This window comes from Eurosta solidaginis, chromosome 1 (genome assembly GCF_040869045.1).
Source record: "Eurosta solidaginis isolate ZX-2024a chromosome 1, ASM4086904v1, whole genome shotgun sequence".
Lineage (NCBI taxonomy): Eukaryota > Metazoa > Arthropoda > Insecta > Diptera > Tephritidae > Eurosta > Eurosta solidaginis.
Genome location: NC_090319.1, coordinates 130240947 through 130385125, shown reverse-complemented (window position 1 = coordinate 130385125; position 144179 = coordinate 130240947). Strand labels below are relative to the sequence as shown.

General features: G+C 40.6%; 1 protein-coding gene and 1 long non-coding RNA gene across 5 annotated transcripts; both read left to right on the top strand.

Annotated features, from left to right (window-relative positions):
- The first annotated feature begins 12424 nt into the window (after nucleotides 1–12424).
- LOC137237951 (uncharacterized) lies at nucleotides 12425–13205 on the top strand. Of its 2 annotated transcripts, none has more exons than XR_010949061.1 (2): nucleotides 12425–12515; nucleotides 13012–13205. It is a non-coding gene; the product is annotated as an uncharacterized lncRNA (long non-coding RNA). The 2 variants fall into 2 exon arrangements; XR_010949060.1 differs by lacking the exon at nucleotides 12425–12515 and adding an exon at nucleotides 12547–12933.
- A 40682-nt stretch (nucleotides 13206–53887) lies between these two features.
- Nucleotides 53888–114307, top strand: RpS27 (ribosomal protein S27). Of its 3 annotated transcripts, none has more exons than XM_067759832.1 (3): nucleotides 53888–53984; nucleotides 113929–114148; nucleotides 114209–114307. In XM_067759832.1, exons 1-3 carry the CDS (start codon nucleotides 53979–53981, stop codon nucleotides 114235–114237), a joined length of 255 nt encoding a protein of 84 aa, XP_067615933.1. In that variant the 5' UTR covers nucleotides 53888–53978; the 3' UTR covers nucleotides 114238–114307. The 3 variants fall into 3 exon arrangements, with proteins under 3 accessions (XP_067615933.1, XP_067615932.1, XP_067615931.1); XM_067759831.1 differs by having other exon boundaries at nucleotides 53957–54054; XM_067759830.1 differs by lacking the exon at nucleotides 53888–53984 and adding an exon at nucleotides 107068–107148.
- Nucleotides 114308–144179: the final 29872 nt, after the last annotated feature.

The following is a 144179-nucleotide window of genomic DNA, read 5'->3' as shown; positions in this document are numbered from 1 at the left end:
CTGTTTGAAGTTACTTAAGGCAAAGTTTCTCCGAAAAACTTCCTGACCTTCCTTATAGTTGGCTTGCCTAGAGCGCTTGTTATAGGTGGTTACTCCCCTATCCTTGGCCTGATCTAAATTTCTACGGATCTGCTGACGAATATTAGTCAACTTGTCAGCTCGGCTTACTACCGTAACCTGGTCTTCCCGAAGGCTGCCGAGTTTCCCTAAAATGTTGTACGTTGAGGCATGTTGGACCATATTTTGGCCATATAATGCAAAGTATGGAGAACACTGAATCGCCGTATGAAAATCACTTCTCAAAACTGATAAAATCTCGGGTATATGCTTATCCCAATCGGTATGGTCAGGTTTATCTTTCAGGAAAATCCTAATCTTCGAAACAATTTCTCTATTAACCGCCTCGGATGCGTTTGCTTGGGGAGAATATAACCCCGTCCTCACGTGCGTCACCCCGTAGTTTGCAAAAAATTGGTTCATTTCCTTCGAGATAAACCGTTTACTATTGTCACTGTGAATAAACTCAGGGACCCCTACAGCCGGAAAAATTTCTGAAGCGAAGTAATTTATAACGTTTACAGTGGTGGCTCTCTGCATGGGCTTTAGCCAAACGTATTTTGAAAAATGGTCTAGTACTATGAAAAGAAATTGATTTCGCCGCTTAGATCTCGGATACGGTCCTAGGAAATCGCAATATAATAGCTGAAATGGCCTCTCGGATACAAAGGTATTTTCTATAGGCGGTCTCGACTGCTGATTAGTAGGTTTTACTGATTTGCAGGTATCACAACGCTGGACGTAGTCCCTGACGTCCTTAGCCTGCTGCGGCCAGAAGTACTTCTGCCTAACACGTTCTAAGGTTTTCTGCCACCCGCCATGGTAACTCCGGTTAGCGTCATGTGCTAATCTCACTGCTTCCTCAGTCAACCCTTTCGGCAACCATAATCGCCACAGCGAGGCTTCTTCCCCTTCCACCCCCTTACGAAATTTAACTCGTTTGAAAATTACCCCGTCCACCACTCGTAAATCCGGAAGCGATTCCTCGTTTTCGGTGACGGTCCGAATCAAGTCTAAATATTCGTTGCTGCTAAATTCAGGAGAGGCTGAATCTATTTCCCCGGGTGTGGTAGTGAAAGTCAACTCATCGGCATCAAACCGCGACAGCGCATCTGGTACTACATTCAGGGTGCCCTTACGATGGTCCGTTTTAAAGTCGTATCTTTGCAGTAAGAGCGACCACCTCGCCAACCTCCCGCTCAAGTCCTTTTGTGTCATTAACCACTTAAGACTGGAGTGGTCCGTGATAATACGAAACGGTAATCCCTCCACATAGGGTCGGAAACGCTTTACACTGATTATGGCGGCGAGACATTCCAGCTCGGTTACCGTGTAATTGCGTTGAGCATTATTCAGTTTTTTCGATACAAACGCGATCGGATGCTCAGCGCCCTCGTCATCGACCTGGAACAACACTCCGCCAACACCTATTTTGGAAGCGTCGCATTGTATCACGAATTCCCTTAAAAAGTCTGGTTGGGTCAAGACAGGAGCGGAACTCGAAGCTACTTTTAGCTTTTCGAAGGCCTCTATAGCTTCAGAGGTAAGCTTGAACGGGCCTGCTGACTTACGGAGACAGTCGGTCAAGGGACCTGCCAAGTCAGCAAAATTGGTAATAAACGCCCTGTACCAATTCGCCATGCCCACAAACCTACGCACTTGCCGAGGGGATTTAGGGATCGGGAAGTTTTCCATTGCTTCTATTTTCCCGGATCCACTTTCAGACACCCGCTGCCTATCAAGTACCCTAAGTAGCGTGTTTCCTTCTGACAAAATTTACCCTTCTTCACGTTTATTGTCAAACCTGCGTCTCTCGAACATTGGGCCACTTCCGCTACCAATTTCAGGTGGTCTTCAAAATTAGTGCTGCATACCATCAGGTCGTCCAGATAGACAAAGACGTTCTCTCGCAACCGCGAAGGAATTGCCCTGTCCATCAGCCTACTCATAGTCCGCGGTCCATTGCACAGACCAAATGGCATTACTTTGAAGTGATACAGAGGCCTCCCCGGAACTGCGAATGCTGTTTTTTCCTTGGAGGACTCTGTCAATTTGATCTGGAAGAATGCGTCCTTCAGATCAATGCCACTAATAAAATGCGAATCCTTTAGTCTGCTCAATAAGCCGTTGATATGAGGAAGAGGGTATGAGTCCTTCTTAGTCACTGCGTTGACCTTCCTCGAATCTATGCACAGCCTAACTTTACCTGGTTTCCGGACCAGTACTACACCACGGGGAGTTTGATTATTCTATAACTCCTAACTCGAGTAACCTGCCTAGTTCGCTAAAAGCTTCGGCTTGCCTCGGTGGCGAAAGAGGGAAATGTTTGCTTTTTATGGGAACGGCATCACCGGTGTCAATGTGATGCTCCACTAATTTAGTTTGCCCTAGGCCTAACTTCTCGTACGAAGGAAACGTCTCGATGACCTTTTGCAATTCTAATTTCCGGTCTGGTGACAATTCATGGAGGTTAAATTCCTCTTCCTTTTCAAGTCTAATCTCTATGCACTCTACGCTTGGGAATATTTCGGGAGCTAACGCAAATGCTCTCCAAAAATCTACCCCGAAATACGCTTCTTGGAGCAATGAGGGAACAAGGTAAAAACGAATAACCTTTGTGATATTTTTGAAGGTGATTGGTAGGGATACTGAGCCTAAAATTTTTTGATTGTTGCCGTCCGCGGTATATACGAACGCATGTAAGGGCTGATATTCGAAGCCGCTATCCTCTAGGAATTCTAATCCATTTTTCCCTAAGATGGAGACGTTGGCTCCCGAGTCCAACAGCCCTACAAGAAAACTATCTTTAATTTTGGCCTTTACGAGAGGCCTTTCATCCTCTGTAAGCGTTAACGTGGTGGCTTGCAGCAGTCTTCGCTCCTGTACTCTCTGTGGTATCTCTTCCTACACTTCAAAATATTGTCCGATACCGGGTATTGTTCGAAAATGGTATGTCTTATTTGTTCATACCTATGTTCCCTTTCTTCTAGGATTGGTGGAAATTGCGTTTGGCAAGCGACATCCCTATGCTGGCGTTGCAGAATTCTGGTCGGTTCGCCCATCGCGGATGAGGACGTTTGACTCTCGGATTCAGAACTATTCGAATTGTCCGTACTGTCAGGGTACGTTATTATCACATTTGAGGGTTCTTCTGCCAGGGTACTACTGCACCTCGGAAGCTCACCACCTCCATGCAGAGATTCACCCTCTGGTTCGGTGCACGGGACGACACTTCGAGCACCGGCTGGTGTGGGAGCTATGAAGCCGAACGAGGATCCCCCGCCTTCTCGCTCGGGTACTGGTTTCCCTGCCTGCGATGGTCCCTAGGGCATTTTGGAGTTAATACTCCCCTATGGCCACATTTAAAACAAAAAGGATTCCTAATGGGTTCCTCGCAGTATATGTATGAGTGGCCCATTGCCTGGCAATTCCAGCATTGGATTCCCGAATAGTCTGGCCTCCTGTTGCGTCGATATTCCAGCGCCTCTATTTGTGGATCCATTTCGCCGTCCTCGCCTTCCATCCTTATGTCCGGGGCTGTCGCGCGTGCTTCGTTTACATGCCGTCCTGGGTAAGTGGCTCCCAACAGCTTGCTTTCTTTCAGCACTTGTTCACCTCTGCGTGCTACATCGCGTAGATCATGAAGGGTCCTTACATCTGTGTTAAAAAGCATCAGCTTAAGACTACTGTTGACGTTTCTTTTTATTATGTCAATCAGTAGAAGCTCCGACATGGGTTCTCTTAAGCGTGCGTTCAAGGAGATTATGTCCGTGTGGAACACGTCATAGCACTCACTTGCTTTCTGCTTTCGCATGGAGATCTCCATCATGATCTCGTGGTCAGTTTTCAAGGTGCCAAACTCTCTTTTCAATGAGTAGCATAAAAAGGCATATGTCGCATTAGGGTTTTGTTTTGTGAACAGCCAGTACCATTCTTCGGCCCGCCCGGAAAGAAACAGGTGGAAACTAGCCATTATTTGTTCGTCCGTGCATTGTGTGCGCTCACACAAGGTGTTCAGTTTAAAAAGGAAATCGGCTACGCTCCCAGTGCCGTCGAAAGAGATTTTCCACTCCTGCGGTTTCACTACTATGCTGCTGTCGGGTACATTGGTGGTACTACCGTTGGCAATGGATTACGGTCCATCCTACTTGCGTTCCTGTTTTGCTGATTTGATTGCTGCGCGGATTTGAGAGCGGCGTTGAGCTGGTCCATATTGGTTCTAATTGACCCCATCTCTCTCCGCATTTCCTCCTGCGAAGCCTGGAACAGCTGGTGTAGCACGTCCACCCACGAGCCTCCCCGAGTGGCTTCGTCTTGCATTCCTAGGGTATTCGCCCGATCGCTTGTAGCGTCTCCAAAATTTCCCATCTCCTGATTTGGTGGTAAAGCACCAGCTCCTTCGGGTGCATAGGTCGACACATTGGTCATTAGCCCCGAGATATCGTGCGCGTTCACGTGACTGGTGCTTCCCGGTCGGTCCAGTTTCTCGCGAGGGTCATTCAGGTCCGAGCCCATGTTTATTAACGCGGGATCTCCGTATTGTCCCCCTACTGGGGTGTGCACCACCAAGGGACGCCTGGCCTGAGAGAAGGACCCTCTATTTTTATTACCCCGTTGCTGGTTTCTCCGGGAATTCCCCGCACTCCCGAACGAAGTGTTCCGGTCCGGTTGACCGAATGACTGGTCGCGCGACATGTTCAAGGGGGAAAAAAAAAATTGGTCAAGCCAAAAAAACTTTTGCCACGTAAGGCGATTAGGGATAAAAAAAAATTATATATAAAAAAATTGTGCGAGAATAATTGCTGAAACCTCTGATCGATAGTCGTATCGGATAAAAGAAGTCAAAAGCTGCAAACAAAAAATGATTAGTTAAATATGTCTTATGTAACCCATGGGAATGCTGACATCCCATTCCCAAAAGGCAGTAGGCTACAGAAAAAAAATAAACACAAATCCATTCATACTTGGCCCTAGTGCTCCCAACCGCAGTGCGAGGGGGTCTTAAGGCCCCCCTCCGAGACTGGTTGGGGCCACCAGGGACATACCTGGGGCTCAACGAACTAGAAAGCATTACTCTTCAGTTTACTCAAGTGACAAAATTAAACCATGGTGTGTGCTTCCCGATATTTTTGATGATGACTTAGATAATATCGACGACGAGGATACTGATAATTTACTGGTCACGAATCGAGGTCGATCCGAAGCTGCAGGTATGGCCGAGTTGTAAGGCAATCCAGAAAACCACTTTGTGCTACTTTACTTTACTCTCACTTTTGAATTCACGACAAAGTAGCCAATGAACGACGATTCAAGAAAATATGAAATTATTAAAATGTTTTTTATTATTTGGCAGTCGAATTTTATTGTACAGAGAAAACGGAATAAATTAGTTGTTTTTCAATTGCGTTCAAATTAATGCGAAGAACCTTTTTCTTTTTCTTAACGGTCATCCTTACAAATTCAGAAGCGGGTAAATCCATACGGGCGAATTAAAACGTATCTTACAGAAATAATTGATTTAGTTGTTAAACGTATATATATGACTAAGTAATCAAAATGCCTCTTGCTAAGATAAATACGTTAAAATTAACGGATTTAAAAGAAATTTTGAACGAAAAAGGTTTGTCCACTGAAGGCCTGAAAAATGAGCTAGTTTTGCGTTTGTGCGAAGCTGTTGGGTCGAATAGTATCGAGATCGCTAGTGCAAATATACAGGACCAAATTAATGAATTACGGGACATGTTTAGTTCGTTGATGCATCAATTGCAATCCAATCAAAATGTAACTGCAACAACTACGCGCAGTGATCAAGAGCGGGCAACTTCTTCTGCTGGTAGTTTTATTGCAACGACTGGGCGTAGTGGATATTCAGTGAAAAAAATCGCCGAAACTATTCCGGAATTTGATCCAACAAACGAATCGTCGGTATCTGTTGAACAGTTCGTAGAACGCGTAAATAGTGCGGTCCAAGCTTATCAGTGGAAGGAAAAATGTTTTTTATTAGCGGTGTATAGTCGACTCAAAGGTGCAGCAAAGCTCTGGCTGGACTCCACTGAAAAATTGTATTCAAGTTGGAGTGAATTATCGAAATGTTTATGTGAAGAGTTTAGTTGTGTGCCAGATGAAGCTGATATACATTTTAAAATGTCTCAAACGACGCGCAAACCAAACGAAAGTCTCCTTGACTACTGTTTCCGTATCGGTGCGTTAGGTAAGAGGTTCGGGCTAAGTGAATCCTCTATTGTTAAATACGCAAGAGACGGTATTAAACAACGTGAATTTCAAATTGCTATTGCAGCAAATCGGTTTAGTTCAATGCGCGAATTTCGACAAACAGTAATAGATTACTCTAAAAACTTACCCGTGCGTACATTTAAACCTGAAAAGACAAATTTTGAAACAAAATACGGCGAAACACGAGACGGTGAAAAACGTGAAAGTGATAAACAGTTAATATGTTTCAATTGTCAACAAAACGGGCACATTTCATCGAAATGTCCTCAACCACAACGTAGACGTAGGTGCAACGACTGTCAGAAAGTGCATCCTAAAACCGAGCCTGAAAATTTTGGCAAGAAAAGTGCTTCGACGCGTACGACCAAAACGGAATATGAAACGGTAATTCCTGAAAAAGATTTTGAGAAAGTGGTTACAATAAACGATAAAACGTTCACAGCCCTAATCGATACAGGTAGTGAATGTAGTATGATCACTCAAACAGGGGCAGGTCAAATAAAAGGTGTCGAAGAAAAGTGTGCTTTAAAGATAAGCGGGTTTTGTGGCGGGGTGATATATGCCCATTCAAGAGTACGTGTCAATTTGAAGGTTGACGGTATTGAGCAAGATGTGTATCTTTACATAGTTGGTGATACATTTTTGACGGTAGATGTGTTGTTGGGACAAGATGTGTTTAAAAATATGCAAATGGTGATTTCAGACGGCAAAATTAGTGTTATAAATGTATGCAATAAAAACGTTAACTTAAATAATAGCAAAATAATTAATGACGATGAGATAAAGTGCGGCCTCGACGAAAATGATAAAATAAATAAGTTGGTTAGTTTGATAAATAAATATCGTAATGTATTTGCAACGGATATGAGTGAAATTGGACGTACCGAGCTCGTAAAAATGAAAATCGATTTGGATACTAACAATCCTATTGTTCAAAAACCATTTCGTGTTCCTGAGCCTAAAAAACAGTTATTCGAGGATATGTTAAAAGAACTTATTGATAATGATATAATTTGTAAGTCCGATTCCGAATATGCTAGTCCTATGCTTTTAGTAAAAAAGAAAAAGGGGGGCGAAAGATTGTGTGTAGATTTCCGACGTTTAAACCAACACATGCGCAAGGAAATATTTCCGACGCCAAATATTGAAGAAGAGTTACAAAAGGCAAAGCGTTTTAAGTATTTCTCGGTGTTGGATCTTAATAGTGGTTACTATCAAATTCCTATTGAGGAAAATAGTAGAAAATTTACCGCTTTTATCACGACAGAAGGTTTATATGAATTTAAGCGCATGCCGTTTGGGCTTAAAAATGCCCCGGCTGTTTTTCAACGGTTCATCGCGAAAATTAAAGAAGATCTTGAACCTGATGACGTGATAAGTTATATGGACGATATACTTATCGGTAGTGTAAACATGGATGAAATGTATGATAAGTTGGAGCGTGTTTTAAAAGTTTTACAAAAAGCTAACGTTACTCTCAATCTACAGAAGTGTGAATTTTTGAAACTAACGATACAGTTTTTGGGTCACGAGTTAGCTCCTCATGGTATTTCTCCTGGTTTAGCTAAAACACAGGCAGTGCGTCAGTTTAAAACTCCAGAGTGTATATCCGAAGTTAGACAATTTCTCGGTTTAAGCGGATATTTTAGAAAATTTGTTCCGGGTTATGCTGTTATCGCTGCTCCGTTGAATCGATTATTGCGGAAAGATGTAGCATTCAGGTGGTCAGATCAAGAGCAAAAGGCGTATCAAAAGATAAAGTCAATTCTCGTATCCCGTCCGGTTATTGCCGCCTATAGTGTCGAGGCTGAGCATCAAGTACATACAGACGCGAGTGCAGTGGGTATAGCTGGTGCATTAATGCAAAAAGAGGGCGACGATTGGAAGCCGGTTATCTATTACAGTCGCGCAACTACCGACAACGAGAAAAAGTTTCATAGCTACGAGCTTGAGGCTCTCGCAGTGGTTGAATCCGTAGAACGATTTAAATATTATATTTATGGCAAACGGCTGAAATTGATCACAGATTGTAATGCACTTAAAACAGTTATGAGTAAACGTGAACTTATACCACGCATAGCAAGGTGGTGGCTTCGTATCCAAGAATATGATCTTGAGATTGAACATCGCGCTGGTCAGCGAATGGCTCACGTAGATGCATTGAGCCGTGCACCTGTCGAAGAGTCACGGGACTTAGAAACGGCATCTTTGCGGATTGACAAAATTCAAGTTAGCAACGACGATTGGTTATTTGGAATGCAACTCCAGGATAACTCAATCAAAGAATTGGTAGAAAATTTACAACAAGGCGATGCTATGGTAAGCAAAGAATTTGTTTTAAATCATGGTAGATTATTCAAAAAAGTAAAGGGGAAGAATCTTTGGGTGGTACCAAAAGCTTTGCGCTGGCAAATTGTTAACAGTGTACATGATAAAGCAGGACACCTCGGATTGGAGAAAACGATTGCACGAATAAATGAGCATATGTGGTTTGCGCGCATGCGCAATTTTGTTAAGTCTTACTTGAAATCATGCATTGATTGTACGTACAATAAAGTACCTGGGGGTAAACAGGAAGGCGAACTTCATGTTGGAGAAATAGAACTTATACCATTCCGAACTGTACACGTAGATCACCTAGGTCCGTTTCCGAAAAGTTCAAAGCGCAATGAACATATTCTCGTTATTATCGATGCTTTTACACGTTTCACCATTGTGCGCGCAGTCAAGAGTACAGCAACTAAACACGTTATCGAGGTATTTAATGAATTAAGTAGTTACGTTGGGATGCCAGGTAGAATCATTTCAGATCGCGGAACGGCATTTACGTCCAAGGATTTTAAGAATTTTTGTAAAGAAAATGACATCCAACAAATTTGTAACGCTGTTCGAACACCAAGGGCAAATGGACTGGTGGAGAGATGTAACAAAACAATACTTTCGATGTTACTGCCTTCGGTTAACAGTGATAAGAAATGGGACGATGCATTACGAGCAATTCAATGGACTATCAACAGCATGCGTAATAAAACTACATCGAGGTCACCTCAGGAGTTATTATTCAGTTTTAAACCACGCGATATTTTGAAAAATAAAATAGTACTTGCGCTACAAAATGATGAATCAACGAATGAGAATTTGATAAAAGATCGTGAAGAGGCAGTTGAACGTATACAGAAGGAACGTTTTAAAAGCAAACAACGCTACGACAAAAACCATAAAACCCCGTAAGTGTATTGAATACGAGCCACCTAGTACTGGCAATTCACACAAACTTGAACCGCGATACAAAGGTCCATTCCAAATATCACGAATTCTTGGTAATGATCGGTATGTCGTACAAGACATACCTGGGGCTCAACGAACTAGAAAGCATTACTCTTCAGTTTACTCAAGTGACAAAATTAAACCATGGTGTGCGCTTCCCGATATTTTTGATGATGACTTAGATAATATCGACGACGAGGATACTGATAATTTACTGGTCACGAATCGAGGTCGATCCGAAGCTGCAGGTATGGCCGAGTTGTAAGGCAATCCAGAAAACCACTTTGTGCTACTTTACTTTACTCTCACTTTTGAATTCACGACAAAGTAGCCAATGAACGAAGATTCAAGAAAATATGAAATTATTAAAATGTTTTTTATTATTTGGCAGTCGAATTTTATTGTACAGAGAAAACGGAATAAATTAGTTGTTTTTCAATTGCGTTCAAATTAATGCGAAGAAGTGCTGGTATTGTTTTGTTTTTCTTTTTTTTTTCTTGCTTCTAAGTTAATTAAACCTATCTACTTAACTTTACGTTACGTCTACTTTTTTTTTTGCATGGTATAATAAGTTAACTTTACTACAAGTGGATGCAGCTTGCTCTCTTTAACTTAGGTATATGCATGTATATATGTATTACGTGTTAAGATTCTATACTAGGGTAATAGCCTTGAATTTGAATATGTCTGTATATTAACAATATATATTGTTGCAGAGTCAAAAAAAAAATTAAAGAACAAGGTTGAGAATACAAATACGTATATTTAGTTCAGTATTGGAACGAACTCACCGCTTTAACCGCTGATATTCGTTGTCGCAATTGGGATGGCCACAGGCCGATGTTCGCTGCCCTGTGGTTGTTATTGTAGCTGGTGTTGTTGTAGCCCGTATGTTCGTAGCTGATAAGGTTGCGGCTAGTATTGTTGTAGCCGGTATGGTCGTAGCTGATAAGGATGCGGCTAGTAGTGTTGTAGCCGTTATGGTCGTAGCTGATAAGGATGCGGCTAGTATTGTTGTAGCCGTTATGGTCGTAGCTGATAGGGTTGCGCTAGCATTGTCATAGCCGGTATAGTCGTAGCTGATAAGGATGTGGCTAGTATTGTTGTAGCCATTATGGTCGTAGCTGATAGGGTTGCGCTAGCATTGTTATAGCCGGTATAGTCGTAGCTGATAAGGATGCGGCTAGTATTGTTGTAGCCGTTATGGTCGTAGCTGATAAGGTTGCGGCTAATATTGTTGTCGGTGGTGCCCGTGATAATAGTAGGCGCCGTTTGTGGTGGTTGGCGCTTTGGGTCGAGGTAACCGAGTGAACCGGGTGGCGATAAAGCTTCGTGCTACCCTTTACGAGCCGGATGACTTGGCTCTTTGACGTTGATTGTATTACGCGGCAGCGTACTGCTGGCCCTGGAGGCAGAGGTGGTGTCGGACGCTTTTCCGCAGATGGTAGGGTTCTTCGTAAACGTAGAGGAAGGGGTTTATTTCACTACGTGTGACTGCGAACGCCGACCTACTTCAACTGGATCTTGTGTCCACGCAACACAACCGGTGCAAGGTTTATTACTACCCAAAATAGACGCGTAGAAACGAGATTTGTCGGAAAGAACGGTTTCGGTGCTTTGCGCTATCGACTCTTTCCTAGTTTCTGGACAATCACCTGCTTACGCGCACAGCCGGCGAGGATATTTTGTGATTAGTTGAGTATCGTTGGGGATGCGCAGTGAGCAATAAGGTTACCAAAGCAGTATAGTTGAGTATCGTTGGGGATGCGAAGTGAGCAATAAGGTTACTAAAGCAGTATATTAGCGGAACTTGACGCCTTTGCTGCTGAAGTTATGCCCCTAGATGTTATATATCCCGTTTGTATAATTGTAGGGTCGCCAAAATTTCGCTCACGCAATATTTCACCTTTCCTATTTTTCTTTTTTGCCGGAAACTCCTGGCAATTTTCGCTAGTGATGGCCCGTCTGTTTTTTCCCTTGTTTTTCGATACTTTTTATCGCAACTTTCGCCCCATCACTAGGTGTGTTCGCGCGAACACGCTCCCAAGTGGATCGTAGCCGTAGACCGTAGCAGCAGACCGTAACACACTGTTAGCATCGGCTTAGAAATGACAGTACCCCTTAGGCCCGGTTTCACCAACTCGACTTAACTTAGTTAAGTCATATTTTTTAATTTTTTTGTTTCACCACCAATGCTTAACTAAGTCGCAAATTAGCCTACCTGTCAGCTGGCTTATTCTCGACTTTCAACAGTGTTGCTGTAGTACAAATTTTGAGTCGAATTAAATGGCACTATTCATACTTATTTCGTTATGCAAATATAGCAACCCCGCTATTGTTGACATCTGCAATTTCTTTGAAGTGGCTTATTTTATTTGTATTATCGGTGGAAAATTTATAAAAAATTTAATGGATCTTCGAGATTCTGGCGAAAGTGATTGCGACTTTGAAGCTCTGCGGGTAATCGTGCTGCGACGAAAAAGAAAAATTAAAGAGCGTCCTGACTTTTTTCTTTATTATGACGATGTTGACTTTCGCGAACGATTTCGTATGTGCAAAGATGCTGCTTGGTTTGTTTTTTCTTTAATAAAAGACAAAATTTATCTTGGAGCACGGTAAGTTTACATCATATTTTATAAATGTTGCCCTAAATTACTTCTTCGTTTACAGCAACAACGCAATGCAGCCACATCAAATGTTTTTCATCGCACTCCGGTTCTATGCTTCAGGATCTTTTCAGCAAATTGTGGCAGACCTTTCCGGAGTTTTAAAAGCAAGTGCCTCACGTGCAATTACGCTAGTTTCCTACCATTTAGCATCCTTGCGACCAGATTTTGTGTTATTTCCTCAAACGGAACAGGAGCCCTTGGAAACACAGGCTGCTTTTAAAGAAAAGGCAAATTTTCCGCGTGTAATTGGGGCAATGGACTGCAGCCATATTAAAATCAATTCCCCAGGTGAATATGCGTGAATAGTAATTGGTAAACAATATCTCTATATTAATTTATAAACGCTTCCCAAGGCAGCCGGTTCTGTCCGGCTTCATTTCATGTTGAGTCCGTCCCACAAATTGTCATTCTCCCAGCAGATCCTTGCAGCGGGGTAAAAGTTAAGTTGAGGGGTCGACTGCTAATACGCTACCAAAAATATCGAGAGAGGTATCAAAAGACGCGAATAATCTCGAAAATAATAATCCGAAGGCGGAAAATAAAAATTGTATCTCAGTTCTCAGATATTTGCAGTGGAAGTGGGCGATTTCCATGTGGTTGTTGTAATATTGCGTACCCACAAAAAAAATTGTGAACATAAGTGTTTTGCGAGGAAACCCCAAACTGATACCATCCGCATTTGATGCACGTATTGTTGGTTGCATCTGTGAGTGAAGAATAAATAGCACAAGAGAACAAAAACTATTTTTTAACATACTAAACATTTATTTTATATTATTTCCAGGCGAAGAAGATCAAACTTATGTGCAATGGATGTGGCTACAAAATGGTACATTAAAACGCTGCTAGTGCGGTCATTGGTTAAAATTGGTTGAGCTCCTGTCTAAACTTATTACTTTTAAATAAATGCAAATATATTTTTATTAAGAAAAAAGTAACCAAATAAATTCACAAAATTTAAATTTAAAACGAATATAATTGCTTACAAGTAAACAACAAATGGAATAGAAAACGTACATTTGACGAGAGCTGCTTTCAGTTTAGCCAACAAACAACTACTGGCATAATATTATTAATATAAATAATAATAATTTAATACTTTATAAACACTGTAATTAATTTATGTTGATTATATTTAGTGACTGCTTTCCAAGGCAGTCGGTTCTATGTACCGGAGCGACTCGGGATTTTTCCCGACCAAGGACTTTAATTTCAGTGTAACCCCATTTAATTTGTTGCGACCCTCCCACAAATTGTCATCCTCCCAGCAGCTCCTTGCAGCGGGACTGCTCCATATTCTCTTGCTCCGGGAAGGTATCCATTCCAATCCGGGTCCGTCTCCTGACCCCGGTCCTGAGAAATGGTTTTGCTGCATCTGCCGGAAAAGAATATTTTTAGGACGGTCATACTCTGTTCATTGTGTCTCGTGTAAGGGATGGTTGCATCGGACAGGTTGTTCTGGGCTTGATCCCAAAACCCGACGTCCACGTAACTTTTATAAATATTTTGTGGCTCCTTGCTGTTCACGTCCAAGGGCGTCCCGTAGTCTACGCCTTAGCGCCCCCCCCCCCCCACTACCTTCCAGCAGCCAAGCTGCTCAGCAAGCCACAACTAGTACTCGCTGCTGCTCGCGCCCAGCGGCGCCAACAACTCACCGTTTGCACCATTTGCCAGCACAGAATATATATGTTTGCGACATCCGCCCAAAGAAGCTCCTGCCTTGGGCGGTGCCACTTTCCTAGATGTTCTGCTCTCCGCAACGGCAACTCCCCGACGGGTTTCATTGCGTCATGTTGCCAGGTCGCAAACCCCAATCTACCGAGTACCCCAATGCCCCCCACAACGTTGCGTCCTGGCCTTCCTCAACCCAGCGGTAGTCACCCGTCACTTACTCCCAGAGTGGCGACGTCTCCCGCTATGCACTTCAGTATTCTGCAGTTAAACTGTAATGAACTAACTGGGAAGATCACAGAGATAGTCGATTTCATGAAGCGGCACAATATTCGCATTGCTGCGATTCAAGAGACTAAACTCACAGCAAGATCTGCACTGCAAACCTGTTCTGGGTATAATGTCCACAGAAAAGATCGCATGAGCGGAAATGGAGGCGGCCTCGCGTTTATCATACACCACTCTGTGCAATATCTATATATATTATATTATATTATATATATATATATATATATATGATCCTGGCATCGACCGCAGGGACAATGTCTTAGAACGTCAAGGCCTATCTGTCCGGTCAGGCGATGCAAACCTAGAAATCATCACCATCTACATCTACCGCCCTAATATTAGCGCCCTACTCACTGGCAACAATCGCATTATCTTAGGTGATTTCAATGCCCATCACGATCTATGGCGGGCGGGCAGTAGGGGTGAGATGTTGGCGGATCAAATAGAAGAAACGACGTTCAGCACAATAAACGGAGACGCCCCACACGTATGGTAGGAAGCTGTCACAGTTCGCCGAATATTTCAATCGTGAGCGCAGAACTCGTAAACTGGCAGCCGATGGTAACATTGGCATCCGACCACCCGCCTATACTTATTTCGTCCGAGCAAACCGCCGACTTCATCGTTACAGATAAACGCACTTTCAAAAAATTTAAAAAAGGAAAGTGGGAGGAATAAAATTCTTTATATTTTTCAATTCTTCTTATATTCTCAATAGGCAACCTCTTTGCTGCCCTCCCTATCCCGACTGATGCCCGCCAAGGGGAGCGTGCTTTCCGCAAGGTCATTGAATCCGCCTCGGCACGTTTCATTCCCGCCGGGAGAATTCCCGAAATTCGGCCCCACTTCCCGGCGGAGGCCGCAAATTTAGCGAGAGAACGTGACCTTATAAGACAGCTCGACCCAGGCGACCCCCAAATAAGGGATATAAACCAACGCATCAGATTGCTTGTGGATGAACACAAGCGGGCGAAATGGGAGGAGCACCTAAGAGGTTGAGGTTGTGGATTTTATTTCCAATTAAAGGAAGTAAAACCAATTTAAAAATAATTACAGCAAAAGTAAACTTAAAACCGTGGTATATATTCGTCCGATATATTATTAATTTGAATACAATTGTTTGCACACTCTAAATAAACTAAGAATATTAGCCTATGGTATAACCAGTCAAGAGGTAACCACTATTACCATTCATATTTACTTCAGGAAGTGTGCGATTGGGCAATATTTGATAGTAACGTAGCCAATTTCAAGTCAAATGCAAATTTGTGACATTAGAGTTGGTTTTCAGCTCTACATACAAGTCCGTTAACAATTCCTTGCTAAGACTGTACAACACTATTGGGCGTGAATGTTTTACAAATCGTAATAAAGCTTGCACGATGTTACTTGGGTGTTCCTTTCCTGCTATGACAAGTGCGTCGAACTTGACGCGCATTAACTCACATGCACGCCGGTTTTCTATCTGTCATTTCTACGCCGGCGCTGCTGCAACTGTTGCAGATGGGTTATTTGTTTCGCTATAATCGCCGGTGCTGTCGCTATTAGGGGACGCTGCTGTTGTTGTAACAGTGCTTGATGTTGCTCCCGAAGTTGCTGCAAAAAGAGTTACGTTATTACAGCTAGCAAGGTTTTATTGTGCTGCAATGGCGAAAACCTGTCCGAGGTTTTTGAGCATACAAATTTAGGTATTCTGTAAACAAGACCAGAAGGGCTTTGGAGAATTCTCCAAGTGAGTTTTTGGCAATATTTTTATACAGATCAAGCCTGTCTAATCGATTATTCAATGTTACTTACCCACATCATCTTCGCTTAGTTTCTGCTTTTTACTGCTTGGCCCTCTTTCTTCAATGGGTGTACTTGGCTCAGTCGCGACCTCGGGCACCTGTTGATCCTTCCCTTGATATTATTCTCGCAGCACCGAATATAAATTTATCGAGATACAACGTTGTAGTTGCTCTTGCATTGCTTGCTTCTGTGGCACATTACCTGGATGCATGTGCACAAGTGTCGCCTCAGTGTTAGCGCCAATTGAATTCAGAGAGCTTGCAGGTAGCAGACCACTTGTACCACTCTCATACATTAAATAACTACCAAAACCGCTTACACCCGCATATTAGATGTTATTATTTTTATTATAATTTTATTAAAAGTTGTGCAGCTGACAGCCGTAACTGACAATACTTCAAATGGATTGGGTTGCGTGAAATTAAAGAGTAGCAAAAAATACTACTATGTATAAAACAGTTGATAGGGTTGTTGTATGTCAATTTCGTTAAGTAACTAAGTTGGTGAAACCGAAAAAAAACTAAGCCGCAAATCTGGACTAACTTAAGTCACAACTAAGTTTTAGCCTAAGTCGAGTTGGTGAAATCGGCCCTTAGTGTTGCTAATATTCGTAACAATATATATAAATGTTTGTGTTTAATCTTTGTGTTCAATAAAGACTATTTTTGGTTATTAATACTAATACCACTTTTCTTCCTTTCTGCACTATATCTTGACTGGCACCATCCCTGAGCTGTGGCCCCGCCAAGACATTGGTCCATTCAATCCGTTTTTTTACCAGCGACCATTTTGTGAACCAACCGCAGTGTTTAAATATTACATCAGAGCGACATCGGTTATTACAATAGTACTTGGTATTTTTGTGAGGAGTATTTTCGTGAGGAGCAGCAGCTATATCTACAACAAATTAAATAGCAATTTATCCAGCCATTTCTTTATATATTATTCAATCCACTTCATCAAGAACAACATCTACAAATATAAAAAAGTACGTGGTATATTTCAGTGGTACACATTCAAATAAAATTAGTAAAAGTGAAAGTGTGCGAGTGACTTGAGAACCAAAAACAAAATTTAATTTTATTTGTACAAATAGCCCATTTGACCATGAAATATTGCTTGCTGCCGACGGTAAATAACATTTGACACGGCTTAAGGGCCTTCGGCGTTGCATTATTGCACATAAATATTTGTAAAAACAGTGTTTCGGAATATTTTAATAGAAAAGCGCAAGGAATTTTTCAAAAATTAATTAATTCAACATACATTTATATGCCCCACCCTAAATTTGAGGTATCAAAACACGCGTATTCACGTTTAGATCAAGAATCCTAAAGCGGAAGTTAACTTTTTTTGCCCGTTTATAAGTTATCCGCCAACAACTGTTCCATTGGGCACGTTTTGTTCCGGCGCAATTACGTTACTGTAGGCACATGAATCAACTCAATTCCGATATTTGGTATATTAATGTAATTAGATATACACGAATTAATGAAAAAATAACTTTGAATTCACTTATTTATTCTTGAAACCCAAATATCAAAAAAACTCGCCTATTTCTTTGTTGCAGTTAAACACATGAACACACACGAATGGAGGGGAATAGTGATACCAGCTCAGCAACAATAGAAATTACTTATGATTTTCTCTAGTCGGAAAATTGCAAGGTGTTGGCGGCTCGACATAAATTCAGATAAACATCCATGCTCTATGGTTTTGCTTTTGTATTTCTCTGAAGAATTTGCAATTTAATATATATATTTAAGGATATAAGTTTTTAAATTATCGAAGCAAAGCGCCTAAAATCTATTTATTAAACTTAAAAAAACTTACAGGCGAAAATTTATGTTTTATGATACGAAATGAAAAGAAGCGCAGACATTTTTTCATTTAACGGAAGAAGCACCGCAGGGGAAAATTTTTATTTCAAAATTTCATATTTTATGATACGAAATGAAAAGAAGCCCAGAGATTTTTTCATTTAACGAAAAAAGCTCCGTAGGTGATACGATTTGAGCGGGAGGGGTAGGGAAGAGAAGAGAAGAGAAGAGAAGAGAAGAGAAGAGAAGAGAAGAGAAGAGAAGAGGAGAGAAGGGAAGGAAGGGAAGAGAAGAGGAGTGAAGAGAAGGAAAGGGAAAAGAAAAGGAAAGGGTGCAGAATAAAAAGGGAGGGGTGGAGAGAAGAAAATAGAAGGGAAGAGAAGATTAGAGAAGGAAAGGGAAGAGAAGAGAAGGAAGGAAGGAAAGGGAACAAGTGCAGAATACATACATTTGTCAAAAATAAATAAAAAGTCGGACTTTATAGAGATTTTTATGCTGATTCCAACGGTATATTTCTTTTTTGGTGCAAATGAAAGGTTTGGGGGTAATTCCATGTCAAAAGGCGAAATTATGAATTTTTCAAATCGAAATATCTCCGAAACTAGTGGATGGATTTCAAAAATTAAAAAATCGAAAAATAACTTATAAAATACCTTTCATCTGATGTATATATATCTTTAAGCTTTCTAGTCTTTATTTACCAAAATTTGAAAAAGCTCTTTTTTGGTGGAAATTTTTTGGAGGTTTGGCTTTATCGAAAAAAGTGCATTTTCTTAGCGATATTTGAACGTCACCTTCTGCGTAGAACACCTTTCACCGAAGGCCGCCTATGCAGAAAGGTATTCTACGCAGAATTACTGTGCATGGCGCAGCCGGTGTTGGATCGGCTAAGGGAGAATTACTCTGCATGGCGTAAAACGGTAATGAAATTATCTTCAACACGATAGTATTAAAGCATTTTGTTAATAACACATTTTTTCGACTTATTATTCGATTGATGATAAGTTAGCAATCACTTTCCCATAAAAACATAATTTTATTATAGAAAATTCTTCTAAATATAGATGTTTTATATATCAAACCAACCCCTGTTTTATTACCTATCTAAAGGCATTAAAATTTTCAAGATTGACTCAATAGTTTCAAAGATATTTTGTTTAAAAAAATTTAAAATTTACCTTTTGACGTGGAATTACCCCTATAGTTATTATTTGCACCAAAAAAATATTATACGGTTGAACTCACCATAAACACCACTACCGATACTCATATAAATTTTTTTTAATTTGACAAATGTATGTATTCCGCACTTAAGCCAAGAAAAGGAAATGGTGGAGAAGAGAAGGAGAGGGAAGAGAAGAGAAGAAAGAAGGGAAGAGAAGATGAGAAAAGATTGCGCCTAAATAAAAATGAGAATTCCAAATATTTGCCAGCATCACTTTATTTGGATAAATAGACGTATTCTCCTCACTTTTAATATATTAAATTGCAAAATATTCAGTAAATTACAAAAACAATGTAATTGTATGTTTATTTATATTTATGTTGAGCCGCCACCGCTTTGTATTAATTTAGCAGAGAACAACAAAGGTAATCTTCATCGTTGCTGACGTGGCAACACTGTTCACTTTCATGTGTTTCCATTTGGACAGAAATTTTTTGCAATATTTGTGTTGATATTTTATAAGTAAATTAGTGAAATTTAACATAATTTTTTCGTTAATTCGTGCAAGTTAGATTATGTTAATATACTATGTATAAAAAGTAAAGTGATGTGTGTGCTTAAAAGATTGCAAACGTGCGGGAACAATATGTATCACACAAACCTGTTTTTCGCCGATAACTTTTAAATGGGTGAAAAAAGTTAACTTCGGATTCTTAATCTAGACGTAAATGCGCGTCTTTTGATACCTCACCCGAAAATCTTGGCCCAACTTTAGGGTGGGGCCCCTAAACTGCACTACCTTTCTCTGTTATTAACAGCCCACAACAACAACACTGCATTGTGTAATTAACCTCACTTTTGGGTTTGGCTCATTACAGTTGAAATATAGAAAAGTGAAGTTTCACAAAATCACTTGGCTTTAACATTAAATTCAGTTCTTAAAAGAAAACAATTTAATTTGAGCGTTTATTTAGTGGACGGAACATTTTTCCTCCAACTTTGCTCAGTTTTTCACTTGCGTTTGCTTTAAATAATACTGTGCTACATATACACACGCACACCTACATAAATATAGTTGGTTGGCGAGCAATTGCTTTTGGTTCTAAAACGTATATTTACACGTACATATATATTACATACAGTCCAATGGTTTTTTTTCACTCTTAAAATAATTAAATTTTGAGTTTTATTTCCTTCAAAATAAATATTTACGTTTGTAATCAGTACATTAAATTTATCAGAATATTATTTAATTTGTTGGGTTCACTTTGTTGGTGGAAAGCGTTGTTTAATTTTTATATTAGCAAATTGGGTAATTCTACAGATTCTGTCTCTGTGTACTTAAAATTTTTGAAAAATCCATTGTTTCTATTTTTAAACTTTTTGCAATATGGAAGCATATAACCGCTTAGTTGACACAATTATTGAGTTCGACATCGAATTTTTAAGCATAGCCACTAGCGAACACTCGTAAATTCGCTAAAAATTCAGCAGCAGGAGTTGAAATCGATGTGGGGAAAAGCTAAAGAAGCCTTTGATGCATTCTTTAACGAACAGTCGTGCCGTACAGACGTGTTGTGTTATTGCCCTGCAAACTTTATTTTGTTTAACCTGGTTTTCTGTTTTTTCTGCCAATATTGGTGCAATGAATAGTTTCTATGCTAAGTGTGATAAGAGTTTTGGCCGAAGTGAGACTCTAATTGTGCCATGCGATGGCTTTTGTAAAAAATTCTTCCATCGTACATGCTGTGAAGGCAATATGTCTACATACGATGTAGAATTGCTAGCTAAGAACCGGCATCTCAGTTACGTGTGCACGGAATGCCTAAATGCCTATGACAAGCTTTGTAAGGCATATGGCACCGTCTTAGCTTCACATAAAGTTGGCCTGGAATCGGCCTTGCTTGCAATTGATGTAAAATTTAAACTTTTGACTGAACAAATTGCTGAAATAAAAGATGATATTAACATTCATGTTAAATTAAAAGCTAATTCTCACAAAAACAATGAAGACTGTGTGGATGAGACGACTGATGGTATCAACAAAATGTCAAGTGTTGTCAGCTCTTTCAATGCTACGAAAACATTAAGGAGTGATATTAATAGTAGCGCGCTTACACATGTGTCGTTGTCGCCGTCTCTTGTTCTCCCCGTTCAACAGTGTGTGCAATGCCATTTTTTCGACCTGTGTTTGCAAGTGTTAATACTGCTGTTAATAACGGTGGGCCATCGTCTACATTGCTTTCTACTGCTAACTCAGATAATGAAAAGAGTAATATGTCTTATGCACAACAGCTCGCGGCTCCAGCTGTAATTGTTAATAAATCTAAATCTACTGTAGCAAATTCCAATGCTGCTGATACTGCTGATGCTGTTGATACTGCTAATTATTCGACTGAAATGTCTAGTAAGAACAAGACTCCAGCTTCGAAAAACAAAGCGAATGCTGTTGGGAACAGCACTAATTCGGTTGCTTTAGAACCTGGTGCTCCTAGGGAGGTGACTTCTGTTCCCCCCCGTAGGTCCATTTTTGTATCACGGCTCCACGCATCGCTGACGGAAGCTGATATATCTAACTACGTATGCTCCAAGCTTGGTGTTGAACTTAACAGCAATATTAATGTTTATAAGTTCAATTTTAAGGCTGGGAGGGAGATCTCTTCTTTCAGAGTCTTAGTTCCTGACAAATTTTTTGATAGGGTACTCGATTCTACTTTATGGCCGAAACACTCTGTGGTGCATTTGTTTACTAGAAAGACGAACCGTGACCGCGCTACTTTAAATGAATCAAAAAACTTGCCAGGCAACACTCCAGAAGTGGTACAAACTTAAATTATATCTTATCAAACGTAAATAATATCTCACTTAGTATATTTTATCAGAACGTTAGGGGGTTGGATACCAAACTAACGGAAATTTTTCTACTGAGTCATGAGACTTCTTATGATGTACTCGTTTTTACTGAGACTTGGCTAAAACCAACAGTTTTTAATGCAGAAGTTTTATCGAGTTCGTTTCAAGTGTTCAGAAAAGACCGACTGGCCAGAGCTGATGGAGGTGTGTTAATTGCCGTTCACACTAGGTTTTCCGTGGAGGAACTACATTTTCCTGACTTTGAGGATGCTGAGCTTCTTTCTGTGAGAGTAAAACTTTCCTCAACCTACAAATATTTTATAGCCAACTACATTCCCCCACAATCTGACATTTCCTTATATTTTAATCATTCCTCAAATCTGTGTGCAGCACTGCCAGGGCCTGTGATTCTGTCACTGTACTTGGCGATTTTAATCTGCCATATGTGTCATGGAGTCTTATCCACGGGAAGCTAGTCCCTACTTCTTCTCGCGCTATCGACTATGATTTCCTAAACAAGTTTGCAGATGTTGGACTTTTTCAAATTAACAACATTCAGAATAAATTCGGTAAATGCTTGGATTTAATTTTCTCAGACAATTCAAATTGTTTTGTAGATCGATGCGATCCCCTTGCCCTGCCTGAAGATGTGTATCATCCTGCTCTCGCGATGTTTATGGAATCTCATAATTTATCTGAGCGTTCCTCCAACGTAGTGCGAAAGACCCCTCACCGGTTTCTGTTTAGAAAAGCCAATCGGTCTAAAGTAATACTCGAAGTATCGAGAATAAATTGACCTCAGTACGATGGGGATATTGATGAGAGTATATCCCATTTTAATAATGTACTATACGGAATATTTAAAAAATGCATACCTACGTCCGAAACCACTGCTATATTATCATCGGCTTGGAGCACTAAAGAATTGAAACGCCTGAAAAATCAGAAGACGCGTTCATTCAAACGCTACAAACTTTCTGAATCAATGACTGACTATGCCGCCTACTCAATTTTACGTCAAAAATATAACACATTGAACAGAATTTGTTATAGGAACTATATCAGTAGGATTAAAAGCCTAATTTTTGTCAATCCTAAGTCGTTTTACAGCTTTGTTAATTCAAAAAGGAAGATAAAAGGGGTTCCTTCTACAATGAAGCTAAATGATCAGATTTCCAACGATAGCTTCGAAATTTCTAACATGTTTGCGGATTTCTTCGAATCTACTTATTCAAACACCTATGATTACCCGCCATCGAATTATCCTTACAGATTGTCTCCTCTGGATTCCAGGCAGTCCCATATATATGTACGGATGATGTTTTAACTCATCTGGAAAATCTAAAAATTTCTTACTCTAGTGGTACGGATCAAATTCCGTCGGTAGTGCTGAAATCTTGTGCTCGATACTTATATCGACCTCTAGCCTGTTTGTTTAATGCGTCCCTGAAGCAAAGGGTATTCCCCAAGAAGTGGAAAGAATCATTCATTATACCACTGCATAAAAATGGAAGCAGAACGTGTGTTATAAATTATAGAGGAATAGCCAAACTCAACACTATTCCTAAGCTATTTGAATTGATTATCATAAAACAGATTGCTTTTAGAGTATCTTCATTAATTGACTTTTCACAACATGGCTTTTGCAAGGGTAAATCAACGGTCTCCAACTTGCTCGAGTTTACTACCTTTGTATCCAACAGTTTTAAGACTAATTGTGAAGTTGATGTTATTTATACTGAGTAAGGCATTTGATAAAGTTTCTCATTCTATACTTTTATTCAAACTTGATCGGTTAGGATTTCCTCCTTTGCTTCTATCTTGGGCTTCTTTTTATGTGAAGGAAAGAAAACAAACAGTTATATTTAATAATTTTTGGTCTCGGTTCATAAACGTAACTTCTGGTGTTCCTCAAGGCAGCCATCTTGGTCCGGTTTTGTTCCTGTTGTTCATTAATGACCTTACTAGTGTGAATAGCGCTAAAGGTACTTTGGCTTTCGTTAAACGTTGGTCTAAAGAATTTAATGACCCATACGTTACAAAAACTCTTTTTACATCATTGGTCAGACCTACTTTGGAATATGCTTCAATAATTTGGAATCCGCGTTATCAGGTTCATTCTGACAAGCTGGAATCGGTCCAGAAACAATTTTTGCTTTTCGCTTTAAAACATTTACCATGGGATCCTTCTAAAAATCTTCCCCCCTATTGCAGCCGGTTAAAACTAATACAGCTACCCACATTGCAAAGCCGCAGGGAGATGCTTGGTGTCTTATTTATTGTTAAATTAATAAGAGGGTCAATAAATAGTCCATTTTTGCTTGGTGAAATTAAGTTTAACGTTCCTATTAGGCCATCTAGACATTTTCAATCAATATTTGTAGCTACATGCAGGTCGAATTATGAAATGCACGAACCACTTCACGGTTTATGTCGTGATTTTAATAAACACTGTAAAAATTTAGACGTCTGCGACTCGTTTCTTGGTATTAAAAAATACCTTTTAAGTACATTAAATTTGTAATTCGAAATAAAGCAAAGAACGCTAAACCGTGATATACTGTTCAACTCTTTGTTTCAAATTTGAAGTACCAGTTACTTGAAACTTATTTGCAAAATTGCGTTGTGATCAATTTTTTTATATGTATGCAATCAAATTTACTCTGTATAAATTCTATTCTGTATATATTTTATTTACTATTAATTTGATTTATTGTCAATTTCATAAATTATTATTTACTAGCTCCTTCATGAGTACATTTTAACACATTTACAACATTTTATCTCTTGCTTACTTCTACGTTTTTAATTGAAATTGTCAAGCGTTTAATTCAATACTGTTTAAATATTACTTTAAAATTGATGGCTGCTTATGTTGTTTATATCGTGTATTATATCTGAGATTTAAGTGTCGGTATATTTGGTCTGTATAATTGTTTAATTTGTAGACTGATAAATAAATAAATAAAAAAATAAATAAAAATTACAATCAGAAAATATATCTGAGAAGAATGTCACGGCAATTAGAAAAAAAAAAGTCGTGCTATACTGTTTTTGTGCGGTGTATGAGAAAAATAAACGACTTGGCAGAAAAACTTGAGAAGGCAGAGAAGGAAAACGATGTTGCCTTCACGCCACGCAATTTGCATTCAGCACCTTGTGATACTGATATATTGAAAGGTGATTATTTGTCATGGCCAAGGTTTCGTGACATATTCACGGCCATTTATATTCTAAATAAAAGCCTGTCGCCAGTACAAAAATTATATTATATCATACAAAAAACCCAAGGTGAAGCTAGAGAAATCGTTAAGAAATGCGAATTGGCGAATGATGGTTTTGATATAGCTTGGAAAAATTTGTGCGACAGGTATGAAAATAAGAGAATATTAGTCAACATCCAATTAAAGGTTCTTTTCAACCTTCAATCAGTCGAAACTGAATGCGGTAATTCAATCAAAAGATTACAAAGGGACATAAATAATTACATATCCTCGTTAGTAAGTCATCATATTGACATATCTAATTGGGATCCAATTATTACAAATTTATGATCAACTAAGCTTCCTGATGGCGGCCACCGTGGTGTGAAGGTAGCGTGCTCCTCATATCACACCGTATGCCCTGGGTTCGCACCCCGGGCAAAGCAACCTCAAAATTTTAGAAATAAGGTTTTTCAATTAGAAGAAAATTTTTCTAAGCGGGGTCGCCCCTCGGCAGTGTTTGGCAAGCGATCCGGGTGTATTTCTGCCATGAAAAGCTCTCAGTGAAAACTCATCTGCCTCGCAGATGCCGTTCGGAGTCGGCATAAAACATGTAGGTCCCGTCCGGCCAATTTTTAGGGAAAATCAAGAGGAGCACGACGCAAATTGGAAGAGAAGCTCGGCCTTAGATATCTTCGGAGGTGATCGCGCCTTACATTTATTTATTTATAAGCTTCCTGATGTGACCCCTTCGCTATGGGAACAGTTCGTAGAAAACAAGACAGAAACTTCCAAGTGGGCGAATATGGACCGATTTCTGACAAATCGTTTTCAAACGTTGGAATCAGTATCAGGTTTAAGAGGTATAAAGAGTACAAAACCTCAAAAGGTACAAAACTCAAAGCAGGCCTCTGAACATCCTCCAAAGAAACTTGGCGCTTTCCAAGCAAGTGCAGCTAAAGGCACTTTTAAAATGTGTCAAAGCAATGATCACAAAATTTATGCGTGTCCAAAGTTCAAAAATTTTAACACCAATGAAAGACTTGCTTTTATAAAACGAAATCACTATTGCTTAAACTGTCTGTCATACAAGTGCATACAATTGCAGCAACTGTCATTTAAGACATAATACCCTCTGCATTTACAGACAAGTAAGGCAAAACCTACACCGGTAAATAATTCTGCAGATTTAGCGGAAGAGCACAGTGCACTTCAAAGCAAGCTCAATCCCAAAATGAATCTCCAAAACAAAAAAAGCAGAAAGATAAAACTACAGTCAAATCTAATTTTATCAATACAAGTAAAGGTGTTTTACTACGCACAGCTCGCGTCAACATTCATTATAATGGTACAGATTTTTCGGCCAGAGCTCTCATAGATTCGGGATCTGAATGCTCTTTTATCACTGAAAGACTCAGACGACGAATCAACCTGCCAACTCGAAAGATGCATGCTCAAGTTTCGGGCATCAATAACTCAGTTTTTACGTAGGTAAAAGAGGCATTGCGGAGTTGCGGTCCCCAGTTGACGCACTAATTTCTATTGACGCATTAGTTCTAGTTCTACCACATTTGACAGGTAATTTGCCAACATGCGATGTTAGTGCATTAACACAACAAGCATTCCCTGATCTCGTGCTTGATGTTAAACGTTTCTTCGTGAATGAGCCAGTTGATCTTTTTCTGGGCGGGGATATTTATATTGGTTAACAGTGCCAGTCAAACTGTTTATGTTAACCATACAAATGAACATCGCTGGAATAAATAAACTGTTTGACTGGCAAGCGGTATTGACCTGTTATATATTTTTTACTTCACTTGTTTTTCTTACATCAATGAGAAAGGACGTATCCCGCCGCAGTTTCCAGCTTCAACCGGTAACCTGCAAATATAAAGATTAAACACAAAAATGTATATATATATATATATATATATATATATATATATATATATATATACATTTTTGTGTTTAATCTTTATGTTCATTAAAGACTATTTTTGATTCTTAATACTAATACCACTTTTCTTCCTTTCTGCACTATATCTTGATCGGTACCATCCCTGAGCTGTGGCCCGGCCAAGACAGCGTTGGTCCCACAAAAATACAATTGAAGAGATGGTTGGTGTCATGTGGGGACACGTTGCAAGCAGGACATACACTTTTTATGTGCGGGGGTTGATTCTGAATAGGTACAGTACCCAGATCGAAGTTGAGCTAGAGTGACGAGCGTTTCCCTAGGGAGAGTGCGTTCCTCCTCTGCTAGTTCTGAGTATTTTTCTTTAAGTACTAGATTCGTCGGGCATAGAGGTCCGACGCCTGTTTGTGCATATAACTGAGGACGTGCTTGTGCTTTTTTGCTTCATACGGCTGTGTTCGCCGGTGCCGTATTTCCTCATATTGCTTACGGAGATGACTCCTTAAGCCCCTTTGCGGTGTAGGCTCATCAATCAGATGGCTGTTGTGATGCCCAGGTTTCTGGGTATTTAACAAAAACTGTTTGGTTATCATTTCATTTCTCTCCATAATGGGGAGTAATCTCGCCTTATTATGTAGATGGTGTTCTGGGGACATAAGAAAACAGCCCGTAGCGGTGCTGAGGGCCGTATTTTGGCAGGCCTGTCTGTTAGGCATCGACGTGAATGTTCAATATTTATTTATATTTATTTATATTTATTTATTTATATATTTATTTATTTGAGTCTTTAAATTTACAAATTTTTACAGACTAGAATAATATTAAGAGTAGAAAGATTTTAAATGACTAATTAGGGTTACATACGAAGAAGTGCAGTCAACACCTGAAGAACTGAAAAACAAATTGAGATCCGCACAAGCCCTCGCAATAGGCGCGTTTACCGCATAGTTGGCCCTTGCAAAACTAATTTTAAAGGTCTCAAAGTGCCGCAAGTTTCTGCAGGGAACATTGAACTGAATTTTTTCCAGGAGCGATGGACAATCAACAGCTCCAGAAATTAAGCCAATGATAAACAAGCACGATTAGATGGTTCGTCTATTTACAAGCGTACTCAGTTCAATTAAAAGACATCTCGATTCATATGACGGTAAAGGATCAGAAAAATTCAAAGAACGGAGAGCAAAACGTAGAAAAACTTTTTGAACTCTCTCGATACGATTAGAGGGACTAGAATGGTAGGATCTCCAAATTATAGCAGCATACTCCAGTCTCGATCTGACAAAAGAGCAATAAAGAGACTTGAGGGTGTGAGGGTTAGTGAAAGCTGAACAATTTCTACGAATGAACGCTAGCATGGCATAAGACCGAGTAATAACGTAGTTGACTTGGTTAGCGAAACCAAATTTGGAGTCAAAAAATACACCCAAGTCTTTAATTTCCTCTATGGATTCCAGGGCACAGCCCACAATACTATATGAAGTCCGTAGAACATTAGCTGATATAGAAAAAGTCATGTGGAAACACTTTTTGATGTTTAGAGTAAGACGATTTAAACAACACCAGTTTTCAACATTGAGGAGGTCTGATTGCAGCCTTTCAGAGACACGAGAACTCTTTATGGTGGCGAAAATTTTCAAATCGTCTGCATACAACAAGTATTCCGCAAAAGCGAAGCATGAGCCGATATTATTTATAAATAAAATAAAAAATAGAGGCCCTAGAATACTTCCTTGCGGGACCCCAGAGGAAGCAATGAAGAGCTGGGACGTGGCGTTGTCTATTTCAACAATGCATTGTCTATTTGAAAGATACGACGCAATCCACTTCAAAAATGTGGAATGAAAACCCAATGCCAGAAGCTTAGCCAAGAGTACCTGGTGCGAAACCTTGTCGAAAGCCTTTGAAAAGTCAGTGTATATTGTATCAACTTGCAATCTATTATGAAAAGCGGAAATGCAGTATTCAGAAAAAATAGATAAGTTACTAACAGTGGACAGTTTTGAAACAAATCCGTGCTGATTGTTCGAAATTAGGCCCTTTACTGCAAAGTATATTTTATCATTTACTATAATCTCAAAAAGTTTGGAAACACATGAGAGCTTCGAAATAGGTCTGTAATTACGGACATCATTTTTGTTACCACTTTTGAATATCGGAGAAATTGAAGTTAGTTTCCAGTCATCCACAAATGTTCCAGTGGCCAGTGAGTTTTTGAAGATAATTGAAAGAGGCTCAGCCAAACACAAGCAGTTTTTCAACAATATGACAGAAAGACCATCTGAGTCCGTCTTAGTAGACAGCTTAAGCTTCCCAATACCATTAACCACATCCGTAACGGAAATATGGTCGACATTTGGTGCGTCCATGTTGCAAATAAGTTCGCCGATGATTTGGTCGGTGACAATGTCAGGTTTCGCGAGGCGAGAAAACTGGAGAGACCAGGAGGTAGTTGTTTATTTTATTACCTAGCTCATTGATGGGTGAACCGGGTAGCCATTATCGTGCAGTTGTTGTTATTGTAGCGATAAGGTTGCTCCCCGAATGCTTTGGGGAGTGTTATCGATGTGATGGTCCTTAGCCGGATACAGATCCGGTACGCTCCGGAAACACAGCATCATTAAGGTACTAGCCCGACCATCTCGGGAACGATTTATATTGTAATGGGTCCCTCCTGTGCAGCTTGGAAAGCTCCTCTACAGACATCCACCTTCTCAGTGTTACCCCACCGTGTGCACCTTGCTCGTTGTTCAGCCCGGAATTTCAGCCATTGCCGTGGGATTCAAGAAAGAAGGGTAACACTAGTGAGTCTACACAAGTAGGCCATACAAAAAAAAATTGTGCACACTAACGAACTGACTAATTCAATTACCAAAAAAAATGAACTACATCAAAAAAAAGATAACAACAACAAAATCACGTTGAGTGATTAGCCACACTACAGATCCTTACCATTCACAATCCTGGCAGCTTTAGATGGTGAAACTGCCCCGTTGCCCTCCCTATCCATGGCTTTCATTTCTGTGGGGAAATTTTAAAAATGGGTGAAAGCCCCGCCTTCCTACAGCTTACGTTACCTTCGGGTGCAGACAGAGATAGAAAAGAACTTAAACGATCATTTTCCTCTGATCAATACAAAAATTCGTTTATTTCCACAGATAACGTACATATATTCAAAAAGTGGGATTGAACTTATATCTACATGCCTATGTTTTTGTTGTTATACTTGACTTTTAATTTTACATAGGATTACCTCAATATGAAAGAAGTAGAAACTTCAAATCAAAACAAACAAAAGTTATAAAATTTCGGAATTATGGAGAGGAAGCAAAATGTTCATTGCCAAAAGAAACGGCTCTCCCCTAAAATTTACGCTAGCTTATGCTATTCAGAGCGGCGGTCAAAAGAAAACACTTTCTTATGTAACTATGCACGTGTGTATGTTCATGCGCATACAGAAAATTATGTATATTAGGGTGCTAGAAAAAATTTAATTTTTTTTTATCGTGGCAATATTTTACAACTAAATTTTTTTTTTCATAAGCATGAAAAAACTGCAAACATATATGTATGTAGGCAACATATATATATATATATATAATCACGTATATTCTTGTAATAAAAGTTGTTTAAACGCTACTGATTTCTACTATACTTGTTTTGATACCAAATTTTATCAGAAAAAAAATATTTCTTTAAATAGCAAAAATGTTTTATATAATTTTCAAATACTCACGGTCGTCTATACGGGTTCCGAAGTGAAGCGCTTCCCTCGTCGCAGCCTCGATGAGCGGCTTTGGAAATTATATATATGTATATACAATAGGATTGTAGGTATCTATGTATAAATGAATGAACGACACGCAAAAAAAAAACTCTCTTATCTTTATGATAACCCCTTTTTTTCTTTAGACTGCATTCATTTTCCAGTGAAAATAAAAAAAAAATATTAAAACTTTAAGAATTCGGGTAGTATCAGCGCTCTGATAGCTACATATATCCCACGTGTATGTACCTTATGCACTTTGTAAGAAATTTTCTTCTTCTTTCACATTTCACACTATTTAGGTAATTTACTTGATTTTTTTTTTACTTAATTAATCTAAGCTTTAATTTTAATTGACCGCATTTTTTTCTTAATACAAAGTTTTTTTTTTCAAAGTTTTGTTTTCAGCTAAATTTTTCCTTTTCCTTTCCACTGCATATATAGTGACGTTTATAGATTACCGAACATACTAAATTTTTCAGTTTCTACTGAGCTCGACTTGAAGTTCCGCTTGAGCCTAACTGTGCCGCCTCTCTAAGCTTATTATACATACATATGTATACTATGAGAGTTAAATATATATATTTTTTTTTCTTTTGGACATTAGATATTTTCGAGAAAAAAAAACTTTCTTACTTTGCTTTTTCTTTCTTTATTACTATTCCCTTCCAAGTTAATTTTTGACAAAGATATGCACACTAATAATTTCCTTTCTATTTTTCTATCGATGCTTCTTTGCAAAATTCTGTCTTATATTTGCTATCTATGTCTACTTTGTATATTTTGTTACTAGTATGAAAATCAAATCAAAAAAAAATCTAGGACACCAGAAAAGTAATGAAAAAAAAAAAAATTCAGGAATCCAATTCCCATGACCACTTAGCTGCTGGCTGCGTGTCTTCTGGGCAACTTGCAATACCCTTCTTCAATTCCAAATGATGGTTGGCTCCCCGACCTTAACAATATTGTGTAAAGTTACATTTATGTTTGCGTACTCGGATTTTTTTTTTAATTTTTTTTTGTGTACGGTCAACGCGACTTTTCGAAAAGATTTTAACGCGGCTGTAAAAACCGTATCGACTGTTGGCAAAAATCCGTACCGACAAAAAAAACTGGATCACGATTATGATCTTACCGCTGGCTGGAAAACAGGAACAAGAGAGTGTTTTCAGCTGAAAAACCTCTATATATAGCCGTGCTTTGACCGGAAGCGGCTATCTTATTTCCTTTTATCTATTGTCTTTTTTCAATTCTACTCATTTTTGACAATTCGTAAACTTCAGTAATAGAATATTAACAATCAAACAATGATTGATGCTATTCACAATGAAATTATATGTATTTAAGTTAGTGAATTAACTCATAGTTAAGACATAAGTTAAGTTATTGCATTGATTTATTTAAAATAACGAATTGAATTTTGGAAGTAAAAAAAAATGATAGCTTTGTCTGTATGGAACCGAGTACAAAACAAACATTGTTGCACAGTGGCAATGTTTTGAAAAGGGTTAAAATTAGGAAACTGTTTTCATTATATCCTTCTTGTGGTAAAACTCCCTTCTTTTTGTGTCTAGATCATCTAGTCGGTAGATATTCTTTCCTTTCATACCTATCACTTTACATTTAATAAACTTTGGTGCAAATTTTGAACAAAACTTTTTCGAGGAATCGCTGATTACGAAATTCCTTCGATAAACTTCATCTCCAATACTAAAAGTAGTGGACGTACTGCGCAAGTTATACCTTTTTGCTTAATTTTCAAAAGCTTTTGTAATGTTATGGGCGATAGAATCCCTAATGAGTTTTAATTTTTCATTTCTATTAATTAATTCACCCTCAAATATCATTAATTTCCTAATAAGAGAATAATCTTTTTCATTGGTGATCATTTTCTGTCCAAAAAGCGAATAGTATGGGCTAAAACCAATTGTCTGGTGGTACAAGCTTCGCAATGATTCTGAAATTTCCGGTATATATCTATCCCAGTTAGTGTGCTCCTTTGAGGTAAGAATGGCAGTTATTATGGAGCGATTTACTCTTCCCCTTCCGCTGACATTAGCCTGTGGACTATATACGGCTGTATAAACATGTTTTATACTTCTTTCTCCCAAAAAATTATTAAACTGTGTGCATTTAAATTGCTTCCCATTATCACTTATAATCACTTCTGGCGTACCAAATATCGTAAATACGTTTTCCCTTAAATACTTTATTATTGCCGTAGAGTTCAGTTTTCTTAGAGGCTTTAATAAGGGGAATTTTGTCATATGATCAACCACGATCAACATGCCAATATTACCTTCCTTCGATCTGGGATATGGACCTAACAAATCTATATATAATTGCTCAAATAGACGCTGAACCTTAAATGTGTCTGTCATCGGTGGGCGAAGAATAGCATTAGGTGATTTCGTTTGCTGACAAATAGAGCAACTGGCTATAAATCTTTTAACATCTATTATCATGTCTGGCCAATACAAATTTAGTTGTAATCTAGCTAGAGTTTTTGCAATACCACCGTGAGATTTGTTTGGGGGATTATGAGCACTTTCAATGGTCTTAACCGTCAATACTTTTGGTACCCACAATTTCCAGTTGAACTTTTCCCGTTCTTCATTTCCATCTGGGTGTTCAGTTCTTTTGTATATTTTTCCTTCCCTAATTTGCATATCAGGTAGGCGAGATTGGTTTTCTTGTACGTAAGCTCTTAGTTTTTGATAATCCTCGGACTCGAACTCATCTGACTCCATATCAATAATGGGATAACAACTGACTTCAGAGATTTCTTCAAAGTTCTGCCTCGATAAGCAGTCCGGAACAATGTTTTGGGTTCCGCGTCTGTGTACAATTTGAAATTTGTGACCCTGTAATTTTAACGACCACCTCGCCAATCTGCCGCTAAGGTCGATCTGTTGCATGAGCCATTTAAGACTTGCGTGATCAGTGATCACGGTGAATTCTTGACCCTCAACGTAAGGACGAAATTTCTTAATTGCCAATATTGCAGCTAAGCACTCAAGCTCTGTTACACTATAATTCGACTGGGCTTTATTTAGCTTTTCTGAAAAATACGAAATAGGCATTTCTTCCCCTTGGTCATTCACTTGGGCGAGTACAGCACCTACACCTTGATTACTGGCATCACATTGAATAAAGAAGGGCTTTTGGTAATCCGGATTGGCTAAAACTGGTGCACTTACAAGCTTTTTCTTTAGTTTTTCAAAAGCTGCTTGCGCTTCTTCATTCCAGTGGAATCCACGGCCTTTTTTAAGAAGGTTTGTTAGTGGCGTAGTTAGCGATGCAAAATTGTCGACGAATCGCCGATACCATCCTACCATACCAAGGAATCTTCTTAGCTGTCTCACCGTCTTTGGCGCTGGGAAATTTATCATGGATGAAACCTTTTCTGGGTCCGTACAAAGAGTACCATTTCCCACAATAAAACCTAGGTATTTTACTTCGCGAATACAAAATTTACTTTTCTGTACATTTATAGTGAGACCAGCCCTTCGAAGTTGATATGCAACTTCAGATAATACAGATATATGTTTTTCAAAGCTGTTTGAAATAATAAGGAGGTCATCCAAATAAACAAAAACTTCATCTTTCAGGTTTGCTGGTATGACGTGATCCATTAGACGACAAAGGGCTTGTGGTGCATTACACAGGCCAAAGGGCATCACGCGGTAATGGTCTATTCGGAACAGTAAAGCATGTCAAATCACGAGATTTTTCCGACAAGGGTATTTGCCAGAAAGCTCGTCTCAAATCCAGTGAAGATATGAACTCAGTTTTCGGCAATCGACTTAATATTCCGTCGATATGCGGTAAAGGGTATGCATCTTTTACTGTTACGCTGTTTACTTTTCTAGCATCGAGACACAATCTAACTTTCGTTGGCTTTCGTACTAACACTATGGGACTTGCCCAAGGACTATTTGGTGCTTCTTCAATTACCCCTAGCTTTAGCATCTCAGCGATCTCTTTATGTACCAGTTTTTCTATGGCTGGGGATATAGGAAAGTACCTTTGTTTCGTTGGTTTAACGTTTGCTTCAATTTCTATTACGTGCTCGGTTAGAGAAGTTTTGCCTAGCCCCTCCTTTTCGTAAGTAGGAAAGGTATTTATAACATTTTTCAACTTTATTTATGGCTTGCTGTTCGGTGAAATAGTGTTTATTGGCATTTTCAGGCTCTTCTGTTTTATCATCTACGTCTATTTGCGCGATAAGGTGTGGTGATATGCTAAATTCTTTCCAAAAATCAACGCCAAGTATTAAATCTTGGGCTATGCTTCGCACAACATAAAATTTAATGCTTTTTGTTTGACCTTTGAACGTTACCGGAAGTAAAATCGTGCCATATACTATTTGATTTCGACCATCTGCCGTACTTATCGTAGCAGCGTGTGTAGACAATTTGTGCTGATCACAGATTTCTTTAGCTAAGTTATTACCTAAACAAGACACCTGCGCTCCACTGTCTAACAATCCCAGGAGTCTCCTACCTTCAATAACTACTTCTGCATATGGCCTAAGATCATTTTCTTTGTTAGTAAATGAATAGACGAGGTTACTAACATTTTTACGATTGGTTTTAACTTTCCGCCAAAAATCACTCATACGCAAAGCAGATCGTTTTGTATCACTCCTATCCTTACTTCCTAAAATCTCATTGCGTTTTTCTTTATAAATTCTAATACGTTCATTATATGGTATTATTTTAAATACTTTTTGGGTAGAGTCTTTTCCGGTCACGTTTAGTTTCTCCCTATTTTTATTATCTTCCTCCAGATAAATTTTTATTTGTCCTTGCGAAGGTTCGTCATGGAGCCTTCGCTCACATTCGAGTTTTTCGGACTACAAGCTTTACAATTTGGTTTATAAACTCCAACAAGTCCACAGCCGTAGCAAAATATGGTACGTGCTGTGACGCAGTCGAAATACATGTGCCTACAACTACACTGCCATCCAAGTCTTCTTCGAATTCTACTTCGCTTACTTGTTTTTTGCTAAAATTTGATTTAGAAATAGTTGGGGTTTGATTAGATGAAATATTTTTGAAAATTTCCTGCAAAGGCGTTTCTCCTTTTAAGCACAGCATTCGTAGTTGTGCAACTGAGTTAACAGTCACATACAAAAGTTGTTGCCTGAATCTAGGACGCAGTCCTCTTTGTAACATCTCTACCAATTCCAGTTCACTAATTGGGTTCTTTAGGCTTTCAGCTATCTTTAATACCGCGGTTTTGTATTCGTCAAAACTTTCCGTATTACCTTGTCTCCTAGCTCTCATCGCTTCCTTGATATCAGTATAGGTTCTATGTTCCTCGAAATTTAATCTTAGGGCCTCACATAAACCTGGCCAAGTAACACGTTGGACTGATCTGCGATAGCGCCAATACCAGTCCTTCGCTTCCTTCGTAAAGAGAATCTGTGCATGTTCCCACAATACGTTAAAATTTCCCGCTAAAGCGTCTACAACTTGAGATTCTATCCTGTAAATAAAGTTTTCTACGGTCAATTTTTTTGATCCGTCAAATTTGATGTCCCAGCTGGAAATAAGTTGGGATATTTTGCCAGCGCGTGTCACACTAGACATATCACTTAGTCTGAAATGATCGTTCCTAGGAAGTGAGAGGGGCCCATTTAAAAAACTGGGTCTATCCTGCGGCCAATTGACATTATCGGGTTGCTGAGGCGGAATGCTAGCCTCATTGTTGTTTGGGTTATCTATATGAAACCTACTAAGAACGCTAGCTAACGAGCTTTGAATCCTATCTTCAATAAGTTGAGATACCCTACTTTCGAACTCTTCTAATGCTGAAGCTTGCCTAGCAGATACGACAGCGGTAACTATGCTTCGAATGCGGCTTTCATTAAGGTCAGTGTTTTCTGGGGCTGCATTTGCAGTTGCTGCATTTGCAGTCGCTGAGGGATTACCGTTATTGTGTTCAGAAGATGTTTGCTGTTGTGGAGGTTGCATCTCTTTTTGCTGTTGTTGTTGTGGTTGTTGTTGATGACCACCAGTTTGTGGTAGAGTTGCCTGGGTTGCATTAGTAGACATTCCGCTTTGAGACGTAGTTTCCGATCGGGTACCCATTACGGAGGTATTCGGGTTTGTACATTGCTTAGAGCTGCAAGTCGCTCTGCACTGTGGGCAAGTTTGGTTATTTTTAAGTCAATTTAGTAGACACGCACGGTGAAATAAGTGACTACAAGCGGTTTGCAAAGCTTCGTAGTTTTTCCTAATATATTCCTGACAGAGTATACAAAACTGACCGGAATCTATAGGCAAGTTTTCGTTGCTGTACCGTACAGACATATTGACGATTTCTATCTTCACTAGCTTTACAAAAAAAAATTATTTATATTATTTTATTTGTTTTTATGATTTTTGTTTTAGTTTACACTCCACAAAAGATATAACAAGATATGTATTTCTCTTCTGTCCAAAGGTTTCGTGAAGTTGTAAGAAGGCACAAATATTGTAAAGGTAAGGATAGCGTGTGAAAGAAAAATTAAATGAAAAAAATTTGACTTGTGGTCATATTCCGTATTATTATTCAGATGTGACTCCAACAAATCTGACACATCGAACTTTGGTTCGAAGTTTAAAAGTAATGAATCTTTCACCTGAATTGTATCGGTCAGTAAAACGCACAATAAGTTTGTATTTTAACTGCATTCCCATATACAATAAGGCAAATCGTAATTCCCTGAAGGTATAACGAGCATCCATATATTTTAACGGGCAATTGTAAATGCACTAAACAACTACAAAGGCATTCCGTGAAAAATGGTATAAGTGAATTTTTTAAAAAAAAATTTGCCATAAATATCAAGAAAAACTTCGGAGCTCCCACGTTTAGTGGGCCCCACACTTGGACGCCATTTTTGTAATGGATCCCTCCTGTGCAGCTTGGAAAGCTCCTCTACAGACATCCACCTTCTCAGTGTTACCCCACCGTGTGCACCTTGCTCGTTGTTCAGCCCGGAGTTTCAGCCATTGCCGTGGGATTCAAGAAAGAAGGGTAACACTAGTGAGTCTACACAAGTAGGCCATACAAAAAAAATTGTGCACACTAACGAGCTGACTAATTCAATTACCAAAAAAAAATGAACTACATCAAAAAAAAAGATAACAACAACAAAATCACGTTGAGTGATTAGCCACACTACAGATCCTTACCATTCACAATCCTGGCAGCTTTAGATGGTGAAACTGCCCCGTTGCCCTCCCTATCCATGACATTCATTTCTGTGGGGAAATTTTAAAAATGGGTGAAAGCCCCGCCTTCCTACAACTTACGTTACCTTTGGGTTCAGACAGAGATAGAAAATAACTTAAACGATCATTTTCCTCTGATCAATACAAAAATTCGTTTATTTCCACAGATAACGTACATATATTCAAAAAGTGGGATTGAACTTATATCTACATGCCTATGTTTTTGTTGTTATACTTGACTTTTAATTTTACATAGGATTACCTCAATATGAAAGAAGTAGAAACTTCAAATCAAAACAAACAAAAGTTATAAAATTAATTTTCGGAATTAGAGAGAGGAAGCAAAATGTACATTGCCAAAAGAAACGGTTCTCCCCTACAATTTACGCTAGCTTATGCTATTCAGAGCGGCGGTCAAAAGAAAACACTTTCTTATGTAACTATGCACGTGTGTATGTTCATGCGCATACAGAAAATTATGTATATTAGGGTGCTAGAAAAAATTAAAATTTTTTTTTTTATCGTGGCAATATTTTACAACCAATTTTTTTTTTTTTTTTCATAAGCATGAAAAAAACTGCAAACATATATGTATGTAGCCAACATATATATATATATATATAATCACGTATATTCTTGTAATAAAAGTTGTTTAAACGCTACTGATTTCTACTATACTTGTTTTGATACCAACTTTTATCAGAAAAAAAATATTTCTTTAAATAGCAAAAATGTTTTATATAATTTTCAAATAGTCACGGTCGTCTATACTGGTTCCGAAGTGAAGCGCTTCCCTCGTCGCAGCCTCGATGAGCGGCTTTGGAAATTATATATATATACAATAGGATTGTAGGTATCTATGTATAAATGAATGAACGACACGCAAAAAAAAACTCTCTTATCTTTATGATAACCCTTTTTTTTCTTTAGACTGCATTCATTTTCCAGTGAAAATTCAAAACAAAAATATTAAAACTTTAAGAACTGGGGTAGTATCAGCGCTCTGATGGCTACATATATCCCACGTGTATGTACCTTATGCACTTTGTAAGAAGTTTTCTTCTTCTTTCACATTTCACACTATTTAGGTAATTTACTTGATTTTTTTTTTTACTTAATTAATCTAAACTTTAATTTTAATTGACCGCATTTTTTTCTTAATACAAAGTTTTGTTTTCAGCTAAATTTTTCCTTTTCCTTTCCACTGCATATATAGTGACGTTTATAGATTACCGAACATACTAAATTTTTCAGTTTCTACTGAGCTCGACTTGAAGTTCAGCTTGAGCCTAACTGTACCGCCTCTCTAAGCTTATTATACATACATATGTATACTATGAGAGTTAAATATATATATTTTTTTTCTTTTGGACATTAGATATTTTCGAGAAAAAAAAACTTTCTTACTTTGCTTTTTCTTTCTTTATTACTATTTCCTTCCAAGTTAATTTTTGACAAAGATATGCACACTAATAATTTCCTTTCTATTTTTCTATCGATGCTTCTTTGCAAAATTCTGTCTTATATTTGCTATCTATGTCTACTTTGTATATTTTGTTACTAGTATGAAAATCAAATCAAAAAAAAAGATCTAGGACACCAGAAAAGTAATGAAAAAAAAAAAATTCAGGAATCCAATTCCCATGACCACTTAGCTGCTGGCTGCGTGTCTTCTGGGCAACTTGCAATACCCTTCTTCAATTCCAAATGATGGTTGGCTCCCCGACCTCAACAATATTGTGTAAAGTTACATTTATGTTTGCGTACTCGGATTTTTTTTTTTTAATTTTTTTTTGTGTACGGTCAACGCGACTTTTCGAAAAGATTTTAACGCGGCTGTAAAAACCGTATCGACTGTTGGAAAAAATCCGTACCGACAAAAAAAACTGGATCACGATTATGATCTTACCGCTGGCTGGAAAACAGGAACAAGAGAGTGTTTTCAGCTGAAAAATCTCTATATATATCCGTGCTTTGACCGGAAGCGGCTATCTTATTTCCTTTTATCTATTGTCTTTTTTCCATTCTACTCATTTTTGACAATTCGTAAACTTCAGTAATATAATATTAACAATCAAATAATGATTGATGCTATTCACAATGAAATTATATGTATTTAAGTTAGTGAATTAAGTCATAGTTAAGACATAAGTTAAGTTATTGCATTGATTTATTTAAAATAAAGAATTGAATTTTGGAAGTAAAAAAAATGATAGCTTTGTCGGTATGGAACCCAGTACAATATGGCCACATTAAACCTTTAGGCCATCCCTCCCACCCCACCCCCAAGTTCCACGAGGAGCTTGGGGTCGCCAGAGCCTCGTCTGTTAGTGAAACAGGATTGGCCACGGATAGGTGAGGTTGACAATTGGGTTTGGAGAAGCTATATATTGTGCTGGCAACCTGAAGGGTTGCGCTACACAGCCCCTTGAAGCTGGTATTTTAGTCACCTCTTACGACAGGCATACCTACCTATCATGCAGTCATTGGCGTAGGATAGAAAGGTAACTCCTTCTGATGGCGAAAGGAGCTTTTATATGTAGAAGTTAAACAGAAGAGAAGATAGGACACCACCCTGTGGTACCCCTTGTTTAATTCTTCTGGGCTTAGATGTTGCGTTCCTGAATTGTACCGATGCTTCCCGACGAGGCAGATAATTTGTAATACACCTTTGAGGCTCGAAATAATTCACTATATTGTTCGAGAATCAGCAGAATAACCGATTTATAGGAAATTAAAAAAAAAAAAGTAGCACGGAGGTATAATTATTATAGTTATTAAAAAATCCACAATCAAATTATTATTTCTTTTTCCCTAATACTCAGAATAAGTTTTTACATAAAACTAAGAAAACAAGGATCGATGGTCCTTTGCCGGATATATATCCGATATGTTCCGGTAACAAGCACCATTAAGGTACCAGCTCGACCATCTCGGGAACGATTTATAATGACCACATTGAACCTTCACCACCATATGCTCCTATTACCGTTTACAACTCAACTCTGGTTGGGTTGAAATTTCGCAATTTGGTATTACAGATTACAACTCTAACTGTCAAAAAAAATGTCGGTTGAGTTGTCTAGTGTAACAACTTTTTGTGGCATTACCGATTACAACCTTGTGTTGGTGTAGTTGTCAAAGACGTCAAAATCTTACAACTGATTACTAGCAGTTGTCTCATACAATTTTGCAGTTGTTTTGAAAAAATTTTACGTTTTAGAAGACAGTTCACCACCTAATTTTTAACAAAAATTTTCAAATCGACACTGATGATGGCACAACGCCGAAACCGGTTTGTCTCAAAACCAAATTTGACAAGGGATGACGGAAAATCGTTCCAATATACATCAAAAATTTTCAAAGTTGGTATCAAAAGACACGTTTCGACCTCCGATTTAAGAATCCGAAAAGAAAAATTAACAAGTAAGGAAGGCTAAGTTCGGGTGTAACCGAACACTACATACTCAGTTGAGAGCTATGGAGACAAAATAAGGGAAAATCACCATGTAGGAAAATGAAACTAGGGTAACCCTGGAATGTGTTGTTTGTACGATATGGGTATCAAATGAAAGGTGTTAATGAATATTTTAAAAGGGCGTGGGCGTTAGTTCTATAGGTGGACGACTTTTCGAGATATCGCCATAAAGGTGGACCAGGGGTGACTCTAGAATTTGTTTGTACGATATGGGTATCAAAAGAAAGGTGTTAATGAGTTTTTAAAAGGGCGTTGGCCTCAGTTCTATAGGTGGACGCCTTTTCGAGATATCGCCATAAAGGTTGACCAAGGGTGACTCTAGAATTTCTTTGTACGATATGGGTATCAAATGAAAGGTGTTAATGAGTATTTTAAAAGGGAGTGGGCCTTAGTTCTATAGGCGGACGGCTTATCGAGATATCGCCATAAAGGTGGACCAGGGGTGACTCTAGAATTTGTTTGTACGATATGGGTATCAAATCAAAGGTGTTAATGAGTATTTTAAAAGGGAGTGGGCCTTAGTTCTATAGGTGGACGCCTTTTCGAGATATTGCCATAAAGGTGGACCAGGGGTCACACTAGAATTTGTTTGTACGATATGGGTATCAAATGAAAGGTGGACCAGAGGTGACTCTAGAATTTGTTTGTACGTTATGGGTATCAAATGAAAGGTGTTAATGAGTATTTTTAAAGGGAGTGGGCCTTAGTTCTGTGGCTGGACGCCTTTTCGAGATATCGCCATAAAGGTGGACCAGGGGTGACTCTAGAATTTGTTTGTACGATATGGGTATCAAATAAAATGTGTTAATGAGTATTTTAAAGGGGAGTGGGCCTTAGTTTTATAGATGGACGCCTTTTCGAGATATCGCCATAAAGGTGGACCAGGGATGACTCTAGAATGCGTTTATACAATATGGGTATCAAACGAAAGGTGTTAATGAGTATTTTAAAAGGAAGTGGGCCTTAGTTCTATGGGTGGACGCCTTTTCGAAATATCGATATAAAGGTGGACCAGGGGTGACTCTAGAATTTGTTTGTACGATATGGGTATCAAATGAAAGGTGTTAATGAGTATTTTAAAAGGGAGTGGGCCTTAGTTCTATAGGTGGACGCCTTTTCGAGATATCGCCATAAAGGTGGACCAGGGGTGACTTTAGAATTTTTTTACGATATGGGTATCAAATGAAAGGTGTTAATGAGTATCTTAAAAGGGAGTGTGCCTTAGTTCTATAGGTGGACGCCTTTTCGGGATATCGTTATAAAGGTGGACCATTGTTGACTCTAGAATGCGTTTGTACATTATGAGTATCAAACGAAAGGTGATAATGAGTATTTTAAAAGGGAGTGGGCCTTAGTTCTATAGGTGGACGCCTTTTCGATATATCGCCATAAAGGTGGACCAGGGGTGACTCTATAATGTGTTTGTACAATATGGGTGTCAAATTTAAGGTACTAATAAGAATTTTAAAAGGGAGTTGTGGTAGTTGTATATGTGACGGCGTTTTCGAGATTTCGACCAAAATGTGGACCAGGGTGACCCAGAACATCATCTGTCGGGTACCGCTAATTTATTTATATATGTAATACCACGAACAGTATTCCTGCCATGATTCCAAGGGCTTTCGATTTCGCCCTGCAAAACTTTTTCATTTTCTTCTACTTAATATGGTAGGTGTCACACCCATTTTACAAAGTTTTTTTCTAAAGTTATATTTTGCGTCAATAAACCAACGTAATTACCATGTTTCATCCCTTTTTTCGTATTTGGTATAGAACTATGGCTTTTTTTTTCATTTTTCGTAATTTTCGAAATCGAAAAAGTGGGCGTGGTCATAGTCGGATTTCGGCCATTTTTTATACCAATACAAAGTGTGTTCAGATAATTATATGAACTGAGTTTAGTAAAGATATATCGATTTTTGCTCAAGTTATCGTGTTAACGGCCGAGCGGAAGGACAGACGATATACTGTGTATAAAAACTGGGCGTGGCTTCAACCGGTTTCGCACTTTTTCACAGAAAACAGTTATCATCCTAGAATCTAAGCGCCTACCAAATTTCACAAGGATTGGTAAATATTTGTTCGACTTATGGCATTAAATGTATCCTAGACAAATCAAATGAAAAAGGGCGGACGGATGGGCATGGCTCAATCAAATTTTTTTTCGATACTGATGATTTTGATATATGGAAGTCTATATCTATCTCGATTCTTTTATACCTGTACAACCAACCGTTATCCAATCAAAGTTAATATACTCTGTGAGCTCTGCTCAACTGAGTATAAAAATAGAATTTCTGTCATATCGTTTCAGTTCAAATTTTCATGTGGTTGTATTTTGCCAGATTTTTTGTACACACTAATGCAGAAAGGCGGTGGACCCACCAAGGGTTATTTTTACAAATCGCGGCCCAAGGCCGCCAATGCAGAAAGATGTTCTGTGCAAAAAAACTGTGGATCGGGCCTCATATTTCGGACCCTCTCGGGCCATTTTGTGGCTTTTTTAAATATTTTTCGACAGAAATCAAATTTTTGATTTCCGCATTCGGATCCTGAAAACGGAGGTCGAAACGTGTCTTTTGATACCACCCTTGATGAAAGTTAGATGGTGCACGGTCTCATAAAACGTTACGGAAAAAAAATTTAAAGCCGGTAGTTAAACCTAATTTAATCAAATAATCATCAACAATTTTGTACACATTTAAGGAAGGATTACATTACATTTTAACTTTATGGAGCGACATCCCGTAGTTGGACGAGGCTGGCCGCAGTTCGGATGCAGCCAAAATCGGTGAAATTATGCGAACGTGAGTCCCATTGATACTACCCATTACTCCTGGGAATCCTGTTGTAGAGTAAAATACAATTTTTGCTGTTTGGGTTTTAATCCACTTCGCACAAATATGCTCTTCAATAATATCTAAAACCAGTCCAACACCAAAATCATTTCCACAGCATTTTTGATAGCTGCCATCAGCAAGGAATCTGAGTGTGGGGCATAATTTTAAAATAGGGGTACAGCCTTCCGTCGAAAGCGTTTGCGGAAACGGTTTTGTTTAGTAATGAACAAAATGCTTCCTTTCAAATCTGCAAAATAACTTCATTTCAAGCTCATCATTTGTCACTTAAACCATTTTGAATCAAACTAAGTGTGATATCTTCTACATAGACGTCAAAATTCAAAGTGATTGGATCACCTGATTTGTAATTGACTATCGCTGTCTCATTCTGTATCTCTTTCTATCACCCTATGCGCCGCTATATTGAACACCCTGTAAAAACGCTAAAGAGTAGCCATCCTGTAAGGCAGTTGACAGATAAGATATCATATTTAGTTTAATTCACAATGACTTAAACATTTTCTTACTTGGTGCTTGGTAGTTTCAAGGGATTTGAATGAGCACGCGAATGTTTTCCGTATTCGCGAGATGTCAATCACCAACATTTTCGCCATTATAAAATAGATTTCATATCATATAAAATCTTGTAATAACAAAATCACTTTTGCAAATGCTTAAACTTCCTTCACAAATTGATCAGCTGTTCATTTATCTGTCAAATCAACTTCAACTGAAATAAGTTGTAATTCGTAATACCAAGTTGAGTTGTCTGAAAGTTGAGTTGGTTTAATTACAACCCAACTAAGTTGAGTTGTATACCGTAATAGGGGCAATATTTTTTTCTGAAGGACCTTTATTACAAAAGGAAGAATAGTTTGGGTCCCTGGCTATAATTTTTATAGGTTTCGCCTATGCTTGTTTTTTTTTTTTATTCCTGTAAAATTTTACGAAATATGCATCCACGATGAACGAAGCTCTAAATATAACATTTATCGGCTGTCTGTGGAAAATTTCAATCTTTTTTTCACGAAATGTGAAGGTTGTTCAATTTTTTACTCAAATATGATAAAACGACAGTAAAAAAACGAAGTGAATGAAGTAAACGCGACCCAGAAGCAAGTGAATATTTTGACAGCAAAAAGGAGTGTTCGTGACACTTTGCCTCGCTATATAATAATACTGTTACGAATATTAGCAAAACTAAGGAGTGCTGCCAGCTCTAAGCCGATCTAAGCAGTGACGTGAATGCACATCAATAATTCAATCATTATGTATCTACATAAACGAATAAATAATTGCGTCTACACATATGTACACATTCCGACGAGCAACATTTACATACAAGGCAGCAAGAGATGAGATGTCACACACCGATGAATTTACTTATACGCTTATGTGTGTGCGGGAGACTGTAAACTACAAACACATGCATATACCTTATCTGAGTTGTCACAAGAGAGAGCAATAATTTGTGCACGTAGTTGTGGCTGGCAATTTTGTAGCCGAAACAACTAGTAACTTCTGGAAATCGAAGAGCCTAGAAGTATGCAGCGTAAACTATAAAAGCGGCGCCAGCGAGTAAGAAGTAATTCAGTTTGATTTGAATTGTCAAGCAGTTACGAGTAAGACGATATCTAGCGAGCAATAGCACTATTATTTTGAAAGTCAGTTTCCTTTAAGATATCAGTTTGGTTATTAAGCTATTCGTTGCACAGTTTGAGTGTTATTGTGAAGTATTTTAATAAAGGCCATTTTTCCGTTATTCAATATTGGAGTTATTTATTCAACAGTTTAGCGATACGAACGTTAGTAGAAGGTTGCGAATAAGAGGAATTCCAGCAAGTTCGTTACAATACGAAAAAACGTAAGACAATCACCTACATTCACCGATAGTCACTGAGAGTCCCCGAAATGAATGAATGCTCTTATATGATACGAATTTGGTTTCGCTTGGGTGAAAGTGACTATTCGCGTCGCGTTGCATTATACATAATAACTCCGTTATTTTATAATAGCATTCTCATCTCCAACCGAAATTAATATGGCAGAGCGAGCGTATTTTGAACGAGTAGACTGCTCGTTTATGTGTTAAGAGGCTGCCAGACCTAAAGGTAAGAATATTATGGAAAACTAAATCAGTATGCGATAGAAATTGAACCGTTATAGATAAAACATTGAATAAAATTGTGAATGGTGCTAAACGTGGATGGCTATCTAATGCAAAAATAAAATTTACAAAATCTTGCTTAGTTCAAGAGATATGGCGCCAAATCGGGTTTCGGGGTCATTTGTGTACCGATAAACTCCGATTTTCTTCATTGAAGGGTTAATGATGGAACTTTCAATCAAATTGTCGTTTAATTTAAAAGAGGATACCCACATGCTGCGCAAAAAAAGATCTCCCATCTTGCTTGGTTCAAGAGATATGCACAATAATCGCTTTTGGCGCTTTATTGATTTACCGATTAACCATCGTAGTGCCTGAACCGTTAATGGCAGGACCTTGAATCAACTTATGGATTAATCTAGACGTGCATACCTACCATATGCAAAAACAAAATCGATTCCATCTTGCTTGGTTGAAGAGATATGCATACTAATCTGTTTTTAATCAGCACTGATGGATTAACACATCAGTATGCGGTAGAAATTGAACCGTAATAGATTGAACATTGGATCAAATTGTGAATGGTGCTTAACGTGGATGGCTATCTAATGCAAAAATAAAATTTACAAAATCTTGCTTAGTTCAAGAGATATGACGCCAAATCGGAGTTCTGCGTCATTTATGTACCGATAAACTCCGATTTTTTCATTGAAGGGTTAATGATGGAACTTTCAATCAAATTGTCGCTTAATCTACAGGAGGATACCCACATATTGCACAAAAAAGATATACCATCTTGCTTGGTTCAAGAGATATCCACACTAATCGGGTTTTAATCAGCACTGATCGATTAACCAATTAGTATGCCGTATAAATTGAACCGTTATAGATAGAACATTGGTTCAAATTGTGAATGGTGCTAGACGGGAATGGCTATCCAATGCAAAAGTAAAATTTACAAAATCTTGCTTTATTCAAGAGATATGGCGTCAAATCAGGTTTCGTGGTCATTTGTGTACCGATAAACTCCGATTTTTTCATTGAAGGGTTAATGTTGGAACTTTCAATCAAATTGTTGTTTAATCTACAAGAGGATACCCACATATTGCACCAAAAAAGATTTCCCATCTTGCTTGGTTCGAGAGATATGCCCACCAATCGGGTTTTAATCAGCACTGATCCATTAACCCATCAGTACGCGGTAGAATTTGAACTGTCACAGGTAGAACATTGGTTCAAATTGTGTATGGTGCTAAACGGGGATGGCTATCTTGTGCAAAATTAAGATTTACAAAATCTTGCTTAGTTCAAGAAATATGGCGCCAAATCTGGGTTCGGGGTCATTTGTGTACCGATAAACTCCAATTTTTTCATTGAAGGGTTAATAATGGAACTTTCAATCAAATTGTCGTTTAATCTACAAGAGGATACCCACAAATTGCACAAAAAAAGATTACCCATCTTGCTTGGTTCGAGAGATATGCACACTAATCGGGTTTTAATCAGCACTGATCGATTAACTCATCAGTATGCGGTAGAAATTAAACCGTTATGGATAGAACATTGGGTCAAATTGTGAAAGGTGCTAAACGGGGCTGGCGTGAAGCATTCCATCTAAACTTGGCATTAGATTCATCACTCTACAAGGGTCCGAGGAAACCCTTTTCTTTTCTAAATCTAAAGTTTGTGAGATTTTCCCAATTCATATCCAAAAAATAGAAAATTTGGAATAAAAAATCGCGCGATTTTTTTTATTTCAAATCGAGCGATTTTTTATTCCAAATTTTCGCCTACGGCGCTTTTCTTTTCTAAAGTTAAAGTTTCTGAGATTTTACCACTTCATGTCCAAAATCGCGCGATTTGGAAAATCGTTGCACCTTATTCAAAATATTCCCCGCATCTCTTTATTTCGATAAATTGAAGACGTATTCTCTTCTCTTTTAATATATTAAATTGCAAAATATTCAGTAAATTACAAAAACAATGTAGTTGTATGTTTATTTAAATTTATGTTGAGCCGCCACCGCCTTGTATTAATACTAACAGAGAACAACAAAAGCAATTTCCAGCGTTGCTGAGCTGGCAACACTGTTCACTTTCATGTGCTTTCATTTCGACAGAAATTTGTTGCAATATTTGTTTTGATATTTTATAATTAAATTTGTGAAATTTAACATAATTTTTTCGTTAATTCGTGCAAGTTAGATTATGTTAATATACTAAATATAAAAAGTAAAGTGATGTGTGGCCTTAAAAGATTGTAAACGTGCGGGAACAATATGTATCACACAAACCCTTTTTTTTGTGGTTTGGGTCTGTTGGCCAGAGACTTTGTCTCCACATGCCAGGTGTTTCCTCCTGTTTCATGGTTTGCGATTAGTTTCTGCACGAGAATGCAAACTTTGATGATTTGATTCCTTTTATTTTAATCCAGTTGTTACACGAACGCGTAGATATATTTCCATATATTTTAGATGAACAAATGGTTGTAAAACGTATTTCAACGTATCAAAGGAAATTTCAGTTGACAAAACAGCTGACTTCGAAAATTCGAAATTCCTATTCCCCAATTATTCTTCTCCCTAGGAGAAAAGAATTGGAGGAATTTTTCCGCGAACAAAATTCCGCGAGAATATTTAGAATTGGTCTGATTATGTTTTTGAGAGATTAGGATGGGTATGTGAAATGTGGTGGACGGTACTAGCATCTTTGGTAAACCAATGTTTTGCATGGGATATGAGTGTTTGATAATAGTACAAAAGTTTTTTCTGTTTTTTTTTCCATTTTTAAAAAGTTTGTTTCAAAAACTTATTTTTGCTTTGGTAAAAAAGTCTGCAAGCTAAGTGATCTTATTTGGATCAAACACTTGGAAAACTTGTTCGAAGCTGGTACAATCTGTAAAAATATTTAGACCCATGCGAGCGTATTCTAGAAGTATACACTCAAAGGTTTTGTGGATATAGTTGTTGATGTGTCCACATGCACATACGTTAGAGTCTGTTATGCCGATTTTACGTAAGTAATCACCGTCATACGTGCATCGAGCGAGAACTCTGTTTGGATATTTGATTTGTTTAGGCGTTAAATTGCAATTGCGAAACCATGTTTTGTTTGGTCTGTTAGGAAAAAGCGTGGAGAAAAGGATTTGTTTGTCTCTGGCGTAATTTATGGTTTCTTCATACCATGTGTCCATTATTTGATTTTTTATGATTCTGAAGGCTTCTTCTTTAGATAATTTGGCTAGTTTTATGTTATCACATTTGGTGCATTTTTGCGAGTGTGTCTGCCTTTTCATTCCCTATACTGCCTTTATGACTGGGCGTCCAGATTATGTCTACTTTGTTGAAGTTTGTCTCCTGTATAATATTGTGTAACTTTCATTGCGCCTGTCATGATATCCTAGTTTGGTGGGACTACGGTCCCTGTTTGTATAGCTATAAGTCCTTCTTTAGTGCATTGGCATACAATCTTTCTTTCAGTTTGGTCAGTTTATCTAAGGCCCCTCCCAGATGTTCCCTAACTGCCTCCTTTTGTAAAATTTCCAGTAGCTCGTGAAACAGTCTTTCTATTTCTGTAACCCTTCCCTTGAGATATTCTAGTGTATTGTAGACTGGTTCCGTTTGTTTCTTTTCCCTACGTTCGTTGGACGGTCTTTTGTTTTTTTTTCTCTGCGCTACCTCTTCGAGCAATGGTGCTGTATCTGATTTTGGTAAGTTTCCTATTTATTGTTATGTTCCTGTCTTTCGTGGTGTTGTTTGTGTCCGGGAGTTTCGGAAATTCCTCGTCGTCGATTGCTAGGATGTCAAAGCGGTTGGGTCTGTCTGCGAAGTACGTTTCAAGAGTTTCACGCCTAGACATTTTTGAGACGTTTTTTACCCAGTTTATGGTTTGTTCTTTCTGCCATGCTAAGCGTTTTTGTACTTGTCAGGGTGTTGTCGTCATGGTTTTTCCGCATAAACCGCGTAACTGAATTTATTGGCACTGAAGATTGTGCATGAAGTTTTATTTCATTATCATCATAATTTGTAGGAATGCCCCTAACTACTCCGTAGGTTTCGAAGGCTGATCTAGGCACAAATGCTTTCAGGTTCTTTTTTTCACCTTAGCGTTTAAAAGAAAATTGTTGGCTGCGGCTGCGCTTTTCAACAGAATGTTGTATAGAGTTTTACCTAAGGCATACATGAGGTCAATGTCTCTTATTTTCATGTGTTTTAAAATGTTTAAAAAGCACAAAAAAAGTACCTGTATATTCAGGTGGGTGTGAAATGGTTTCCGCGGCTGTACTTTCTTGTTCTGCACATGATTGTGGATTTGTGTTTTCGTTTTGTCTTTGTCCGTTGTTCGTGTCACCTGTGTATGTATCTGCACATATTGGTTTTGTATTTTGTGTACCGTTATTAATGGCAGGAGCCATCGTGTCGGTTCTTTTCTCCTGTAACTTTTTTCTAGCCTCACTCTTTTTCCGTTGGATGCTAAGGAGGCTTTTGCTGAAGTAAAATCCTGCATCTTAATGATTTTGATCATTTTTGGTTCCATTTCTATTTTGTTTTATTAGTTTTTGTATTCAACGATACAAAATTGTCTTTTCCCGGTGACGCCATCGTTTTGGAAAATGAGGACGCCGCTTCGGGTTTGCTTTTTCTTGAGTTAAAATTTAACATAATGGAAATGGAGCCAAACAAATGATGTCCTAATCTACCAGCTAAGCACAGTTTGGGTTGGGCCAAATAGATAACTCACCTGAGGTTGTTTTACATGAAATTTTGATGCAATTACCAGTTAAAAGTGGCGATGCAAATTTGTTTTTTGTTAAAATTACTTTTTTTTTTTTTGTCCTCGTGCTCTTTTGTGCTATTCTAGCACAGTCATTACCAAAGGGCCTTAATTATTTTCCTTACTTTAAGTTTGTATGTAACTTGATCACAATTAGAAACAAATTTGTTTTTTTAACTTTAAAATTTGAAAAGGCAATATTTTTGCTTTTTTATTTGACCACTTTGCTATTAGCGCGCAGACACGGTCCACTCACATTTGGGGTTAGGGAAGGAATGCAAACCCGTTTTTCGCGAATAACTTTTAGAGGGGTAAAAAAGTTAACTTCCGCTTTCGGATTCTTAATCTAGACGTGAATACGCGTCTTTTGATACCTCACTTGAAAATTTTGGCGTAAATTTCGGGGGGACCAGAAACTGATCTACTACCCAAATAACTTTTAAACTATAAGTTTGCGCACTTTAAAATTTGTATATTTGTGATCGGGAGAACTCCCTCTTTCATTTGATATCAAGTTACACCCCGAACTCTGGGGGTGCTAAACTAAGGCCCTGCCGATTACTTTTTCAAAAAATCAAAGGCTTTTTGCCACTTTAAAAATCGAATCTAGTAGAACAAAATTATTATTATTACTGATACTTAGCACAGACTTACTTGACTTGGCGTACACTTGGCAACTTAGCCACGATTATACTCTTAGCACGTCCAATCTGACATCATAATCAACTATTTTCCAGCTGTCATTTTATTGTGAAATATTTGCTACAAAAAGTGGTGGTTTTTAAACAAAGTTAATTTTGAGTACTACAATTAATTTGTGAGTGTAAAAATTGTTTAAAACAATCATAAAACGTCAACTTGTATGACAAAATATCTAAATGAAATGGAAACAAACAAATGGCATCTGAAAATGTAAACGTCCCTTTGAACTTACATAGAAAATCAAAATTCAACACACTTCTAAGTCAAGTTGGTAGTAGTTCAGTTTAGGGGCCCCACCCTAAAGTTGGGCCAAGATTTTCGAGTGAGGTATCAAAAGACGCGCATTTCCATCTAGATTAAGAATCCGAAGCGGAAGTTCACTTTTTTCACCCGTTCAAAAGTTATCGGCGAAAAACAGGTTTGTGTGATACATATTGTTCCCGCATGTTTGCAATCTTGGTATATTAACATAATCTAACTTGCACGAATTAACGAAAAAATTATGTTAGATTTCACTAATTTACTTATAAAATATCAACACAAATATTGCAAAAAAATTTCTGCCCAAATGAAAACATATGAAAGTGAACAGTGTTGCCAGCTCAGCAGGTAATAAAACAAGGTTTTGTTTGATATATATAACATCTAATATTTAGAAGAAATTTCTATAGTAAAATTATGTTCTTATGGGAAAATGATTGCTAACTTATCATATATCGAATAATAAGTCGAATAAATGGGTTATTGACAAAATACTTTAATTTAATTTTTTTTTCAAAAAGGCTTAACTAAACATGCACGGTAATTCTGCGTAGAACACCCTTAGCCGATCCAACGCCGTCTGCGTCATCCACAGTAATTCTGCGTAGAACACCTTTCTGTATAGGCGGCCTTCGGCCGCGCTTATAACAAATAACCCTAGGCTACGCCATGCCAAGTCCGGGTGTGTGGTATAACCGTAGCTACCGCCACGGTGATGTCCTTCTACGCGGAAGGGTGTACTACGCAGAAGGGTGTATTACGCAGAAGGACATCACCGTGGCGGTAGCCCAGGGTTATTTTTTATAAGCTCGGCCGAAGGCCGCCTATGCAGAAAGGTGTTATACGCAGAATTTCTGTGCATGGCGCAGCCGGTGTTGGATCGGATGAGGGTGTTCTACGCAGATGACTTGAGAAAAGCAAGAGTAATTTCTTGTTCAGTTAATTTCTATTATTGCTCATCTGGCAGCACTCTTCACAATCAGGTGTTTTTCTTCAACAACGAATCAAGTGATTAGAGTGTATTTTCTGTATTTTTATTACCTAATTGCACATTAATTAGAGAAATTATACAAATATTTTTCTCTAATTCGTGAATATCAAATTGAATTTATCTATCGAAAAACAAAACAGGATGTGATTTGTACGCTTAAAATATTGTAAATGTGCAGGAACAATATGTACAAGACGAACCAGTTTTTCGCGCATAACTTTTAAACGGATAAAAAAATTAACTTTCGCTTTCCGATTCTTGATGTAGACGTGAATACGCGTCTTTTGATACCTCACTAAAAAAAGGCCCAATTTTAGGGTGGTGCCCCTAATCTGCACAATTACCGTCAAGTTAAATGTTGCAAGTTTTGAGTTATCAGTAATATGCAATGTTCATTTAACGGAACTTTAAGTGACAGTACTCAAGCCAAGTCAAGTGTATGCTATGTATGAGTAAAGAGCGCTTAAGGCATTATTATTACGGCCTAATCCTCCTTCAACTTTTAAAATCGCTACATTGACCCCATGGGTCAACTATATACAGGTTGGCTCATCTGTAAAGCAACAAAATATGTCTGTTCAAATTGTCAAAATCTGTGTATTGGTGTTGGTGCGAATGGTATGGAATGGAAACATAAAACTTAGCAGTTTTTGTATGTGTAAGTAAAATATTGCCAATGTGTTGGTTTCATTTTGACTTTGCCATCTCCTTTTGACAATACCTTCGACCATGCAATGACATAAATAAAATGAGCTGATGAGATAAGCCAACCTGTACATAATTGAACCATGATTGACCCTCTGACAGACAATTAGAGATGATTCAACTAACTGGTAGTAACTAACCCCAGCTCACATCCAGTTTCGTACAGCTTTTCCTTTTCCGTATTATCTGTGAAAGAGGAAAGATGCCGGTTAGTCATATTTACAATGAAATATTTTTTTTTTTTGCTAATTAACTGTAAAGCTGCTTCGAATTGCTGGGTATACTAACAGTCGAATGTTATTTCATCGAAGTAAATCTTGTGTGGTAGAAAGTAGTATGTAAAATAAAAACTTGGGTGGAACCCTTCTCTATAGTGGTTGGTAAAATCTCACCAAGCCGTGGTCGGTTAATACGCATCAAAAATGTGAGGTGTCAAAAACGTTGTTTGGTAATTCTTTACTTTAGCCACAACTACTAAAACTCGGCCAAAAATATCTGGAGAGGTGTCAAACTACGTGTTTTGATCCCAGGACCACGAATCCGAAAGCGGAAAATCTAAATTTTATTTCTGACTATTACCTAAAATTTTATAATGCCTTATGCATTCAGGGTGCAGCAGTTTATATAATATACATGCTTGATAAACACCTTTTTAATCATTAATTACGTGAACAAAAGGTCGAGAATGGGTAATTCTTTATTTTAGCTCAAAACTGCTAAAACCCTTCCAAAAATGGGTAATAGCCTAGTTGAGGGGTCTACTGCTAATACTCTACAAAAAATGGTAATAGTGCAGTTTACGGTACCCACCGAAATTTGGGCCAAAATTTTCGGTAATAGTCTAGTTGAGGGGTCGACTGCTAATACGCTACCAAAAATAAAAAAAGGTAATAGTATAGTTGAGGGATCGACTGCTAATACGCTACCAAAAATATCGAGAGAGGTGTCAAACGACGCGTATTAATCTCGAGAACAAAAATCCGATGGCGGAAAATTTTATCTCTGTCCGGAGATATTTGCATTTGAAGTTGGCGATTTCCATGTGGTTGTTGTGTTTTTACCCCCAAAAAAAATAGTGCATCACCGTGGCGGTAGCCACGGTTATACCACACACCCGGATTTTCCGCCTTCGGATTATTAATACTGATGTCAAGACGCGTCGTTTGACACCTCTCGATATTTTTGGTAGCGTATTAGCAGTCGACCCCTCAACTAGACTATTACCAAAAAAAATAACCCTGGGCTACGCCCTGCCAAGTCCGGGTGTGTGGTATAACCGTGGCTACCGCCACGGTGATGCACAATTTTTTTTGTGGGTAACACACAACAACAACCACATGAAAATCGAAACTTCAACTGCAAATATCTCCGGACAAAGGAGAAATTTTTCTTTTCCGCCATCGGATTATTGTTCTCGAGATTATTACGCGTTTTTTAACACCTCGATAGTTTTTGGGTAGTAGTGGAGTTTACGGTACCAGCCCTAAAGTTGGGCTAAGATTTTCGAGTGAGGTATCAAAAGACGCGTATTAATCTCGAGAACAATAATCCGATGGCGGAAAAGAAAAATTTTATCTATATCTGGAGATTTTTGCAGTTGAAGTTGGCGATATTCATGTGGGTGTTGTTGTGTTTGTACCCACCCAAAAAATTGTGCATCACCGTGGCGGTAGCCACGGTTATACCACACACCCGGACTTGGCATGGCGTAGCTCAGGGTTATTTTTTATAAGCGCCGCCAAAGGCCGCCAACTCAGAAAGGTGTTCTGCGCAAAAATACTATGGATCCCACCCCCGGGTTCGGAGGGCAGTTGACCCCTCAACTAGACTATTACCAAAAAAAAATAACCCTGGGCTACGCCCTGCCAAGTCCGGGTGTGGTATAACCGTGGCTACCGCCACGGTGATGCACAATTTTTTTGTGGGTACAAACACAACAACAACCACATGAAAATCGCCAACTTCAACCGCAAATATCTCCGGACAGAGATAACATTTTTCTTTTCCGCCTTCGGATTATTGTTCTCGAGATTAATACGCGTCTTTTGATACCTCACTCGAAAATCTTAGCCCAACTTTAGGGTTGGTACCGTAAACTGCACTACTACCCAAAAAATATCGAGAGGTGTTAAAAAACGCGTAATAATCTCGAGAACAATAATCCGATGGCGGAAAAGAAAAATTTCACCTCTGTCTGGAGATATTTGCAGTTGAAGTTGGCGATTTTCATGTGGTTGTTGTTGTGTGTACCCACAAAAAAAAAATTGCATCACCGTGGCGGTAGCCACGGTTATACCACACACCCGGACTTGGCAGGGCGTAGCCCAGGGTTATTTGTTATAAGCGCGGCCGAAGGCCGCTAATGCATAAAGGTGTTCTGCGCAAAAATACTGTGGATGCCACCCCCGGTTTCGGAGGTACCCACGGGTCTTTTTCCGGTTTTTCTTTAATATCTTTTGAACAAGTTAAAATTTTATTTAAATTATTATCTACCTTCGGATTATTAATACTGATGTCAAGACGCGTCGTTTGACACCTCTCTCGATATTTTTGATAGCGTATTAGCAGTCGACCACTCAACTAGACTAATACCCAAAACTATTGGGAGAGGTGTCATAAGACGCGTTTTCGACCCAGGGCCACGAATCAGACGGATAAGCGCAATACAAAGCTTCAAAGCTTCCGCAACCCAATTGAACCTCACCTACATACGTGAGGCGATAATAGTCTAGATAGGAGTCGACTGCTAATATACGGGAAATTTTAAGAATAGCAGAGCAAGAGGGGGCTTTGCTGATCAGACATATGTGATTCAAGGGGTTGTGTAGCGCAATATATAGCTTCTCCAACCCAATTGTCAACCTCACCTTCGAGCGGCGAATCCCGTTTCACTAACAGACGAGGCTCTGGCGACCCAAAGTTCTTCATGGAACTTGGGGGTGGGGAGGAAGGGATGGCCTGAAGTTTCAATGTGGCCATATAAATCGTTCCCGAGATGTACGGACCAGCACCTTAATGGTGCTGTGTTACCGGAGCGTATCGGATCTGTATTCGACAAAGGACCATCACATCGATAACACTCCCCAAAGGCAGTCGGTTCTATGTACCGGAGCGACTCGGGATTTTTCCCGACCAAGGACTGTCATTTCAGTGTGACCCCATCTAATTTCTTTCGTCCCTCCCACAAATTGTCATCTTCCCAGCAGCTCCTTGCAGCAGGACTGCTCCATATTCTCTTACTCCGGGAAGGCATCGAATCCAATCCGGGTTCGTCTCCTGACTCCGGTCCTGAGAAATTTTTTTGCTGCATCTGCCGGAAAAGAATCTTTTTAGGACGGTCATACTCTGTTCAGTGTGTCTCGTGCAAGGGATGGTTGCATCAGGACAGGTTCTGGGCTTGATCCCAAAACCCGACGTCAACGTAACTTTTATAAATCTTTTGTGGTTCCTTGCTGTTCACGCCCAAGGGCGTCCCGTAGTCTACGCCTAAGCGCCCCCCCCCCCCCCCCACTACCTTCCAGCAGCCCCGCTGCTCATCAAGCCACAACAAGTACCCGATGCTGCTCGCGCCACACGGCGCCAACAACTCAAACAGCTGATACCACTCATAACTACTACCTTCGTAGTAGAGTTGGTAGCAATGCTGGGCATCAGCCCCTGTTGTCAGGTCGCAAACCCAAATCCGGGTACCCCAATGCTTGCCCAAGGACGCCCAGTCCCAGGGCCACAACAGCAATTGCGCCCTGGCCTTCCACAACCCAGGCGTAGTCACCCGTCACTTACCCCCAGAGTGGCGACGTCTCCCCTTATACACTTCAGAATTCTGCAGTTAAACTGAAATGGACTAACTGGGAAGATTACGGAGATAATCGATTTCATGAAGCGGCACAACATCCGTATTGCAGCGATTCAAGAGACTTAACTCACAGCAAGATCTGCATTGCAGACCTGCTCTGGGTATAAAGTCCACAGGAAAGACCGCGAGAGCGGAAATGGAGGCGGTCTCGCGTTTATCATACACCACTCTGTGCAATATTATATATTTGATCCTGGCATCGACCGCAGGGACAATGTCTTAGAACGTCAAGGCCTGTCTGTCCGGTCAGGCTATGCAAACCTAGAAATCATCAACATCTACATCCCTCCTGCCACCTGTTGCCCCATTGGATACCGCCCTAATATCAGGGCCTTACTGGCAACAATCGCATTATCTTAGGCGATTTCAATGTCCATCATGATCTATGGCACTCAAACTTGCGGGCGGACAGTAGGGGTGAGATGTTGGCGGATAAAATAGAAGAAACGACGTTCTGCACAATAAACGGAGACGCCCCACACGTATGGTAGGAAGCTGTCACAGCTCGCCAGATATCTCAATCGTGAGCACAGAACTCGTAAACTGCGTCAACTGGCAGCCGATGGTAATATTGGCATCCGACCACCTGCCCATACTTATTTCGCTTGAGCGTACCGCCGACTTCATCGTCACTGAAAAACGCACTTTCATAAACTTAAAAAAAGGAAAGTGGGAAGAATATAAATCCTTTACAGACAGCCGCTTTGCTGCCCTCCCTATTCCTACTGATGCCCCCCAAGGGAGCGTGCCTTCCGTAAGGTCATTAAATCCGCCTTGGCACATTTCATTCCCGCCGGGAGAATTCCCGAAATCCGGCCCCACTTTCCGGCGGAGGCCGGAAACTTAGCGAGAGAACGTGACCTTATAAGACAGCTTGATCCAGGCGACCCCCAAATAAGGGATATAAACCAACGCATCAGATTGCTTGTGGATGAACACAAGCGGGCGAAATGGGAGGAGCACCTAAGAGGTTGTACCCTCTCTACCGGTGTGGGTAAACTTTGGTCCACCGTAAAGTCCCTATCGAATCCGGCTAAGCACAAAGACAAAGTTTCCATCGCCTTTGGCGACAAAGTGCTGTCGGACGCGAAAAAATGCGCCAGCGCTTTCTGCCGACAATATATAATGCATCTTACAGTCGACAAAGATAGACGGAGAGCCAATAGACACGCACATAAACACAAATTCAGCGCGTCACCAATCCCCATCACCGGTAAAGAGGTTGAGGACGCCATTTGTCGTGCTAAACCATCCAAAGCAGTGGGCCCAGACGGCATAGCCATGCCGATGCTTAAAAGCCTAGGGAAAGAGGGTTTCAAATATTTAGCGCATGTCTTCAATCTGTCTCTTTCTACCTTTGTCATACCTGAGAAATGGAAAATGGCCAAGGTGATCCCGCTACTAAAGCCTGGGAAACCAGCTAACATAGGTGAGTCGTATCGTCCGATATCTCTCCTACCGCCAGTGACAAAGACGCTTGAAGCCATTTTGCTCCCTTATTTCCAAGCAAATTTGCAGCTAGCCCCTCATCAGCATGGCTTCAGAAAACTCCATAGCACTACCACCGCGCTAAATGCCAATAGCACCCAGATAAATTGCGGTTTAAATCAATACCCCCACCATAGAACAGTACCCGTAGCGCTAGACCTATTAAAAGCTTTTTGTACGGTCAACCATGGCTCATTACTGCAGGACCTGGAAGGGTCTAACCTTCCCCCATGTCTTAAAAGGTGGACCGCAAATTATCTGGGTGGTCGGCAGGCATCGGTGCAATTTGGAAACGAAACATCAAAACCAAGGAGAATTAAACAAGGGGTGCCACAGGGTGGTGTCCTATCCCCACTTTTGTTTAATTTCTACATATCTAAGCTACCTTCACCACCGGAAGGAGTCACAATCGTTTCCTACGCCGATGACTGCACAATAATGGCCACAGGCCCAGGCCCAAAGATCGATGCGCTATGCAATAAATATACGGCTACCTCCCTGATCTCTCCAGTTTTTTCGCCTCGCGAAACCTGGCATTATCACCGACTAAATCTTCCGCGACCTTATTTACAACATGGACGCCCCAAATGTCGACCATTTTGAACATCCACGTCGATGGCACTACGCTACCGACTGTCCTACACCCCAAAATCTTGGGAGTGACGTTAGATCAGGATCTACATTTTGGTGAGCACGCAGCCGCAATTCTTCCGAGAATTCAGAGCCGTAACAAAATCCTCAAATCCCTCGCTGGCAGTACTTGGGGAAAAGATAAAGAAACGCTCATGACTACATACAAAGCAATTAGCCAGCCGATTACGTGCTACGCGTCACCCATATGGTCGCCAAGCCTAAAAATCGCCCACTGGAAGAAAATACTGCTCTCAGAATCGCTACGGGCTGTCTTCTTATGTCCCCAGAACACCATCTGCATAATGAGGCGAGAATACTCCCCATCAGGGAGAGAAATGAGATGCTGACCAAACAGTTCCTGTTGAATACCCAGATACCTGGGCATCCCAACAGACATCTGATTGATGAACCAGCAACGCCTAGGGGCTTAAGGAGTCATCTCCGTAAGCATTTTGAGGAAATACGGCACTTGAAAACCCAGCCGTATGAAGTGAAAAAACACAAGCAGGTCCTTGGTGAACTCCATAAACAGGCGTCGGACCTTTATGCTGGGAATTGCCCGGTGAATCCAGTACTTAACGAAAATTATCCAAAACTTGCGGAAGAGGAACGCATACTCCCCAGGGAAACGCGTGTCACTCTTGCTCAACTTCGTTCTGGATACTGTAACAGGTTAAACTCTTACCTATCCAGAATCAACCCCGACATACAAAATGTATGCCCCGCTTGCAATGTGTCCCCACATGACACCAACCATCTCTTCAATTGTAATGTGGAACCAACGCCTCTTAACACCCCTTTCCTTATGGTCCACCCCTGTTGAAACGGCAAGTTTCCTTGGACTCCCGTTAGAGGATATTGATGACAATTTGTGATCGGTCGCGGCTATTAGGTGGGGCGAGCATTGCTACAACAACAACAACAACTCCCCAAAGTCTTCGGGGAGTAACCTAATCGCTACAACAACAACAACAACAACAACATGTATAATTTCCGTATAGTTTAAAAGCTATTTGTTAAAGTTTGCAAACTCCTATACCACTTTCACTTACAATTTGTGGTAGTTCTATACGACAGCACGACACTGCTAATACGCGTCCAAAAATATCGAGAGAGGTGTCAAACCCGTCTTGACATCAGTATCAATAATCCGAAACCGGAAAATAAAAATTTTAGCTCGTTCAAAAGATATTAACGAAAAACCGAAAAATGACCCGCGGGTACCTCCGAAACCGGGGGTGGTATCCATAGTATTTTGGCGCAGAACACCTTTCTGAGTTGGCGGCCTTCGGCCGCGCTTATAAAAAATAACCCTGGGTACGCCATGCCAAGTCCGGGTGTGTGTTATAACCGTGGCTACCGCCACGGTGATGCACAATTTTTTTTTGTGGGTACAAACACAACAACCACATGAAAATCGCCAACTTCAACTGCAAATATCTCCGGACAGAGATAAAATTTTTCTTTTCCGCTTTCGGATTATTGTTCTCGAAATTAATACGCGTCTTTTGATACCTCACTCGAAAATCTTGGTCCAACTTTAGGGTGGGTCCCTAAACTGCACTACTACCGCAGTGTCATGCTGTATAGAATTACCCAATTTGCAAATATTTTAATACTTTCATCCACATACACTTCAATTGCAATTTTGTATATTTAACATTTTATTTTTCAATTGTTTTTACTTAATATAATATCCGGTAGTAGTGCAGTTTACGGTACCCACCGAAATTTGGGCCAAGATTTTCGAGTGAGGTATAAAAAGACGCGTATTAATCTCGAGAACAACAATCCGAAGGCGGAAAAGAAAAATTTTATCTCTGTCCGGAGATATTTGCAGTTGAAGCTGGCGATTTTAATGTGGTTGTTGTTGTTTATACCCACAAAAAAAATTGTGCATCGCCGTGGCGGTAGTCAAAAGACGCGAAACTAATAATCCGAAAGCGGAAAAAAAAATTTTGTCTGTCCGGGGATATTTGCAGTTGAAGTAGGCGATTTTCATGTGGTTGTTGTGTTGTGCCCCCAAAAAAAATTGTGCTACCGCCACGGTTATACCACACACCCGGACTTGGCATAGCGTAGATCAGGGTTCTTTTTCATAAGCGCGGCCGAAAGCCGCCAACGCAGAAAGGTGTTCTGCGCAAAAATACTATGGATCCCACCTCGGTTTCGGAAGTACCCGCGGGTCTTTTTTCGGTTTTCGTTAATAACTTTTGAACGAGTTAAAATTTCCGCTTTCGGATTATTAATCCTGATGGCAAGACGCGTCGTTTGATACCTCTCTCGATATTTTTGGTAGCGTATTAGCAGTCGACCCCTCAACTAGACTAGAGGCGTTGGTTCCACAATACAGTTAAAGAGATCGTTGGTGTTGGTGTGCCCCCAGCGGTTTAGGGGGGTTGGAATATACCCGCGGTAGGTATGCCTGTCGTAAGAGGCGACAAAAATACCAAATTAATTTTTTTTTTTTTTGTATTTATTCACGGTCTTTAAGACCTAGTTTAAATTAAAAACGAAAAAGCTCATTACGAATTTAGTGATTTACAGTCTAAAAATAATTTTTCTTTAAACTTCTTAATATTTTTACAGCCTTTTATCTCATTTGGTTATTCATTATACATTTTATAACCTATATATTCTAAAGTCTTTTTAGCGAACTCAGTTCTTTACCATAGGCAGTCTTATATTTTTACTACTTCTAGTTTCATAGTTGTGAATTTCATGATTAAAATTTATTTTGTTGCCCAGGTACTTCGGAAGTATTCCTAATTTCACATGATGAATAAATTTGAATGTAAAGTAACTTATGAACTGTTTTACGCTCCCCAAGGCAGTCGGTTCTATGTACCGGAGCGACTCGGGATTTTTCCCGACCAAGGACTGTCATTTCAGTGTAACCCCATTTAATTTGTTTCGTCCCTCCCACAAATTGTCATCCTCCCAGCAGCTCCTTGCAGCAGGACTGCTCCATATTCTCTTGCTCCGGGAAGGTATCGAATCCAATCCGGGTCCGTCTCCTGACCCCGGTCCTGAGAAATGGTTTTGCTGCATCTGCCGGAAAAGAATCTTTTTAGGACGGTCATACTCTGTTCAGTGTGTCTCGTGTAAGGGATGGTTGCATCGGACAGGTTGTTCTGGGCTTGATCCCAAAACCCGACGTCCACGTAACTTTTATAAATCTTTTGTGGCTCCCTGCTGTTCATGCCCAAGGGCGCCTCGTAGTCTACGTCTAAGCGCCCCCCCATTACCTTCCAGCAGCCCCGCTGCTCAGCAAGCCACAACAAGTACCCGCTGCTGCTCGCGCCTTACGGCGCCAACAACTCGAAACAGCTGCTACCACTCATAACTACAATCTTCGTAGTAGAGTCGGAAGCAATGCTGAGCAACAGCCCCTGCCCCCGTCTTCTCCCCCCCTCTTTTCCGGCAGCAATCGTGTAGGTCAGGGAACCAGACTCTTAGTCCCTACCTCCGTTTGCACCGTTTGCCAGCACAGATTATATATGTTTGCGACATCCGCCCAATGCAGCTCCTGCCTTGGGTGGTGCCACTTTCCTAGATGTTCTGGTCTCCGCGACGGCAACCCCTCGACGGGTTTCATCGCGCCATGTTGCCAGGTCGCAAACCCAAATCATCCGGGTACCCCAATGCTTGCCCAAGGACGCCCAGTCCCAGGGCCACAACAGCAATTGCGTCCTGGCCTTCCTCAACCCAGGCGTAGTCACCCGTCACTTACCCCCAGAGTGGCGACGTCTCCCCTCATGCACTTCAGAATTCTGCAGTTAAACTGTAATGGACTAACTGGGAAGATTACGGAGATAGTCAATTTCATGAAGCGGCACAACATCCGCATTGCTGCGATTCAAGAGACTAAACTCACAGCACGATCTGCATTGCAGACCTGCTCTGGGTATAATGCCCACAGAAAAGATCGCGAGAGCGGAAATGGAGGCGGCCTCGCGTTTATAATACACCACTCTGTGCAATATCACATATTTGATCCTGGCATCGACCGCAGGGACAACGTCTTAGAACGTCAAGGCCTATCTGTCCGGTCAGGCGATGCAAACCTAGAAATCATCAACATCTACATCCCCCCTGCCACCTGTTGCCCCGGTGGATACCGCCCTAATATCAGAGCCTTACTCACTGGAAACAATCGCATTATTTTAGGCGACTTCAATGCCCATCATGATCTATGGCATTCAAATTTGCGGGCGGACAGTAGGGGCGAGATGTTGGCGGATCAAATAGAAGAAACGACGTTCTGCACAATAAACGGAGACGCCCCCACACGTATGGTAGGAAGCTGTCACAGTTCGCCAGATATCTCAATCGTGAGCGCAGAACTCGTAAACTGCGTCAACTGGCAGCCGATGGTATCATTGGCATCCGACCACCTGCCTATACTGGTTTCACTCGAGCGTACCGCCGACTTCATCGTCACCGAAAAACGCACTTTCATAAACTTTAAAAAAGGAAAGTGGGAAGAATATAAATCCTTTACAGACAACCTCTTTGCTGCCCTCCCTATCCCGACTGATGCCCGCCAAGGGGAGCGTGCCTTCCGCAAGGTCATTGAATCCGCCTCGGCACGTTTCATTCCCGCCGGGAGAATTCCCGAAATCCGGCCCCACTTCCCGGCGGAGGCCGCAAACTTAGCGAGAGAACGTGACCTTATAAGGCAGCTTGATCCAGGCAACCCCCAAATAAGGGATATAAACCAACGCATCAGATTGCTTGTGGATGAACACAAGCGGGCGAAATGGGAGGAGCACCTAAGAGGTTGTAACCTCTCTACCGGTGTGGGTAAACTTTGGTCCACCGTAAAGTCCCTACCGAATCCGACTAAGCACAAAGACAAAGTTTCCATCGCCTTTGGCGAAAAAGTGCTGTCGGATGCGAAAAAATGCGCGAGCGCTTTCTGCCGACAATATATAATGCATTCTACGGTCGAAAAAGTTAGACGGAGGGCCAACAGACACGCACATAAACACAAATTCAGCGCGTCACCAATCACCATCACCGCTAAAGAGGTTGAGGACGCCATTGGTCGCGCTAAACCATCCAAAGCAGTGGGCCCAGACGGCATAGCCATGCCGATGCTTAAAAGCCTAGGGAAAGAGGGTTTCAAATATTTAGCGCAGGTCTTCAACCTGTCTCTTTCCACCTTTGTCATACCCGAGAAATGGAGAATGGCCAAGGTGGTCCCGCTACTAAAGCCTGGTAAACCAGCTAACATAGGAGAGTCGTATCGTCCGATATCTATCCTATCGCCAGTAGCAAAGACGCTCGAAGCCATTTTGCTCCCTTATTTCCAAGCAAATTTGCAACTAGCCTCCCATCAGCATGGCTTCAGAAAACTCCATAGCACTACCTCCGCGCTAAATGCCATCAGCACCCAGATAAATTGCGGTTTAAATCAAAACCCCCACCATAGAACAGTACTCGTAGCGCTAGACCTATCAAAAGCTTTTGATACGGTCAACCATGGCTCGTTACTGCAAGACCTGGAAGGGTCTACCCTTCCCTCATGTCTTAAAAGGTGGACCGCAAATTATCTGGGTGGTCGGCAGGCATCGGTGCTATTTAGAAACGAAACATCAAAGCCAAGGAGAATTAAACAAGGGGTGCCACAGGGTGGTGTCCTATCCCCACTTTTGTTTAATTTCTACATATCTAAGCTACCTTCACCACCGGAAGGAGTCACAATCGTTTCCTACGCCGATGACTGCACAGTAATGGCCACAGGCCCAGGCCCACAGATCGATGAGCTATGCAATAAAATAAACGGCTACCTCCCTGATCTCTCCAGTTTTTTCGCCTCGCGAAACCTGGCATTATCACCGACTAAATCTTCCGCGACCTTATTTACAACATGGACGTCCCAAATGTCGACCATATTGAACATCCACGTCGATGGCTCTACGCTGCCGACTGTCCTACACCCCAAAATCTTGGGTGTGACGTTTGATCATGATCTACATTTTGGTGAGCACGCAGCCGCAATTGTTCCGAGAATTCAGAGCCGTAACAAAATCCTCAAATCCCTTGCTGGCAGTACCTGGGGAAAAGATAAAGAAACGCTCATGACTACATACAAAGCAATTAGCCAGCCGATTACGTGCTACGCGTCACCCATATGGTCGCCAAGCCTAAAAATTACCCACTGGAAGAAGCTACAGGCCTGCCAAAATACTGCTCTCAGAATTGCCACGGGCTGTCTTCTTATGTCCCCAGAACACCATCTACATAATGAGGCGAGAATACTCCCCATCAGGGAAAGAAACGAGATGCTGACCAAACAGTTCCTGTTGAATACCCAGAAACCTGGGCATCCCAACAGACATCTGATTGACGAGCCAGCACCGCCTAGGGGCTTAAGGAGTCATCTCCGTAAGCATTTTGAGGAAATACGGCATCTGAGAACACAGCCGTATGAAGCGAAAAAACATAAGCAGGTCCTTGGTGAACTCCACAAACAGGCGTCGGACCTTTATGCCGGGAATTGCCCGGTGAACCCAGTACTCAAAGTAAAGTATCCAAAACTTGCGGAAGAGGAACGCATACTCCCCAGGGAAACGCGTGTCACTCTGGCTCAACTTCGTTCTGGATACTGTAACAGGTTAAACTCTTACCTATCCAGAATCAACCCCGACATACAAAATGTATGCCCCGCTTGCAATGTGTCCCCACATGACACCAACCATCTCTTTAATTGTAATGTGGAACCAACGCCTCTAACACCCCTTTCCCTATGGTCCACCCCTGTTGAAACAGCAAGTTTCCTTGGACTCCCGTTAGAGGATATTGATGACAGTTTGTGATCGGTCGCGTCTGTTAGGTGGGGCGAAGCACTGCTACAACAACAACAACAACAACTGTTTTATACTAAGCCAGTTTAACATATTTAACATTGTACATCTAGGTGTTCTATTCGAACATCTTAAAATTAATCGCATTGCCTTGTTTTGCTGTATTTGAAGTTTTTTTTTATCTGTGTATCGTTTGCTAATAGTAGAATTGTAGAACAGTATATAAAATGTGGTTCAATGATCGATCTGTATACTAATATTTTATGACGTTGTTTAATATATTCTAATGAATTTACCGCAAATCCTCTTATATGCAACCTTCTGCAAGTTCGAATCACTAAACTGTTGAATAAATAACTCCAATATTGAATAACGGAAAAATGGCCTTTATTAAAGTACTTCACAATAACACTTATAGCTTGCTTAATTAAACCAAACTGCTTGATAGCTTAAATGAAACTGATTCTCGCCTCCACTGATGTCTCCCTTTTATACTGTCCGACCTCCTCGTTGCATATTTCTAGGCTTTTCTAATACCAAAACTTACTAGTTAGTTACAAATTTCTCAGCTACAACTACAGATGTATAATTTTTATAGCTTCTCTCATACCCCACGCGCTTGTATGTGTGAGCGACACTTCCACAATCACAGTTGCATACCTTTAGGAGCATTTCAGATAAGATATCTGCATGTGCTTGTACGTTGCTCTCAACTGCGTGTACCTACATATATGTAGACATAATGATTGATTCGTTTATGTAGATACATAATGATTGATTTATTGATGTGCATGCAAGGCGCTGCTTAGCTTCGGCTTAGAGATGGCAGCAAGCCTTGGTTTTGCTAATACTCGTAACACTGCCCTCCACCTAAGTCTGATCGTCCCGATCAAACAAATCTCCCGATCTAAACGCCGCTAGCATCTCCAAATGTACCACTCTTCTACTCCGTGGTTTCCCAGTGGTTTGTATGCGGTAGATGGTATCACTGATCTCCACAACTTTTACGGGCCTTCCCAACTGCACCGAATCTTGGATGGAACATCTTTCCGCCGGTGAGGGTCGTATAACAGTACCAAATCTCCCTCCAAGAAACCTTCCGAATTATTGTTCTCATCGTACCTGCGTTTCATCTTACTACTCATTATCCTTGATCGTTCCCTCGCACTCTGTTGTTTGGCCAATGAACTACTTTGTATGACGGTTTGGTTTCACATACTCAGTATCGTTCCGACGTTTCCCAACAGAAGTGCGCGCTGGCTTGACACCACCCTTGTATTCTTTCTGGAAAATTCTTTCAGTCGTTTTAGTGCGCCCATTAGGTTTTGTCAATGCCAGCGTTTCTCTCGCAGGTACTTTTGATTTCGCTTTATTTGGCCCATTCGATCCATCAACCTTTGCTCGATCTACTTTCCTTGACTTTCGTGGTCTCTGTCGAATCTTCTCCACCAGTACCCGATTACTGCTGAACCCTTTCTCCAAACTAAAGTTAAGTGGTATATCCTGGTTTTTATAGCGCATAATCTTTCTCCGCATATCGATCCTGATGGCATGGTCAACTAAGAAGTCCACTCCCAATATGACTTCATCAACAATTTCCGCCACAATGAATTTGTGTAGAACCATGAACTTTCCAAATTATACCTCACATACCACTTCTCCTTGGTTTTGGTTATACTCGCCAGTGACCGTACGCAACCTTGCACCAGGTAACGGTTTTACTCTCCTGTTGACCAAGTCAGATCGGATTAAGGAATGAGATGCGCCCGTATCTACAGTCAGTACACGCTCCTTGCCATCCCGCTTTCCTTCGACGGCAAGACTGCCCGATTTTCTTCCAATTTGCGACACAGATATCACAGGACGGACATTCAATAGCTGGGGCAAGTTTTCGTTCTTTACACCTGACACGCTCTTGCTCATCTCCTCCAGCTTTGCGGTTAAGGCCACCCACATTGTTGGAACTATTAGGACCAAGATCGCAATGACGTGCAATGTGACCGGGCTTCCCGCATTTGAAGCATTTGATAACTCCACTCCGCTTTTGCAACCCTTTCAGCACCTCCAATATTGCGTCTACCCACCTTCCTTTCTACTTCCACGCGATGAGCTTTGTACGCTGGCTTACTCAATAGTGAGGCTGTTGTTATTGTTGTTGTTGTAGCAATGCTCGCCCCACCTAATAGCCGCAACCGATCACAAATTGTCATCAATATCCTCTAACGGGAGTCCAAAGAAACTTGCCGTTTCAACAGGGGTGGACCATAAGGAAAGGGGTGTTAGAGGCGTTGGTTCCACATTACAATTAAAGAGATGGTTGGTGTCATGTGGGGACACATTGCAAGCGGGGCATACGTTTTGTATGTCGGGGTTGATTCTGGATAGGTAAGAGTTTAACCTGTTACAGTATCCAGAACAAAGTTGAGCAAGAGTGACACGCGTTTCCCTGGGGAGTATGCGTTCCTCTTCCGCGAGTTCTGGATATTTTTCTTCAAGTACTGGATTCACCGGGCAATTCCCGACATAAAGGTCCGACGCCTGTCTATGGAGTTCACCAAGGACCTGCTTGTGTTTTTTCGCTTCATACGGCTGGGTTCTCAGGTGCCGTATTTCCTCAAAATGCTTACGGAGATGACTCCTTAGGCCCCTAGGCGGTGCTGGTTCGTCAATCAGATGTCTGTTGGGATGCCCAGGTTTCTGGGTATTCAACAGAAACTGTTTGATCAGCATCTCATTTCTCTCCCTGATGGGGAGTATTCTCGCCTCATTATGCAGATGGTGTTCTGAGGACATAAGAAGACAGCCCGTGGCGATTCTGAGAGCAGTATTTTGGCAGGCCTGTAGTTTCTTCCAGTGGGTGGTTTTTAGGCTTGGCGACCATATGGGTGACGCGTAGCACGTAATCGGCTGGCTAATTGCTTTGTATGTGGTCAAGAGCGTTTCTTTATCTTTTCCCCAGGTACTGCCAGCAAGGGATTTGAGGATTTTATTACGGCTCTGAATTCTTGGAACAATTGCGGTTGCGTGCGCACCAAAATGTAGATCCTGATCAAACGTCACACCCAAGATTTTAGGGTGTAGGACAGTCGGTAGCGTAGTGCCATCGACGTGGATGTTCAATATGGTCGACATTTGGGGCGTCCATGTTGTAAATAAGGCCGCGGAAGATTTAGTCGGTGAGAATGCCAGGTTTCGCGAGGCGAAAAAACTGGAGAGATCAGGGAGATAGCCGTTTATTTTATTGCATAGCTCATCGATCTCTGGGCCTGGGCCTGTGGCCATTATTGTGCAGTCATCGGCGTAGGAAACGATTGTGACTCCTTCCGGTGGTGAAGGTAGCTTAGATATGTAGAAATTAAACAAAAGCGGGGATAGGACATCACCCTGTGGCACCCCTTGTTTACTTCTCCTTTGTTTTGATGTTTCGTTTCTGAATTGCACCGATGCCTGCCGACCACCCAGATAATTTGCGGTCCACATTTTAAGACATGGGGGAAGGGTAGACCCTTCCAGGTCTTTCAGTAACGAGCCATGGTTGACCGTATCAAAAGCTTTTGATAGGTCTAGCGCTACGAGTACTGTTCTATGGTGGGGGTATTGATTCAAACCGCAATTTATCTGGGTGCTAATGACATTTAGCGCGGAGGTAGTGCTATGGAGTTTTCTGAAGCCATGCTGATGAGGGGCTAGCTGCAAATGTGCTTGGAAATAAGGGAGCAAAATGACTTCAAGCGTCTTTGCCACTGGCGATAGGAGAGATATCGGCCGGTATGACTCACCTACGTTAGCTGGTTTCCCAGGCTTTAGTAGCGGGACCACCTTGGCCATTTTCCATTTCTCGGGTATGACAAAGGTGGAAAGAGACAGGTTAAAGACATGCGCTAAATATTTGAAACCCTCTTTCCCTAGGTTTTTAAGCATCGGCATGGCTATGCCGTCTGGGCCCACTGCTTTGGATGGTTTAGCGCGACCGATGGCGTCCTCAACCTCTCTAGCGGTGATAGTAATTGGTGACGCGCTGAATTTGTGTTTATGTGCGTGTCTATTGGCTCTCCGTCTATCTTTGTCGACCGTAGGATGCATTATATATTGTCGGCAGAAAGCGCTCGCGCATTTTTTCGCACCCGACAGCACCTTATCGCCAAAGGCGATGGAAACTTTGTCTTTGTGCTTAGTCGGATTCGATAGGGACTTTACGGTGGACCAAAGTTTACCAACACCGGTAGAGAGGTTACAACCTCTTAGGTGCTCTTCCCATTTCGCCCGCTTGTGTTCGTCCACAAGCAATCTGATGCGTTGGTTTATATCCCTTATTTGGGGGTCGCCTGGATCAAGCTGTCTTATAAGGTCGCGTTCCCTCGCTAAGCTCGCGGCCTCCGCCGGGAAGTGGGGCCGGATTTCGGGAATTCTCCCGGCGGGAATGAAATGTGCCGAGGCGGATTCAATGACCTTACGGAAGGCACGCTCCCCTTGGCTGTCTGTAGCAGATTTATATTCTTCCCACTTTCCTTTTTTGAAGTTTATGAAAGTGCGTTTTTCGGTGACGATGAAGTCGGCGGTATGCTCGAACGAAATATAGTGAGGCTGTTTCCTGAGTCAGTGCATGCGATACCGTTTCCACATCTCGTATGCCATTTATGATTTTTACCCTTTCAGTGTATTCCACGGGTGCGTCCGCATTTGCAAGATGAGCCAATCTTTCAATATCTGAAGCAAACTCCTGCAATGTCTTATTTGCTTTTTGGTAGCGGTTTTGCAACTCAATTTGGAGTATCTGTTTTCTATGCTCGCTTCCATAACGTCGTTCTACAGCACCCATCAATGCTTCATAACTGTTCCTTTCGTACTCTGGAATCGTCTGTAAGATTTCCGCTGCAGGCCCTTTCAATGCCACGAACAGTGCAGCAACTTTATTTTCCGCACTCCAGTTGTTCACTGCGGCGGTCTTCTCAAACTGTAGCTTGAAGACCTGGAAAGGAACAGAACCCTCAAAGGATGGTGTCTTTACCTTTGGATTACTCGTTGAAAATGCTGGGCGATTAAGTTGCAATTCCTGTATACGACCTCTCAAAGCATCCACCTCTGCCTCGAATTCAATTGCTTCAATTTTAGATGTTATTTCTATGATGATGATGATGATGATGATGATGATGATGATGAATTAAATGTAGTGCCTTGTACTGTGATACATGTTATAAAAAGCGTGTATTGATATTTTTCCGACATAATTTGTAAGTTTTTTAACTCCGTTATATTTATTTATTTATTTATTTATTTATTATTACGGTCTTTAAGACCTAGTTTAGGTTAAAATAATATTTTTTACTTTTTCAACAGGTATTATTGTTGAAATTTTCCAGTAACTAGGTACAATACCGCTGTTTAAGGATTCGTTAATTATGTCTTTGTAGAAATTAGCAGTATATGTCATGGCATCTTTAACGACACCCTCCGATAAAAGCTTGTCGCCGCCATATTTGTTTTTAAGTGATTTTGTGATAATAATAATATCGTCCACTACAATGTCAGTAAATTTAAATGTTTCAAATGGATTACTATGATTTGCGCTTATTTCATCCCCATTTACAATTTCTTCGATGCTATCATTAATTTCAACAATACTTTGTATAAAAAAGTTATTTAGGGCATTAGCTATATCATATTCATTTTCCAGGCATTCACCGTTAATTACAATTTTAGTGATATGTTTTTTAACATCATTAAGCTCGACGAGGTCTTTTAGACACTTCCACATACGTTTCATATCGCCATTGATATGATTTACTCTATCTTCCATGTATTTCTTTTTTTTATAAATTATGGTTCTTTTATATATTTTCTTAATGACGTTATATTCGCCCAAAATCCAGTATTTCGAGCAGTTTTATAAGATTCTATTTTTCTTTTATGCAGGTTTGTTAATTCCGGTCGTACCACTTATTTCTTATCTGTATTTGGGTCCTCTTTATATAAGTCAGTGCTTGCATAGCCACAGTTACAACTTCGTTTAGGGCTTTAGTTTTAGTTTCTACTCCGGAAATTGACATAAAGCTGAAATCGCATGTTCGTAGCAAAGTTAAAAGATTTTCAGCACTATAGTACTCCCAACATGTAACAGTAGCATACCTTCTCATTTTACAAAGCTTTGTTGTTGGCACTTCGAAGTGGATTGTCTCATGGTCAGAAATGCGATGTTCACCTATATTTACTGCTTTAACTTTATCATTGTTACTGAATAGCAAATCAATTCTTGTAGACGAGTACTCTGTTATCCTTGTGTCGAAGTTTATCCTTTGTATCATTGCCATTTGTGCAAATAAACTTGTTAGCTGGTTTGAGTATGTTGACGATACATTTACATTGATATTAAAATCTCCAATTATTAAATTATTATCCGCCTCCTTGAGATGTTCAGTGATGATTTCATTTAGATAAGTAATAAAGGTGGAGTCACTGCTACTTGGTGAGTGATATAGTACACCGATTTTCCATTTTAACGCGCATTTGTTTATTTTTACAATAATGCACCACACATTCATGTTGATAGCTTTATTACAAACTATGCTAAATTGTATATTTTCATTCACATACATGACAACACCGCCAGTGTGCCTACTTTGAGAGTCGCAACGAATGCATTTGTATGTCGGAATACTAAGTTCAGAATCCAAGATATGTTCTGTTGTACACGTTTCCGTACATAACACAATACTTGGTCTTCTTATTTCAATAAGACGTTCCAGCTCGATTTTATTCGCTATGATACTACTAATATTAAGATAAATGCATTCCAAGTTGTATATATTGCTATCTCGATTTAAATAATATTTTGACTTTTGCGCTGCTGTAAGGATTTTCTTTGGTTGCTAATAAACAACTTTCCTTTTCCTTGCATCTAGTTTTTGTTTGTATACGGGACAAGTTCTATCCAGAGTATCATGGTTTTCGTCAAGTCCTAGATTCAGCTCCTTGTTTGCTCGTATGCAGTTAATGCATTTGTTTACTGCATCCTTTATGCATTGTGTATGTTTATGCTCACCCAAGCATTTTGTGCATACTTCCTTTTCCTTGCAGTCAGCCGCTTTGTGATTGAAGCCTTTGCATTTAAAACAACACAATACCTGCACTGCATCATATACTCGGCAACGTTCCCAACCTACATTAAGCCTCTCTCCAGCTAGTACATTTGTGAACGCTTCAACATTCATTTCTATCACAGCATTATAATAGTTTTTCGCGTTCTTTTTCACTTCATAGTGCTTAACAATTTTGATGTCCGTTTCACTTAAACAAATGTTTTGTCGTTTAATTCTTTGCACCAGTTCCTCGTCGCTATATTTAAAATTTATACCAGTCACCATGACTGCTGGTTTCACTTTTTTGGGAATCTTAACCTCATAGTTATTTCCCAGATTGTTCTCAATGGCATTTTTTATTTTGTCACGCTCATGGTCATTTTCGCTTTCAACAATAACAACTCCGCTTTGCCTTGCTACTATATTAGTTATTTGCAGCCCTTTAGGATCAACTTTCGAGTTTAGGTCAGTTTTGGTTATTTCTATATTTTGCTTTTTATTCGGCTTGACAATTAGGGGATGATTCTTTCTAATGTCTGGTAACACTTCTTTTTTTTGTCCATCATTTTTTGTTATCGCTGCGTATGACACTTTGGCTTCAACACTATTAACATTTTTCTTTATTTCATTGCACATTTTTTTATTCTCTTTACTTATTTCTTCAATCATTTTCTTATTGTCATCCTTGTTTGTTTTCAACTCATCACAGACCTGCTCGCTGCTTCGCTTGAAGCCTTCAGCAATTTCCCGTATTTTGTTTACTTCTACAACACTCTTTTCGCATGATTCTTGCGCTTTTTGCATTGCCTTAATTCTGTCGCTAAATGCAACTTCCACTGCTTTTAAAACTTGCTTTATTTCTTTTTCATGTTTCTTGAGAGCATTATCAAATTCATTCCTGTACTCAGATAGTTGTTTGCCATTTTTGCTCACTACCATCTGCATGTCTTTTAGAATGTCATCTACGTTATGCACATACTGCACACAATCATTACACATAAATCTAAGCATTTCACATTCGTCTAATTTATTAACACTGTATTGGTCTATGCCAGAGCATTTTGGTGCTAAATGATAATATCTCCCACATACCCCTTCGCAACGAATTTTTGACACTTCTCCACGTATTGTACTTTTGCACTTGTCGCATTTACTCTCCATTTTTTATACAGAATGAATATATGTATATATATGTATCAAACTTTGTAAGTGTATGCGTTTTGCTTTCTTTATTTAGAGTCACTTTCTCGCAAATATATTAAATTTAAAAAATCAAACTTTATTTGGTATAATATTCTTGAAACCAACTTCTGCTTCCGCTTTTTGAGTCTCTGTCTCACACATTATTTATTCTTAAAAAGTATTTGAATATAGTTTTACCATTTTAAAATGTAAAATTCAAGGAGCAGAAATAAACACAACCGTACCGTTTTTTTTTTTTGCATACATACATAACTCTGTAATAGCGCCAAACAAATTCACTTAAGTGAATAGCGACGTAAGCAAATGCGCAAATACTTTTAATTCGTACAGTGTTCAGGGTTGCCACCCAGCTAACATATATTAAGGTGACCAGGTGCGTCAAAGTTGTTTTCGATATTGGATCTGGTGTCTTCGCTTGGGTAATATGCCAAACATTACTCCTCCCGCAGTAAAACGTCGTCTGAGCAAGGGCTCCCCCGCCGCGAAAACACAAAAAGTTGATGGGGCTGCAGCTATCTCCCTCTCAGCAGTGTACAACACCCTGAAGGAATTCGAGTCGAAGGTGCATCAACAGACTGCCCAGTTAGTTGCGGCTTTTGGTAGAGGGCGTCTCGCAAAGATTAGATGAAGTGGAGAAACAAATAAATAAACGTATCGAAGAGATCACTTGCCACCACTCTGTCTGCCTCATCCACGCAGATTTCTTTGCTGACGGAGAGATTAGAAAAGTCTGAGTCCGAAATAGAAAATCTCAAAAAAGAGTTGGCAAAAGGACTTCAGCAAAAACTGACTGTTGATATCGCTGCTGATGCTGTCGCTTTTGGTGTCCCGTATAAGGAGGGCGAAAACCTGAAAAGTATTTTTAGCGTGGCGTGCATGTCCATTGATTTTCAGTCACCGCAAATAAGGGACATTTTCCGCACGAGACCCTCACGTGCAGGCAACAACGGTGCGATTGTGATCAAGTTCCATTCGCCGCTGGATCGCAATTGTACTCTTCGTTCGTTTGGGGAGCACCGTAGGCGTATGAAAAGCGCTGTTTCTCTGGAACCCCTTGGTAGCCTTACCAAGAAAAATAGGCTTTTGCTACAAGCGGCTATCCAATTAAGGCGGGCAGGGAAAGCTGCAGGCGGCATTCACGCTCCGTGGCTGCGTCTACGTTAGGCATGGACTTGATACATCCGCACAGCCAACAAAAGTTACCAGTGAGGCTGATCTGGATCGATTTCGCCAACCTTAAGTTCATATGCTTATTCATTGTTTTTTGTTATGTAAAGATGGCGCAAACATAAATTTTTTTTTTTTCTTCGGCTCTGTCTATACCTTACTTTAAAGTTGCTTTTAATTCGATTGTACTCAGTGTTTGGAGATAGTAGAAACGCGAATAGCGTTGCGAATAATAGCCTAGCTTTGCTTAATGTCCTATGCAGGCACCATAAAGGTTTCAACGTGGTGCTCTTTAATGCTCGTAGTTTAAATGGTGAAAAGATTGATGTAGTCAGAGCGATATTTGAACAATCTAGTGTTGATATCATTTGTGTTTCCGAGACTTGGTTTAAACCTGAAATACTTGATGGCCATTTTGACATAAAGGGATACGTTCTCTATAGGATGGATAGAAAGGTAAAGAAAGGTGGTGGTGTTGCTATGTATTGTAAAAAACATCTCAAGTCGAGAATCATATCAAGTATAGCTGTTGGCGTCACTGAGAACTTGCTAGTTGAAGTGTCTAGTTCAATGTCCAAAGTCCTTTTTTCGTGCGTTTATAACCCTAATAAATTGTGTAACGTGAAGGAATATTTTACAATGTTGTCCTCGGTCGCAGTTGATTACACTGATATAATTATCTGCGGAGATTTTAATGTTAATCTCTTATGTAGTGACCCGTATACCTGCCGTTTGTTAGACGATGTTTCAAGTGTTGGTCTTGAAGTGGTTAATGTGTGCGTACCAACAAGGTATGGACAGAACTGCTGCCCCAGCCTTCTTGACTATTTCATTGTGTCCGATACGTCTAAAGTCTTAAAGTTTGATCGATTATCCTTTATCTCAGACCATGATCTTATTTTCTGTTCATTTGATGTAGTGCTCGATAACCACAGTGCAGTAGCTAGACCATCCATTTCACCAGATTATCGACGACTGGACGTAAATAACCTTCTTGGAGACTTCTCCAGCATAAATTGCTTGTTGGAGCTTGAGTTCGGTGCATGAAAAGCTGAGATTTTTAAATTAAATTATTTTATATCTTTATACAACTCACGTTCCATCTCGGGTATATAGCAACAGATCTTCCTCTTGCCCTCGGTTTAATAGATCCGTCCGTGCTATGATTATCAAGCGCAATAAGCTTTATTCCCTCTGGAAGAAAAACCGAAGCGACGCAAATTGGCGTGCATACAAACTTACACGAAATGAGACCACAGCCTATATTAGGAGAGAAAAATGCAAATACTACAGTAAAATGTTGAATATATCGTTGCCTAATCATGTTTTGTGGCGTATTCTGAAAAAACTTCGTGTACATGTGAGTGAGAGTTCTGACTGTTCCCTTAATCCTGAAGATCTTAATGCAGCTTTTGTGAGCCAAGCTAACCCGTCTTGTCTTAATACCAGTTTCCCAACCCCTCCCTTATATGTGGTTCCTGTTTGTCAAGTATTTGTTTGTCAAGTATTTGAGTTTACAGCTGTTTCGGAACTTGATGTGGCGAGATGCATAAATAAAATAAGGTGCAACGCAATCGGTCAGGACAATATACCGCTCAAATTTGTTAAAATAATTGCCCCGTACATTCTTCCTACATTGACGCATATTATCAACCACAGTATTACTACCTCCTGCTTCCCTGATATGTGGAAGGTTGCCACGGTTATACCCATTGCAAAAACTTAAGTTTGCAGATTGTCCTAGTGACTTTCGACCTATCAGCATTTTGCCAGCACTCTCGAAAGTCTTTGAGATATTGTTGTCGGAACAAATTCAAGACCATGTTAGCAAACATAGTCTGCTATCACCATTCCAGTCAGTCTTCCGATCAAAGCACAGTTGCTCCACGGCTATCATAAAAATTTTAGACGACATCAGGGCACCCTTTGACAAAAACCAGTTGACTTTATTATGCCTACTTGACTTCTCAAAAGCCTTCGACTCTGTGAACCATGACCTGCTGTGCTTAAAATTAAAAAATTATTTTGGTTTTGATGACTCCGCAGTGCGGCTCATGCGAAGTTATCTGCCGGGTAGATCCCAGCTTGTCAAAGTCGGCTCCGAAACTTCAGGTCTAAAACCACTATTGGCAGGGGTACCCCAAGGCTCTATCTTGGGTCCACTAATTTTTAGTATTTTTATTAATGACATATTTAATGCATGCCAGCATGCTCATATGCATGCATATGCTGATGATGTCCAACTATATTTGTCGGGAAATCATGAGGGGACAAACGATTTATGCTCAAGATTGAATAATGACTTAACGTCCATATTTGAATGGGCTAGAAAAATGACTTACGCATGAACAGTGAGAAATCATACGTGTTGCCTATATCTAAAAAACGAATAAATTTCTCAAGTATTCCGCCCTTGCGCGTTGCCAGTAAATGTCTCAAACTCGTTTCAAAAGTGACTAATCTTGGTTTTGTTATTAACACGACGCTGTCCTGTGATGATCATGTAAATTCGGTGGTTAAGAAAGTATACAATGTCTTAAGAAACTTACGAATGTCTGCTATTTATACTCCGGTCAACGTTAGAGGAAAACTTGCAATTCAATTGATTATGCCGATCATTTGCTACTCTGAGCTAGTGTACAGTAAACTGAGCTCCCAGTCTGCTCAAAATTGATGTAGCATTTAATCATGTTACACGTTATGTATTCGGCTTAGCTAGATTTGATCATATATCCAGCTGGAGAGCGCGTCTACTGGGCTGTGCAATCTTCGAATATCTGAAAGCTAGAAACAGCATTTTCCTTTGTCAACTTATCATGTATAAGGAGCGTAGTTACCTATATGATAAGCTAATATTCCCCAGGTCTGCTCGAATCAACGACCTAATAGTACCAACTTATAACTATCTAACATCTGGACGGCTATTCTTTGTCAATGCTATTCGCCTATGGAACTCTATTTCAGTATCCATTCGTAGTAGTCTAAATAAAAGCAACTTTAAAAATGTTCTTTATGCTCATTTTAGTCGAAACCATTATACTTCTTGAGTTTTGTATTGTATTTGTTTTTATTAGGCAATTCATCCCAGCACAAAAATTTGGCAAAAATTATTTTACAGTGCTAGTCGGTAAAAGGCATAAAATAGGAACAATCTAAACTTGAAACTTAAAGCTAATGACTATGGCTAAGAAAAGGTTACAATAAATAATATATTTAATAAATAGTAAATAAATAAATAAACGAATGATAGAGTGCATTTGCTTAGAAGAAATCAGTAGTTTAATTGTCTAGGTTATTATAGAAACTTGTTAATTCTTTATTGAAGAGCAGAGCATTGCTTATAAGCCTAAGTCTAGAAGGGAGCGAGTTCCAAAGACGTATGGAAGTAATGAAGAACTGGCGATCATTCGCCATCAATATGTATGAGTGTATACAATGTTTTGTTATTGAATTTAATTATTTGTTTATTTTAGATACTAGTAAATTAAGATACTTCTCTATGTTTAATATGATAATTTAACCTTTATAACCCTCTGCTATGACTTTTGTTCTTTTTTACATTGCGATTTATCTTTTTGTTGTACTATAAAAGATCCTAGATCTTATTGTACTAATACTATTTTTGCAATAAATGATGATGATATCTCTGAGATACGTGTCTCTTGTGATTCCAGTTAGGATGCCATATATGTCTTTTGCTCTTCCAGTTGGGATGCCATATATGTCTTCTGCTCTTCCAGTTGTGATGACATATTTGTGGATATTTGTGACATTTCTGAAATGAGCGTTTCTTGTATCTCCTAATGTGATGCCGTATATGTTTTCTGTTCTTCCAGTTGGGATGCAATTTGCGACGACATTGATGTTACTGTCGATGTTTGTGCAGATATTGCAGCCAATATCATGTTCAAATCTGTGCTGGTAACTGTCTGCGATGTTTCTTCCCTTTTTGTTGTTTCCTCGCCATCAAGATGAAAGTCATACTCTTCCACGTCAATTCCTTCTAATTCCATTGCCTGCCGTAGTCGTTCCTGAAGTTCTAGTTTCATGCCGGTTGTATTCAATCTACGGCTCTCCAACTCCTTCAGTTGCTGGATCTTCAATTCACTTAACTTTGGCATGTTCAAGTTGTATTCGAAGTCTTCGGAATTTATTCAACAATTCCTCTGCTGACACCAATTGTAACGAATTTACTGCAAATCCTCTTATATGCAACATTCTGCCAAGTTCGAATCACTAAACTGTTGAATAAATAACTCGCAATATTGAATAATTGAAAAAATGGCCTTTATTAAAGTACTTCACAATAGCACTTATAGCTTGCTTAATTAAACCAAACTGCTTGATAGCTGAAAGTTTCAGCCTGAAACTGATTCTCGCCTCCACTGTTGTCGCCCTTTTATACTGTCCGACCTCCTCGTTGCATATTTCTAGGCTTTGGCTTTTCTAATTCCAGGACTTACTAGTTATAAATTTCTCAGCTACAACTACAGATGTATAATTTTTATAGCTTCCCTCATACCCCACGCGCTTGTATGTGTGAGCGACACTTCCACAATCACAATTGCATACCTTTAGGAGCATTTCAGATAAGATATCTGCATGTGCTTGTGCGTTGCTCTCAGCTGCGTGTACCTACATATGTGTAGACATAATGATTGATTCGTTTATGTAGATACATAATGATTAATTTATGGATGTGCATGCAAGGCGCTGCTTAGCATCGGCTTAGAGATGACAGCACCCCTTAGTTTTGCTAATATTCGTACCAATATTTACATTTGCGGTACATGAAGCCTATTTTCTTTGCAATTTTAGCTTCTAAATTACTTATATGTTCTCCAAAGCTCAAGTTCATATCAATCAAGACTCCTATATACTTCATTTTGTCGACTCTTTGAACTTCACTGTTCCTTATTTTCAAGTTAACATTGCTTGGATGATTGATAACATAACATATTCAAGGGGTGTGTAGCGCAACCCTCTGAAGGGGTTGCTAGCGCAATATATAGCTTCTCCAACCCAATTGTCAACCTCACCTTCGAGCAGCGAATCCCGTTTCACTAACAGACGAGGCTCTGGCGACCCCAAGCTCCTCATGGAACTTGGTGGTGGGTTGGGAGGGATGGCCTGAAGGTTTAATGTGGCCACATAAATCTTTCCCGAGATGGTCGGGCTAGTACCTTAATGGTGTTGTGTTACCGGAGCATACCGGATCTGTATCCGGCAAAGGACCATCACATCGATAACACTCCCCAAAGCCTTCGGGAAGTAACCTTATCGTTACGACAACAACAACAGATGGTTGGTGTCATGTGGGGACACATTACAAGCAGAACATATCGCATACATAACTACAAAAGACTTATAACTTAACATTTTTCAAAATCGGTTTTTTTCCATAAACCAATTCACAGCACACATCTCTAACTGCCCTTTAAATTTCGTTATCGTTGTTTTATTTTTTTAACTGGAAAATTACCGTTATGCTACTTGGTGTTGATTGCATCACTTGCGCTGTATCAGCTAATGAGTACTATTTTTAGTTGTGTCAATGTGCTTAAGAACAAGTGAATAGTTTTTTTACGCATAAAGCGTATTATTTTAAATTCTGAATATCTTGTTACAAAAAAGTTTTAACTTTGTTGTGTATTAATAAAAACTGTGTCTTTTTATACGTAAAGAGTAAGTAAATTTGCTTGTATTATTGTGAAATGTGCCTTTTTTAATGAAATAATTGTCATAAATATTCATAATTCAAAATTGCTATATATTTTGTCCGTAAACAAATAATTACAACAAAATTTCGTCAATTCATTTTATAATGAAGGTCTTCTTTGCAAAACTGGATTTCAGTATAACATTGCAGACGTTTTCACAAACCGTTTTTCTTCTCTCCTGAAAATTTACATTTTTCAAGTTGTGACTTTTGTAGTTAGCGTGCGATATGTTTTGTATGTCGGGGTTGATTCTGGATTGGTAAGAGTTTAACCTTATACAGTGTCCAGATCGAAGTTGAGCTGAGTCATGCGCGTCTCCCTAGGTATAGTACGTTCCTCCTCTGCTAGTTTTGGGTATTGTTCTTTGAGTACAGGATTCACCGGTATAAAGGTCCGACGCCTGTTTGTGGATTTCACTGAGGACCTGCTTGTGTTTTTTAGCTTCATACGGCTGTGTTCTCAGGTGCCGTATTTCCTCATAATACTTACGGAGATGACACATTAAACCCTTGGGCGGTGTAGGCACATCAATCAGATGTGTGTTTGGAGGCCCAGGTCTCTGGGTATTCAACAGAAACTACTTGGTTAGCATTTCATTTCTCCCCCTAATGGGAAGTATTCTCGCTCTCTCTTCATTATGTAGACGGCGTTCTGGGGACATCAGAAGACAACCGGTGGGGGTTCTGAGGGCGGTATTTTGGCAGATCTGTAGCTTCTTCCAGTGAGTAGTCTTTAGGCTTGGCGACCATATCGCGGACGCTTAGCATGCAATCGGCTGGCCAATTGCTTTGTAAGTGGTAATTAGCGTTTCTTTATCTTTACCCCAAGTACTGCCAGCTAGAGATTTTAGGATTTTATTGCGGCTCTGGATTTTCGGTACAATTGCGGCTGCGTACTCACCAAAATGTAGATCCTGATCGAACGTAACACCCAAGATTTTGGCGTGTAAGACAGTCGGTAGCGTAGCGCCATTGAAGTGGATGTTCAGAATGGTCAACATTTGGGACGTCCATGATGTAAATAAGGTCGCAGATGATTAGTCGGTGATAATGTCAGATTTCGCCAGGTGAAAAAACTGGAGAGCCGTTTATTTTGTTGTAAAGCTCGTCGATCTGTAGGCCTGGTCCTGTGGCCATTATTGTGCAGTCATCGGCGTAGGAAACGATAGAGTTACTATGGTGGCGAAGGTAGCTTTGATATATAGAAGTTAAACAAAAGTGTGTGTAGGACACAATCCTGTGGCACCCCTTGTTTAATTCTTGATTTGGATGTTGTGTTGCTGAATTGCACCGATGCCTGCCGACCAGACATAATTTGCGGTCCACCTTTTAAGACTAAGGAGGAAGGGTAGACCCTTCCAGGTTGTTGTTGTTATAGCGATAAGGTTGCTCCCCGAAGGCTTTGGGGAGTGTTATCGATGTAATGGTCCTTTGCCGGATACAGATCCGGTACGATCCGGTACCACAGCACCATTAAGGTGCTAGCCCGACCATCTCGGGAACGATTTATGTGTCCACATTAAACCTTCAGGCGATCCCCGCCCTCCCCACCCCCAAGTTCCATGAGAATCTTGGGGTCGCCAGAGCCTCGTCTGTTGGCGAAACAGGATTCGCCGCGGATAGGTGAGGATGACAATTGGGTTTGGAGAAGCTATATATTGCGCTGGCAACCTGAAGGGTTGCGCTACACAGCCCCTTGAATCTGGTATTTTAGTCGCCTCTTACGACAGGCATACCTACCGCGGGAATATTCTGACCCCCTAACCCGCTGGGGTAGACCCTTCCAGGTCTTCCAGTAACGTGCCATAGTTGACCGGTATCAAAAACTTTTGACAGGTCTGACGCAACGAATGTATCAGAAACTTTTGACAGGTCTAACGCAACGAGTACTGGTCTATGGTGGGGATTTTGATTTACACCGCTATGTAGTTTTCAGAAGCCATGCTGATGATTGGCTAGTAGCAAATTTGCTTTATAGCTTCAAGTGACTTGGCTACTGGCGATAGGAGAGACATCGCACTTTATGTTGTTGTAGCAATGTTTCGCCCCACCTAATAGCTGCGACCGATCACAAATTGTCATCAATATCCTCTAACTGGAGTCCAAGGAAACTTGCTGTTTCGACAGGGTTGGACCATAATGAAAGGGGTGTTAGAGGCGTTGGTTCCACATAACAATTAAAGAGATGGTTGGTGTCATGTGGGGACACACTGCAAGCCGGGCATACATTTTGTATGTCGGGTTTGATTTTGGATATGTAAGAGTTTAACATGTTACAGTATCCAGAACGAAGTTGAGCCAGAGTGACTCGCGTTTCCCTGGGGAGTATGCGTTCCTCTTCCGCAAGTTTTGGGTACTGTTCCCCGAGTACTGGATTCACCGGGCAATTCCCGGCATAAAGGTCCGACGCCTGTTTGTGCAGTTCACCAAGGACCTGCTTGTGTTTTTTGCTTCATACGGCTGAGTTCTCAGTTGACGCATTTCGTCAAAATGCTTACGGAGATGACTCCTTAAGTCCCAGGCGGTGCTGGCTCATCAATCAGATGTCTGTTGGGATGCCCAGGTTTCTGGGTATTCAACAGGAACTGTTTGGTTAGCATCTCATTTCTCCCCCTGATGGGGAGTATTCTCGCCTCATTATGTAAATGGTGTTCTGGGGACATAAGAAGACAGCCCGTGGCGGTTCTGAGCGCAGTATTTTGGCATGCCTGTAAGTTCTTCCAGTGGGTAGTTTTTAGGTTTGGCGACCATATAGGGGACGCGTAGCACGCAAACGGCTGGCCAATTGCTTTGTATGTGGTAATGAGCGTTTCTATTTTTGTTTTATTGCGGCTCTGGATTTTCGGAACAATTGCGGCTGCCTGCTCACCAAAATGTAGATCCTGATCAAACGTCACACCCAAGATTTTGGGGTGTAGGACAGTCGGTAGCGTAGTGCCATCGACGTGGATGTTCAAAATGGTCGACATTTGGGACGTCCAAGTTGTAAATAGGGTCTCGGATGATTTAGTCGGTGATAATGCCAGGTTTCGCGAAGCGAAAAAACTGGAGAGATCAGGGAGGTAGCCGTTTATTCTGTTGCAAAGCTCATCGATCTTTGGGCCTGGGCCTGTGGCCGTTATTTTGCAGTCATCGGTGTAAGAAACGAGAGTAACCCCTTCTGGCACTCCTTGTTTAATTCTTCTTGGCTTTGATATTTCGTTTCTGAATTGCACCGATGCCTGCCGGCCACCCAGATAATTGCGGTCAACCTTTTAAAACATGGGGGAAGGGTAGACCATTCCAAGTCCTGCAGTAACGTGCCATGGTTGACCGTATCAAAAGCGTTTGATAGGTCTAGCGCTACGAGTACTCTTCTATGGTGGGGCTTCTGATTTAGGCCACAATTTATCTGGGTGCTAATGGCGTTTAGCGCGGTGGTGGTGCTATGGAGTTTTCTAATGCCATGCTGATGACAGGCTAGCTGCAAATTTGCTTTGAAGTGGGGGAGCAAAATGACTTCAAGCGTCTTGGCTACTGGAGATATATTGGCGATATGACTCTCCTATGTTAGCTGGTTTCCCAGGCTTTAGTAACGGGACCACCTTGGCCATTTTCCATTTTTCGGGTATGACTAAAGGTGGAAAGAGACAGGTTGAAGACGTGTGCTAAATATTTGAAACCCTCTTTCCCTAGGCTTTTAAGCATCGGCATGGCAAGCAATCGGATGCGATGGCTTATGTCCCTTATTTGGGGGTCGCCGGGATCGAGCTGTCTTATAAAGTCACGTTCTCTCGCTAAACTTGCGGCCTCGAGCCGAGGCGGATTCAATGACCTTGCGGAAAGCACGCTCACCTTGGTGGGCATCAGTTGGGATAGGGAGGCAGCAAAGCGGTTGTCTGTATAGGATTTGTATTCTTCCCACTTTCCTTTTTTAAAGTTAATGAAAGTGCGTTTTTCTGCGACGATGAAGTCGGCGGGACGCTCGAACGAAATAAGTATAGACAGGTGGTCGGATGCCAATGTTAACCTCGGCTGCCAGTGGACGCAGTTTACGAGTTCTGCGCTCACGATTGAAATATCCGGCGAACTGTGACAGCTTCCCACCATACGTGTGGGGGCGTCTCCGTTTATAGTGCAGAACGCCGTTTCTTCTATTTGATCCGCTAACATCTCACCCCTACTGTCCACCCGCAAGTTTGAATGCCATTGATCGTGATGGGCATTGAAATCGCCTAAGATAATGCGAGTGAGTTGCCAGTAAGTAAGGCGCTGATGTTAGCGTGGTATCCACTGGGACAAGAGGTGGCAGGAGGGAAGTAGATGTTGATGATTTCTAGATTTGCATCGCCCGACCGGACATATAATCCTTGACGTTCTAAGACACTGTCCCTGCGGTCGATGTGGGGATAAAAGATATGATATTGCACCGTCTGGTGTATGATAAACGCGAGGCCGCCTCCATTTCCGCTCTCGCGATCTTTTCTGTGGACATTATACCCAGAACAGGTCTGCAATGCAGATCTTGTAGTGAGTTTAGTCCATTGAATCGCAGCAATGCGGATGTTGTGCCGCTTCATGAAGTCGACTATCGCCGTGATCTTCCCAGTTAATCCATTACAGTTTAACTGCAGAATTCTGAAGTGCATAGGGGGAGACGTCGTCACTGTGGGAGTAAGTGACGGGTGACTACACCTGGGTTGTGGAAGGCCAGAATGCGATTGCTGTTGAGGCCCTGGGACTAGACGTCCTTGGGTAGGCATTGGGGTACCCGGTGTATTTGGGTATGCGGCCTGGCAGCATGGCGCAATGAAACCCGTCGGGGGGTTGCCGTCGTGGAGACCAGAACATCTAGAATAGTGGCACCGTCCATGGCAGGAGCTGCATTGGGGGGATGTCGCAAACGTATATATTCTCTGCTGGCAAACGGTGCAAAGGGAGGTAGGGACTAAGATTCTGTTTCCCTGACATACACAATTGCTGCCGAAAAAGAGGGGGGAGAAGACGGGGGCAGGGGCTGATGCTCGACATTGCTCCCGACTCTACTACGGAGATTATAGGTATGAGTGGGAGCAGCCGTGTGAGTTGGTGGCGCTTCCCAAGGCAGTCGGTTCTATGTACCGGAGCGACTCGGGATTTTCCCGACCAAGGACTGTCATTTCAGTGTAACCCCATTTAATTTGTTGCGTCCCTCCCACAAATTGTCATCCTCCCAGCGGCTCCTTGCAGCGGAACTGCTCCATATTCTCTTGCTCCGGGATGGTGTCGAACCCAATCCGGGTCCGTCTCCTGACCCCGATCCTGAGAAATGGTTTTGCTGCATCTGCCGGAAAAGAATCTTTTTAGGACAGTCACACTCTGTTCTGTGTGTCTCGTGTAAGGGATAGATACATCGGACAGGTTCTGGGCTAGACCCCAAAACCAGACGTCCACGTAACTTCTATAAATCTTTTGTGGCTCCTTGCTGTTCACGTCCTAGGACGCCCCGTAGTCTGCGCCTTAGCGCCCCCCCCCCCCCCCCCCCCCCCCCCCCCCCCATCCGCTACCTTCCAGCAGCCCCGCTGCTCAGCAAGCCACAACAAGTACCCGCTGCTGCTAGCGCCCCACGGCGCCACCAACTCAAACGGCTGCTACCACTCCTAACTACTATCTCCGTAGTAGAGTCGGTAGCAATGCTGAGCATCAGCCCCTGCCCCCGTTTTCTTCCTCTTTTCCGGCAGCAATCGTGTAGGTCAGGGAAACAGACTCTTAGTCCCTACCTCCGTTTGCACCGTTTGGCGTCACAGAATATATATGTTTGCGACATCCGCCCCATGCAGCTCCTGCCTTGGATAGTGCCTCCTTCCTAGATGTTCTGGTCCCCAAGGACGTCCAGTCCCAGGGCCACAACAGCAGTTGCGTCCTAGCCTTTCACAACCCAGGCGTAGTCACTTACTCATAGAGTGACGACGTCTCCCCCGTTGCACTTCAGAATTCTGCAGTTAAACTGTAATGGATTAACAGGGAAGATCACGGAGATAGTCGATTTCATGAAGCGGATGTTACCGCATCGCTGCAATTCAAGAGACTAAACTCACAGCAAGATCTGCTCCACAGACCTGTTCTGGGTATAATGTCCACATAAAAGATCGTGAGAGCGGACATGGATGTGGCCTCGCGTTAATCTTACACCACTCAGTCCAATATCATTTATTTGATCCCGACATCGGCCGCAGGGACAGTGTCTTAGAACGTCAAGGCTTATCTGTCCGGTCAGGCGAGGCAGACCTAGAAATCATCAACATCTACTTCCCTCCTGCCACCTGTTGCCCCAGTGGATACCGCGCTAACATCAGCGCCTTACTCACTGCCAATAATCGCATTATTTTAGGCGATTTCAATGCGCACCACGATCTATGGCATTCAAACTTGCAGGCAAACAGTAGGGGTGAGATGTTCAAATAGAAGAAACGACGTTCTGCACAATAAACGGAGATGCCCCCACACGTATGGTAGGAAGCTGTCACAGTTCGTCGGATATATCTATCGTAAGCGCAGGACTCGTAAATTGCGTCAACGTGCAGCCGATGGTAACATCGGCATCCGACCACCTGCCTATACTTATTTCGCTCGAGCGTACCGCCGACTTCATTGTCACAGAAAAACGCACTTTCATAAACTTAAAAAAAGGAAAGTGGGACGAATACAACTCCTTCACAGACAGCCGCTTTGCTTCCCTCCCCATCCCGACTGATGTTCGCCAAGGGGAGCGTTCTTTCCGCAAGGTCATTGAATCCGCTTCGGCTCGCTTCATTCCCGCTGATAGAATTCCCGAAATTCGGCCCCACTTTCCGGCGTAGGCCGCAAATTTAGCGAGAGGACGTGACCTTATAAGACAGCTCGATCCCGGCGACCCCCAAATAAGGGATAGAAACCAACACATCAGAGGAGCACCTAAGCGGTTGTAACCTCTCTGCGGTGTAGGTAAACTTTGGTCCACCGTAAAGTCTCTATCGAATCCGTCTAAGCACAATGACAAAATTTCCATCGCCTTTGGCGATAAACTGCTGTCGGATGCGAAAAATGTGGGAGCGCTTTCTGCCGATAATATATTATGCATCCTACGGTCGACAAAGATAGACGGAGGGCCAACAGACACGCACATAAACATAAATTCAGCGCGTCGCCAATTACCAAAACCGCCAAAAAGATTGAAGATGCCATCGGTCATGCTAAACCATCCAAAGCAAAGCTGTGGGCCCAGACGGCATAGCCATGCCGATGCTTAAAACCTAGGGAAAGAGGGTTTCAAATATTTAACGCATGTCTTTGGCCTGCCTCTTGCCACCTTTATCATTCCCGAAAAATGGAAAATGGTCAAGGTGGTCCCGCTACTAAAGCCTGGGAAACCAGCTAACATAGGAGAGTCATATCGCCAATATATCTCCTATCGCCAGTAGCCAAGGCGCTTGAAGCCATTTTGCTCCCCTACTTCAAAGCAAATTTGCAGCTAGCCTGTCATCAGCTGCCTTTAGAAAACTCCATAGCAACACCACCGCGCTAAATGCCATCAGCAGCCAGATAAATTGTGATTTAAATCAAAAGCCCCACCATAGAACAGTAGTCGTTGCGCTAGACCTATCAAAACCTTTTAGACGGTCAACCATGGCACGTTACTGCAAGACCTGGAAGGGTCTACCCTTCCCCCATGTCTTAAAGGGTGGACCGCAAATTATCTGGGTGGTCGGCAGGCATCGGTGCAATTCAGAAACGAAAGATCAACGCCAAGCAGTATTAAACAAGGGGTGCCACAGGGTGGTGTCCTATCCACACTTTTGTTTAATTTCTACATATCAAAATTACCTTCGCCACTGGAAGGAGTTACTATCGTTTCTTACGCCGATGACTGCACAATAATGGCCATAGGCCCGGGCCCACAGATCGATGAGTTTTGTAACAGAATAAACGGCTACCTTCCTGATCTCATCAGTTTTTTCGCCTTGCGAAACCTGGCATTATCACCGATTAAATCATCCGCGACCTAATTTACAACTTGGACGTCCCAAATGTCGACCATTTTGAACATCCACGTCGATGGCACTACGCGCTAGACCTATCAAAAGCTTTTGATACGGTCAACCATGGCACGTTACTGCAAGACCTGGAAGGGTCTACCCTTCCCCCATGTCTTAAAAGGTGGACCGCAAATAATCTGGGTGGTCGGCAGGCATCGGCGCAATTCAGAAACGAAACATCAACGCCAAGCAGTATTAAACAAGGGGTGCCACAGGGTGGTGTCCTATCCCCACTTTTGTTTAATTTCTACATATCAAAATTACCTTCGCCACCGGAAGGAGTTACTATCGTTTCCTACGCCGATGACTACACAATAATGGCCACAGTCCCAGGCCCAAAGATCGATGAGCTTTGCAAGAGAATAAACGGCTACCTCCCTGATCTCCAGTTTTTTCGCCTCGCGAAACCTAGCATTATCACCGACTAAATCCTCCGCGACCTTATTTACAACATGGGCGTCACAAATGTCGACCATTTTGAACATCCACATCGACGGCACTACGCTACCAACTGTCCTTATCGAGGATCCATTTTATGGATCCGACAAAAAGGGGTTCTGTGCACTGCTGCACGCTCTAATTCCGCACTTTATTTAAAACTTTCTCTGGCTTAGTTTCTTCTCCTTTTTCCGCAATAAATAAAATGAAATTGTTTAACTTTTTATCTATAGTTTTTCTTTTATTTATAACTCAGTTCTAGCACTTCAATTATAAACTTGGTTTCTTTTGTATAAAATGTTCTTTCAATTATATTTCTTTACTATCACTTTTCTTTCCGTATTTAGTTTTCATGCCTTGTGCACTGGCCGGTTTACTTTAAACTAGAGTTGGGTCGTTTCGTTCTGAACTTGTTCAATTGACCGGGTCTCTCAACTGAACAAGTGAACTAGATCTTCGATTTCGGTTCTATTTGTTCTTTTAGTTCATTTGTTCTTTTAGTTCGTTTTATCTAAAGTTATTCTTTCTCTCTTCTCGTTCGCGAACATTGTAAATTCATACACACATACGCTGAAATTCACAGTGAGCACTAATGTCGATGATGCCACTTACACTAAAGATTTGTGTGGTCATGTGTGTGTGGCACTGCTGCAACAATTATTTATGGACTATTTATGAAAAACATCTTTTGTAAGAAACTAATTATTAAATTTATTAAACTTGAAAAGTTCATATTTACAATTTGTGTTTACTCTTTCAATTTCCTGGATCTTCCGAAATTTGTAACTTTTTTTGAAGTTAATTATACATATATATTTTATTCATAATACATTTAAATATACCTACACAAAGCATTGCTACATACATACCCCCCATCTATACTTGTCGGCCTTTTCGCGGGTGCGAGCAGCAGTGAACAAATTTGCTTGAAAAAAAAAGAACAGATGAACAAAAAGAACAACTTGTTCGTTCATCAGAAAAAGAACGAAAGATTCGAATCTCTGAAATGAACGAAAAAGCACAACTCTACTTTAAACTGAAAACTGCCGCTAACGCAACTCTGTAGCTCGGCAATTTTTCTTTACGTTGCTTAGCAACGAAATTAATGATGGCGTCGAAATAAATCATGGCGTCGAGCAATGTGGCAGTTTCAGCCAATCAGAAACTCTCCGAGTTGCTCGACTCTAACAATTTTAGTGATGCCAAGTGCATCTGATGTATGGTTGCATCATACACATTTCTGAAGAGGGTTGCCATCTGCAGTTTATTTTAATGCAATTTACTATGGCACTACATCATCCCCCTTTAGAAAAGAAGAATTTGGTGAGATTAGTAATTAATCTTGCCACATTCTTCTTTAGGCTTTAATATGTTGTTGTAATGTTATGAACGAAGGAGTTTGCTAGCATTAGGGTGTTCTAACCCGGGACTCATTCGTTCATCACAGTGCAACTTCTAAAAAGATGATTAAAAATGAAAAGAAAATTTTGAATAAAATGAATGTGGTTATTACTGTAGTCAAACCCGTTTAATGTTAATAAAACTTTAATTAACGGAACTTTTATGTTACACAGAAAAACTATGGAACTTACATATATTAAATATTACAAATGAAAATGTATTAAGGTAAAATGATATTTCACGTCTTCACCGGTATGTTGATCGATTCGCTCTTCGTGTATATCTAACTTTTTAGTAAGCCGTTAAGTGCACTTGATTTCCATTATTGGTGCTTGCTTTTGGTTTGTTCTTTCGTATGTGGGGTTGCCACCCCAGTTATGTCTGAGCCGGTTGCCACAATGAAATATAAAAGTTGGGTTGAAATATTTGTTTTAATGTTTGAAGTAAACCTTTTTTTTTCTTCTTATTGTAAAATATACCTAATTAAATGTATATTTATTTGTTACATTTTTAGCCTTCATTGGCGGATTTTTAAAATGTATTTATATCTAAAGATGATTAGTAATAGGCTATTAAATTAATTAATTTTTTGTACTCGATTTTTGTGTACAATTTTTTCGTTTTCTTTACTTATCTCACAAATTGTTACATTTGGCCCATCAATATTCTTTACTATGTAGGGACCTTGATATATATTTTTGTGTTTATTTCTAGGTTCTGTTTCTACTAAAACTATCATTAATTTTAATTTCTAAAGGCTTAGCCGTTTTATCATATAAATCTTTATTTCTAATCATCATCATTTCATCATCATTTATTGCAAAAATAGTATTAGTACAATAAGATCTAGGATCTTTTATAGTACAACAAAAAGATAAATCGCAATGTAAAAAAGAACAAAAGTCATAACAGAGGGTTATGTAGGTTAAATAATCACATGAAACATAGAGAATTATCGTAATTTACTAGTATCTAAAATAAACAAATAATTAAATTCAATAACAAAACATTGTATACACTCATACATATTGATGGCGAAAACTCAAGAAGTGTAATGGTTTCAACTAAAATGAGCATAAAGAACATTTTTAAAGTTGCTTTTATTTAGACTACTACGTACGGATACTGGAATAGAGTTCCATAGGCGAATGGCATTGACAAAGAATAGCCGTCCAGATGTTAGATAGTTATAAGTTGGTACTATTAGGTCGTTGATTCGAGCAGACCTGGGGAATATTAGCTTATCATATAGGTAACTAGGCTCCTTATACATGATAAGTTGACAAAGGAAAATGCTGTTCCTAGCTTTCAGATATTCGAAGATTTCGCAGCCCAGTTGACGCGCTCTCCAGCTGGATATATGATCAAATCTGGCTAAGCCGAATACATAACGTGTAACATGATTAAATGCTACATCAATTTTATGAGCAGACTGGGAGCTCAGTTTACTGTACACTAGCTCAGAGTAGCAAATGATCGGCATAATCAATTGAATTGCAAGTTTTCTTCTAACATTGACCGGAGTATAAATAGCAGACATTCGTAAGTTTCTTAAGATATAGTATACTTTCTTAACCACCGAATTTACATGATCATCACAGGACAACGTCGTGTTAATAACAAAACCAAGATTAGTCACTTTTGAAACGAGTTTGAGACATTTACTGGCAACGCGCAAGGGCGGAATACTTGAGAAACTTATTCGTTTTTTAGATATAGGCAACACGCATGATTTCTCACTGTTCATACATAAGTAATTTTTCCTAGCCCATTCAAATATGGATGTTAAGTCATTATTCAATCTTGAGCATAAATCGTTTGTCCCCTCATGATTTCCCGACAAATATAGTTGGACATCATCAGCATATGCATGCATATGAGCATGCTGGCATGCATTAAATATGTCATTAATAAAAACACTAAAAAGTAGTGGACCCAAAATAGAGCCTTGGGGTACCCCTGCCAATAGTGGTTTTAGACCTGAAGTTTCGGAGCCGACTTTGACAAGCTGGGATCTACCCGTCAGATAACTTCGCATGAGCCGCACTGCGGAGTCATCAACACCAAAATAATTTTTTAATTTTGAGCACAGCAGGTTATGGTTCACAGAGTCTAAGGCTTTTGAGAAGTCAAGTAGGCATAATAAAGTCAACTGGTTTTTGTCAAAGGGTGCCCTGATGTCGTCTAAAATTTTTATGATAGCCGTGGAGCAACTGTGCTTTGATCGGAAGACTGACTGGAATGGTGATAGCAGACTATGTTTGCTAACATGGTCTTGAATTTGTTCCGACAACAATATCTCAAAGACTTTCGAGAGTGCTGGCAAAATGCTGATAGGTCGAAAGTCACTAGGACAATCTGCAAACTTAAGTTTTTGCAATGGGTATAACCGTGGCAACCTTCCACATATCAGGGAAGCAGGAGGTAGTAATACTGTGGTTGATAATATGCGTCAATGTAGGAAGAATGTACGGGGCAATTATTTTAACAAATTTGAGCGGTATATTGTCCTGACCGATTGCGTTGCACCTTATTTTATTTATGCATCTCGCCACATCAAGTTCCGAAACAGCTGTAAACTCAAATACTTGACAAACAGGAACCACATATAAGGGAGGGGTTGAGAAACTGGCATTAAGACAAGACGGGTTAGCTTGGCTCACAAAAGCTGCATTAAGATCTTCAGGATTAAGGGAACAGTCAGAACTCTCACTCACATGTACACGAAGTTTTTTCAGATTACGCCACAAAACATGATTAGGCAACGATATATTCAACATTTTACTGTAGTATTTGCATTTTTCTCTCCTAATATAGGCTGTGGTCTCATTTCGTGTAAGTTTGTATGCACGCCAATTTGCGTCGCTTCGGTTTTTCTTCCAGAGGGAATAAAGCTTATTGCGCTTGATAATCATAGCACGGACGGATCTATTAAACCGAGGGCAAGAGGAAAATCTGTTGCTATATACCCGAGATGTATAGAGATATAAAATAATTTCATTTAAAAATCTCAGCTTTTCATGCACCGAACTCAAGCTCCAACAAGCAGACCAATTTATGCTGGAGAAGTCTCCAAGAAGGTTATTTACGTCCAGTCGTCGATAATCTGGTGAAATGGATGGTCTAGCTACTGCACTGTGGTTATCGAGCACTACATCAAATGAACAGAAAATTAGGCGCTTCCCAAGGCAGTCGGTTCTATGTACCGGAGCGACTCGGGATTTTTCCCGACCAAGGACTGTCATTTCAGTGTGACCCCATTTAATTTGTTTCGTCCCTCCCACAAATTGTCATCCTCCCAGCAGCTCCTTGCAGCAGGACTGCTACATATTCTCTTACTCCGGGAAGGTATCGAACCCAATCCGGGTCAGTCTCCTAACCCAGGTCCTGAGAAATGGTTTTGCTGCATTTGCCAGAAAAGAATCTTTTTAGGACGGTCATACTCTGTTCAGTGTGTCTCGTGCAAGGGATGGTTGCATCGGACAGGTTGTTCTGGGCTTGATCCCAAAACCCGACGTCCACGTAACTTTTATAAATCTTTTGTGGCTCCTTGCTGCTCACGCCCAAGGGCGTCCCGTAGTCTACGCCTAAGCGTATCCCCACTACCTTCCAGCAGCTTCGCTGCTCAGCAAGCCACAACAAGTACCCGCTGCTGCTCGCGCCCCACGGCGCCAACAACTCAAACAGCTAATACCACTCATAACTACTACCTTCGTAGTAGAGCTGGTAGCAATGCTGAGCATCAGCCCCTGCCCCCGTCTTCTTCTCCGCCCCCCCCCCCCTCTTTTCTGGCAGCAATCGTGCAGGTCAGGGAAACAGACTCTTAGTCCCTGCCTCCGTTTGCACCGTCTGCCAGCACAGAATATATAGGTTTGCGACATCCGCTCAATGCAGCTCCTGCCTTGGGTGGTGCCACTTTCCTAGATGTTCTGGTCTCCGCGACGGCAACCCCTCGACGGGTTTCATCGCGCCATGTTGCCAGGTCGCAAACCCAAATCATCCGGGTACCCCAAACTTGCGGGCGGACAGTAGGGGTGAGATGTTGGCGGATCAAATAGACGAAACGACGTTCTGCACAATAAACGGAGACGCCCCCACACGTATGGTAGGAAGCTGTCATAGCTCGCCAGATATCTCAATCGTGAGCGCAGAACTCGTAAACTGCGTCAACTGGCAGCCGATGGTAACATTGGCATCCGACCACCTGCCCATACTTATTTCGTTCGAGCGTACCGCCGACTTCATCGTCACCGAAAAACGCACTTTCATAAACTTCAAAAAAGGAAAGTGGGAAGAATATAAATCTGCAACAGACAGCAGCTTTGCTGCCCTCCCTATCCCGACTGATGCCCGCCAAGGGGAGCGTGCCTTCCGTAAGGTCATTGAATCCGCCTCGGCACATTTCATTCCCGCCGGGAGAATTCCCGAAATCCGGCCCCACTTCCCGGCGGAGGCCGCGAGCTTAGCGAGGGAACGCGACCTTATAAGACACCTTGATCCAGGCGACCCCCAAATAAGGTACATAAACCAACGCATCAGATTGCTTGTGGACGAACACAAGCGGGCGAAATGGTAAGAGCACCTAAGAGGTTGTAACCTCTCTACCGGTGTAGGTAAACTTTGGTCCACCGTAAAGTCCCTATCGAATCCGACTAAGCACAAAGACAAAGTTTCCATCGCCTTTGGCGATAAGGTGCTGTCGGATGCGAAAAAATGCGCGAGCGCTTTCTGCCGACAATATATAATGCATCCTACGGTCGACAAAGATAGACGGAGAGCCAATAGACACGCACATAAACACAAATTCAGCGCGTCACCAATTACCATCACCACTAGAGAGGTTGAGGACGCCATTGGTCGCGCTAAACCATCCAAAGCAATGGGCCCAGACGGCATAGCCATGCCGATGCTTAAAAACCTAGGGAAAGAGGGTTTCAAATATTTAGCGCATGTCTTCAACCTGTCTCTTTCCACCTTTGTCATACCCGAGAAATGGAAAATGGCAAAGGTGGTCCCGCTACTAAAGCCTGGGAAACCAGCTAACGTAGGTGAGTCATATCGTCCGATATCTCTCCTATCGCCAGTGGCAAAGACGCTTGAAGCCATTTTGCTCCCTTATTTCCAAGCACATTTGCAGCTAGCCCCTCATCAGCATGGCTTCAGAAAACTCCATAGCACTACCTCCGCGCTAAATGTCATTAGCACCCAGATAAATTGCGGTTTGAATCAATACCCCCACCATAGAATAGTACTCGTAGCGCTAGACCTATCAAAAGCTTTTGATACGGTCAACCATGGCTCGTTACTGCAAGACCTGGAAGGGTCTACCCTTCCCCCATGTCTTAAAAGGTGGACCGCAAATTATCTGGGTGGTCGGCAGGCATCGGTGCAATTCAGAAACGAAACATCAAAACAAAGGAGAATTAAACAAGGGGTGCCACAGGGTGGTGTCCTATCCCCGCTTCTGTTTAATTTCTACATATCTAAGCTACCTTCACCACCGGAAGGAGTCACAATCGTTTCCTACGCCGATGACTGCATAATAATGGTCACAGGTCCAGGCCCAGAGATCGATGAGCTATGCAATAAAATAAACGGCTATCTCCCTGATCTCTCCAGTTTTTTCGCCTCGCGAAACCTGGCATTGTCACCGACTAAATCTTCCGCGACCTTATTTACAACATGGACGCCCCAAATGTCGACCATATTGAACATCCACGTCGATGGCACTACGCTACCGACTGTCCTACACCCCAAAATCTTGGGTGTGACGTTTGATCAGGATCTACATTTTGGGGCGCACGCAACCGTAATTGTTCCAAGAATTCAGAGCCGTAATAAAATCCTCAAATCCCTTGCTGGCAGTACCTGGGGAAAAGATAAAGAAACCCTCTTGACCACATACAAAGCAATTAGCCAGCCGATTACGTGCTACGCGTCACCCATATGGTCGCCAAGCCTAAAAACCACCCACTGGAAGAAACTACAGGCCTGCCAAAATACTGCTCTCAGAATCGCCACGGGCTGTCTTCTTATGTCCCCAGAACACCATCTGCATAATGAGGCGAGAATACTCCCCATCAGGGAGAGAAATGAGATGCTGACCAAACAGTTTCTGTTGAATACCCAGAAACCTGGGCATCCCAACAGACATCTGATTGACGAGCCAGCACCGCCTAGGGGCCTAAGGAGTCATCTCCGTAAGCATTTTGAGGAAATACGGCACCTGAGAACCCAGCCGTATGAAGCGAAAAAACACAAGCAGGTCCTTGGTGAACTCCATAGACAGGCGTCGGACCTTTATGTCGGGAATTGCCCGGTGAATCCAGTACTTGAAGAAAAATATCCAGAACTCCCCAGGGAAACGCGTGTCACTCTTGCTCAACTTCGTTCTGGATACTGTAACAGGTTAAACTCTTACCTATCCAGAATCAACCCCGACATACAAAATGTATGCCCCGCTTGTAATGTGTCCCCACATGACACCAACGATCTCTTTAATTGTAATGTGGAACCAACGCCTCTAACACCCCTTTCCTTATGGTCCACCCCTGTTGAAACGGCAAGTTTCCTTGGACTCCCGTTAGAGGATATTGATGACAATTTGTGATCGGTCGCGGCTATTAGGTGGGGCGAGCATTGCTACAACAACAATAACAACAACAGAAAATTAGATCATGGTCTGAGATAAAGGATAATTGATCAAACTTTAAGACTTTAGACGTATCGGACACATTTTTTGCCATTTTTTGCCATTTTATGCGATTTTTGCATTCTAAACTTAAGCTCTTTTGTGTAGTTGTCTACATTGTAGATCGGATCAATCTGATCTTTTTGCAATTCATGTGGCATTGTAGTTTTTCTGCCAAATATTAATTCAAAGGGAGTAAATTTATTATCAAAAACCGAACTACTTGTAGTATTGTGTAAAAATGTAAAGTATTTTAAATATGTATCCCAATCTGAATACGTTTCATTTAGACATGCACGCAAGTATTCGTTAAAGACTTATGATTTCTTTCAACAGTACCAACAGTTTCGTGGTGGTAGGCTGTTGAGAAATCATGATCAATCTTTAAAAGTTTTGTCAATTCAGAGAATAATTCGTTTTTATATTCCGTTCCTAAATCGGATCTAATAGCTTTCATTGTACCATATGTTAATATTAAGGTTTCAAAAATAGCGCAAGCAATAGTTTTTGCTGAATTATCTGGTACAGCTACTGTTACCAGGTATTTAGAAAAGTCACAAATCATAGTAACAGCGAACTTGTTACCATATTTGGATTCCGGAAGTCGACCTATTGTATCGACAATTACTATGTGAAAGGGTTTGCAGGGTGTTGGATTCAACACGAGATTTGCCTTTGTTTTTGGTTTTACTTTATTTAAAAGGCATTTATTGCAATTTTTGACAAATTTCGCAATGTCTCTTGTCATATTTTTCCAATAGTATTTTGTTCTTAATTTGGAATATAATCGTTTTGTACCGCAATGACCGCCTAACAAAGGGTCCTCATGGTAAATTGTCATAAGTTTTTGTTTTTGCTCCGTTTATGTTACATTTTCTACAGGGTCTGTTAGTATTATTTGTAATGATTTTAAAATTTTATTACCGCTGATTTTAAAATTTGTAATTGAAATTTTTTTGAAAAATATATAATTTTTTGCCCATTCTAACTGCTTAATATTGTGACTGCCGGCTGCTTTTTCAAGCTTCTAAATAACTCATCTAAATTTGTTTTTCCGTTAAGTAAATTTAGTTTTTATGTTTTAAATGCGCATAAATTTGTGTATTGGAGATCTCATTATTCTTATTAAAATGTATAATCGACTTTATTCGCGATATCTTTTTTGAAAAATTGTATGAAAATTTGTCATAAACTTGTACTTTAGGCGTTTCGCAAAAAGTATCAGTAAAGTTATCGTCTTTATTTTGTAATTCCTTTTGTTTGGTTTGTGATCGCGTTTGGACTGCTAAAACATGCTTTGTAGATTCTTTTATTTCGTCTATACTAATGCGTGAAAGAGCATCAGCCACAACGTTAGATTTTCCTTTTATATATTCAATCGTAAATTTATATTCTGACAGTTCTAATCGAATTCTAGAAAGTTTAGACGAAGGTTCTTTCATGATAAACTAGTGGTCTATGATCGGATTTTACTGTGAAATTTGTACCGTAAACATATGGACGAAAATGCTTTATAGCGAAATGTATTGCTAGAAGTTCTAATTCGATAATTGCTTTTTTCTGTTCTGCTTTATTAAAAGATTTTGACGCGAAACAAATTGGTAAATCGTTATCACCATGCTTTTGGCTTAATATAGCACCACACCCACTCTTAGAAGCATCTACTGTAATTATAAATTCTTTTGTGAAGTCAGGGTATTGTAGTAGTTGAGGAGACATTAATGCTAGTTTTAGTTTTTCGAAAGCGTTTTCGCACGCTTCGTCCCAAACAAATTCAACTTTTTTCCGACTTAAACGATTTAAAGGCGCTGCCAGTGACGCAAAATTCGGTATAAATCGCCTGTAATAATTTGCAAATGCGACAAATCGCCTAACCGCATCTTTGTCTTTTGGCTTAGTATACCTTTTGATAGCGTCTATTTTTGAATCGTCTAGCAGCAAACCTTTTGACGCACGTTTATGGCCTAGAAAAGTTACTTCGGAACGAAGGAAATTGCACTTGTTTGGATTCAGCTTTAAATTAAACTTTCTACAAGTTTCGAAAACTTTATCTAAATTTTTAAGGTGGTGTGTCTCTACAACCAATGACGCTAACGTCGTCAATATACATAAAAGCCTGATTTGGCGAAATGCCTGAAAACTTTCCAACGAAAAGCTCCTCGATCTGTACTGAAAGAAGTTACGTCTCTAGATTTAGGGTGAAGGGGTATTTGGTGAAAACCAGAAAAAAGGTCTAAAGTTGAAAAGTATTTGGCTCTGCCGAGATTGTTGAGTATGTCATCAACGCGTGCTAGTGGAAATTTGTCGGCTATAAGCTTTTTATTGACTGCTCTGAAATCTACGCACATATGATACGACTTTTTGCCAGTTGATCTTTTTTCGGTACCATAATTAAAGGACTGTTATAATTTGAAAAACTAGGTTCGATTAAATCATTCTGTAATAGGTTTTTTTTTTATTTTTTTTAATAGGTTTTCGACTTTTTTATTTATTTCTTCGCGTTGTGTGTATGGCAAACGGTAATTTTTAATATAGACAGGAGTTTTGTCTGTTAATCTAAGTTTTTGTTCGTAGAAATTATTAAGCGTCATTAAGTCGGTTTTTAATGCAAAAATATCAGAATATTTCAAATATAAATCAAGTAATTTCTTTTTAGCGTAAGAAGGCATTTGTTTTGCCAAAATTGATTTAAGCTCTTCGATGCGTTTCGAATCGATAGGTGTATCATTTATGCGATAGACATTGAAGTTTTTAATGTCTTCAGTTTGAATATTGAAATCTTTTACGTATTTGACCTCGTCAGTGGTGTTGATAACTTTTATTATTGGGTTTTTTGTATCAACGATACATTTTGCTGTGAAAACACCGTTACAGAGTTCCTGAGAATCTACAAAAACTGGACTTGTCGAATTTTTCAAACTAAAAACACGAAAAACTTCGCATCTTGGTGGAATTACAAGAGTATTTGTTGAAGTGCAATGCAAAATTGAAATATTTACCTTTTCTGTCCCTTGTCCGAATGTAATTGTGTCATTAGCATAACTGATTATGCATTTGTTCGTTTTTAGAACCGTCCGAAGGAATATTAAAGTTGTCATTGACAACGTGAAGAGTCAGAGGAAAAAATGTATTTGATGCGATTATACTTGTATTAACTGTTCCTAGTGTCGTTACGTGTCTGTTGTTACGCCTGTTATATTTATTACGTTACTATCGTCTACTTCTACATCGTTTGCCAAACTGAAAATTTTTATTAGTGAAATGTCTGCCTGTGAATCTACCAGAAAAGAACATATTTTATGAGAATCGCTACAAGCGACTTCGACGAAATCGGAAAAATTAAAATTTAGACAATATATTGACTGAGAAGTATTTAGTCGAATTGCTCCTGCTCCCTCAGTGTTCGCGCCTGAGGGGCTTCGGCATTTAAAGAACGAACATTGGCTGAATTTCTAGAATTTGAACCCTGATTACTGGAATTTCCGTTATTTCCGGACCGATTATTGTTGTTATTGTTGGAATTGCTATTGCCTCTATTATAATTGCGATTATTGCCTCTGTTATAATTGTTATTTCGGAAATTTGTATTATTGTGTTGTCTATTTGTATTACCGTTAAATCGAAAATTACTATTGTTGTTATATCTGAAATTACTGTTACCTCTGGAATTTCCACGGAAATTATTATATCTTATTGGACGTGACCGAAACGCTAACACCTGCCGCTCTTTAACTTCCTGTTCTCGCTCTATAATCATTTTCGCTACTACGTCCTTTGAATCTTTGAAGGTTGTTGACGCAATGATTGATTTCACCATATCTGACCTACTATTTAATCTACAAACGCTAATGGTTTGTTCAACCGCCATCTCATGGGCTTTTGCCTGTGTTATACCTTAAATGATTAGACAACGTTCTAACGAATCAGAAAGCTCTTCTACCTGCTTGGAAAATTCTGAAAAATTGTTATTTGTTACTCTTAAGGCTGCAATTTTTCCCGCGACAACTTTCGAGTTGTCTGGCCTAATTTTACTACATAACGCTTCTTTAATTTGGCTGACTGATTCTATATGCGTTGGTAGGGCTTCGCGAGCTTTGCCTTCGCGCTTGGATTTTAAAAATGCAATAAAAGTAGGAGTTAAATTTTCGTTAGATAATACTGCCATTAATTCAACTTTATTTATAAATGAGCCAAGTGCTAACGGGCCTCCACTGTAGTTGTCTCGCATAATCGAGGCACACGTGTTAATAAACAATTTTTTCTCCTCGATTGTGGCCATGGTTGTAACGTTAAGAATCGGAGTTAGAATAGAAAAACTAGAATTTGGTATTACAGGTTGATCAGCAAATCCTAAAAAGTCTGCACTCAGGGATAATTTATAATTATGTTCACTTGTTAAGGTATCAGTTGACGATGAATCAGAATCTGAATTATTGGGATTTGTATCTTGCTCTGAGTTTTTGGAACTTGAACTCGGATGGGAATTTTTAGAAACCACCTTCCCGTTTCTTAGGTCCATACGTGTTGAAACGAACAGACAAAATATTAAAATTTTTTGTTGCAAGATATGTGGAATTTGTTTATGAAGATTGAATAGAAATTGAATTTAAAGGATTAAAATTATGAAAGTATTCTTAAAGGAAATTTATGAAAATATTTTAAAAGAAATTTGTGAAAGTATGTATTTTTGAAAGCTTTTAGATTTTAGTTATAAGGGTTGAAACGGACGCACCGCTTTTATCAAAATTGTATGGTTTAATTTTTATAGATACGGGCGCACCGCATCTTTTCGAAATTGTAATATAAATGTCCTCGGACGCACCGGGATTAAAAAATGTATGTCATGTTTATACACGGACGCATCGCGTTAAAGTCAAAAAAATATTTGGTTTTCCACGGAACCACCGTTTACGCAAAAAAAAAATCTTTTTTGGTTTTTTACGGAACCACCGCTTTAAGAAAAATTGTTATCATGTTATTACAAAAAATTTAGATATCGCAAATTGAAAATTAAAATTTGTTTTTTTTTTTGATTTAATTTAATTAATTAAGATATGTTTTTAAGTATTGTATAAGTTTTGGAAAATATTTGACAATTGAAGAATAGTTATATAAAGAAAAGTTAAAAAATATTATTTTATAATAAAATGAATAGTAAACATTTTCTCACACCATACCAATTGCTGCTGACCTCGATTGGTTGCTTGCTGTACCTGTTGTTCAGCTGCTGGTGCTGCTGTTGTTTGCTGCTGCTGCCGTTGGATGGCGTTGCTTACTTTTTCCTCTATTTTTTGATGTACGGTGGTTTGCCGTTATGCTGGTGGCGTGGCTAGTGCCGTTTCACAAAAATTTTGGTACAGTTTAGCTTTTTATTTTATAGTTCAAAATTTTAGTTTTTACAGTTTTTTTTTCCTTTTTTCGTTTTTTGTATTATTTCGGCTGCCGTTTAAATTTTTATATTATTACAGTTTGCATTTTCTTATTATCTCTGTATTTAAGTATTTTATTATATGTATTTTAAAAGTTTTCACTATTTTTCATCGACTAGCCACGGCCAAAAAAAACCCACCACCACTGCCATAATTCTGTTGATTTCGTTTTGTAGGTTTTTTGTTAATTTTTATATATTTTTTTTGGTTTTTAATGATTTTAAATTTTTTGTAAATTTTTCTCAGTTTTATATATTTTTTGTAATGATTTTAAATATTATAATTTTTTTGAAATGGTTTTTGAAATTTTTGTATTTTTTTTGTAGATTTTTCAAATTTTAAAAATTTTTTTTGTAATGGTTTTTAATCTTTTGTACTTTTTTTTGTAATTTTTGATTTTAAACTCTTTGTGCTATTTTTTTTGATTTTATATTTTTGTAGAATTTTAAACTTGTATTTTTTTTTTTGTAGATTTTTCAATGTTTTCTAAACATTTTTTTTGAAGGGTTTTTGGCGCATTTTGTATTTTTTTTGTATCTTTTTTAAAATTTGTATATTTATTTTTGTAATGGTTTTTAATGTTTTATAGTTTTTTTTAAGAATTTTTAAATGTTTTGTATTTTTTTGTAAATGGCTTTTAAATTTTTGTAGTTTTTTTTTGTAGATTTTTGATGTTTTTTTAATTTGTTTGTAGATCCGACAAAAAGGGGTTCTGTGCACTGCTGCACGCTCTAATGCCGCACTATATTTAAAACTTTCTCTGGCTTAGTTTCTTCTCCTTTTTCCGCAATAAATAAAATGAAATTGTTTAACTTTTTATCTATAGTTTTTCTTTTATTTATAACTCAGTTCTAGCACTTCAATTATAAACTTGGTTTCTTTTGTATAAAACTTGATTTAAACACCTTTTAGTTATTCTTTACATTTTTGTAGAATGTTCTTTTAGTTATATTTTCTTTACTATCACTTCTTTCCGAATTTAGTTTTCACGCCTTGTGCACTGGCCGGTTTACTTTAAACTGAAAACTGCCGCTGCTCGGCAGATTTCTTTACGTTGCTTAGCAACGAAATTAATGATGGCGTCGAAATAAATCACGGCGTCGAGCAACGGCAGTTTCAGCCAATCAGAAACTCTCCGAGTTGCTCGACTCTAACAATTTTAGTGATACCAAGTGCATCTGATGTATGGTTGCATTTTGCACATTTCTAAAGAGGGTTGCCATCTACAATTTATTTTAATGCAATTTACTATGACACTACATCCTACACCCCAAAATCTTGGGTCTGGATCAGGATCTACATTTTGGTGAGCACGCAGCCGCAATTGTACCGAAAATGCAGAGCCGTAATAAAATCCTCAAATCCCTTGCTGGCAGTACTTGGGGAAAAGCAATTGGTCAGCCGATTGCATGCTACGCGTCCCCTATATGGTCGCCAAGCCTAAAAATTACCCACTGGAAGAAGCTACAGGCCTTCCAAAATACTGCTGTTAGAACCGCCACGGGCTGTCTTCTTATGTCCCCAGAACACCATCTACATAATGAGGCTGGAATACTCCCCATCAAGGGGAGGAATGAGATGCTAACCAAACAGTTCCTGTTGAATACCCAGAAACCTGGGCATCCCAACAGACATCTGATTGATGAGCCAACACCGCCTAGGGACTTAAGGAGTCATCTCCGTAAGCATTTTGACGAAATACGGAACCTGAGAACTCAGCCGTATGAAGCAAAAAAACACAAGCAGGTCCTTGGTGAACTGCACAAACAGTCGTCGGACCTTTATGCCGGGAATTGCCCGGTGAATCCAGTACTCGGGGAACAGTACCCAAAACTTGCGGAAGAGGAACGCATACTCCCCAGGGAAACGCGAGTCACTCTAACTCAACTTCGTTCTGGATACTGTAACAGGTTAAACTCTTACCTATCCAGAATCAACCCCAACATTCAAAATGTATGCCCCGCTTGCAATGTGTCCCCACATGACACCAACTATCTCATTTGTTGAGATATTACTGTCAAATACCATTTCAACATTTATGGCAACCCTTTTTTTATACATACATAAGGGCCGTTCCATTGGTTTATCGAGCTCTGGCTCTGGCTCAAATCTCATTGGAACGATCTGGATCAACTTTATGAGAGCTGGCAGCACTAATATAAAACATCTGTTTTGTTGAAAATAAGTAGAAACGTACACAAAATTTTAAGATACTGATAGAATTATTAACATTTAAATAGTTTTGCACGTAAGCAAACTATTTATTTTCCTTACATCATCTTCAAGTTGTTTAATCTGTCATTGTTTTTGCTTTTAAATATGGCGAAATCTTGTATGTATACACAAATGTACACATATTTAGTTCAGGCTACAATGGCTCAACTATATGGTTCGCTCATCTCACCAGCTGATTTTATTTTTTTCATTTCACTGGAGTAGGGATTGTCAGAAGGAGATGGCAAACTTAAAATGAAACCAACGAATTTACAACATTTTCTTACTACATACAAATGCTGCTAAGTTTTATGTTTTCACTCCATTCCATTCGTCTGACACCTACATGCTGATTTTGGCAATGTGAACAAAGGTGTGTTGTTGCTGTAGAGATGAGCCAACCATATAGTTGAGCCATGAGTGCTACCAACTCAAAAGTGGTTAGCTGTCAAAAAATCTACTACAGAAAACGAAACGAACAGAACTGCTATACGGATCAGAAATTGAACCAGATAAATATGAGGATCACAACGTTGTTGTTGCATTTGCATGTTAAATTTCTATCCGTATCTCGCTCAAGTCTCAATGGAACGTAACTATATATATATGACACAGTAGGTTTTTGCGCTGTAAGTCAGTTCAGTTAGTTTATCCTGTTATGTACATATATATCGGTCTTTTGTAAAGTACTACCTTTTCTTTTCTAATGAAAGCGAATGAATACTGCAATTCTTATTTGGCTAAATTAATTTATGCGACATTGGAAATCCTTGGATTAATTCAACAGGTTATGGGCCCAGGAAATTTGTCCAATAAGCTTCAACAATAAAAAAGAAATTTAGCCACCTCAAGAACAAATTGCAACAACCACAGTCGTCTTGTCATAGCGTATTGGTCAACCATTCAAAAAGGATTCATTCGGCGACAGAAAAGACGAGAAAAATTTCACAGGCCACATTTTAAGAAATTCCTCTAATTATCGTTTATGGAAATTTCAAGTTGTAGCCTACATGAAAGCACGTGCATTAACTGATAATATATAAGGCAGAGCGCCAGCCACAACTGCAACTCAAGAAGTGAAGAATACTTTTGAGCGAAACGAGGGAAAGGCCATGAATGCTATTAACATGTAAAACTTCAAAAGAAATGATGGAAAAGCTCGTTTCTATATCTCCTCTCGTTCAGCCAATTCAGCAGTGCATGCAATGCCAGGTAATAAATCTACACCTACTAAAGCTGACACCTCTGTTAATGCCAAGGTTGCTAACACAAATGCTGCTAACTCGGGCGTTTCTGTTATTGCTATCAATGTTGCTAACGCCAACGCTGTTAATGCTGCTGTTATAGCTAACAATTCTGCTAACACCCACCTAACATTTCCTTCCAAAAGCAAACCTGCTAAAGCCTATACCAATGCTAAGTCGAACCCTGCAGCTGAAGCCAATGCCGCTGCAAGGCCTAATACCAGATTACGCTCTGCTAATGCTACTGCCGCTGTTGCAAATTCTGCTGATATGAGCAGTGCTACGGATTCTGTTGATGCTTCTGGCCCTGCTGCAAACACTCTTAATAATGTGGATAGTGCTACTGTTGGCCGTCAAACTACCGGTGAAAGGAACAGCCTTAGGAGGACCATAATTCATGGCTGCAATGGGAGCACCGAGTTCGAGGCTGTTGTTAAAAAGAAATGGGTTCACATTTCCTCCTTCAAGTCGACGGTCTCCGAAAAAATATCATAGATTTTGTCTCAAAGCATGCTGGAATTGACCGCAAACATCTTTCGTGCCGTAAGTTAGTGAAAAATGGTGTTCACTCGATAGCCTGGAGAGCATAAATTTCAAGCTCGGAGTCACTACTGCTTTGTATGGCAGTCTTTTAAACCCTAACGTTTGGCCAGCTGACGTCAACGTTCGGCCCTTTCAGCAATTTGAAAGTCAGTCTAACAACACCTAGCTCTTATAAATCGCTCAACGCTGATCGAGCTACCCATCCAGTTGACAGAGCGGGTAGATCACTGAAAATTTATTTCCAAAATATAGGCGACATGCGCACAAAGGCGATAGATGTTCTGTCCTTATCCCGGATGGACTACGATGTTTACGTTCTCGTCGAAACTTGGCTTAATGAGGACTTCTTCGATGAAGAGTTTTTCGATCCTATGGTCTTTGTAACTTATCGCAAATACAGAGATTATATCAAAACCGGGCTGAGAAAAGGTGGTATTGTTTTGATCGCAGTAAAAGGAGGCTTACGTGCCTCAGTCTTTGAATTACTTCACCGCGATTCCCTAATCGATCAGCTGTGTGTCCGAATCTCTGGCTCTTCGTGTTATACGCTCATCTGCTGTTCATACATACCGCCAAACAGTTGTGACAGTCTATATAGTGCTCACATCGAAAATATTGTCAACCTTTGAGAAACTAATGCTGATGCTAATTTTTGTATTCTTGGCGATTATAATATGCCGGACTGAATTTACAGAATAATGGCATTTTAACTCCTACAAATGTTACGCGTTTACATCAAATTAATCTCATTGATAGTTTTTTAAGTTGTGATCTTATCCAAATTAATCATTTATTTAACGCTCTTTCTAGGTTGCTTGATCTTGTGTTTGTGGACGAAAATTCAATATTTGAACTGTCTGGGAGTACTCTCCCATTATGCGCGTCCGATAAACATCATGGTCCGCTTGCTATATTTATTCAATACTTTGACGCGATTCCCGTTTATACTGTCGCCGACAATCTTTCTTTGAACTTCCGGCGAACTAATTTTGAGGAGCTTAATAATGCTTTCCTCGATGTAACTTGGGAAAATCTATTTAATTCTCAGGACGTCAGCGCTTGCTACGATACCTTCCTGTATAAGTTGTGTCAGATTTTTAATATCAAGGTGGCTCCTCTTGGGCCAAAACTATACAAACTACCTTGGTACAACAAAGCTCTAAAAAATCTAAAAAATAAACGAAATAAGTATAACAAGTTGTATAGGGCTAATACTACGGATACGTTCTGTATAACTAGTATATGGGAAGGCTCGAAACGGATCTAAAAGTAAATCCTAATGCTTTTTGGAATTTTATTCGCTCCAAACGTGGCTCTTCTAATATTCCCACTTGCATGCACTTTAATGGCAAGTGCGCGCAGTCTCTAGATGGTTCTGTTGAACTCTTCGCTGAATTCTTTAAATCTAATTTTGAAGATGATGCTGCTGTTCCGAATCTGCTCTCTGCTCTCCATGAACGATTAGATTTTGGATCGCTCACGATCTCCAATACCGACGTTGGCAATGCTATGTTAACACTAAAGTCCTCACTGAAATGCGACAGTGATGGCGTCTGCGCGTATGTTCTGAAGCACTGCAGTGTATCTTTATGTTTACCTCTTTGCTACATCTTTAATTTGCCTCTCTCATCTGGCATTTTTATTGATAGATGGAAATGTGCTTCGATAACACTGATTTTCAAAACCGGGAATAAAAACGATGTTTCAAACTATAGGCCTATTGCTAAACTTACTGTTTGTTCGAAACTTTTCGAAAATATAATAAAAGAAAAACTATCCTTTATAGTCAAACGCATTGTTGAACCCAATCAACATGGTTTTTCTGCCGGACGCTCTACTGTCATTAACTTGGCGTCTTTCTCGGATTTTTGTATATCCGCATTTAAATATGGATCTCAAGTTGATGTTATACACACGGACTTCTCGAAGGCCTTCGACAAAGTCTCTCACCAGATTCTCTTATATAAACTTGAGTGTATTGGCTTTCACTCTGTGTTTTTAAGCTGGTTGAAATCCTACCTGACGAATAGACTCTTGTGTGTTAAGATCGAAAATCTTAAGTCCCACTCATTTGTCGCAACATCTGGAGTGCCCCAGGGAAGTATTCTCGGTCCACTCCTGTTTGTGCTTTTCATAAATGATATTGGTTCCTGCTTCAAAAACTCCAGTTTTCTGCTATTTGCTGATGATCTTATATTTTTCCGTAGAATCAATGCCCCTTCGGATTCCTGCCTTCTGCGAAGTGACCTTAATAATGTAGATGATTGGTGTCGCGCCAATAATCTTTTCTTAAATGTTAAAAAATGCTTTTGTATGTCCTTCTCAAAATTCATGAGCTACTATTCTTCGTTGTACTCTATTTCAGGCATCTAGTTGGCGTCAATTAACGAACATGTTCATCTAGGCGTTGTCTTTGACTCAAAATTCACATTCATCAATCACATATGTTATGTACTCCCAATGGCCTACAGGAACCTTGCTTTTCTTCGCAGATATGCAAGGGACTTTAAAGATCCGTATACTAAGAAAGCCTTATATATATCTTAAGTGCGCTCCAAAATTGAATATGCTTCCAATATCTGGAACCCCATCTACAGTAATCATTCGGCCAGAATAGAAAGAGTTCAAAGAAAGTTTGTCCGTTTTGCTTTGAACTGCATACATTTTGATAACCCGCTGCTTCTTATTCTTCTTCTTGTTGTCAACTGATCAATCTGCAATCACTTGAAGCGAGGAGAACGGTGCACTTGGTTATGTTTGTGTACGACTTAATTATGGGCTCTTTGGACTGTGCGACTCTTGCGAGAATATCGTTTAATGTGCCGCAAAAAAATCTGCGTGCATTCCTGCCTTTTTACTTGAGTTCTTGTAGAGCAAATTACTTTTATTTTAGCCCAATTTTCTGCGCCCTTACAGAATTAAATAAGCTCTCTACTAGATTAAATATTGATTTTTCTGCGTCCAGAGATACATTCAAGGCTTCCCTTGACTTACTCTTTACATAATTTTGTACCTATTGTATATGTTTAATATTTATTTTATTTTTAATTTTATTGTATCTAGTCTATAAGATTCTTGACCATAGACTGAATTAATAAACTATACAATAGTTGCTTACAATTCGAAGGAATAGGAACAATTCTAATTGATGTAAAAGTAGACAATCAGTGGAAGCCATTTCGTCTAGAAAATATACTGTACGTTCCTGAACTCAGCGAAAATCTGCTATCAACAAGCATGATAACAGATAAAGGTGTCACAGTGATAATCAACAAAGAAGGTTGCAAATTTGTCTACCAGTTGAACAAAGTTGTTGCCGTAGGAAAACGCAACGAACTGAATCAAATTAAAATGAGTTTTCGATTACTTATTGATAAATATGCAAACGTTGCTGCTGTTTCATTGCAGCATTGGCATCGTCGTTTGCGTCATGTGCATGCTGACGCTATCGTGTAAGAAATGGTAAGAATGGTCTAGTTACTGGTGTTAGTTTGTCTGATAATGAAAGTTTTTTTTGCGAAGATTGCGTATATGGTAAAATGACCAGAGCAACACACAAAACGTCTGTTAAGCGAGCATCAGCAAGAGGCGAATTTATGCATGTAGACTTGTGTGGCCCGAGTGAAATTAATGGAGTAGGTGGTATTCGCTACTTTATGTTAGTGAAAGATGAAGCCACTAGTTTTCGTTTTGTGTTTTTAAGTCAAAAGATGAGGCTTATAGTCACTTGAAGTCATTAGTACCACTTGTTAAAAATAAGAATGGTGCACAAATCAACCATTTTCGATTCGATAATGGAAAAGAATTTATCAATCGAAAAGTATTGGCAAACTTATTAAGAAATGAAGGTATTCAGTTTGCAATAATCGCGCCGTACACTCCCGAACAAAATGGTCGCATCGAACGTGACAATCGTACTGTCCAAGAAAGTGCGAGAACGATGCTCATTGCAAGTGGTTTGCCGAAATCACTATGGCCGGAAGCAGTACGCACAGCAACATATTTATTGAATCGCACAACAAACAGCAATTGCGTGGGAAACGCGCCATATGAAAAATGGTTTGATCGCAAACCACATTTGGGTCATGTAAAAATTTTCGGAACCGAATGCTTTGTACACATTCCGAAACAAACGGGTCGTAAGAAATGGGACCCAAAAGCAAAAAAGGTTTATTTAATTGGTTTCGAGTCCACAAATAAAAATTTCCGGTTGTATGATCTATGTAGCGAGAAGGTTTTTATGAGTTGCAACATTCGATTCAACGAGAAGCAACCTGTCAAGTATGTGATTCACGAAGAATCAGAAATTGAATATAGCGAGGTCAGCAACAGTTGTGAGCAAGAGTCTGAACATAAATATGAAATCACTTCCCAAGAAGAAAATGTTTTGACAAATGATGAGGAGACGTGTGATGATCATGAATCGCGACGAAACGAGCGATATAATTTTCGACCAAACGTTAATACACAAAGTCGACTGATCGAATCAGGTTATTCGGCGTTAATGTGTGAACCAATATCATATGAGGAGGCAATTAATTCGTAAGAAGGATAATGAAATAACCATTATCGCCATCTATGTGGATGATGGAATGTTAGCAACAAACGAAGAGAGCGAAATTGATGTGATCATTTCATACTTACGACAAAATTTTGAAGTAAAAGTATTTGAAGCCAAATATTTTCTCGGGTTTGAAATTGAAAAGTTATCCGATAATTCAATCCATATACACCATGCCATGAAAGTTTTAAATCGTTTTAACATGATGGATTGTAAAGCAGTATCAGCTCCGATGGACTGCAATGAAAAGCTTAGTGATTTTGTAAACGACGAGCACGAAAAATCATTTCCATATCGAGAAGCCGTTAGCAGTCTGATGTATTTGGCAATCGGAACAAGGCCAGATAACAGATATGCTATAGGTGTCGTGAGCCGATATTTGGAGCGACCAACTGCAGCACATATTAATGCTGTAAAACGAATCATGAAGTACATAAGGGGCACGTTAAGTACAGGTAACCTTTATAAAAGCGACATTAAGTTTGATTTTGTTGGTTATAGCGATGCAGACTACGCTGGAGACACATATACTAGAAAGTCAACGAGCGGTTATGTCTTCCATATTGGTTCGGGTGTTATTAGTTGGGCGTCAATCAGACAACAGTCAGTATCAACTTCTTCAACAGAATCGGAGTATGTAGCCGCCTGTCAAGCAGTTAAAGAGCTAGTTTGGTTAAATTTACTTGGGCGTTGCCGTCGCGGAGACCAGCACATATTGGAAAGTGGCACCGTCCAAGGCAGGAGCTGCATTGAAGATGGCAATTTTCATGTGGTTGTTGTAATTTTGTGCACTGAAAAAACTGTGTGTAAAAAGGGTAATGTTTTATAAACTCGGGCGAAGGCCGCCAACGCAAAAAAGTGTTTTGTGCAAAAATACTATGAATCCAACCCCCGGTTTCGGAGGGACCCGGGATGATTTTTCGTTAATACCTTTTGTACGAGTTCCATTTTTTATTTTCCGCCTTCGGATTATTGTTGTCGAAGTCAATACGCGTCTTTTGCACCTCGATATTTTTGGACGCGTATTAGCAGCCGACCCCTGTTTTAGACTTTTACCCAAGATTTAATTAACTCTTGAAACGAAGAAGATTTACGTTAACTCTTCAATCATGTAGTTGTATTAACGATGAAGACACTCCCTGAAGGCTTTGGGGAGTATTATCGATGTTGATGGTCCTTAGCAGAATATAGATCCGGTAAGTTTCGGTAGCAAAGCACCATTAAGGTTCTAGCCCGACCACCTTCTAGGCCATCCCGCCCTCCCCAACCCCTAGGTCCATGAGGAACTTTGGTTGCCAGAGCCTCGCCAGCTAAATATGTGTGTGATACATTCATATTTGTAACAGGATTCCCCTCCCGTAGTTGAGATTGACAATTGGGTTGCGGAAGCTTTGATAAGTGCAATACAAAGCTTTATAGCTTAAAAGCTTCCGCAACCCAATATGAATGTATCATAACATATTTAGCAGGCGAGGCTCTGGCGACCCCAAGTTCCTCATGGAAGTTAAAGCTCTAGGTGGAGATATGCTATAAGGAGTATCCGAAATTCTTTGCAGTTAGCCAAATAATTTGAATGTTTCGTTTTCAACTCAAGTTTTATTTTACGAATTAACACCTAAGAGTATTATTCTTGTATTATTACAGCTAGCAAAAGATTTACTTCACCCATTGCCTGCTGAAGAGAAGCGTAAACACAAGCTGAAACGCCTGGTGCAACATCCGAATTCCTACTTCATGGACGTAAAGTGCCCAGGATGCTACAGAATTACAACAGTTTTTAGTCATGCACAAGGTGTTGTTGTATGTGCGGGCTGTGCAACCATACTATGCCAGCCTACTGGGGGACGTGCCAAACTGACTGAGGGTACGTTGAGAAATATGCATTGTAACTTTGATTAAAAAAATATCCTATCCTATCTTCTAGGTTGCTCTTTCAGAAGAAAGCCCCAGTAGAATAATGGAATAATTTAGCGATAATTTCAAAAAAAAAAAAAAAAACCAGGAATAAAACGTTTCAAAAATACATTAAGCGTTAAATTTATTATTTTAAAGTTACCTTGGAAATGTTTAACTTTAACTGACTTTTTTTTTTGTTGATTTTCCGTTCTCCCTTGTCAAATTTGGCTTGTCTCGAAACGGATGACGGAAAATCGTTTCAATATACATAGTTTAACTTTAACTTTTTCTAAAAATGTCTCGAGAAGGACACTCTTAACTACCCTACAAGAAGCCTGCGTTTATCATAGTGATTATGCATAGTAACATTTATATAGTAGTTTTGCAAAGAGTCGTTATCTGGTTCGGTGTGAAAGATTCTTATTTTGGGTAATACTCTAGGACAAAGGTCAGGTGATATTACACGTTCAATGTTTTCATTACTAAAAATCTTTAGATTTTTATATGGAGTAGGGAAAATTATTTTCAACTTATTAAAGATCTATGACCCTAGCCTTCAGCCATATAAGAAATGGTTTTGCTGCGTTTACCGGAAAAGAATCTTTTTAGGACGGTCAGACTCTTGGCGGTGTGTCACGTGCATGTGACGGTTGCATCGGACAGGTTGTTCTGGGCTTGATCCCAAAACCAGACGTCCTCGTAACTTTTATGGCACCTGTCTGTGCACGCCCAAGGGCGTCCCGTAGTCTACGCCTTAGCGCCTCCCACTACCTTACAGGTCTCTGCTGCTCAGCAAGCCACAACAAGTGGCCGCTGCTGCTTGCGCCCTACGGCGCCACCAGCTCATACGGCGCTCCCACTCATAACTACACTCTCCGTAGTAGAGTAGGTAGCAATGCCGAGCATCAGCCCCCGCCCTCGTCTTCTTCCCCCTCTTTTTCCGGCAGCAATCGTGGAGGTCAGGGAAACAGACTCTTAGTCCCTACCACCTTTTGCGCTGTTTGCCAGCATAGAATATATATGTTTGCGAAATCCGCCCAATGCCGCTCCAGCTTTAGGCTTAGTTTATGATTGAGCGTAATCGCGTGATGCGACGAGAAACGCTCCATCGCTTGTTACATATTCGCTAGCGTTATCGCTGGCGATTGAGTGTTTATAGTAGAGCGAAATCGCAAGCAATGGAATGCTCAACAATATAACACAACATCTTTTTATTCACGTTGTGGCAGTGTAGAGAAAGCAACATGCGTACATTAACTCGTAAAATTTTATTATTAGAAGATAGCTATTTGTTACGAAAAAATATTTAAAAAGTATACATAAAACAAAAAAATATCAAGTGCATCCAATCGCGATTGGGGTAAAATGCATGACGCAAATTCCACAAACACTGTTTTTCGCGTACCTTTTCAATAAAAACATCCACATTGTTTCGCTAATTTTGCTCAACTGAATCAAAATATTTTGGTTGCAAATTTTCGTCGCTTTTGTCGCTTGTAATCGCTCAATTCGCTTTACATCTCCCTATGCACTAATATAATTTATCATTAACAGAGATCCTCGTCGCATCGCGCGATGCGATTACGCTCGATCATAAACTTAGCCTTACACGGTACCACTTTCTTAGATGTTCTGGTTTTCGCGACGGAAATCCCTCGACGGGCATCATTGCGCCATGTTGCCAGGCCGCAAACCCAAATAAACCGGGTACCCCAATGCTTGCCGAGGGACATCCAGTCCCAGGGCCACAACAGCAATTGCGTCCTAGCCTTTCACAACCCAGGCGTAGTCACCCGTTACTTACTCCTAGAGTGACGACGTCTCCCCCGCTGCACTTCAGAAATCTGCTGGTAAACTGTAATGGATTAACTGGTAAGATCACGGAAATAGTTCGATTTCATGAAGCGGCACAACATCCGCAATGCTGCGATTAAAGAGACTAAACTCACAGCAAGATCTGATCTGCAGACCTTTTCTAGGTATAATGTCCACAGAAAAGATCGCGGTACTGGAGGCCGTCTCGCGTTTATCATACACCACTCAGTACAATATCATATATTTGATCCACATCGGCCGCAGGGACAATGCCCTAGAACGTCACGGCTTATCTGTCCGGTGAGGCGATGTAAAGCTAGAAATCATCATCTACATCCCTCCTGCCACCTGCTGCATTAGTGGATACCACCCTAATATCAGTGCCTCACTCACTGGCGATAATCGCATTATCTTAGGCGATTTCAATGCCCATCAAGATCTATGGCATTCAAACTTGCAGGCGGACAGCAGGGGTGAGATGTTGGCGGATCAAATAGAAAAAACGACGATCTGAACAATAAACGGAGACACCCCCACTCGTATGGTAGGAAGCTGTCACAGTTCGCCGGATATCTCAATTGTGAGCGCAGAACTCGTGTAAACTGCGTCAACTGGCAGCCGATGCTAACACTGCCATCCGACCACCTGCAAATACTTATTTCGCTCTTGTTGTTGTTGTTGTTGTAGCAATGCTCGCCCCACCTAATAGCCGCGACCGATCACAAATTGTCATCAATATCCTCTAACGGGAGTCCAAGGAAACTTGGCGTTTCAACAGGGGTGGACCATAAGGAAAGGGGTGTTAGAGGCGTTGGTTCCACATTACAATTGAAGAGATGGTTGGTGTCATGTGGAGACACATTGCAAGCGGGGCATACATTTTGTATGTCGGGGTTGATTCTGGATAGGTAAGAGTTTAACCTGTTACAGTATCCAGAACGAAGTTGAGCAAGAGTGACACGCGTTTCCCTGGGGAGTATGCGTTCCTTTTCCGCAAGTTTTGGATAATTTTCGTTAAGTACTGGATTCACCGGGCAATTCCCGGCAGTCGGTTCTATGTACCGGAGCTACTCGGGATTTTTCCCGACCAAGGACTGTCATTTCAGTGTGACCCCGTCTAATTTGTTTCGTCCCTCCCACAAATTGTCATCCTCCCAGCAGCTCCTTGCAGCAGGACTGCTCCATATTCTCTTACTCCGGGAAGGCATCGAATCCAATCCGGGTCCGTCTCCTGACCCCGGTCCTGAGAAATGGTTTTGCTGCATCTGCCGGAAAAGAATCTTTTTAGGACGGTCATACTCTGTTCAGTGTGTCTCTCTGCAAGGGATGGTTACATCGGACAGGTTGTTCTGGGCTTGATCCCAAAACCCGACGTCCACGTAACTTTTATAAATCTTTTGTGGCTAAGCGCCCCCCACTACCTTCCAGTAGCCCGCTGCTCAGCAAGCCACAAGTACCCGCTGCTGCTCGCGCCCCACGGCGCCAACAACTCAAACAGCTGATACCACTCATAACTACTACCTTCGTAGTAGAGTTGGTAGCAATGCTGAGCATCAGCCACTGCCCCCGTCTTCTCCCCCCCCCCCCCCCCCCCCCCCCCCCCCTCTTTTCCGGCAGCAATCGTGTAGGTCAGGGAAACATACTCTTAGTCCCTACCTCCGTTTGCAACGTCTGCCAGCACAGAATATATAGGTTTGCGACATCCGCCCAATGCAGTTCCTGCCTTGGGTGGTGCCACTTTCCTAGATGTTCTGGTCTCCGCGACGGCAACCCCCGACGGGTTTCATCGCGCCATGTTGTCAGGTCGCAAACCCAAATCATCCGGGCACCCCAATGCTTGCCCAAGGACGCCCAGTCCCAGGGCCACAACAGCAATTGCGTCCTGGCCTTCCACAACCCAGGCGTAGTCACCCGTCACTTACCCCCAGAGTGGCGACGTCTCCCCTTATGGACTTCAGAATTCTGCAGTTAAACTGTAATGGACTAACTGTGAAGATTACGGAGATAGTCGATTTCATGAAGCGGCACAACATCCGCATTGCTGCGATTCAAGAGACTAAACTTACAGCAAGATCTGCATTGCAGACTTGCTCTAGGTATAATGTCCACAGGAAAGACGGCGAGAGCGGAAATGGAGGCGATCTCGCGTTTATCATACACCACTGTGCAATATTATATATTTGATCCTGGCATCGACCGCAGGGACAATGTCTTAGAACGTCAATGCCCATCTGTCCGGTCAGGCGATGCAAACCTAGAAATCATCAACATCTACATCCCTCCTGCCACCTGTTGCCCCAGTGGATACCGCCCTAATATCAGGGCCTTATTCACTGGCAACAATCGCATTATCTTAGGCGATTTCAATGCCCATCATGATCTATGGCACTCAAACTTGCGGGCGGACAGTAGGGGTGAGATGTTGGCGGATCAAATAGAAGAAACGACGTTCTGCACAATAAACGGAGACGCCCCCACACGTATGGTAGGAAGCTGTCACAGCTCGCCAGATATCTCAATCGTGAGCGCAGAACTCGTAAACTGCGTCAACTGGCAGCCGATGGTAACATTGGCATCTGACCACCTGCCCATACTTATTTCGCTTGAGCGTACCACCGACTTCATCGTCACTGAAAAACGCACTTCAAAAAAGGAAAGTGGGAAGAATATAAATCCTTTACAGACAGCCGCTTTGCTGCCCTCCCTATCCCGACTGATGCCCGCCAAGGGGAGCGTGCCTTCCGTGAGGTCATTAAATCCGCCTCGGCACATTTTATTCCCGCCGGGAGAATTCCCGAAATCCGGCCCCACTTCCCGGCGGAGGCCGCAAACTTAGCGAGAGAACGTGACCTTATAAGACAGCTTGATCCAGGCGACCCCCAAATAAGGGATATAAACCAACGCATCAGATTGCTTGTAGATGAACACAAGCGGGCGAAATGGGAGGAGTACCTAAGAGGTTGTAACCTCTCTACCGGTGTGGGTAAACTTTGGTCCACCGTAAAGTCCCTATCGAATCCGACTAAGCACAAAGACAAAGTTTCCATCGCCTTTGGCGACAAAGTGCTGTCGGACGCGAAAAAATGCGCGAGCGCTTTCTGCCGACAATATATAATGCATCCTACGGTCGACAAACATAGACGGAGAGCCAATAGACACGCACATAAACACAAATTCAGCGCGTCACCAATCACCATCACCGCTAGAGAGGTTGAGGACGTCATTGGTCGTGCTAAACCATCCAAAGCAGTGGGCCCAGACGGCATAGCCATGCCGATGCTTAAAAGCCTAGGGAAAGAGGGTTTCAAATATTTAGCGCATGTCTTCAATCTGTCTCTTTCCACCTTTGTCATACATGAGAAATTGAAAATGGCCAAGGTGGTCCCGCTACTAAAGCCTGGGAAACCAGCTAACATAGGTGAGTCGTATCGTCCGATATCTCTCCTATCGCCAGTGGCAAAGACGCTTGAAGCCATTTTGCTCCCTTATTTCCAAGCAAATTTGCAGCTAGCCCCTCATCAGCATGGCTTCAGAAAACTCCATAGCACTACCACCGCGCTAAATGCCATTAGCACCCAGATAAATTGCGGTTTAAATCAAAACCCCCACCATAGAACAGTACTCGTAGCGCTAGACCTATCAAAAGCTTTTGATACGGTCAACCATGGCTCGTTACTGCAGGACCTGGAAGGGTCTACCCTTCCCCCATGTCTTAAAAGGTGGACCGCAAATTATCTGGGTGGTCGGCAGGCATCGGTGCAATTTAGAAACGAAACATCAAAACCAAGGAGAATTAAACAAAGGGTGCCACAGGGTGGTGTCCTATCCCCACTTTTGTTTAATTTCTACATATCTAAGCTACCTTCACCACCGGAAGGAGTCACAATCGTTTCCTACGCCGATGACTGCACAATAATGGCCACAGGCCCAGGCCCAAAGATCGATGCGCTATGCAATAAAATAAACGGCTACCTCCCTGATCTCTCCAGTTTTTTCGCCTCGCGAAACCTGGCATCACCGACTAAATCTTCCGCGACCTTATTTACAACATGGACGCCCCAAATGTCGACCATTTTGAACATCCACGTCGATGGCACTACGCTACCGACTGTCCTACACCCCAAAATCTTGGGTGTGACGTTTGATCAGGATCTACATTTTGGTGAGCTCGCAGCCGCAATTGTTCCGAGAATTCAGAGCCGTAACAAAATCCTCAAATCCCTCGCTGGCAGTACTTGGGGAAAAGATAAAGAAACGCTCATGACTACATACAAAGCCACAAGCAATCTGATGCGTTGGTTTATATCCCTTATTTGGGGATCGCCTGGATCAAGCTGTCTTATAAGGTCACGTTCTCTCGCTAAGTTTGCGGCCTCCACCGGGAAGTGGAGCCGGATTTCGGGAATTCTCCCGGCGGGAATGAAACGTGCCGAGGCGGATTCAATGACCTTACGGAAGGCACGCTCCCCTTGGCGGGCATCAGTCGGGATAGGGAGGGCAGCAAAGCGGTTGTCTGTAAAGGATTTATATTCTTCCCACTTTCCTTTTTTGAAGTTTATTAAAGTGCGTTTTTCAGTGACAATGAAGTCGGCGGTACGCTCGAGCGAAATAAGTATGGGCAGGTGGTCGGATGCCAATGTTACCATCGGCTGCCAGTTGACGCAGTTTACGAGTTCTGCGCTCACGATTGAGATATCTGGCGAGCTGTGACAGCTTCCTACCATACGTGTGGGGGCGTCTCCGTTTATTGTGCAGAACGTCGTTTCTTCTATTTGACCCGCCAGCATCTCACCCCTACTGTTCGCCCGCAAGTTTGAATGCCATAGATCATGATGGGCATTGAAATCGCCTAAGATAATGCGATTGTTGCCAGTAAGGCCCTGATATGAGGGGGGTATCCACTGGGGTAACAGGTGGCAGGAGGGATGTAGATGTTGATGATTTCTAGGTTTGCATCGCCTGATCAGACAGATAGGCCTTGACGTTCTAAGACATTGTCCCTGCGGTCGATACCAGGATCAAATATATAATATTGCACAGAGTGGTGTATGATAAACGCGAGGCCGCCTCCATTTCCGCTCTCGCGGTCTTTCCTGTGGACATTATAGCCAGAGCAGGTCTGCAATGCAGATCTTGCTGTGAGTTTAGTCTCTTGAATCGCAGCAATGCGGTTGTTGTGCCGCTTCATGAAATCGACTATCTCCGTAATCTTGCCAGTTAGTCCATTACAGTTTAACTGCAGAATTCTGAAGTACATAAGGGGAGACGCCGCCACTCTAGGGGTAAGTGCCGGTGACTACGCCTGGGTTGTGGAAGGCCAGGACGCAATTGCTGTTGTGGCCCTGGGACTGGGCGTCCTTGGGCAAGCATTGGGGTACCCGGATGATTTGGGTTTGCGACCTGGCAACATGGCGCGATGAAACCCGTCGAGGGGACCATAACATCTAGGAAAGTGGCACCACCCAAGGCAGGAGCTGCATTGGGCGGATGTCGCAAACCTATATATTCTGTGCTGGCAGACAGTGCAAACGGAGGTAGGGACTAAGACTCTGTTTCCCTGACCTCCACGATTGCTGCCGGAAAAGAGGAGGGGAGAAGACGGGCAGGGGCTGATGCTCAGCATTGCTACCAACTCTACTACGAAGGTAGTAGTTATGAGTGGTATCAGCTGTTTGAGTTGTTGGCGCCGTGGGGCGCGAGCAGCAGCGGGTACTTGTTGTGGCTTGCTGAGCAGCGGAGCTGCTGGAGGGTAGTGGGGGCGCTTGGGCGTAGACTACGGGACGCCCTTGGGCGTGAACAGCAAGGAGCCACAAAAGATTTATAAAAGTTACGTGGACGTCGGGTTTTGGGATCAAGCCCAGAACAACCTGTCCGATGCAACCATCCCTTGCACGAGACACACTGAACAGAGTATGACCGTCCTAAAAAGATTCTTTTCCGGCAGATGCAGCAAAACCATTTCTCAGGACCGGGGTCAGGAGACTGACCCGGATTGGATTCGATGCCTTCCCGGAGTAAGAGAGTATGGAGCAGTCCTGCTGCAAGGAGCTGCTGGGAGGATGACAATTTGTGGGAGCGACGAAACAAATTAAATGGGGTCACACTGAAATGACAGTCCTTGGTCGGGAAAAATCCCGAGTCGCTCCGGTACATAGAACCGACTGCCTTGGGAAGCGTACTTATTTCGCTCGAGCGTACCGCCAACTTCATCGTCACCGAAAAACACACTTTCATAAACTTTAAAAAAAGGAAAGTGGGATGAATACATATCCTTTACAGACAGCCACTTTGCTGTCCTCCCTGTCCCGACTGATGCTCGCCAAGGGGAACGTGCTTTCCGCAACGTCATTGAATCCTCCTCGGCTCACTTTATTCCCGCCGGAAGAATTTTTCCGAAATTCGGCTTCATTTTCCGGCGGAGGTCGCAAATTTAGCGAGAGAATGTGACCTTATAACACAACTCGATCCCGGACCCCCAAATAAGGGATATAAACCAACGTACCAGATTGGTTGTGCATGAACACAAGCGGGCGAAATGGGAAGACCATCTAAGTAGTTCTAACCTCTGCCGGTGTAGGTAAGCTTTGATCCACCGTAAAGTCCCTATCGAATCCGTCCAAGCACAACGACAAAATTTCCATCGCCTTTGGCGATAAAGTGCTGTCGGATGCGAAAAAATGCGCGAGCGCTTTTTGCCGACAATATATAATGCAATTTACGGTTGACAAAGTTAGACGGAGGGCCAACAGACACGCACATAAACATAAATTCAGCGCGTCCCAAATTACCATCACCGCCAAAGAGGTTTCGGATGTCATCGGTCAAGCTAAACCATCTAAAGAAGTGGGCCCAGACGGCATAGCCATGCCGATGCTTAAAAGCCTTTCCACCTTTGTCATTCCCGAAATGGAAATGGAAAATGACCAAGGTGGCCCCGCTACTAAAGCCTGTGAAACCAGCTTACATAGACTCATATCGCCCGATATCTCTCCTATCGCCAGTAGCCAAGACGCTTGAAGCCATTTTGCTCCCCTATTTCAAAGCAAATTTGCAATTAGCCTGTCATAGCACAACCACCGCGCTAAATGCCATTAGCTCCCAGATAAATTGCGATTTAAATCAAAACCCCCACCATAGAACAGTACTCGTAGCGCTAGACCTATCAAAAGCTTTTGATACGGTCAACCATGGCTCGTTACTGCAAGTTCTGGAAGGGTCTACCCTTCCCCCATGTCTTAAAAGGTGGGCCGCAAATTATCTGGGTGGTCGGCAGGCATCGGTGCAATTTAGAAACGAAACATCAAAACCAAGGAGAATTAAACAAGGGGTGCCACAGGGTGGTGTCCTATCCCCACTAATGTTCAATTTCTACATATCTAAGCTACCTTCACCACCGGAAGGAGTCACAATCGTTTCCTACGCCGATGACTGCACAATAATGGCCACAGGCCCAGGCCCGAAGATCGATGCGCTATGCAATAAAATAAACGGCTACCTCCCTGATCTCTCCAGTTTTTTCGCCTCGCGAAACCTGGCATTATCACCGACTAAATCTTCCGCGACCTTATTTACAACATGGACGTCCCAAATGTCGACCATTTTAAACATCCACGTCGATGGCACTACGCTACCGACTGTACCACACCCCAAAATCTTGGGTGTGACGTTTGAGCACGTGGTGAGCACGCAGCCGCTATTGTTCCGAGAATTCAGAGCCGTAACAAAATCCTCAAATCCCTCGCTGGCAGTACCTGGGGAAAAGATAAAGAAACGCTCATGACTACATACAAAGCAATTAGCCAGCCGATTACCTGCTACGCGTCACCCATCTGGTCGCCAAGCCTAAAAATTACCCACTGGAAGAAACTACAGGCCTGCCACAATACTTCTCTCAGAATCGCCACGGGCTGTCTTCTTATGTCCCCAGAACACCATCTGCATAATGAGGCGAGAATACTCCCCATCAGGGAGAGAAATGAGATGCTAACCAAACAGTTCCTGTTGAATACCCAGAAACCTGGGCATCCCACCAGACATCTGATTGATGAACCAGCACCGCCTAGGGGCTTAAGGAGTCATCTCCGTAAGCATTTTGAGGAAATACGGCACCTGATAACCAAGCCGTATGAAGTGAAAAAACACAAGCAGGTCCTTGGTGATCTCCATAAACAGGCGTGGGACCTTTATGCCGGGAATTGCCCGGTTAATCCAGTACTTAAAGAAAATTATCCAAAACTCGCGGAAGAGGAACGCATACTCCCCAGGGAAACGCGTGTCACTCTTGCTCAACTTCGTTCTGGATACTGTAACAGGTTAAACTCTTACCTATCCAGAATCAACCCCGACATACAAAATGTATGTCCCGCTTGCAATGTGTCCCTACATGACACCAACCATCTCTTCAATTGTATGTTTTTTGGCTTCATACGGCTATGTTCTCAGGTGCCATATTTCCTCATATTGTTTACGAAGGCGACTCCTTAAGCCCCTGGGCGGTGTTGGCTCATCAATCAGATGTCTGTTGGGATGCCCAGGTTTCTGGATATTTAACAGAAACTGTTTGGTTAGCATTTGATTTCTTTCCCCTATTGGGAGTATTCTCGCCTCATTATGTAGATGGTGTTCTGGGGACATAAGGAAACAACCCTTATTTATTATTTCCAAGCACATTTGCAGCTAGCCCCTCATCAGCATGGCTTCAGAAAACTCCATAGCACCACCAGCGGGCTAAATGCCATCAGCACCCAGATAAATTGCGGTTTAAATCAAAACCCTCACCATAGAACAGTACTCGTTGCGCTAGACCTATCAAAAGCTTTTGATACGGTCAACCATGGCACGTTACTACAAAACCTGGAAGGGCTACCCTTCCCCATGTCTTAAAAGGTGGACCGCAAATTATCTGGGTGGTCGGCAGGCATCGGTGCAATTTAGAAATGAAACATCAAAACCAAGAAGAATTAAACAGGGGTGCCACAGGGTGGTGTCCTATCCCCACTTTTGTTTAACTTCTACATATCAAAGCTACCTTCGCCACCAGAAGGAGCTACTATCGTTTCCTACGCCGAGAACTGCACAATAATGGCCACAGGCCCAGGCCCACAGATCGATGAGCTTTGCAACAAAATAAACGGCTACCTCCCTGATATCTCCAGTTTTTTCACCTCGCGAAACCTCACATCACCGACTAAATCATCGGCGACCTTATTTACAACATGGACGTCCCAACTGTCGACTATTCCGAACATCCACGTCAATGGCACTACGCTACCGACTGTCTTACACCCCAAAATCTTGGGTGTGACGTTCGATCAGGATCTTCATTTTGGTGAGCATGCAGCCGCAATTGTACCAAAAATCCAGAGCCGTAATAAAATCCTCAAATCTCTTGCTGGCAGTACTTGGGGAAAAGATAAAGAAACGCTCATTACCACTTACAGAGCGATTGGCCAGCCGATTGCATGCTACGCGTCCTCGATATGCCAAGCCTAAAGACTACTCACTGGAAGAAGCTACAGGCCTGCCAAAATACTTCCCCCAGAACCGCCACGGGTCGTCTTATGTCCCCAGAACACCATCTACATAATGAGGCGAGACTACTCTCCATCAGGGAGAGAAATGAAATGCTAACCAAACAGTTTCGTTTGAATACCCAGAAACGTGGCCATCTCAACAGACATCTGACTGATGAGCCAATACCGCCCAGGGGCTTAAGGAGTCATCTCCGTAAGCATTATGAGGAAATACGGCACCTGAGAACACAGCCGTGTGAAGCCAAAAAACACAAGCAGGTCCTCAGTGAACTCCACAAACAGGCGTCGGACCTCCAAGTCAGGAATTGCCCGGTGAATCTTGTACTCAAAGAACAATACCCTAAACTTGCAGAAGAGGATCCCTAGCAGTTTTCGTAAAATGAACTATCTTTCATATAAGTAATAGTTATAGCCTTGAAGAAAAAATTAACATAATTGAGATTCTGCATGAAATATATGATGAGGTGACTTTATCCACTCGTTATCGAAGTGGACGACCACGAAAGGCAATATGCGCTTCCCAAGGCAGTTGGTTCTATGTGCCGGAGTGACTCGGGATTTTTCCCCGACCAAGGACTGTCATTTCAGTGTAACCGCATTTAATTTGTTATGTCCTTTCCACAAATTGTCATCCCTCCAGCAGCTCCTCGCAGAGGGACTGCTCCATACTCTCCTGCTCCGGGCAGGTATCGAACCTAATCCGGGTAAGTCTCTTGACCCCGGACCTGAAAAATGGTTTTGCTGCGTTTGACGAAAAGGAATCTTTTTAGGACGGTCATACTCTTGTCAGTGTGTCTCGTGCAAGGGATGGTTGCATCGGACAGGTTGTTCAGGGATAGATCTTAAAACCAGACGTCCCCGTAATTTCTATAAAACGTTTGTTGCTCTCTTCTGTTCACGCCAAAGGGCGTCCCGTAGTCTGCGCCTTAGCGCCCCCACCTACATTCCAGCAGCTCCGCTGCTCAGCAAGCCCCCAGTAGCTCGCGCCCTATGGTGCCTCCAGCTCATACGACCGCTCCCACTCATAACTAAAATCTCCTTAGTAGAGTGGATAGCAATGCCGTATATCAGCCCCTGCCCCCGTTTTCTTCCCCCTTTTCCGGCAGCAATCGTGTAGGTCAAGGAAACAGACTCTTAGTCCCTACCACCTTTTGCACTGTCTGCAGGCACAGAATATATATGTTTGCGACATCCGCCCAATGCAGCTCCTGCCTCTGTCGATGCCACTTTCCTAGATGCTCTGAGCTTCGCGACGGAAACCCCCCGACGGTCTTCATTGCGCCGTGTTTCCAGGCCACAAACCCAAATACACCGGGCGCCCCAATGGTTACCCAGGGACGACCAGTTCCAGGGCCACAACAGCAATAGCGTCCTAGCCTCTCAACCCAGGCAGTCACCCGTCACACTTACCCTTAGAGTGACGCCGCCTACCGCGTTGCACTTCAGAATTCTGCAGTTAGACTGTAATGGATTAACTGGTAAGATCACGGAGATAGTCGATTTTATGAAGCGGCACAACATCCGCATTGCTGCGATTCAAGGGACTAAACTCACTGCAAGATCTGCCCTGCAGACCTGTTCTGGGTACAATGTCTACAGAAAAGATCGCGAGGGCGGGAATGGAGGCGGCGTTTATCATACACCAAACTCATTAACCTAAGGACCTAAGAATTCCTACTGGGTACTATACGGGACACTGCGGTCTACGATATCACCTAAGTAAATTAAATCTATCTGATACCCAAATTTGTCGTTTCTGTAAGCTGGATGATGAAACGCCGGTTCACATTATCTGCGAATGCGTCGCTCTAGCTAGGCAGATACTATCCCATCTAGGTGGTGGGACTCTTAATCCCTATGTGGTATGGAGTAAAAAGCCTGAAGAGGTACTTAGATACATCAGGAGCCTCCAGATACAAAATTAGGTTGAAAGGTCTTGCACAATTGATCTGCACAAAGGTCGCAGTGCTTCCAGACCAATTAATAATAATAATCATACACCACTCAGTGCAATATATATTTGATCCCGACATCAGCCGCAGGGACAATGCCCTGGAACGTCATTGCATATCTGTCCGGTCAGGCGATGTAAACCTAGAAATCATCAACATCTACATCCTTCCTGCCACCTGCCGCCACAGTGGATACCGCCCTAATATTAGTGCGTTACTCACCGGCGACAATCGCATTATCTTAGGCGATTTCAATGCTCATCACGATCTATGGCATTCAAATTTGCAGGCGGACAGCAGAGGTGAGTTGTTGGCGGGTCAAATAGAAGAAACGACGTTCTGCACAATAAACGGAGACGCCCCACTCGTATGGTAGGAAGCTGTCACAGTTCGCCAGATATATCAATCGTGAGCGCAGGACTCGTAAACTGCATCAACTGGCAGGCGATGGTAACATTGGCATCCGACCACCTGCCAATATTTATCTCGCTCTAGCGTACCGCCGACTTCATCGTCTCTGATAAACGCACTTTCAAAATTTTTAATAAAGGAAAGGGGGAAGAATATAAATCCTTTACAGACAGCCGCTTTGCTGCTCTCCCTATCCCAACTGATGCTCGCCAAGGGGAATGTGCTTTCCGCAAGGTCATTGAATCCGCCTTGGCTAGCTTTATTCCCGCCGGAAGAATTCCCGAAATTCAGCCTCACTTTCTGGCACAGGCCGCAAATTTAGCGGGAGAATGTGACCTTATAAGACAGCTCAATCCCGGCGACCCCCAAATAAGGGACATAAACCAACACATCAGATTGCTCTTGGATGAACACAAGCGGGCGAAATGGGAGGAGCATCTAAGAAGCTGTACCCTCTCTGCCGGTGTGGGTAAGCTTTGGTCCACCGTAAAATCCCTATCGAATCCGTCCAAGCACAACAACAAAATTTCCATCGCCTTCAGCGATAAAGTGCTGTCCGCTGCGAACAAATGCGCGAGCTCCTTTTGCTGACAATTTATAATGCATTCCACGGTTGACAAAGCTAGACGGAGGGCCAAAAGACACGCGCATGAACATTAATTCAGCGCGTCCCCAATTACCATCACCGCCAAAGAAGTTGAGAATGCCATCGGTTAAGCTAAACCATCTAAAGCGGTGGTCCCTGACGGCATAGCCATGCCGATGCTTAACAGCCTAGGAAATGAGGGTTTTAAATATTTAGCACATGTCTTCAACCTGTCTCTTTCCACCTTTGTCATTCCCGAAAAATGAAAAATGGCCAAAGTGGTCCCGCTACTAAAGCCTGGGAAACCAGCTAACAAAGGAGAGTCATATCGCCCGATATCTCTCCTATCGCCAGTAGCTAATACGCTTGAAGCCATTTTACTGCCCCATTTCAAGGCAAATTTGCCACTACCCTCTCAACAGCATGGCTTTAGAAAACTACACAGCACTACCACCGCGCTAAACCCCCACCATTGTTAGTATTGTTGCGCTAGACCTATCAAAAGCTTTTGATACGGCAAGACCTGTTTAACTTCTACATATCAAAGCTACCTTCGCCACGAGAAGGAGTTACTATCGTTTCCTACGCCAATGACTGCACAATAATGACCACAGGCCCAGGCCCACAGATCGATGAGCTATGTAACAAAATAAACGGCTACCTCCCTGATCTCCAGTTTCGTCACCTCGCGAAACCTGATATTGTCACCGACTAAATCATCGGCGACCTTATTTACAACATGGATGTCCCAAATGTCGACCATTTTGAACGTCCACGTCAATGGCACTACGCTACCGACTGTCCTACACCCCAAAATCTTGGGTGTGACGTTCGATCAGGATCTACATTTTGGTGAGCATGCAGCCGCAATTGTACCGAAAATCCAGAGCCGTAATAAAATCCTCAAATCTCTTGCTGGTGTAATATTTAATATCGTTTATTGTAATGGCAGGATCGCCATGGAGTGTAAGCCAGTTAATTTAAAACAAAATAGATTTTGCTGGCGCTAATGTTCAGCGCAGACATCAGATTGATTAATTCTTATTAACAAATGCTTTCCATTTAATAGGAATTTTTCTTACAATACTATTACAATATTTTTGTACAATACTTACACACTAAAAATAACTACATTCTATTTCTATATACCTATTCAGGACAATATTCTTATTACCTAACTATGTAATAATTTTTGGTTAGTCGCACCGACAAACCGACGCTGTCGATCAGTTATGTTTATCGGTTAAGCAACTGTAAATGGATATGGCTCCCCGCTGGGTTCAATGTAACTTAACTATGCCGCTATGACTGTGTCGCTATGAGTAATTTGTGTGTGGTCGAAAGCAGGCATGCTTAACCAACGAAACGATATCATTTCGTTACGATAATCAACGTTAATAAACGAAACGAAGTCATTTCGTTTCGTTTATTAACGTTAAGATCGTCAAATTAACGAAATGATTTCGTTTCGTTTTCTGCCATATCAAAACGAAATCAAATCGTTTATGTTGATTATTAATTTCAAACTATGCTGGCAAAGCTGATTGATGGCGGAGTCATTAAAGGTGAAAGCATTAGCCAAGCTGATTGCAACTTTTCTCATGAATTTTGACAGTACAAACATTTCTCAGAGTATTTTTGACATTACCACCAACGAATTACACAAACAAATTACATAGAGTTTGTGTGTGTATGTGCGCTCGTTGTTGCCACCTTACGGCTTCACCATGGCTATAGCATTGCCAGCACAATTCAAACATAAAGTATCACGTTTTTGTTAACGTTTTTAACGTTAACGAAAGCTTTTCGTTTCGGTTAAAAACGAGATACAATTTATCTTGATAATTTCTTTATCGATAATATTTCGAAGTGTTTCAACGGAAACGGTGGAAATTTTTTGATAAACGATTAGCTTAACGTTAAGGTGCATCCCTGGTCGAAAGTGAAATTCATTTGCTTATGCATTTCAAGCTATACCTATTCTGGCATGTACATAAGTATAAATATCTTGTATTGTGGTAATACCACATCATCCACCTTTAAGAAGAATTGCATACACTTGAGAACATTTGTATGTGATTCTTAAAGTGATTTAATGACCATTTAGAGTTTACTAAATTTTAATTGCTTTTTAGTTTGCTATTGTAATTTATTGTCTTGCGGTAATTTGATATTGAGCGTGAAGAGTTTGTTTACTTATTTTTATATCCGTTTACATTTGCTTGCCATGTGTGATTTTTTGCGTTGACACATTTTTTTTTCTTTCTATTGATCTTTTGTTTGTACATTTTGTGTAATATATATATGCACATTTGTATCGTTATGTGCTTGTTATTATGAATAATGTTTTGCATCAAGTGTTATTGACATTTATTTTTACATATCAGAATTTTAAATGTGTTTTGCACAGCCGGTCTTTAAGAGCGTCGACTCACTTAAAAATCGGCCTGAGGTAACCGTAACTTGATGCCAACATGACTTTGTATTTATGCATGTTTCTTTCTTTGTGTGTTTACATTTTTAGTGATGAGTAAATTGGAATGTCTACAGTGTATTGTTTTTTTTTTCAAATTATTTGGGTTTACTAGCAAATGTATTATACTGGTTTACATCTATATGTGTTGGTTGAAGTAAAAATATTTCCTATTACTATTTTCTATATTGTAGGAGGGTTTGCAGTAAAAATATTTTTTATTACTATATTCTATTCTATTTATAATAAAAGATGTTTTCCTATTAGTACTTCCTATTCTAGTAAAAATATTTTTCCTAAAATTATGATCTCTCTAAAACCTAACTGAAACAGCTCATACTTATATATATTTCTTTAATTATTTCTATTAAAAAACAGCTTTTCATTTTATTGGGGTTACATTAAACTTAGCACAAAAAAATCTGTAGCTAATTATACGGAAATTTATGATATGAAATATGTCACTAATTATGCAGAAATTTGATTATGTAGAAATTGTGATTGATGGAAGAGCATAGTAGTTTTAATTAATCGGTAAACGGAAGGTACAGTGGTTGTAAAAATGTTTCGTATCTTTAAAAGTTCTTTTCATATTTTCGATATTTTGATATTTTCCAGCAATTTCTTTGATCTTATTTGTCATGCGATTTCTGCGCGGCCACCAAGACAGAATCGTCATGACTTTTATGAAGAATTATTTTTATTTTTTACCGGGATCGTCACATGCACAACCTCTTTAGTTAATGCAATTATTTGATCTTAGAGAACTATCAATTATTATTTTAAATTTGCCTACTCGAGTATATATTCAATTATTTTTCACCAATTTGTCCCTCTGTAACATGTCCATCGAAATGGACATGGATTTTCGCCGATAGACTTCTGTTGTAGCACTCGACGTTTTTTTCAGCGGCGTCGTTGAAACGCTGTTAAGCCACATCAGCCACTTTAATGCCGCTCGTTAGTAACAAGTTGTTACGAACCAAAATAATGTTTTTAGAAAACCCAAAGGGGTCGGTCACCAATTTCCAATAAAAAGTAAAACTTTACACTTGCACTTGATGAGTATCTTTATTTAATATAAATTATGCAACTCGTTTATCAGCGACTTCCAAAAAATTGTCTGACTTGTCGGGTTGAATGCGCGAAATTAATTGGCGTCATTCAAAGTGACGTTTGTTAAGGTAACCCTCATTGTGAGTGATTGGTGTGGTCAAAAAAATTGACGTGGTTAATGTTTAATGATTGATGTTATGGTCACTCAACACTTATCATAAGGGTTTCCTTACATCATCTCTTCTTCTGTCCCAAAAGCGATGTAATTAACTTAAAAAGTTTAAGACTGTTAAACTAAATTTAAATCTACATCTATGTTTAGATCTAATTTAAGAATTAAATTGTAAAGTCTAGTTCTAAAGTAGGACTTAAATTTAATTTTTATAATTAGAAAACAAATTTTTTTTTGTTTTAATTCTACTGTATGAATTCAGTTCTTAATTTTTAATGATTGTTTAAATTTATTTGATTTCATTATCTTTTTTCAAATTTGGAAGAAAAAACATTTTATTTCTAATTTAACAATACAGATTAACTTTAAATAATATTGAATTTAAAAATTTAATTTAATTAATTTTTCTTATTCTATTTTTATGTACTATTTTTTTCTTTTTCGTTCCGTCATCAATTAACGTGACGTTTACACCGTCAATACCTATTACGGTATAAGGACCAATATAGATACTACTATGCTTGTCGCGGGGTTCTTTTTCAAGCAATACCTTGTCAAATACCTTGACAGATATTGGTTGTGAACTTTTTTTGTATCCGGTTTGATTTTTTAATTTGTGTTCTGTAACGGCTTTTTTTGCTAATTAGTGAGTTTTTTGAAAACAAAATTTAACTTCTTTCGAATAGTTTTATATGTTATAAATCGGGTCTATTTTATCGGTTTGCAGTTCCTTTGGTAAATTAGCTGCTTTGCCAAAGACTAATTCATATGGTGAGAATTTTTTATCGAATACTGTGTTTGTTGTTGTGTTATGAAGAAAACTGAAATATTTCAAGTAAACATCTCAGTCGGAAAAATTGGGATTTAGAAAAGATCTTAAATATTCATTGAAAACTCTGTGGTTTCGCTCTACTGTGCCGAGAGTTTCATGATGGTACGCTGTGGAAAATTTGTGTTCGATTTCTAATAGTTTTGTTAACTCTGAAAAAATTTCATTTTTGTATTCGGTACCTAAATCAGTTTTAATTGTTTTCATAATGCCATATATTAGAATGAAATTTTCAAAAATAGCTGATGCAACCGTTTTTGCACTTTTATCAGTTATCGCAATCGTTACTAAGTATTTGCTGAGATCGCATATAATGGTTACAGCGAACTTGTTACCATTATCGGATTGAGGTAGAGGTCCTATAGTGTCAATTACAACAATGTCGAATGGCTTACAGGGTGTTTCAGTTAAGACTAAATTTTCTTTTGTCTTTGGCTTAACCTTATTCAAAAGACATTTTTCGCAGTTTTTAACAAATTTCGCTATATCGCGCGTCATGCCTTTCCAATAATATTTGGTTCTGAGTTTTGCGTAAACTTTTTTGCTACCGAAATGTCCTCCTAAAATTAGGTCGGTATGGTAAATTGTTATTAATTGTTGTTTTTTGTCTTCGTCTGTCACAGTTGCTACGGGTTCGGTTAGGATGATTTCTAAATATTTTAAAATTTTATTCCCAGTGGTTTTCAGATCTGATATCGAAAAATATTTAAAAAGATTATCATTTTTTTTTTCAATTCGATTATATTAATATTGCGCTTGCCAGCTCCTTTTTGTAGCTTCAAAAGTAATTCATCTAAATGTCTTATTTTGTTAGCACACGCAACCTTACTTAACTCAATTTTTTTGTGTTTTAGATGCGCATTTATCTCAAAATTCGTAATTTTACCACTTTTATCATAATTTATTTGGGATTTTACTCTGGGTATTTTCTTTGAAAATTTGTTTGAAAAATTATCATAAACTTGTAATTTTATGTTTTCCTTTACTTTTTCTTCTTTGACTATTTGTTGTTGCGTTAATTGTTCTTGTTTTGTATGTGATCTTGTCTCTACTGCTAAAATTGATTTGCCTGAATTTTTAATTTCTTCTATTGTGATGCGATAGAGTGCATCTGCTCCTACGTTCGTTTTACCTTTTATGTATTCAATAGTGAAGTTGTATTCTGCCAGTTCAAGTCTGATACGTGAAAGTTTTGAAGAGGGGTCTTTCATATTAAACAAGTAAACTAATGGACGATGATCGGACTTGACGGTAAAGTGTGTGCCATATACGTATGGTCTGAACTGTTTTATTGCAAAAAATATAGCTAAAAGCTCGTAACTCAATTATTGATTTCTTTTGTTCTGAATTATTAAATGATTTGGACGCGAAACAAATTGGTAAGTCAATGCCATCTTTATTTTGACTTAAAATGGCACCACAACCAATTTTTGAAGCGTCGACGGTAATTATAAATTCCTTTTTGAAGTCTGGGTATTGGAGAATTTGAGGAGAAATTAAAGATTTTCGAAGTTTTTCAAATGCTATATCACATGACTCATCCCATTTAAATTCTACTCTTTTCCTGCTAAGTTTATTTAAAGGTGCTGCTATGGAAGCAAAATTTGGTATAAACCTTCGGTAGTAATTGGCGAATGCCACGAATCGTCTTACTGCATCTTTATCGCAAGGTTTCGGATATTTCTTTATTGCAATTATTTTGGAATCGTCTGGAAGTAGACCTTTTGACGAACATTTGTGTCATAGGAAAGTGACTTCTGAACGCATGAAGCTGCATTTTTCGGGATTTAGACGCAAATAAAATTTTTTGCATGTTTGAAAGACTTGTTCTAAATTTTTAAGATGGTGAGCTTCGCTACACCCAATGACTATAAGATCATCGACATATAAAAAGGCTTGGTTTGGAGAAATTCCTGAAAAGGCAATTGACATCATTCTTGAGAATGAATTTGGAGCTACGTTTAAACCGAATGGTAAAACTTTCCATCGAAAAGCACCACGATCAGTGCTGAATGAAGTGATGTCTCTAGAATCTTTATTTAATGGGATTTGGTGGAAACCTGAATACAAATCCAATGTAGAAAAATATTTGGCTCTGCCTAGAAGAAGTGGGAATTTGTCTGCTATAAATTTTTTGTTTACGGCTCTAAAGTCGACACACATGCGGTAGGATTTCTGTCCATTTGGATTTTTCTTTGGCACAAGTATCAATGGGCTATTATAGTTGGAATAACTGTGTTCTATAAGATCGTTTTGTAATAAATTATCAACTTGTCTATTAATTTCCTCTCTCTGACAATATGGTAAGCGGTAATTTTTTATGTAAACAGGATTTGTATCTGTCAATCGTAGTTTCTGTTCATAAAAGTTGTTAAGCGTCATACGATCGGTCTTTAGTGCAAAAATATCATCATATTTTAGACATAAATCGAGAAGTTTTGGTTTGGCATAATTTGGCATTTGTTTTTCTAAAATTGATTTTAATTCCTCTGGCCTTTTCGAATCTTTTGAAATATCATTGATTTTATACACGTTATATTTGGTGATTTCATCCGTAAATATGTTACAATTTCTTACGTATTTTACCTCGTCGGTGACGTTTAAAACTTTTATTATCGGATTGTTATTGTCAACAATACACTTTGCGGTGAACACACCACTAAAAATTTCCTGTGCGTCTATAAAAACTGGATGTTTAGATTTTTTCAGCTTAAATAAGCGATAAACTTCGCATCTAGGAGGAATTACCAATGTATTATCGATTTTATTGTGTAAAATTGAAATTTTATGAATGTTTTTGCCAATGCCAATTGTTATGCTCTCGTTTGCATAGTCTATTATGCAATTGTATTTTTCCAAAAAGTCTTTGCCTAAAATACCATCTGACGGTATGTTGAATTTGACATCTACTACATTTAATGTATGCGGAATTGAAAAATTTGAATAAAAAAGTTCTGTTTTAATGGTACCCAATGTTGAAACTGTATCTGTCGTAACACCCGTTATATTTATAATATTGTTGTTATTTATGAAAGTATTTTCTTTTAAACTTGACAGTTTTATAATTGATATATCAGCCTGTGTATCTACTAAGAAAGTGCATGTTTTAAAAGTCATTGCAATTCAATTCGATAAAATCTGAGTAGTTCAGATTTAGACAATAATTTGATTTATTTTGAAAAACGTTATTTAATTCAGATTCTGGTCCCCCAGTGTTCGCTCCTGAGGGCCGTTGGCGTTTAAAGTGAGACCACTAGCGTTATTTGTTGTATTTGAACGTCGATTGTTGTTGTTACTGTTGTTATTGCTGTTGTTTCTGTTTACGGGCCTGCTATTGTTATTACGAAAATTACCATTACTTCGCGAGCCATAACTATTGTTGTTATTGTGCATATAGTTGTTATTGTTGTTTCTGTGAAAATTGTTGTTGTACCTCGAAAAGTTGTTCCTATTATATTGATTTGACCTGAAGTTACCTCGAAAACTACTATTTTGCCTGTTATAACGCGATCTAAACGCTAATACCTGCCTTTCGCTTGCTTGGTTATTTTGTTCTACGATCATTTTCGCAACTACATCCTTAGAATCAGTAAACGTAGCTGACGCTAAAATTGATTTTACTAGGTCTGAGCGAGTAAGCCGACAAACGTTGACGGTTTGTTCGACTGCCATCTCGTGCGCTTTTTCCTGAGTCATTCCTTCTATAACTAATGGTCGTTCTAAAGCATCGGAAAGTTCCTCAACACGTTTGGCGAATTCAGTATGATTATTATTAAAAACTTTTAGGGCCGTTTTCTCGACTGCGTGCTAAAATTTATCTCTTCTTCAAACGAAATTTTGTTTTCTGTAGTGCTTGTTTTGTTTATCCCGTCGACAAATTTAACAGGCAGTCAATCCAGCCTTTAAAATTTATCGGCTCGAAAACCACAAAACAGCTGATTGTCAAGTGAATTTATTTTGAAAGAAAATTAGAAAATAAATAAAATTAAAATTGCTATGGAAAACCGACGTGCGTTTTATGTGCATGCACTGGAAGAAGCATATGAGGAAACAAGTGAGCGAACTATAGCCAAGAGGACTTTTCGCAACCGTTTGGATTATTTTGAAGAGTACACGGAGGAAGAATTCACGAAAAGGTTCCGGTTGAAAAAATGCACCTGCATGGATATTTTAAGTCGCATTGAAAGCGCTATTACGCCCAGCACTAATAGGTTAGTTATAAATAGCAGTGTTTACTTTTGCTACTCCAGAGCAACTGCTTGGTTGCTTTGCCTCCGTTAGTATTGGTCTAATGACAGCTGTGTATGATCCCATGACCAGGTTTGGTTTTAGGCCACAGTTTCTGCTGAATATTCTTTTGCTCCAAAGTGTCAATAGCAATAAAGGTTCTATTCCACGAATAATCCAAATCTGAACTTAAACAAAGCATAGGACAATGGGGTAAACCTAAATCAAATATTTAAATGTTAACCACATAGCTATGAGCTACGTCCATGTTATCCCCACTGAAACCGAACTGCCGAAGCCAGTTCCAGCTTAGTTACACTCGAACAACTCACATTGCCCATTCTTCTCCATGCTCTATTGAAGTTCAGAGCCAGACCAATAGCAAAAATAACACTACAGAAAAGCAAAGCATAAAGCTGGGTATTGTCTTCACGCGTGAAAAATGTTGCAAGTGACCTAGAAACCATTTGAAATCGCAATTTCAGTGCCTAGAATGAAAAAAATGTTCCTATCATCGTATCCCATCTTATTCAATCCTTTCCACGTCTTGAACTTGTTTTTTGATGGCGTAATTACCTTGACAACATTTTTTGCCTTGAAATGTTGCTAACGCCTATAATTCCAAATGCTTTGATTTTGTGGCTTAAAAAACTATTCTACAAGGTAGCAATACTATGCTAGAAACCTTTGTTATACTTCATTTATCTGAAAACAAAAAGCAATTAATACTCTTCATTTATATATTTTTCAGACGAACCAATGTTACACCAAAAACTAAGCTTTTGCTAACACTCAGGTTTTATGCAACAGGAAGTTTTTTAATAACTGTGGCCGACTTTTGTGGAGTAAGCGTACCCACGGCATGCAGAGTAGCAAGAGAAGTGTCCAATGCTATTGCATCACTCTCTAAAGATTGGGTGAAATTCCCTGATCCAGCTGGCATGGAGCAAACTATATTCGATTTTTATAAAATCGCAAAATTTCCCAGAGTTATTGGGGCTATTGACTGTACCCACGTTAGGGTGCAATCACCAGGTGGTGACAATGCGGAAATGTTCCGCAATAGAAAGGGTTATTTTTCACTAAATATTCAAGCGGTGTGTGATGCAAACTTACGTTTTCAAAATTTAGTAGCCAGGTAGCCAGGTGGCCAGGATCTTCTCACGACAGTCATATATTCAACTGTAGCCGTTTGAAATACCAACTGGATACGGGATATTTTAAAGACTATATGATCCTTGCGGACAGTGGCTACAAACAATGTCGATATATGATGACTCCCCTACTAAATCCACAATCTGCGGCAGAAAGGTCATATAACGAGTCCCAGATTCGTACTCGGAACACCATAGAGCGAATGCAGCGGTTTTTTTGAAGTGGGTTTTAAAATTTTTTACTGCGGATTCCCACAAGCCTCCCATATGAGGGGCGCTGGGTGGAATATACTGCCAGTTTATTCCCTGGGGGCATATTTCTGCACAATGTCCGCAGAGCATTCGTTAAGAAATTTAACGAAGTCGCGTTCGAGTGCGCGCTGAGCGCTAATGAACGTTTTACCATTGTCGCTCATCATTTTTGAGGGATAACCTCGTCTGCCAACGAATCGGGCGAATGCTGCTCGAAAGGCTTCAGTAGTAAGGTCCGAGCATAGCTCGAGGTGTACTGCCTTTGTGGAAAAACAGACGAATACAGCCACGTACCCTTTTATGATAGTGGTCGACCTCAGAACCGATGCTTTTATTTGGAATGGACCTGCAAAGTCTACTCCTGTTGTGGAAAAGGGGAGTGAGACATTGCAGCGCTCAGGTGGTAGAGCTGCCATTATTTGCGTGCGTTTTCTGTTTGAGAAGCGTGCAAGATTTGCATTGAAAAATGCATTTCTTTATAAGAGGCTTTAGTTTTGGCACGTAGTACTCTTGCCTCACCACTTGGAGCATTAAACGCATTTCTGCATGAAGAAGCAGGCGGTGTAAAAACTCCAGATACGACTGGCAGAGCCTTGAATCCGGAGGAAGGATTACTGTATGCTTCTCGTTGTATTGCATTGTAGAATGTTCCAGTCTCCCACCGATACGTAGGAGCCCGTATCCATCCAGAAAGGGGTCAAGAGCCAGAAGGGAACTCTTTTTGCTTATTGGCATATTGTTTTGTACGGCGCTCTTTTCCGCCCCGAAATGATGAGATTGTGCCATTGCCACAAGCCGCGTTTTCATATGTTGCAACTCTTTGTACGTCAGATGGGCATTATGTGTTGTTGCCACCGATTTGGATTTGTTGCAGGCATTGTACGCAAAGCGGAAAACGTATGCAATCACACGGAGAGCTCGAGAGTATGAGGAGAAACGTTGAAGAATATCGTCATCTTCCTCGAGTGCGTGATATGCTTCGACCTTGCGTTTCTCGGGTGGAGAGGCGCTACCTGCTTTCGGCTTTGGCCATGCCGAAATATGGCAAGAAAGCCATTGTGGTCCGTGCCACCAAAGTGAAGAGCCTATCAAATCATGCGGCTTGCAACCACGTGTGCCAAGATCAGCAGGGTTGTCTTGGCTAGATACATGGCGCCAGGTGCCGCTGGGAAGATATTCTCGAATTTGAGAGGTAGGGTTGGCCACATAAGTCTTCCAGGTCGATGGAGATTTCTCTAGCCAGGCTAGTACAATCTCAGAATCTGACCATAAGAATGTGTTGCATGCTTGTAAGTCGAGTTGTTTTCGAACAGTTGAAGTCAGTTTTGCGAGTAGGACTGCACCACATAGCTCTAAGCGGGGTAGGCTTACAGTTTTTATGGGGGCAACTTTGCCTTTCGCAACCAAAAGAGAAGATTTTATTTGGTTGCCCACATGTGTGCGGATGTAAATCGCTGCGCAATATGCTTTTTCCGAAGCATCACAGAACCCGTGGATTTGGGTGTCTTGCCCTGGAACGACATTAACCCATCGAGGGATTTCGATGTGGCAAATGGCTGGCAGATTTTCTGCGAAATGTTGCCATTTTGATAATGTTGCGGGCTTGGCGCTTTCATCCCAATCGCTGCCATCCAGCCAGATTTCTTGGAGAAGCATCTTGGCCTGGATCATAACTGGCGACAGCCATCCTGCCGGGTCAAAAAGTTTTGCAACAGAAGATAAAATTTGTCGCTTTGTGACCGCATTTCGGGCGTGTTCCGGCAGAATGGTGTAAGAAAATTTATCCGTGAGCGCTTTCCATCGAATGCCAAGAGTTTTGGTATTGGAAGTGCTCTCAAATTTCAAGAAGTTGGAGTCTAGAAGATCCTCCTTCGGAAACTGTTTTAATATGGCCGAGTGGTTAGCCGTTAATTTCTTTAGTATGAAACCAGCTGATTTTAGGGCGTTTATCACTTGAACGAGTGATTCAGTGGCGTTATCGATGGTATGACTTCCGGATAGGATGTCGTCGACATACGTTTGCGTCTTGAGAATTGTTGCAGCCAACGGGAATATCGCCTTCGTGTCAGCGGATAGTTGATGCAACGTACGAATAGCGAGATATGGTGCACAATTGACGCCGAATGTAACCGTTTTTAGGTTGAAATCGGTAACAATGGAGTTGGCCGATTTGCGAAATATAATTCGCTGAAAATCTTTATCGTCCTCTTGTATGAGGATCTGACGGTACATTTTTTCAATGTCTCCATTGAACACATACTTATGCATGCGCCACTGTAGAATTAGTGGCATGAGATCTGGTTGGAGAGTTGGACCAGTGTATAGCACGTCATTCAGGGATTTTCCTGACACAGATTTTTTAGAGGCGTTAAAAACAACACGAACTTTGGTGGTGACCTTATCTGGTTTGACTACCGCATGATGTGGCAAGTAAAATGAGAAGACATTGCCATTCGAAGTTATTTCGCATGGGTCGGTAGATTCCATGTGATCAAGGTCGAGATATTCTTGCAACACATTCTTGTACATTGTACCTAACTCCCCCTTTTTCTGAAGCGATCGCTCCATGCTGAAAAACTGCTGCAGAGCAGCCGGGCGGGATTTGCCGAGGGAGAGTTTTTCAGGAAACTCTTCCTTGAATGGAAGTCGCACAATGGATCGACCGTTTGGTGCACGTGTCGTGGTTGTTGCGTATATCTGCTCACACGCTTGATCTTCGGGGGATACTTGTTGAGGTTGTGGAATTTCCTCCTCTTCCCAAAATTTTCTCAGTTGAGAACTGAGTGTCTCGTTTGACGCTTGGACTTGCGTCGAGAATGACACAACATTTTCAGTTATTGGACCACTGAGAATCCAACCAAAAATTGTTTGTTGCGCAAGTATGCTAGCGCACACCATTTTTATACCTTCCAGCAGAATTTGTGGAAGTATGTCGCTGCCAATGACCATGTCAGTCTGACCCGGTATGTGGCAACTGGGATCAGCGAGCTCAAGGAGTTTGAACTGCTGCCAGATTTTGCGACTAATGGTGGATGTTGGCAGATTTTTTGTCAGTTGCGGCAACACAATGGCATGAGCCTTTATCCTTTTCATTGCCTTGGATGCAACCAGTGTCAAAGGACAAAGCTTGGAGGACTTTTGTGCGACTTGTCCACCCATGCCAGAGATTTCGAACTTTGAATGTTCGAATGGAAGTTTCAACCGTTTTTGAACTTTGAAATGAAAGTTCTTTTCGAGCCCTGATCAATAAGGGCTCTCAGTTGAAATAATTCCCCTTCGTGTTCGACTGCGACCATAGCAGTAGGAAGGAGAATTTGGTTATCATTGGATAATTGATTGAACCGGTGCGTGTTTTGAACAACACGGTAGCTCGCTAGATTCGGAGCTATTCTGCGTTTGTCGAACGGGAGATGTTGACTCAGCAGTTGTGTGCTGCACGTTTGGTGCATTCGTTCGCGGGGTGGAACGTTGAGCTTGTTGGCTCGCATGCAACAGCGTGTGATGTCGTTGATGACATGTCGAACAGGACCACTTGCTCGTGCACTCATTGATGATCTGAGTGCTGCTAAGGCAGTTTGTACACAGCTTAGCTTGTTTTACGAATTGTGTCCGGTTTTGCACAGACATTCGTTTGAAACGCGGACAGAATCTAATAAGGTGCGGGGAGTTGCAACATTGACAAGTTTCCTTTTTAGATTCTGCCACAAGGGTTTGCGTCCTGTTGAAGGACCTGTTTTGCGCAGAATTTTGATGAGCGACTGGTTTTTGTTTGCTTGGTTGAAGCCTATTGACTCTTTCAACGACTTCATATCTCGAGGTGAGAAAGTCGTTCATTTGTGACCATGAGGGTAGATCTCTTCGAGAAGAGAGAGATTGTTCCCAAAGTGATTGGGTTGTTTCGGGGAGCTTTGATGAACAAATGTACACCAGTATCGGATCCCAACTGTCTGTCGTAACTCCTTGGGAGTGAAGGACGGATAGACAGTTGTTGATTGTATTTTGCAATTTCTGAAGTTCTCACTGTTTTCGGATGGAATAGTGGCAAGAGTCAGTAAGGACTTTATCTGGTTGTCAACCAGGATCCGCTTGTTTTCGTATCGTGACCGCAAAGCTTCCCAGGCAAGGTCAAAGTTATCATCGCTCAACGCATATTGCTTGACGATGGAGCCGGCTTTTCCTTGCGTTTTGTACCGGAGATGGTACAATTTCTGAGCACGGGAGAGCCTTGGGTGGTTAATGTACACCGCTGTGAACATATCACGAAAAGCGGGCCATTCTTCATAGCCACCATAAAAGGTCTCCGTGTCGCATGCTGGGACTTTGAGGTAAATATTTGCCTCAGCCGGGGGTTGTTCCACGCGAGGTGGTGGACTCGGCGTTGCCATCATTTTGATCAACGAAAGTTGATCGGCAATCTTTGCTTTCGTCACTTCATACGTATTAAGGCAGGCGCATTGTTTGCCTTGTACTCAAATCTTGAAGTCTTCAGGGAAACTTTCGTCATACCAGATCGGAAACCGATTGACGCCGTGCCCAATAATCATCTAGTGATTTGTCCTTTATCATGAGATACGATTCAGTGTGATCCTGAATCGGCGCTTCGTTAAATTTTGCACAGTATCATCAGATTGTCACTTTCCGCGATGAAGTTTTGCGCGGATGGGTCAACTGATTTGGATTTCCGGCGGGGGGATGCTGACCTTTCCTTGGCCGTTTCTTCCTTTGGGCCACCTTTTGGTTTAAATAAATAAAATAAAATATTTGTCCGCTCAGAGAACGTTCGCAAAATTCGAAGATGGAAAACTCTTCGTGCCACAGAAATTTAAAAAAGGGAATTTAAATTGGTGGCGGTGTTTGTGTTTTTTTTTTTTGTGTTTTTTGAAAAATAGAGTCAAGCACGGACAACGGGACGTTCCTTAAATGATTTAAATCCGCGAAATTCGGAATTTAATAGTATGTATAATGTTTTGTAAAAACAAAAAATATAAAATTACAAAAAAAACCACAAACACTTTTCACTTATATATACGTGTAAATATACGTATGGAAATAAACGTGTATTTGTAAATTACTGGTATATATAGGTATGTATAAATTTGATCAGCAGTACACAACTCTCGTTGCTAATGTAGCTATGCGTGCTCGGAGAATGTCGCTGGAAGAGCGATTTGAACGTGTGAGTAAACATCTATGATCTTCTCTGAGTGGAGAAGTGTGAATGCTGGAAAAGCAACTTGAAATTATTTGTACATGTATGTAAGTATGTACATACGTATGAATATTATGATTTTTATATATGCTGACAAGCAGGAAAAAAATGACTTGGAAGAAGTTGAACCTTATCGACAAGTTCAACGCTCTGTGCGAACAACGGGGTAAACTCAGCTGTAGAAGAAATTTTTGCTGATGTTGTTCTTGCACAGTGGGTTTGAGTAGGCAAGTAAACTGCAATTTTTTGTTGGTTATTTACCACTAGAAATATGTATACATATATATATTGTTACGAATATTAGCAAAACTAAGGAGTGCTGCCAGCTCT

Excerpts from the sequence above, each read along its gene's own strand:
- RpS27 (XM_067759830.1), top strand. The coding sequence starts at position 107,083 with ATGATGGAAAAGCTCGTTTCTATATCTCCTCTCGTTCAGCCAATTCAG. Across the intron at positions 107,149-113,928 it reads AGCAGTGCATGCAATGCCAG|CTAGCAAAAGATTTACTTCA; the intron begins GTAATAAATCTA and ends GTATTATTACAG. Across the intron at positions 114,149-114,208 it reads ACGTGCCAAACTGACTGAGG|GTTGCTCTTTCAGAAGAAAG; the intron begins GTACGTTGAGAA and ends CCTATCTTCTAG.